The following is a 144,179-nucleotide window of genomic DNA, read 5'->3' on the forward strand; positions in this document are numbered from 1 at the left end:
ATTTTCAGCATGTGATAAAAATAAAGATGGTTTCAAAGCGACAACATTAAAATACGTTACTTACTTTATGTTGAGTCCCTGTAGATTATTTCTCATAACAAGCAAAAGAAACTGGGAAGAACCGTTACTTGACATCAATTTTTTATGAAGTACCATATGGTTTCTTATTCGACAAACCTACAGGACCCTTTTAAAAAATATATATTTAATAAAACTAACACACAACTAAATTCAACAAATCGTTTATTTAATACAATTATTATACAATAAAACCATAATTCAAATGAATATTAACCTAACTAAAAAATATATAAATAGTTATATTAATAGCCACAAGCCAGACCGAAAAACAAACACAGACAGGAAGTTAAATGCAGGCGCATGTCCGATGAAACCATCTTTAGCCTCCTTTTTAATAGACTTTATACAATAGAAGAAAACTCTGTTGTTATGAATGAACCACTTGACCCACACTCTTAAAAATAAAGGTTCTTGACAGGGATAAAAAATAATTGTCGATTTCCAAAAAAAGTTTTCTTTATTATCTCTCTTCGTAAAGAACCCTTTCTATTACAAAGAAGCTTTTGTAAAACAGAAAAGTTTCACATTGTAAGGGTGCATGATGCATTATGAACTTTGCTATAAAGGCAAATTATTGTTATTGATTGTATGTTTTGTATAATACTGTGTTATATATTATAAAATACTGTATATGATGATTATTGCAAAATGTTTAAATGTATACTCAAATATTGTTTGATAGTTGATCGTAAAAGGGAACTCAGTTTGCTGCTAACCTCTATATAAGTTTATAGGTTAATAAAATAGGTTAACAGGAAAATAATTTGTATTGTGCTTTCCTGTAGCTCAGTGGTAAGAGCATTGTGGGTTCGATTCCAGGGGATTGCAGATACCTCAGTATAAATGTATAGGATAATCAATGTTAGTCGCTTTGGATAAAAGCGTCTGCTAAATGCATAACTGTAAATGTAAATGTATACGGTAATAGTGTAGTGTAGTTAAAAAAAATCCTCAATCAGTTTTAAAGAACACTAACAAAATCATCACTCAACCTCAAAGTCACCTCTGGTTTCAAATAATATGTCAGCCTTTATCTTTCACATAGCAATTGTCCAAGTTAAATTTACATGTAGGCATTTGGCAGGCGCTTTTATCCAAAGCAACTTACATTGCTTTATCCTATACATTTTACATAGGTATTTGCAATCCCCTGGGATCAAACCCACAACCTTGCGTTATTAACGCAATGCTCTTACCACTGAGCTACAGGAAAGTTCTCCGCAGTTTGTTAATGAGCGCCTCCTCCATACTGTCTCCTTGTTCTCCATCGGAACCTTTAACCACGAAAGTCTTTGCACATGATTTTATCTGTTATAAATATTTCTTGTCCGATTCACACCAATTAACATTACTTACACTTTGCAAATGTCAGCCAATATTTTTTTTCTCCAATAACACAATCCTAAATAAATGTTTAAACTGTTGGAGTTCTCTGTGAAGCTTTGAGACTGGTCCTTCTGCCATCCTTTATTGAGTCGTTGAGCTTTCCCACCCTCATACCCCAGCCTTACAATGACGTCTTATGCAAACAATTATGAAAATCTCATTCTATGGTAAAAAATCTGTTTAAATATGTATAATTAAAATGCAAATCAACGCTAAATAGTTTATTCTTATATCAGGTTTGCTGGCTTCTTCCGTTGATTATACTGTATATTAAAGCCACTCCATTTTGTGATTCACAGTGTCCAGTTTTCCCACAGGCTTTCTGGAGTAATGATTCACCCACCACTCATGTGATCCTCCAAAGCCTTCTCTGTTGCCTCACTGGCCTTCTCCTTTTTCCCATAAACCTTTGCACTGTGTGTATGTAGCTGAACCCCAGTGGAAGTGCCATGGACCGTCTCCAAATGCTTCAATCTTCCCTCCCTCTTTTCTTTCCTTCCCTCGCTTTCTGTCATTCTCTCCCACATGCTCTCCCGACTTCCACCAGAAGGCCTCCCTCCCCCACCATGCTCTCCTTTTCCATTTCCTTCTTTGGTGAAAATGCTGAAAAGCAGAAGGGGAGGAAGACCTTCAGCGGTGTTGAGAGGGAGCGGAGCTGGCCACGTGTTTGTTTTAAGTTCTTAAAGCCTCATCAAGGCGAAGCAATGGCACACTCAGCACATTTGCGCACAAACGCACACCCATTTAGAAGCTCAAGGCAACCCCAAATAAGTCTTAAAAAGAAGACCTTAGAGGATTGTAGGCTCTTGTGTTTGTACTCGAATAGCTTTGGACTAAATGTGTAAAAAGATGTTATAGTCTGGTTTGCTTCGATCATTTTTATGCTTATGCTTCTGAAATAAGGACACAAGTTGTTTTAATTCATAAAGTATTTATCAACAAACAATCAATGAAAAATCAAACAATTAGAAAAAGTGAAATGCATTTTTACCACGCCTAACTCAAATCACTTGATTTAAGAAATGCAAGGTGAAACTAGTACAATTGTCATCATTAACATCAAGAACAATACTCGACTGGAAATAAAAAAAGCTTGAAACATTGATACTCTTTTTGAAACAGTATGTTTCATTCACTCAAAACACTCAGATGATGTATATGTTTATAAAAAAGACACTTGAGGCCATTATGAAGGCGGATGAACAATCAAACACGTAAAAAGTGGAAAGTAAAGAGGAATAGTACATAGTTTGTGTATATACAGTGTATGCGTGCTGTATTTTGAAAGTTTATGTGCATCTATAGATAATTTAAGGCATAGTGCAAATGCAAGTCTGTCCCACCTGTGTATAAAATACATTTCAAACTTAATGTTCCTCCCTCTGGACTCTCTGGTCTGCATAAACATTTAAGGTGTTTTTTCTGTTGTTGTTGCTATGCTTTTTGGAAGTTTTTGGATTTCGCATTGGTTACAGCATGGCGCTAGCAATGCAAAGGTCATGGGTTCTATCCCAGGGATTGCACATATTCAGAAACATATGTTCTATCGCTTTGGATAAAAGCGTTAGATGTTCAACTACGAGTGAGGGTTATCTTCAAAATCATTCGCAGATTCTTTCTTGTTACTACACTTTCTTGGCGCAGAACAATTCTACATAAATGTGTTTCAGATACTTACAGAACACCTAACCTTGTTACCTTTCAGTGTTTATGAAGGAATCTGTTTGAGTTCTTTCACAGGCTGCAAACACAGACTTCATCCACACATTAATGACTCTTACCAGCTTAAGACAGTTCGGACCGGCCAGGAAAATAAAATTGGGAATAACTAGTAGGCAGATCACTGGAACTCAAGGTCAAAAAAAATATTTGTATCTGCACATGTTGATTCTTTCTGAAATCTCATCTATCCGGTCGTTGACTTGCGAAACAAACTTAAAAACAGTGTGTAAATCAAAGTTCTTTGGACTTTCATGTTTGAATATTGTGATAAAGCTAAGATCACAGCAATGTGTAGGGTTTGAAAAGCTAGTCTGCTGTGATCTCAGAGAGTTTCTGCACGGGTGTTTTTTAAGAAGTTCTCATGGGAATGAACAGAGGTGTAATATAAGAGATGTGTGCATGTGCATGCAAGCGTAATCGTGTCGTGGTGATGAGTGGTGTGTTGACGGAGGCTCTGTTCTATAGGTTGCTATTGCAGGTACGACAAAGGATCTCCTCCTGCTCGGGGAAGAAGCCGGCGCCCACCAGCGACACGGAGCATCGAGAACAGGTAAAGCAAGACTGATGCCATTGTCGCTCCTCAAATGAAATGTATTTTCCTCCACCGAATCCTAAACACACAAGATCTTAAAATGAATGCACTGGATTTGAAATCTTAAACGGTATACTTGCATTTGAATGTAAAACAAGACACTACTTATGTTCACGCTCAATGTGTCATATTTTAATATCTTATCTAAATAATTACATCAATTCCATGTATTGTAATTTATGCACTGCCATTAACATAATACTGTAGTTTAAGTAAGGTATAATCCACGGTTAGACGTGCATTAAAGGATTTTAATGCACGTTGTGGAGGCGAAGAACCCCCCGACGCGAAGTGAATACCCGCTTATACCACGGTTATTTGCCAAGTTAAAGCTCTTATTGATGTTTACAGTGTGATTTTAGATCAAACACGTGAAAATGACGGTTATTTTGTATAAATGTAATCAAACTGACTGGACTTACCCGTGCGTTAAAGGCTTATAATGCACACCTTCCGGGCAATCAGAATCCGGTATTCAAACAGACCATGCTCTAAATAATTTTGTATGTGTATTTTATATCCAAGCATACTCTTGTGCTCCATCCATGAGCATAATCCGTGCTCATTATCAGAATGAGCCCACATACCCAAATCCACATCAACATGCATTCTGTCACTGAAAGAAAGTGATGGTAGCGCATGCCGTTCCTCACCTGTGATTGGTTTGCTGCAGGCTTCGCACTTCTTCGCGTACAGGTTGCCAAAACATTTGATGCAGTATGGGCTGTCATCACGGGAAGTGAAATGCTGGCCAGCTAATTGAACCTTACAGCTCGTGCAAACAAAGCACTCCTTGTGCCACGGCTCGTCCCTGTAGGTCACACCGCCTTTAGCCAAAGCCTGAAAATAAAAAGAATCCATCAGACACGTATAGTAGAAGCTTCCTTGACAAAATGAAACTCGACATGTCTTGATCTACACCAACCAACCTGTGAAAATGTATGACATCCAGATTTATCCGTATGGCATTTGCCAACCCAATACTTTTAATCACACCTACAGATGTAAGCCAGCTGTTACAGCTTTACATTATGGTATGCTTACATCAATACTGTTATGCACACAACCTCTCGAGTTTACAACTGTATAATGTTTAGGAAGGAAGTAGAAGGGGGTAAACAGTTTTGGCTTGCTATTTGTAATGGACCACTATGGCATGGGACACATGTCGGCTTCGTAATTTCCAGGATATGAGGAGAACAGTCAAGTTGACATGGGGGAGAGTTAGTATAAGATGGAAGAAGTGATGTAAGCATTAGTACTGTTTATATACTGTTTCCTAAACATCATTGCAGTTACGGAGTGATATGAACATGCTCCAGTTCCATTTACACTGGTGCATTTGGCAGATACTTTTCCCCAAAGTGACTTATAGTGCATTCAATCTAAACATTTCGTCTCAATACACACTTTAGAAACGGACCTATTGAATCCTACAGAAAGGTATTCTTTAGAAGCTCCATTAAGAGCTGCTACACATATGTTGTGCTATCAAGCGATTAATCGCGATTAATTGCATAAAAGTTTGCGTTTATATAATATGTATGTATGTGTACTGTTCATATTAACTTTGTATTTATAAACATGAAAACATTCCTGTAGATGTATATATATAAATAGGAAATAGTTAGATGTATTTATTTATATTTATCAGTCATTTAAATTATATTTAAACGTTTAATAATCTTTAGATTTTTCTTTAGATGTGTATGTGTTTATAAATACAAAATGAATATGACCAGTACACAGACATAATGTAAACAGAAATGTTTATTCTGGATACGATGAATCGTTTGACAGCCCTAAAATATACAAAATTCAAATAAATAAGACTAGGTAAATAATACCTTTGTTTATACTGCATTGTAGACTGTATAGCCAGCGCAAAGACCCAAGCTGGTGTTAAATCAGGACAGGATGTGAAAAAGACAGTCCGAGTTTATCAGTGACCAGCATGAACGTTTCTGATATGTAACAGGAAGGACAAATGGGGTCCGAATTCCCAGTTTTGTGTAGGAATGTGTGCGTGGGTTGATGAGCAACCCGCGGTTACGTATTTCAGGGAGATAAGCTGACAGTGAAACCACACCACTGACCTGTTTACATCGAGTACAGCGCGGTGCGAACTTGTTCTCATAACAGGGTACGCAGTAGTGGTCGTCTTTGTCTGGGATAAAAGACTTGGAGCCAATTGGCTGTTGACAGCTGTTGCAAATGAAACAGCTCTCATGCCACGTGGAGCCGGCATACTCAAGCTTCCTGGTGCCTGTGAGGAAGAAGGAGAGTGATCACATAAATAATCCAAAGTATTTGGTATATAAATATCATACAATTTATTGCTACAGTATGAATGTAATTCGCTTTATAATTAAATAACTAAACCCCCTGATGGCATAAACAAAACTTGAATACTAAATCACGTAATACTGGTCTTGAATGTTTTATATACCCTTTTTATATTCTAAAATACTTTTTTTCTGACATTTTCTGCACTTCCAGGACCACCAAGGAGGCGAAACAGTAGAAACAGGCTCATCACAACTACAAGCATCCCATTGTGAGATCTTCTGGTAATGTTGTCGCCAGCAGCCAGCTTGACTAGTTTGAATGACATTTTTATGCCTCTCAAAAGATCTAACCTGAGGAAACTTGCTGCCGGGATTTCCCGACAAAAGGCTAACTTGAGCTTTTCAAGTGATAAAATGATGATCTGACAGTTGACGCTCATCAGATCATTAGAAGGTTAAAGGCTGACACACATAATCCACTAAGCGTTTGCACATTACTCAGATCAAAAGCTCTGCACAGAACCTCCTTAAAGAGCCCACATTACTGAAATCACTGAAGCTTTACACAGAGAGCAAATGATAAAGGTTGTAATCCCCTGGATAATAAAAAACATGTAGAAAAAGTGTAGAGTTACATCAAGGGTGTCTCGCTCAAGTTCACAAAAAGTGGAGAAGCAGTTTTCCCCAAACTGTATGTCTCGGCACATTCATCAAAGCAACGTTTATTCTATATAATATAGCTTTCCACCTATTGTCTTTCTTGTCATGTGCAAATCTCAAACAGAGTTCAAAACCGCACTAACCATCTGTTCTTATATTAATGTAAGCTTTAGGTTACACGCATGAAAGGCATGACTATGTTCGGCAAAAGTGTGTCGCAATATTTGTTGCACTATTAATGTTTGTGTTATGTGGTTGTAACACATCTTCATTTGTTTAGTGGATTTACACTATAAAGAACAGCCACAAATGTTTACATTAATAGAAGCGAGATTAGTATACACCAGTGTTTGCAATGCACAAAAATATATTTGGGATCGGCTTTTTTATTTCTTTCAGCTGTGCAAAAGAATTGACACGCATACTTTTAGCAGGCAGCTGAAAATTGGAAAACACAAGAGTCCTTAACAATCTCAAGTTTCCAATCACAATTAAGAATATTTTATTATGGTTTCATTGCATTCTAATCAAAGTCTAAATGGTGTACATTATACATTAATACTTGAGGGTTAACCTGCGTGAAAATAAGAAGTATTGGTCATGCTTTGCCAAAAGTAAAAACATTTTTGCTAATGTGTTGCTAAACAATTGTTTATGTGAGTTCATTAACTAAATATGTCTGTGCATTAACTGATGTTAACAGTTACTAGTTTGATTTAAAAAAAAGATATCCTGAAATCCTAAACTAAAATAAATCAATTCTGCAGTATTGTTTTTTTTTGCTAGATATTGCATCATAATATTAACACACACAAACTGACTGTAAAGTGTTGTTAAAATATCTTTACATCACTGCAAATATGCACATAATATGATGCAGTTCTGCTGAAATAATTTACTGTTTTATCTCTTATCAGACATTTGGAGGAGAGCCAGGCACCATGACTTGGCTGCGAGACAGCAAGACAGACTGGTAACTTTTGTCATATGTAAGCATCTGTCTCTCCCTCTTTCTCTCTCTCTCTCTCTCTCTCTCTCTCTCTCTCTCTCTCTCTCTCTCTCTCTCTCTCTCTCTCTCCCTCCCTCCCTCCCTCCCTCCCTCTCTCTCTCTCTCTCTCTCTCTCTCTCTCCCTCCATCCATCCCTCTCTCTCTCTCTCTCTCTCTCTCTCTCTCTCTTTCCTCTCTCTCTCTCTCTCTCTCTCTCTCCCTCCCTCCCTCCCTCCCTCCCTCTCTCTCTCTCTCTCTCTCTCTCTCTCCCTCCCTCCCTCCCTCCCTCCCTCTCTCTCTCTCTCTCTCTCTCTCTCTCTCCCTCCATCCATCCATCCCTCTCTCTCTCTCTCTCTCTCTCTCTCTCTTTCCTCTCTCTCTCTCTCTCTCTCCCTCCCTCCCTCCCTCCCTCTCTCTCTCTCTCTCTCTCTCTCTCTCTCTCTCCCTCCATCCATCCATCCATCCCTCTCTCTCTCTCTCTCTCTCTCTCTCTCTCTCTTTCCTCTCTCTCTCTCTCTCTCTCCCTCCCTCCCTCCCTCTCTCTCTCTCTCTCTCTCTCTCTCCCTCCCTCCATCCATCCCTCCCTCTCTCTCTCTCTCTCTCTCTCTTCCTCTCTCTCTCTCTCTCTCTCTCTCTCTCTCTCTCCCTCTCATGCTGTTCAATTTGATTTGATTTGGCAGAGCTCTTTTCCCCTCATTATGCTTGTGAATCTAATGTTACCTGCTTACTTGTGGTCATGAGTTGCTGTCTCTTTGGCTACTATGTAAAGACTTGAAGTCTTACGCAAAAACATCGAGAAGAAACTGCCGTATCAGGATACGAGAGGTTAGGAAGGACAGATCTGCGACCCGGTTTGAACGGGACACTGTTGTGACTCATGAGGGATGGGGTTTGCGGTGTGCTGTGTCATACCAGGCATGACGGTTTTGTCGCAGGCCACACATTTGGAGGAGAACTCATTGCAGTAGCAGTCGTTACACAGAAGAGCGTCGTCCTGACTGGTGAAGGGCTCGTCTGCCAGCGAGCGGTCGCAGCGGAAACAGCGGAAGCAATGCTCGTGATAGTGACGGTCCTCGTAAAACAACTCCTGATGCACACAGACAAAACACATAGAAAACATGAGCTAGAAGCAAGGTTTCTTCATTTAGAGTATTATAGAAAATAACGTTTTGATAACAAAATCCGTACTTCGTTTTAAACTTACACAAAATAGTTTTCAAGAATCCTCTTGCAGCTCTTTATCTTTTCGTTCATATTTGCCACATCTATTAAACTTACTAAACAAAAAAAACTTTTTTGTCTAATAATCGTCTTTTAAAGTCATACTTAAGATTTTTGTGTGAAACAGGTTAGTACTGGAATCATTCTCAATATGCGTTCTTCAACCATCTAATGTCCTTGTGTTCTCTATAAATCATCTTCAAACATCAAAGTCTCAAATACTAAAGAACTCCAGAACACAAGTTCAGTGAATGCAGGAAAGTAACCGAATGATATCGAGGATGTATCAAATGCAGCCTTGCTCGTACCGAACCCTTTCGAAATCCCAGAAGTCATTGCGGCGCATCCTTACAAATTCGCTCTTCCAAAGCTGCCTCGCAAGACCGGTCTCTACGAGAACCCAAGTCTGTTCTATGCATTTTGGAATTGAGAAACGGCCATTATATACAAGTAATGTTTCCCTCCAGTGAGCTATTAACTTGAGAACTATTGTGAGCAGTCACTAAGTCAGTAAGCTAAATTCGAGAAACCAGATCAGTCTGATTGCTGAACTGGATACTTCAATTCATTGAAAAGATCCAGATTTAAAGAACAATTCATTTACAAATGTTGTGTTTTAATAGAGACATAAAATTAATTTTGTTTCCATGCACAAATATATATTGAAACTAAGATTTAACTAAAAGGTTTTATATTCCTAGAAAACTAGGAATATAATTGAAATCATACTTTAATAACTTTTTAAGTGCAAGATGTGGTCACTTTAACTACTGTATTATGGAAACAATAATTTGAAAATAACAATACTATTTTGTGTCGCACACAAGAAATGATTTTTGAAACAATAGGTAAACATTTTTTTTTGCTATTTAAATGTTCCTTTAAAATTGATCCTAAACAGATTAGCCTGTTTTATAAAGCAAAGGAGGTCAAAAATGAAACCCAAGAAGCACAAGTGCATTTTTGATTAGGATCAAATAATGGCAAAGGAACGCTACACCAGCGCATGTGGGTTAAGTTATGAGTCAGGGTGTGTGAGCGTGTAGAGACAGAACACAGTGTCTGGGTCAACTCCTCATGTAAAATATGTAAACACATAGTAATGAAATTGGGAGGGTCAAATTTATGGTCTACGCTGCAAATGGCCAAGACAAACAGCGACTTTATTTAGCATCCGCTGTCTCTCATTGTCAGTAAGTCATCTGACACTTTGTCTGTGTGCACATACTGTAGACATGGAGTGACTTTCCTCCCGACTTTAATCGCGCTGCATCTATTTCCTGTGGGAAGTTTACTACTGCGCTAAATTAACTGCATTGTCTGGGTTTTATTTAGGGATTACAGTTACACTACAAACTGGAAGGATTAAAGAGTCATTTGGTTGCTAATGTGTTGCCCTGTCTGAAGTTAAATGACATTTCTAAGTGTACAATAAATGCCTTTCTCGAAAAGGACAGAGTAAATGAGAGCTGAAACCACATCAAATAAGATGGTTGAGGCTCAAAAGCTTTCAAAACGTAATTGAGTCTTTAACTGTTCCTGCCACCATGGAAATGCTCCAGTTAACCAGAAATTGCGCTGTGGGGTTTGTCAGACGTTATTTACATGCCTCTGTTCAGGTTTTGACAGGATTGTTTTCATTTGGAGCTTGAATGCCCCAGTTTAAATGAAGACAAAGTTTATTAGTAGGAACGAACTACAAGTGTTGCAACATTTTACCTTAAATTCCAAGGCAAGGAATTATTAGACTATGTTTAGTTACATGTTTTGAAAAGGAAGGGGAGCTCCATTTAATCTATTTTAAATATGTAAATCTGGAAGATTCTCATCTCAACATTAATGTGGACTTTAAATAATATGTGACCATGGACATCAAAACCAGTCTTATTGGTAAATGTTCTGAAAAACAAGCTTTCCATTGATGTATGGTTTGTTAGGAGATACAACTATTTGAAAATCTGAACTCTGGGAGTGGAAAAAATCTAAATATTGAGAAAATCGCCTTTAAAGTTGTCTAAATGAAGTGTTAGCATATAGCATATTACTGACAAAAATATATTTGATATATTTATGGCTGGAAATTTACAAAATATCTTCATGGAACATCATTTTTACTTAGGCTAATAATTGAATGATTTTGGCATAAAAGAAAAATCAATAATTATGACCCAAACAATGTATTTTTGCCTGTTACTAAAATGTTCCTGCACTGTTGAAAGTGATTTGTTGTCTCAACAACCATATTATATTATATTAAGTAGCTTCTACCTAAAAATAAAGAAACGTGTAACATTTCTATCTTAACTACAAATCCTATGTTCATGCAACAGAAAAATATAAATGACAAGAAATGCTCAAAAGTATGCATAAAGTGAATGGAAAAATTTGAGTTGTGCAAACGACAGTTAAAATGAAGTAAACCCAACATACATTTCCAGTGAATTAACTTAATATTATCAGTACAGATGCTGTGAGGAATACCCATAATCCCTAGTGCCTGGAAGTTTGAATAGTCAAGCTTTTCTAAATAAAAAGCACTTTTGGGGCATGTATATGGATGTTAATAAGATGTAAAACGAAATTTAAGATGCATTTAGTATTATTGATGTTGTTTTGTAGTGAATAATTGTTTTCTGTGAAGTTACCATTCAGGTGATTTGTGTTTGCTTTGGTAAGTATAGATCCTTCTCAACCATCACATTTCTTACCACAATAAGGAAAACACACATCAGAAATGCAGTATGTTGTGTGCTTCTGTGGAGAATCATTCAATGACTGACATCAAATCAGTCATCAATTATTTCCAAACTGTATTTTATATAATATACTTCATTATGCTATATGAACATTAAGGTAAACAAATGAAATATTTAAGTACAGCCCACATGAACACTGTAAGTTGATGGAACTCGTGCTACATCATTTTTTAAGTGAAGAAGGTCAAGCGAACTGATATATTTGTTTAAACGCAACAACAGTAGCCCAAACAGAAAAATTGCTCTACAGAGCATGTTTCGTATACATTATCTCCTTCGGCAACGAAGCAAAAACATATCATCTTAGTCCTGTGTCAGCCACCGTAGTGCATCGAAAGGGAGGGGTTGAGTGAGCCATTGGATTTCATACAGTGGACCTTTAAATTGCTCTTTAAACTCACTCTAGAATCGTGGCCAATCAGCTCTTTGCACTCATCGCAGGTGTTTGCAAACAGGCTGTCGTAACAAGGGATGCAGTACGGGTTGTCTTCCGCCTGGATGTACTTCCTGCCATACAGAGACTCCTTGCAGTTGTCACAGTCAAAGCGCTCGCTCATGTTGCTCCTGATTCGAGTTGTTCTCTGTAACACAGATACACACAGAGCTGAGTTTTTGGTCATAGTAAGAGAGAGAGACAGAAGGGAGGAGAGATTGACACAATAACCAGCACAGGCAGTTCCTACTTGAGGCACAGTGCAAAACGTCTATTAAGTTTTATGGCTCTGTGATGATAGCTGGGAAATGAGAGGGAGGAAGATGGAATTTTAGAAAGCTCCTGATGTGATGTGGTGGCTTTAGCAGAGCTTCGGAGAGTGCCAATGGCAACCCTGTTGAAAACCTGCAGGCGTTGCTTTTGGATGCGATTAGATGCAGTTCAATTTACTTACTTTACTCACAAACTGACAGTTGTCCATTAATTTTCCACTTCCATAAGTATACTTAAAACACTACATTTTTTCTAGTCTACAATAACTTTAAAGGGACAGTTCACCCAAATATGAATATTCTGTCATCATTTACTCGCACTCGTGTCACTCTTTCAAACATGTCTGACTTTCTGTCTTATGCAGAACACAAAAGAAGATATTTTGAAAAATGTTGGTAGCGGTACCCATTCACTTTCATTGGTTGTGTCTATACAACAGAAGTGAATGGGTACTGCCATTGTTCGGTTACCAACGTTTTTTTACATCTTCTTTTGTGTTCTGCAGAAGAAAGAATGTCATGCAGGGTTGAAATGACAAGACGGTGAGTAAACAGAATTAACAGAATTTAAATTTTTGGGTGAACTATCACTTTATTATACTAAAACTACCGTCTTACTGCCTACTGAATGTCTCAATATAACACAGTTGAGTCTTCTTCAAGTGATTGTTCCCTCAAATGTGAAAATTCTGTCATCATTTACTTACCCTCTTGTCATTTCAAACACAAAAGAAGATGAAGTAAAAAGTTGGCAACCGAACAGCACTGTTTTATGGACACAAAACCAATGCAAGTGAATGGGGTCCAGTTAACAACATTTTTCAAAATATCTCCCTTTGGGAGAGAAAAAAGAAAGTCTTACATGTTTGAATTGACCAAAAGGTGAGTAAATGATGAGAATGATCACTGTTAGTGTACCCTAAAAAGTACCAAAGACAATTCTTTTGTAATTTAAGTACAAAATTAATGCAATTCGAATACATTTAAGTGTGTTTTAGTACGTTTAATCCATGCTTTCTCACTAGCATTCCACTCCAGAACTGTGTGACAGAAAGGACTGCGAAATCAGAGCCACCTGAGGTAAGACAATATTCCTGACAGGAAAAAAATCTCATTCCGTTGGAGGTCGGCATTTGCATGTTTCACAAGCAAATAAACATTTATTCCTTGGTTGCACAGACCACCTAGTGAGATTGTTTACAGAGCGGCAAACGTGACGAGAACGCTTGCATTTTTCAAAGAGCAAAATACTGATCTAAGCATACAGATGGTCTTGTGTTTTTTATTTTGCCTGTCTTGCGTCAAGTGGGCTGCGTGAGGCATGTAAAACAGTCATTCGCATCCAGTACAATAACACCGAACGTGAGGTGTTAAACCATTTACGGTGCAAGCGAAAACCGATGTTGTAATAAAAACACCAGCTTAAAACATAACGTGAACGTGCGGCTCTGCGTGCGCACGTCGCAAAATAATATTGTTACAGCGGTGAGGCAACTTTATCAGGTTGCCAAAACATTATGGAGGCGTTGGAAAAAAGCCTTATGATAAGCGATGGGCCTCCCTGGCAGAAGCAAACCCAGTGTATCAATTTCCACCCAGCTAATAATAATAATCCACAGCTGAAGTAATGAATCCATTGGCGCTCCCTGTCTTACACACGCCCAGGGGAGGGTGTAATCACAGCATGGAAGATGAAAGATACCAACCGCTGTGTTTCATCTTTCCTCTTTCCCTGGCATGACAAAAGGGCTTAAATGACTGTGGGTGTGTACGGCTGAGATAAAAATGGGCTATACACCTCTCGAAGCGTCATAAATATTCAGCTGACATAGTTAGACCGAACGATGCTCTCTTTGCCCCAAAGCTGTCATGGCCTTAGGGTTACTTTAGAGACAGACTTGCGTTTGAGGGAACATGAACCTTCTCCTCATCAAGGGTATCATTGTTCTTATAGATATGTCAACTTCAACAACAACTAATTTGATGGAGATCTCAGTTGCCTTTAAGATTGAAAATGTGTCGTGTGTGTTTGTGAAACAAAATGCGTCTTTTGTGCAGGTGTGGTTCACCTGGGATCCAACCCACGACCATCTACTTCCTTCATCTTAACTCCGTTTTCAATGCCTAATGGTTGTCACTTCCTGAAATACTTAGTAGATAAGGGAGATAAATGAAACGTTATCCATTCTAAAATGGAAAGTAATTTTCCGATAAACAGCTTGTGAACGTATGTGGCGGAAGTATGTTGCTTACAACGAAAGTTGACAGATCTATGCATCTCGTCTCTTTTTTGGCTGATCTTTGCTCAATTTCGCGTTATACATCTAAACACAGGACGCGATGTTCGCGGGCCTCAGGAAGGATCACCAACGGCGTTTGGAAGGCCTCATCGTTCACCTAAGTGAGTAACGTCAACAACCGCGGTTCTGCAGTCTGACTACAAGTGTGTTTATGGTCTCTGGGGAGACGTGAGCTTTAGTTAGGAAAACTCGCCTCCTGGTAGTCATTAAAGATGAGGTAGCGCCGAGCCCTTCGATGTACGGAGGGAAATATTGTTCCAGCTCGGATGGTATATAAATACTTATTTTGTCAAAGGCGGGGGTGTTTTTATTTCCTTGGTTTTGAAAATATTGTATGAGTGCACCAAATGGAACAAGCTACATGAGGGTGAACGAGCAGTTTGGACTGGCTCCTTAGGTGGAGGCTATGATGTCATCAGTGACCTGAGGGCTCCATGTCCAGAAGTGATTGGATCCAGAAGCTTGGAAAAATAGACCTCTCCCTTTACTTAGAAAGCCAAAGCTGGCTTTGGTTGAGTGAAAACTGGGTTATTAGTAAATGACACAAGGGTTGTTATTTGGGTGGGGTACATTGTCATTGTCCCTGTTATTGGAAGGGGGTGTAATGTAGGGTTAAAGGAGTAGTTCACCTTCAAAATGAAAATTCTGTCATCATTAACATGTCCTCTTGTGATTTCAAACCTGTATGACTTTTTTTTCTGCATAACACAAAAGAAGATATTTAGAAAACTGTTGGAAGCAGAACAGGGAACTTTGATGGTAACCAATGCAAGTGAATGGGGGGCTGTAAACAACATTCTTCAAAATATCTTCTTATATGTTCTGCGGAAGAAAGAAAGTCATACAAGGTAATGCCAAGGTATGAAACCAGTGGCGAATTACAGAGCCAGTTCACCCAAAATTTTTATTTCTATTATCATTTAATCACCCTCATGCAATTTCATACGTATGTGACTTTCTTTTTTTCTGAGGAACACAAAAGAAGATATTTGAGAAATGTCTAAGTGGCTTTGTGTCTGTACAATGCAAGTCAATGGGGCCTGATGTTGCTGGTTAATCAGAATTCTTTAAAAGATCTTCTTTTGTGTTCTGCAGAAAAAAGAAACTCATTCAGGTTTGGAATGACATGAGCGTAAATAAATGACAATTTCTTATTTTCGGGGGGTAAACTTTCTCTAATGTATAGTTTAGTATAGTATCGATTTGTGACTATGATGGCCTGGACCTTGGTCGAATACCAAAACTCTGAGCAAGATGTGTTTTTTTTTAGACATCCTCAACCCACAAGGACCTGTTAGCTGTGTTTATGTTATCTAGTCTGTACAATGTCACTGCCATGGCACAATCATCAAAACGTTTTAGTGGGCATAGGCCAAACTTTTAATATTTCAAAGCAGCTATCTTGTCGCCTTCTGCCTCTATCTCTATCTGAAGGATATGGCGGTCTTTCTCAGAACAGTCTGTGAGATTCTTAGGGAATGACAAGGCCACAATGGCATGTTTGTCTAACTTCAGAGAGGCCGGAACCAAGGGGAATGAGTCTGCAGCGCCATGGCAGCGTGTTCACGCAGACGATGGTCCCACTGCAGATTCATAGACGACAAGAGTAATCCTCTGAGCAAACTCCCATCACGCTCCGCTTCATTTGAAACGGCCGGCTGTGCCTCCCGCTGGGAAACTGACCCGGGCTCTTCCTGTTCCTGGGGTCCAGCCAGACCTCGGCCTGTCAAACGTCTGCCTGGGCGACAGGAGGCAATGGCTATATGCCACCTCACTGTTACACTTACACAACATCCCAAATTTAGCAATTTCATGTGTAGTCAGACATGCTTATTGTCTCTGAAACATGAAACTTAAAAAAATGAATAGCATGCTGTTCTTTGTCCTGCATTCCACTGTGCAAATTCATTCTGTCACAGAGAGGCTGCCGTGACCGACATTTAATTTTGGGTGACAAAAGTTATGTATCTAATCATCTCTGTCTGTGTCGAGCAGAACGTCTGAGATGATAGAAGAGTCGGTTGAAGGAAAGTAGCCTATATGTAATATGTGCCCTTTCCCTGTTCAGAGAGGCTGGGTAAGATCACGTAAAACTCTGAAACGCTCTAAATTAAACTGACGAGACAGAAACGTCAGCATATGGATAAACAGAAAGCAGCACGCTGTGACCAGTCTGTTGCTGGAACATCTCCAGACCGACCGATAACTCATGTGATTTACAGTCAACAGAAAACACAACTCCAGACAAAACTGTATATCATATGAGGCCAAGGAATATAATATGTATAAAGTCATGTTTTCCACAATCACAAATAAACTGTGGAATATCTGACATATGACAATTTCCATGAAAACAATACAATTTCATGCCCAAAGAAGTACAACCACTAACCCTGTTAACTACATTATTGTAAGAAAACATGAGCAAAAGCTTAAGTAAGAGTTTAGTTTTTCTTTCCTGATACTTGTTGCACAACCCTGAAACTTACAGCTACATTTTTTCAATCTGTAAAAAGCGTTAGTGTTGAAGTAATGCAGCTATAAAATGACAAGTGTAGACTTGAAGACTTTTACATCAGATCCACTGTGAATTTCCGAGGACAGACACACTTGACTGAAGTGGTAAAACGAAGAGCCGACGTATTCCAGAAATGAGATCAGGATTCTGTCTGCCTGACAAGTCACTCTAATGGCTGTTGAAGTCAGTGTCTTTACCGCTGTAATATAAGAAAAATAGCATTAAAGGATGAACGTGCACTTGGCAGTGTTTTTTTAGGACTGGCTCTTGCCACATCAGATAAGGCAGAAAGGCAAAAAGAGGGAGTAAAGAGAGGGCGAGCGAGGCTTATCGGAGGAAGCAGAGAGGCAATTGCTGATGAAGATGAGATACCATACAAAAACAAAGATGTATGTTTTCTCTTACTCATTCACACATCATCTCTGTTAAAGTACTTGATGCATGAGAGATAATACGAAGAAAGATCTCTTTTCACCCATGTTTAATGATTTGAATGGATTTTATTTAATCGCACAATCATTTATCATTAACTTATTTTTATCAAATTAATAGCATGATTTATTTATGTTTACTTAACTTAATTTGATCAAATAAATTGCATGATTTATTTATTCATAAATTATTTTCAAAAATATTTTTATCAAATTGATTGCATGATTAATTTTTTATAAATTATTTTTTTAAATATTTGATCACATTAATTGCAATATTTGTATAAGGTTAATTTGTTTATTCTTTGTTTTATCAAATTAATTGAATGATGTGCCTTTATGCCTGTTTTTGGTCTACAGTCCATGCATATCAATTATGCATTTGAGTTGATTAATTCAATTTAGTCCTTTATTTTTATATAACCAATCGCACTAAAATGATGTGTTAGATCACGTATAAATGTGAACACTCTTAACTATGCCTGTTGGTTGCTTGTGAATATCTGGCCTTTGTTGTTTACTCTCTTAGGAGAGGACGTTTTGACACTGTTTGTAAAAGATCTATTTGATTGTGGCCATAGGGGTTGAAATCTCATACATTTTCTCCAGTGTGTTATAGGTCCAGCGATAAGGCTCCACAGACTTGCAGCAGACGTCAATGACCACAGACGGCCTTCGCAATGACCATCACTAAATAATCCAAACCGAGACAGCTTTGCTAAACAACATCTAATGTAAGCCAGACATCAATAACAACAACAACCACCCGTATAAACAACACTGACTTTGTTTTCGAAAAGTACTACTTACACTGCAAAGGATTACCCTAACAATAATTATCTACTACGGCAAAAGTGCAAAGATCTAGTTAGCCAATGACGTGAGGGTACAGATAGTCCCGGTTTTGGTCTGGGTTTTTTAAATATAAGATGTGAGACAGAAGCAGGCAAGAGGCATAGACATACACCAGGTCTAATATGTCATTCCCCCATAGCCCTTAAAAAGCAGCCATCTGCTGTATAAGAGTGGCACATTTGGTTTTGATGAAGGTTCACATCGTAAACATCAATGTGGATTAATGGGCACCTGCTGCGGGGGCTAAAATTAACACATATGTCATTTTCCTATCTTTTAAGTAGCTGAGAGGTGGGAATACAGGCCACATCCAGAGGTACATGTGTCTGTAAGGCATCATTTCGAGTCACACGCCAACATTCCCTTCACAACAGTACCGGCCTCCTGTGACCTATTTTGGCTGCCTCCCTGTAGTTGTCTGACATTGCAGACGTGATCACGGCAGGACGTTTTTTGCTAAAGGCTAGCACGCGGTCATTAAGTGGATGTGCAGACAATTAGCAAAGCCTCAAAGCTAACGTCATTGGAGCTAACTTAAGTGTCAGGGCTTTAGCAATAAAACCGTTCGAATGGCCCTGAGGACAGAAAAGATGAATTTTTCACATGAGTTTCATTCTCAATTACAGTTCTGTATGACAGAGGCAGTGAAGAAAATGGAGAAACAAACAAATACAATCAGTTCGTTCACATGACGCTGCAAGTATAAACAGATGATTCTAAGGAAATAGCGTTTGTTGCTTGCCCATGCAAAACCATTTCTGTGATGCTTGGGGGATGTGGCTGGTTACCAGTGCATCGCATTGATGTAGATAACATTTTATGAGCGGTTGCTTGACCATTGCAGGTGTTGTAGGTAAATTATTAATGTATTCTGGACGTATACATGTCTCAGGTTCCTCCTTCGGTGTAAGGGGATGTTTACATGAACAATGTGTTAAAAACTAATGTTGTCTTTTGTATTTTTGAAACGTTTAATATACAGATGAAAACGATGTCGCTTTACCTCATTCTACTGAGCGGTGAAACGTGAACGAAATGTAATACACCTTTGCATGATGTCACACGTTTACATTAGTGCTGCATCCAAGTTCGCATACTATCCGTCCTAAATAAAAAAATATGAAAAAAATGACCCTAATCCTGAAATAGCATTCTCAAAGCATCCAGATGATTCCGGTGAAAATTCTAAGTGAAAATCCATGGACACGGTGGATATTACCCAAAATTGTCCGCCAGAGGGCGGAGTTTAGTGACGCTACATTTGCATTAATAAAATTAAAAAATGAAAGACGCTTCGCTAAATAAAGGAATGTAAGTATACATTACTGTACATAACATTACATACGAAATAATGAATGAATTGGTTAATCAATCACACTCAAAATACAAATATGTAAGTAGGCAGAGACGGTAACGCTATCATTAAACGTGCACTTTAAAACTAGTTTGCAAAAGTTGGCGACATCAGACCCTCAAAACCGCATGATGTCAATTAACAGCAAAAATGCACAAAATCTTCTGCTGAGTATCATAAGTTCATAAGAATTCCTTTTTTTCAATGTACTTGTGTAGTCAAATAACACTTGCTTAAATACTTACAATACTTGCATGTTAGCACATGGACAGAAATCGCATGGCAAGTATGCTTGCGACTGCCAAATATATTTTGTAAGTTACAAAGGGACAATTTATTTCTACTCTGTTTATATTCATGCAGATGGTTAAAAACAGGTCTCGCCTATATTTGTTTCAGTGTAGCGAGAATGGAAAGAAACCTGCCATACGTTAGAGTTTAACATCTGCTTTCTATTGACAGAAGTATGCAGTTGACTCCGGAGTGCCAAAGTAGGTTTTGGAGAGTCACAGCCTGAAGAATGCAGGAAGGGTTGTCTTTTCTTCACTTTTTTGGTGGTATTTGCCGGTAAGTGCCACAGAGACAAAAATAATGCAAAGATAGAAACTGACAGTATAAATGGTGGAAAAAGAAAAGGTTTGAATGAGGTCTGTATGGTTTGAGCTGCGTCAGACAATGGAATCAAAGACAAACCCGATAGGTTGAAGAAAAAGATGTGGTGAGGACCAGGAGACCTGGAGCTTTGTTTTGTTGAAAAGAGAAGATGAAGTAAAAACGAGAAACTTGGCGTGTTGATGGGGGGAGGTTTTCAGAGCCTAATGTAAGACAGTAAGCGAGTATATTATTGCTCCCAGAACAAACAAACGCAAATGTAATCCCACGAGACCGCTCGCTCTTCCTCTTTCCCAGTAGCTACAGAAGATTTTATGTCCAAACATGGTCATTGCCGTCACTGTCCTCCATGTGTCATCAACCCCTCTGTAACTAAACGGGACTTTGCTTTGATCTTTGGGAACTATGAGCTGAAATCACATGATCCCAAGAGATGGTGAACATTAACACATACATCAATGAGGTGATGACAGGTGATATAAAAATGACGGAGTGAGGTTAATGAAAAGTCTGATGGACAGATGAATTGAATTCCTAAATTCCCCGTCCATATTTCTCATTGAAAGTCTATTACAAGAACTTAAATAAGACGTTGAGTTGAACAGCTATCAAATGGGAAGTGTGGATTTGGGATGCACATTCAGCTCTATATATTCATAGACAGCCCTGCGATGAGATTGGAGCGCTGCAGAGGTTTGGCAACGCTGCACATCAGAGGTCTGGACTCGTTCTTCTGCGTGCAGGGTAGAAAATAAAGGCTATGAGAGGTGGTCTGGCAAACACAAGGGGCATTTGTAAACCATTTCCTTGGGCTAAGGGTGGGCTTCTAAATTTCACTGGTGGTTTTGAACGTTTCCTAGTTGAGAGGTTTTAGCCGGCTGTAACACTTGCCTTGCTCAAATACTGCTTGTGGAAACTCCTCATGCAAACTGATGCTTCTTCAACATGACCTTTTTTTTTAAAATGGTCAGAATAATTGCTGGTGCGGGCAATTGATTTTGCCCTTTTAAACCGTGGTTATATGGGTGTCTGATGATTTAATGACAGCATTGACCCGTGTCCCTGAAGCTCAGATGGTAGAGAAAGGCGCAAACAATGGCAAGGTCATGTGTTGGATTCCTGGAGTATGCACATTCTCAAGTATCTCAAGCAAGGTTGCAGAATCCCCCCAAAATGAAAACATCTAGAATATGTTGTTTTCAAGACCTCATTTGAATTCTACAAATGTTTCTCTCAACAGCCATTTAGACACAAAGTGGTAAATTCTGAACTAAGTTGATGTGCTGGGAATCTTATGTTACAGAAACAATGAGGACAGTGCAGAGCTGTGAATAGTTGAGTCAAGTTGTGATTTTCCATCAGGTGCCATAACAGCGCAGACGGTGTGTGGATTCAAGGCTTGTCGTATTTACTTTCTCTGTTTGTACTGCACTCTGCGTCGGCATTACAGTGTGGCCTGTTAGGTCTAGTTTCCAAGGTTTCAGCTGCTATCTGCAACATTCTTTCTCATTTCAACACAGCAAATTTACCGAAACGGGTATAGTTTGACATCTGACATCATATTAAGTTCTCAGCAATAAAAATTAGGTCGTGGAATGGTCATAGTTTTTCTAAACTAAACTCGTTTCCTTTCTGATCCTTATCTCTTTATGAGGTTTACTATTAATACGAGGCTTCTTACCAAATGTTTCCATTCGTGGCAAGTACTTTGAATATATATATTTTTCTACTTTGATGAGAGACTTTGCACAAGAGAGTTTAAAATAGTAGCTGTTCCCAGGTGGTCTCAATCTCCTTTAATGAAAAGGCTCATAATTCAACAAGGTCACCCTGACCATGATGAGTGCTGCAGTGGTTGCCAGGTCAGCACTTTGTGCACCTGCTGCTGGCCACATGCACATACTGTACTCCACTTCTCCAGATGAACAAAACACAAAAAACAGTATTTCAGTCGACTTTAGTATATTCAACACTGCGTAGTATACTACACTACTTTTTTTCATATCAGTATTTTGGGTCATTTTACATTTAAAACCTTCTAAGAACACAATACATAGAAAATGTATTTTGTACATATATTTTTAAGATATACAATGCCATGTTCTGAGCGCAATAAAGCCTTAATGTGTATACTAATGCTTTAACATACAGCTGTCTCCATAATATGTGACCCTGGATCACAAAACCTTCTTTTGTAATGTTTTAAGTAAGGTTTTTAAGTGTTAAGTAACACGGGAAAATTTTAAGTAAAAGACAAAAATACATTGTATGGGTCGAAATTATCGATTTTTCTTTTATGCCCAAAATCACTAGGATATTAAGTAAAGATCATGTCACATGAAGATATTTTGTACTTTTTTCTTTCCTTAAATACATAAAAACATTTTAATGGATGGCCTGGTACAGTGCCCCAGATTAACAACTTCAAAGGCCATTTTCTCAATATTTCGATTTTTTGCACTCTCAGAGTCCTGACTTTTAGACGGCTGTATCTCAGCCAGATATTGTCCTTTTCTTACAACTCATACATAAACAGAAAGCTTACTTATTTAGCAAAATTCTCAATTTCAAAATATTTACTGGTTTTGTTGTCCAGGGTCACATATACGAAGTTGTAATGAGATAACTTTTTTTACAAACTTCTGGTTTAGGTTTATTTTTAAGCCGTTTTTCCTGTTGTAAACATACATCACTTAAGTTTTATTATGATATAAAAAATATTATTTATATTATTTCTCTTCTACACTGTCATGTATTATCTACAGTTAAGTTGCAGGAAACAGACTCTCTCGCTCTCTTTCTCTCTGGCACAGACAGCTTGACAGAAAGGGAAAAAAGTTATAATGCCAAAACATGTGAAGTGAGAGTGCTAAATGGGAAGTGGTGGGGATGAACGTTCATTAGAAGTCATTTCCAGGATATTTAGATTTTGTTACCCTCTCGTTTATGTCTACTCCATGGAAACATATAAACAGTGCCCTGGCTCCCCAGAGCATTCAAATGTCCAGCAGCAATGTCTGCCTACATCATGTGAGTCATTATACGCATTCACACATAGACCAGGCCTCGCATGTCAACCTCCGTGAACTTATAACATTCTTGTACCACTAGTGATGCAAGATAATAGCTAATGTTGTAATAAGGCATTATACAATATTTTTGAGTGAACTGTTCCTAAGTAGTTTTTTTAGCAACTACAAGGTCTGATGAGAGTTGCACTATAACCTGCCATTGCAAATGCAAACAAAGACCAAGACTGACTTCCTGTTTAACAATGAACTATAGTGACATTCTAGCTCTGCTGCATTGATCCAGCCTGTCTGCTTGAATGTTTGTTTGCTTTATTATATATCAAAATGCATCATGCAGACCTATATACAGAGATCTCCCACAACATCTGACAGCCTGACAAACAAACACACATTTAGTCAGTAACATTCAGTACATATACAGAAAGCAAGGTGGGGGCGGTGTTTGGGTTGTTTAGATGGGACTGACACTACGAGCAGCTGCATATACACGTATCTTCCTTAACTCAGTCAGTGGTTGATCACAACCCAACACTGGCCCACATTTAATCCAACAGACTTCAAGACATTATACAGTATGATGCTATGAAGTATGAAATTGAATTATGCATATACAGTATAGTAGACTGACTGTCAGGTTCAATTCCTCATCGTTGAAAGGCTCTTTAAAATGCTTGATTCTGATTGGTCAGTTCTTGCATGCTGTGGTCAAATAATCATTTTAAAGGGGAAAGGTCAACCAAATATAATAATTCTTACATCATTTATTCACTCGTGTTGTTCATAAAACAGTATATGACTCTTTCTTCCGTGCAACACAAAATTTGATATTTTGAGAAATGTGTCTATACAATGGAAGTCAAGGATTTTCATACAGGTCATTGAGGTTCAGAATGACATGAAGGTGAGTAAATGATGGCATTTTTATTTCTATATTTTATTTTTGTGGGTGAACTAGCCCTTTAAATTGTAAAATTGACCAAGCAACTGTTTCGTTATTCTGATAGCATGCCTTTCGTTTTAAGTTCATATTTAATTACATCAAGTCAAATTCAGGTTAAGACATGTTTGCCTCATCAAAGATTATTTTGCATTCTATATTTACTGATAAAACATGCATGTAACTGGCTAAACTGATCTCATCTGATTAACACCAACTGACCTCACACACAGATGACCGTTTTGAACACGTTTTAGTGTTGCACGCTAATAAAGAATTACTCTGGTTGTATCAGCTCACTGGAGAATGAAATGAATGCTCCTAAATATAGACTTTGGCTGAAACGTGTATCTTTATGACTCCTAGAGGACCAATCAAGACCACCTCCCGGCTTTTCCTTCTTTTTTCCTTCCACTTTAGGAACTTTAGCACATATACACACGCCCATAAATCGTGCCGAATTGCTGTAAAACGAGGAAGCGTTCATTTTGCATGCAAGCGGCAGTGGGTGTTGGCGACCTCCAGGGTCTTTTTCTTCTGTGCGCAGGGGATTGAGCTCCAGGCATCAGAAGGCGGCGCACAGGCCACGCGGCTGGAACGAGCTCACTTCAAAGGTGGCCATAAATCAAACAGTCATGCCCCCATACACTACTACACCATCCCCCAATGCGTCCCCCATGTGTGTGCTGGGGGAGGTTGGGGCGTTGAGAGAGACGTTAGCTCATAGGGGACTCCGGGTTCAGGCCTCTCTTCACTGTTTGGCGGTGTCTGCGCTGACCGTCTTTTAATTCGCTGGATTCTCAATTGTCAGGCTGCTCTTTGAACTTGAAACGATCCAGCTAGGACTTAATTTTTTATGCTTTCAAACAGGCCGTGTCCTGTCGTTCCCATGCTAGGTTTGATTCGGAGCTGTACCAAAATCAGGTCAGGAGACAGACGAAACACAAGTCACCGAGTCTCGCAGGGTTTTTGTGGGTAACACTCCTTTCGATCTCTTCTCCAGTTCCCATGGCGCCTGTGGTTGGATTTCAGGCTAGTTTAAAAGAACAACAGTACATTATGTCGGCAATTGTTGAAAGGGGACATATGGTTGATTTTTATGTGTTTGGAATTTAACATTATATTTTTTTCACCCTGTTGCTGTATTGTTATGGTAACCGTGCCATCACAATGGCTTTACTTTGTGTGCATTATAATCGCTTTTTACACTGGAACAAGGTCAAAATAAATGCGTACTTTTCAATCTAAATTCATACTCCTGAAGGAAATTCTAATATTTATATTTATTTATTTACAGCATAAATTATTGTTTATGACTTCCTTCATTTCCTGTACCAGTATGATTTTAGTTGCAGGCCATTTAAACATTGGCTTAGTAAATTACTCTATATCGATCGCTGTGTGATTTTCAAGTCTAAGGGACAAACAGCAATTCTTTGACTTTGCAGAGAAGGAGAAGGGCAATTCATCAGTCTTATCTCTGTGTCACGTGGGTCTCTCCTTATCATGCAGCCATGCAAAACACCATTTGTCTTGGGTGCCATGTTCATTCCAAGTGATAAAATGCAAGTAGTTGAAAAAAAAACCTTCGCACAGGTAGTTTGGCAAACACAGATAAGACCGTACAATTATGCAGATCTGGAATCAAAAGGTCCTATCTGCATGTCCATCAAACTCAGGCACCTCCCTTTTAAAATTTGCCATACACGGCTTTTAGCCATAATGTTTCCAACCTCATTAAACCCCACAACTCTTTATAAACCCCATCTGTTCCACTTACTAAAACAAACCAAGTTGATTTACTTGACAAACTGAGTTCCATAGCGATCGTCGTGCATTTTTTAGGCCAAGTGGAGTAGCTCACCACAGATAAATGAATACGCAGACAGCCAAACAGACTCAAACCCAGACGCAAAGACATTGGTCTTAGGTGGCGAGTGGCGCCAGGTTCTGCACACGGCTTTCTGAAAATCTCATCATAGATCATCCGAAAATATAGTTTTTGTCACTAGGCCTGTGTATTAATAGGAAAACTGCAGTTTTGGCTCATGAGCAAAGACTGAGCATCTGCATTTGACTATTGCTTCCAAGTCAAAACGTCTTGCCTTAACTGCACCGATTCAATTATTTTATGCAAAGTTTCAATGTAGCATGAAGTACAAACACATGCTTACAAATAGCTGTGCACAATCCAGCATCGCCATAAATGAAAGGTTTTATTGTAATAAACAGTATTCGCATTTAAAAAAGGGTTTTAAGCCTAACATTTGGCTGTTGAATTTTTTGGGGGTGAGGTAATGGCTTCATGTGTCAGCACTCTTGCACTTGAGTTCGGGCAATCTGGCTCTTGTTTTGTGTAATTACTCGTTTCATCCATTTTCCCGCAGCGGTTCGATATCTCCCTCTTGTATTTTGTATATAACACAATGGGAAGCATATGCCACGGGGAAAACATTACCCAAATTTGTTTCCAGTGAAGATGCCTTGATCCAAATTCAGCAAACAAATTCCTCCCTAAGAGCTTCTCTTAAAGGCTACTATTTGAGAAAATCTATAATGCAGAACTCTTTTAACTTCTCTAGAGAGACACTGTTTATTAGTCATCTAATAAAGTTTATGCGGTTAATGACTTCAGCGCTTTGGCAAAATGTAAATTGTGTCTTTGGATAAGAATTACCCTAGAAAAAACAGTTGCTAAATCATTTAACCAGAGGTAAGTAAGGGAACCACTACAACAGCTTGCAACAGGGAATGTTTAGAGTTTCACAAAGGAAACACCAACTGGAGCTCAAAAAGATGCTTTAAAGCATCCAAAACTGAAACTTTGAATTTAGGCCCTGTTCATATTTCCCATCTTTTCCACGCACATATTCGTTATTTTAAATGTAGGCGCGCACAAATAGGGTGCGACATGCATGCGGTGCGCATATATTTCGAGGCGCATTGGCGCCGCATCGTGATGGAAAAGTTCAACTTTTGGGAGTGCCGCGAAGAGCGGCATGCCTCGCACACGCAGCGAGGTTTTAGACACGAAATGTGAATCGGGCTTGATAAATCCAATATACACTGCAGTTAAACAATGTATGGTAATATGTATGAATTTGTATGATCTTATTTGTACATTCTGCTTTCATCCTATTGATGCTTAGGGGTGGGGCTTCGTTCATACTTTTTTGTAATAACTCACCTTTTTTGTTCAGATTGTACACATTTATATGAAATTGCCAGCATGGTAATGGACAGTATGTTTAAAATGTAGTAGGAAGAGTGGATGGAAGTCACATCTGGTTATAGCAGCTAATGTCAACACGCCATCTTCGGCTTGAGTGCTCTATGTGCCAAAACTGGCATTAGAAAACAATCCATCGATGCGTTTAAAAGGTCTATGACTTTATAGCCTGTTGATGGAAATGACTTTAAGCGAAGACCGCATGCTCAACACCGCTTTGTCAACAAGTGCCTTTGCTTTCTCATGCCTTGGCGCTTCTATGTTGTGAAACGGAAGACTTAAAGAGTCTTGCACAGGCCCTCTGTATTAAATCATTTTCATCCTTCTATCCACTAGCAACCATCCTTTTATAGACACAACAAGGACACTTTCTCCCATTTATGGGCTTCTGTGAAGTGCAGACCGTGGTCAGCAAAAGTCCTATGAAGGTGTTCCTCAAAGAAGGTGACAGCTACCTCCGATCTCCCTACTGTTTTGCGGAACATTACTTGGCTCACATCAAAAGGTTTGCGCATTCGTGCAAGTTCTGTATGCAGGATAAGAGGAATGTTCATCTGTGCTGTAATGTGGTCTACAGAGATGAGGGATTTTAACTGTAAAGGAATTTAACAAGTCAGACTGAGATTCCAAATCCAATTCGGATGATTCTATTAATGGTTCTTTTGGAACTTTTAAGGAAGAAATATTCACAAACAAAGCAAGTATTATTAGTTTACCAAAACTGTTGAGTCCTATTTAGGTTTTAACAAATAAAATGGAAATGAAAATGAAAGTCATGCAATGCTTGCAAAAGGTGTGTTTATGCCAACTTTTTAATGTGGCAGCCCATATTGAATAATAAGTCTTACATACTGTTTTAAGTAACCCGTACTGTAGAAATAAGCCCCAACAGTGTTATCAGCACCTGAGGCAAAGCGGAGGATCTTGAAATACACTGAAGGGGCTTATTTTGTGATAATAGCCGGCTGCTTGTACAATATCCCACATCAGAAAAAAACTGGACAAGAAATGTGAATTTGAAATATTTTATTAGCTAATTTTGACAAAATTCAGACCTTCCATGAGGAAAGCATTGGGTTTTAAGGTGAGAAATGACGTTCAAGTGTCACGAACGGGCAATTTGGTTTGATCATTTATGTCATATGTTATTTAAAGACTCATTTATATTTAAGGATTATGTTTATTTATATTATATTATTAATTTATCAAATAAACTGTAAAATTATTTGCAGCATCCGGGTTGCTGTGTGTTATTAGTTTAGAGCGGTTGTTACCTGGGAATAACGAAGCTGCAAATGTCGCGACTGGCCATTCAGAATCAAGCATTCCATGGAGCTGTGTAATAAAGATACATATTAAATAAAATTTGAAATCAATGCAAAGTTGTGACCAGCATTCTTTTAAACAATGAGAATGTTTTGGATTCCCAACGCTATAAGTTATAAGTGGTTGTCTTTATCGCTTTGTTGGGGCAATCTGCAATAAACATAAAAAATTTTTGGGTAACAGATCCGTGATTAAAAGAGGCACTACAGATTTAATAGTCTTCATGATGCGAGAATTCTACAGTGTTTACTTGATGGGGAACCGCTCTTGTGCACAGCTGCACACCACATAAACATCAGCATGAATTGGAGAACGAGACAAAAAATTTCAGAAGTGACCCAGTAAGCGTAGTTTTTTTCTGCATTCCTGCATTCAGCAAGGGTGACCTGGTCCAGTAAGATTTTTGACAGTTTTTATGCTGTCGAAGGTTTGTTTAGAAGTCCAAACCTACCCAAAAGACGTAATTCTTCACTACATACCAACACGAAACAGATGCAAAAATACGAAATGGAAACACATGAGTCAGATTTCCTCTGGTCTGACATGATGTCACAGCCATTTGTTCTCTCATCTCATACAGATGTGGAGGTTCATTAAGCACTGGAAAGTGATCAGCACTAACAATCCAGACTTGGTCCTCCATAATATGGTTGTAGGTGTCTGTCTGCACATGTTCATGCAGCACTTAAAAGCGTATTTAAGTCTAGCTCGTAACAAACGAAACAGGATGAGTGCGACGAATTGCATGTGTGCGATGTATTGATTGGGATTAATTCTTTGAAATGGCTTGTTAGAGAATTAATGGCATTTCTGATGTAAGGCCTTGTTAAAAACAGCTGGCACACCGATTTACAACAATCTTCTCTGTAGTCCTTTTGCTTATCAGTGGTGTACAATGAACTATTAAACTTGCCTGCGAAAAACCAAAGAAAGAAAAAGAAACCGCATGATTTTGAAAGCTGCACTTTTTCATTTAAGTATTTGTTTTCATTGCGTACTAGCATCTTAATCTAGTAGATTCCATCAGGGCTGAGAGCTTGCACAACACACCGAGCGTTGCTGTTTTATTTATCAGCAAGGATGAATCAAGTCAAAATAATCAGCCTGCGAGACAGATGTTTGAACCGTAAGTTTCCATCATGTGGCGAGCCACCGTCAGATGTAGAAAAAAATCTACCAGCCAAGAAGCTAAACAGAGCAGCTTGTATCATAACACATGCCTGACTATTTATAATGTGCTTTTATGGCTAAGGTAGTTTCAAGATGCACACTTCCATAAATATGTTGCATCTGCAGTATCTGCATCCATAAAAAATCGAGTGCTCTTTGCATCATCGCACTCATGGTTTACTAAACCAGACTCAGTCTGACTCAACTATCCTGTTCTCGGGTTGAAATCTAACTTAAGGGCCATATTCAAAAGCTTGGTATGTAGGGCACGAGTCGTGTTTCTACAGCAGCCGCTGCATCATGCCATCGGTTTTCCGTAGCCCCTAAACTGCAGGTTTTATTTGTGCAGGATCCAGATTTTACAGGAAACTCCCTGCAGTTATATACACGTATTTCGCTCTCATTCTGATTGAATTTTACAGCGGGCCTGACAATAGAAACTATGTGAATGCCAACCAGGCACGTTTTATGTGATTGTTACAAGTACAGGCCGGTGTTTAAATTGCTGTGCAAGTATTCATTGTCGGGTTCAATGCATCTCTTTTGACAGATATGAAAACATTTCCTCCCGTGATGGAACAGCTTTAAGGATCTCTTACAGCTGAGCTTACACCTCCAGGGTGACTATTCCTGGATCTGTTCAGAGGTGATGTGCGTCAGGGGTGACTCGGGAACCATGGCGGAGTGACGAAGGAGTGTAGATGGATAGATCGGTAACATCTGTTGGTTGTGATAAAGCTTGCATAACAGACATAATAATCATGGACCACTGGAAAAAGTGCAGTCACTTAAACTGTGTAACCCACAGATATTTACTGATGCAAGCCATGCATCAAGACGCAAGCCACGACCGCGGCACTGCAAATCACATAGTTGTCAACCGGTCTTAAAACAGAGACAGTGTAGCTCAAATGGTGATGCATGGTGCTAGCAACACATGGGTCATAGGATAGAGTCCCAGAGGACATATAATTTGATGAATACTTAATGCCCTAGCCTTTATGTGTTGCTTTCTTCTGCAGAACACATAAGGAGATATTTTTAAGAACGTTGATAATCAGACAATTGACTTCCATTTTATGGACACAACTCAGAGATTTCTTTGTGTTCATTTTGCCACAAAACAACTTGGATCCCTTGTCCTACACTTGTCATTTGTCATGCATGTAGAGAAAAATGAGAATTGACTGGAAGTCAACCACACAAAGGGGTTTAACAAGAAGTGGCCTAGACACCAAGCGTCTATGAGGGACAAGTAAAGCCTGCGGGAGGAAGAGAAGGGAAAGGTAAACAAACATTACAAGCGAGCAGATATCACTTCGAGCAGCAGGTCGCCTCTCATGGGGCCCTGGCAGAGAGGATCTGATTTCATCCATTCATTCTTCTCCGTCTGGGAGGAAGCCACCAGTTGCTCACAGGATCACAGATGCACCTGGGTTACCCCGCAAGGAAACCCACAGTAACTTCCCTTGATTCATCAACACCCTCTCCCTAACCACCTTCCCTATCCTTGGATAATAATAGAATTTTTCACAGCGTTTGTGGATGGATTCGGAATCGAAACCCTGCCTCATGATGAGGCGTCTGGCATGCATTGCTCTTATAAGACATTTTAAAGTCCAGTCTTTTTAGAGATTATTGAATAGGGCATAGTCTTAAGCTTTGCATAGCCTTGAACATTTGGTTACAGAGTTGGTTTATTGCATATTAGTAACGCATTGTGAACAAAAATTTGCATTCGGTTTTTGCATAACCACCCTATACTGTATGAATGGCCACACGTACAGATTAGCACGATTTAACATTTAGAAATGGCGGTGTTCAGAGTTTGACGTCATCGTCAGTGGAAAGAGCATTGCGTCAACAATGCAAGGTTATGGGTTCGATCCCAGGGGATTGCATATACCTAAGTATAAATGTATAGGGTAAAGCAATATAAGTCCCTTTGGATAAAAGCGTCTGCCAAATGCATAAATGTAAATGTCAAATCATTTCTTAAAATTCTTTTTAATTTTAATTTTTTGTTAGATTTTTCATGTACAATGTCCCAAAACTGCAATTTCCGATATTTTACAGATTTTTCGTGTATATTTTTAAATATGATCAACAAACATCAAATTACAGAAAAAGCTGGCAGAAAATGTCTGTTTTTTTAAGGATTTTTATAGCCTATTTTTGAAAATGGTCAAAAATGGTCAAATTAAAGAAAAATATCTCTATTTTTTACACTGAGGTCTTAGCATACATCTTAAAGTCTACGCTGACAAAACAAAGAAAAGATGAATAACATTCCAGAAATCCAACAAAATGACTGTACGTCTTAGATGGCAACACCACATTCAATGGACTTGTTTCCATGTTACAGACTTTACTCACTAGCAAAGGGCACAGGAAGTTTGAGCCATAAGAAGAAAGACTTGTCATAAAAATAACAAGACTGAATTTTGTTTGCACAGCAGGACAAACCGTGGTCCTTCTAAGAGGAAGCCCTGTTGTGGTTTTCTCAAAATGAAATGCAGCCTAATTTAAGAACTTGGATTCAAATGTGGTCACTCATAAGCCACTTTTGATGAAGCTCTTTAAGATGGCGGAGAGGCAGAAAGGACATTAAAAACGATTGTTTTCATCTAATTCATTTCAGACTACGAAATAAAATGTGTGTTATGTAAACTATAAAAATGTTTGGATAAGGGATCTTAAGATTCATATTGCTATAAAGCAGGGAAGCCACTGTGGCTCTTTTGTTCAACACAATAAATTACGTAAAATTTATTGAAGAATGAGAAGATTTAGAATGTGCAGATAAAATATGATCAAATGCCTTATAAGCTACAGCGTGCTAAGCATTCTGGAAGACAAGAATAGTCAACATTTCAGCTTTGGTTTGTCAGAACGACCAGAAATATTCATCATCATATTGTTCATTATCATACAGGTATAACATTTTACAATTGTTTTTATCTACTAATTTGCATTTGCATTTTGGAGATTTTGTTCATATCTTTCTGTGTCAGCATTTTGTGAAATATGTGGATGGAAATTCAGCTACTAATACTGTGAGACACACTACTGGCTCATAAAGTTTATGGCATGTGTACTGTACTAGAGGGATGGAACTTTAGTTTCAAAGGGATGATTTTGTTTCTCCACAAGCACCTTTGAACTCCCCCTCTTTGAATAATGAATGGGAATGGCAGAGGGCTGGCAGCAGACGGTATGGGAATCTGGTCTGAGGTACACAGTTTCAAAGGCTTCTTAAAGCACTGAAAGGCACGGTAATGGGTTTCAAAAATCTAACTCTTTTCCCCCCTCATCCACACTGCCACAACGTAAAACTTTTCAAGAATATTTTCTATCATGTAAAATAGCAGAATGACAAAACATTTTCAATTAGCCAATAGGTAAATTTACAGGATTTTTATTCTGCAGTCAGGTATTTAAGACATTAAAGCAAATAGAAAAACAATCTGTCAACATGTCTGCGAATTGAAGTAAGTCTGAGCAGCAGGTCTTCAAAAAAGAACAGAAAGAGGAAATGACATAAAGGCCCATGTTCTCATCTTCCTGCATTCTCCTCAGACCAACTCACAGCCCTTTTTCATTAGTTCTCCGTCTTGTCGAGACATTGCTAATCTATGCCAGAATGATAGTTAGCTGCAGTATTACTCAAAATCAAATTATCGAAGGAGTTTAGTCATCAGCGGATTTATCAAGAACCACCCACTGATAGACTCATAAATTATCTCATCTCACCTGCTTTAAATCACTCAGGGTGCACCTTTGTGAAACAGGTCACTTACTGGAACCATCAACTCATTTCCTTTGTGTTACCCAGCAAGAATACTTTTCTTCTAAACAGCCTAGATTATGAAATACCATGCACATTAGTCGAAATGGATATTGTGATTTATTATCTCATCAAAGAGGGTTGTACAAGGACAATGTATGCAGTAATCTTGAAATATGGACTTTATGAGTGGTTAGTCACTATGTCCAGGATGCAACATGTTCAGAGACGAGGTGTGTTTCACATGAGCAATCAAATTCCAGCCTGAAAATTCCACCTGACTAAACTCAGGAATATTTCAGGTCCCTCAAAAGCATGCGCACTATTTTTCTGACGGTTATACATTTAATGATAGGAAGGAATGTAGACTGGCAGTTTGCCTGTCAGAAAAAGTAACAAAAATTACTGTCATGTCGTGACATGTGTGCTAGATTCCTGTGCGTATTACTATGCTACAAAAATCCATAGGGGGAATGTCATGAAACAGGGTCGGTGAGTAGAGTTAGTTGACCTTGAAAGGGGTTGCATATTCTAAAACTGACCTCTCATGCCCTCACACTAACAAATGAATGCTCTTTTTGGTATTACATATTCAGCAAAACGGCATTAAAGTCCAGTGCAAGCCTGCAAGGAAACGTTCAACAGGTGATGCCATGCGCACCGTTTTCTTTTGCTTCTACGTGGACGAACACACGTATGTTATTTGCGTTAAGAATAAACAACGTGATATGAAATGTAAACTATTTACCTTAGATGTGTGCATGGAAATAAAATAAATGGACAAACGAAAGAATATAACAAAACTATGTGAGTTTAGTCACAAATGTAACTTAACGCGCAGACAGCTGCGTAAACAGTTGCGATTCAATTCTTCCAGACTTTCTTACAGTCACCTGAATGAATTAAAACTTTCACAGGAAGAACATCTATTCCTTTTCACGTGTGAGAAACGTTGATGAATGAATAAATGGATTATTAACCATCACCACGACATGTTTCTCATTTTAAATGACAGATAAGACAAAGAAAAAAGGATCGCGCTTACCCTATAAAACTCTTTAAAGTCGGGCTCCGTCTCTCTGGAGTGCGCTGGGTTAGTTGAACTGTTTAATATTTCTTTACTCCTGTTGTTTTAGTGCAGAAGTGTCCAGCTCTCTCAAAGCACACCGGCTGAAGGAATGATAGCGCTCAACTCTCCCATGCGCTACTTTACAGAGGAAGTTAAGTGAGTCAGAAGCTCCCGCCCCAGTGGATGAAACGAGGTCTTCCTTCTGTTCTTAAGTTTCAATATACCATGTTTAAATCGATAAAGTTTGCATTCAGTGTCATATACAGCCAGCAGACTTAAAATAAGGAGCGGGGAAAGTATAGCCTCCTGTCACATGAGAGTAACATACATACAGTACTGTTACATGACACCCAGATCTGAGGAGGTGAGTCGTTACAATGAAACTTTTCCTCTGTAGCCTATTGCTCAAAGCATAGGGCATGATGAAACATTAATCCAGGTTCATTCAAACAGGGCTTGTTTTGATTTGTGTAAGACTAACCATTTTAAAGAAGAAGAGGCCTGTTTTCATGGAGATAAAGGTGTCTCATATGTCCAGCAACCGAGTTGTCATTTTTAACACATTGTCCAAAGGTTTTGTGTGTCAGATTTATTCACATATGTTAAACCAATTTTCCACAGTTTTATTTTGCAAAATAATGATGTTTTTCATTCATGAATAATGTAATAATGTGACATCATGCACTTAAGATCAAAGATAATTGTATCGGTACCATACATAGAAGGCATTCAGCTTTGTCACTTCACGGACATTTCATACAGGCCTTGTGTAAACCTTTGAATTAATAAATGCCAGATCTCATATTATTGAGGCATGGTCAAATCACAGAAAAATAAGTGCGTCTATATTAGTCTAAACAGCTCTTGTGCAAATTATTGTAGGCACTTTTGTCTCACTTCACAGCAATGGGTCAACAAATTATTGCCGCTCAATATTTTCAAGAGTTTGCTATGGAAACACTTAAGGCACTTTGTTTTAAGTGCATTATTGTATAACAAAGAGGTAGCCCTAGAGTTTCTTTGATATTAGTTTTCATATGCGGTCATGTTTGTAATGCAATACTTGGATCGAGGGTCTCTTGTGAGATTAAACAAGGTAATATTTAGATGGATTCCTGGTAATAGTTCACAGGAAATTGTACTTAAGGAATTGTACTAAATCATGATGAGCAGCTGGTTATGTTACATACAGTATACAAATATGCCATATGATCAAAACAGGTTTTGGTTTTAAAGAGTTTGTGTGTTTCAAATTCATTCAATTCAATTAAAGAGAGATGATGTTTTTCCCATAGAGTAGGCTGCCAGATGTCAGATGCACATTGTAGTCACTGTAATGTCATTATGGTTTAATCAAACAGTGTAGGAGACAGGTTTATCAAATTGACTTCAAATTGAATCAACCGTAAATTGTTACTTATTAAAACTCATGACAACAAAGCTTCCTCTCATCCCCCAGAAATCCTAGAACACTTTCTCATTGACTTTGTATGTAGTGCCAGCTGTTGTTGGTTTCGTATCCACATTTACAGGTCTTTTTGGTCATATTTTGACAGTAAAAATCAAGTAAGAAGCAAGAAGCTCTTCCTGGAGAAATCTGTTAACAGCCTTGGTAAAATCCGAAATGAGATGTTTTAGATGTTTTTATATGGTTTCATGGTGCAACCCAGAGCAGTCATAATACAGCACTTACATAGCAGAATCAGGCAAACTATATCTATTGATAGGCTATGAGCACTCAGTAAAAGTTAGTCAAGGAATTCACATTTGAAAAATCTGGCTTTTACATTGGTCAGGACAGAAATTCCAGTGTTTTGAGCCCATCTTTTGCCCATGCATTATGTCATTTGTGTGATTTTAAAGGCCTATATTAAAACCCAAAAAGTAATATATCTGTCATGTAATTGCATTCCATAAACTCTGAGCTATCATAAATCTATAACTTCTCCTGCTGCCCATTTAACATTTTGCTCAGGATTTTTGTCTAAAAACAAAAAAGGCTATAATCAGAATAAAATGCATTCGGGAAATGCTGAATTTAATTCCATGTTTTCATTTTATATGCTTTACTGTGGTTCAGCTTCTGTAGGAAAAGCCCATCAGGTGACTCTTTTATATGAAATGCATAAGGAAGTTGAATACCCACAAACCCCAGGTTATTAAGGCCTATGTAAGGCTATGACATCATATGGAAAAAGTTACGCCATTAAGGGTTTCTTGCATTTTTGGGCTATGAAAATGACTATTGCATGTGACCACGTGGCTTAATTTTGACTGCTCATAGAAAAAATCTGACCTTTTTATCTGTTTATAAAGATGTTCGGTGTGTTACTACATAGAACACCACACATCACCGACACACAATCTGTATTTTTGACTAATGCTCTGTGTTTTGAGCCAAAGAAATGATGGTTGTTATTTCTAAGCTGCTCTTGCTAATGTTCCGTGGCCCATTTTAACATACCAATTGGCAATTTTTCTGCTCCCCCACCTATTTCCAGGAACAGGAGCCTACTAATGGGTAAACTGGACCATCAGAGCTGTGAGAGTGCAAAGGTTTTGTCATCAGCGCTAACATTTGTCACGTCGATGCACAAAAGATAAAAGATGTTAGTCTGGACGAGATTCAAGTTGAGTGCCTGGATTATAGTAGGACCTTCTTTAAAATCCTGTTTGAAAAACACAAAGTATTATCTGTTTGCGTTAACCAATCTCGTTGGCATAAAAAGGCCATCATTATCATGACCGAAGTGATTCGAAGTGTCAACACACTGGCCAAGACATATAAACTTAGTGGCTCAGCACCCAGGGTTTGTTATGGTGTTCTTACACGCTGAGAGCTTGGCTGTCTTCCCCATGTAGGACAGTAGGCAAAGGTGATTGATAGCAGTGTTTAGATGGCCTTATAAAGCTAATGCCGTGGTGTAAACTCTATGTGAAGGACACTGCAGCCTGTTACTGGGGCCAAATGCATAAATGCATATGTGTGAATGTAATGTTACTGGGGCTGTGTGACTCAGTGAGAAAAGTGTAGCTTTGGAGCAAGAGTTAGTGGTTTACTTTCAGAACATAACGTTTATTGTGCTCGTACATTTCACTGTAAACTGTGAGAATTTTTCTTTTTTACTAAAACCTTTTGGATGAATCTAAATATGCTGAATTTGAAATCTGCCGTGCGCAGTTGCGCGGAGGATACTGCCCTCTGCTGTTGAAGTCTTACAGCATTCCATGTGTTTTTATTGATTTATTTGTAGTTTTATTTGCTTTCTATAGTTTTTGGTGTTTAAATAAATTAAATAATATAAGTTATATCGGTATTACAACATGATATAACGTTTTGAAGTAATACGTCGAATATTAACGATTTCGTTCGAAACAAATGTTGCGAATCTGCTGCCGAGAAATACCACGCTGGTGTGCGCTGTAGTACCCACGTGAGTGACGTACCGCACATGCGAGGTCTTTCAGTGAACACACAATTTCCTCTGTGTGTAGTTTTTCTTTAATCCAGCTCGAATTTGATATTTACAAACATGTCTTCTTTTCGAAAAGTGTTGAAGTCTAAACAACGAGACCACAAAGAGCGATCACAGGTCAGTTTGAACACGCTGTTAATTCGACTGTTGTCTTCCGCGCTGTGTAACGTTGGCAAAACATCAAACGCTCTAATCGCTTTAAATAATTTTGTGAATTTTTATCTATGGATTCGCTTTTATTTTTATTTAATTTGACATGGTAAATGCTGTAAAGAGTTATACGTGTAAAGAGTTATACGTGTAAAGCGTTCCTCTAGTTAGACCAACATCCTCATACACCATTCCAACCAACACAGCGAGACGTTTTAGCCTAAACGTAAACCGTCATATATGTTCACCACTGGTGAAGTTTATCTATGATAAATGTGTTTATCTCATGTAACTATTTGTCTCTATATTGCAGCTCGGTTTCAGAAAACATTTAGGACTGTTGGAGAAGAAGAAGGACTACAAACTTCGTGCAGAGTAAGACACACGTTGCATTTTATCATTAATTATTTTTTGTTATTTGTTTCATTTTTTTTACACGAGTTGAATGATTATGGTCTTTTATTCGTCTGCCGTACTTGTACCAGAGCTCTGATTATCTTGTCAAAAATGTTTTTCTAAGGTTGGACAAAATGTACTTTTTATTTCACAATGACCATGATGATACATTATTTATAAATGGCATGTGGTGTAGATGAATAAAAGTGATTTCTTTTTATATTTTGTTAAATATTACAAAATAAGTGACTTCAGATATATACTTTGGAAGTGCACAAGTTGTCACTCTTTAAAACCGTCGTTTATGTTTCCAATAATCTCTTTTTTCCTGTTATTTTCTTATACAGTGACTACCACCGGAAACAGAGAACTCTCATGGCCTTACGCAAGAAGGCCATGGACAAAAACCCAGATGAATTCCACTTTAAAATGATTAACAACCAGTTAAAGGTTTGTTGTGTCTTAATACGTCTTCCCAGGTTGATCTTTTGGCATAATTGTAATGTAGTAAACGGTCTGTGTGCCACTGTTCATTTTGCTCAGGATGGGGTTCATGTAATAAAATCAAAGCAGGAAGAAATGACAGAGGAGCAGAAGAAGGTGATGAGGACACAGGACATCAGATATGTTGAGATGAAGAGGGTGTCTGAGATGAAGGTAGGTGGTCATTCTTGTAACTGGCTGTGTTATATGTTTGCTGTATGTGTGTGTTTAAACATGGCATAATATGAAATGTTTTTGTTTTTAGAAAATTGAAAGGTTGAAGGGGGAGCTCCACCTTCTTGATAACGATGATGAAGAAAATAAAAATAAACATGTATTTTTTGTGGACACAAAAAAAGAAGGTAAAAATGTTTGCAGGATGTCATTGTTGTTGTACATTTTTTACATGAAATGCTTTAGGTTGTGTAATTACTATGTGAATCCTTAACCTTTTAAAAATTATTTTTAGTGGAGGACTTTGACCTTGCCACACACCTCAACACCGTGCCAGAATTGGTAGACCGAACATACAACAGACCTACAATAAAAACCCTAGAAACCAAGAGCATTATGGGGGCAGTGGATCCAGAGAGGATAAAAGTAAGAGATTCCTTGTCCAGCATGTGATCCAAAAAATATGTCTTGTTTTTACTTTGTACAGTTAACTGCAATATTGTATTATTTTCTTTTCATGTACCTAATCTCTGCGTTTATAGTCTTAATTAAAGTTTCATTTTCCTTTCTCAGAAACTTGCTAAACAGAGGAAAAATCAGTACGAGGTGCTTTCACAACGTATTGACAGAGAGAAGAAGATGTTTGTCATTACTCAAAAGATCCAGACTAGGAAAGATCTACAAGTGAGTGCATGAATCTACATATTACTTTAGTACTAGATCGGACAATACCTGAATTCTGAATTTATTAATGCATCAATACATCAGTAATTGGTTTTGTGTTTTTAATATGTAGATCATAATTTACATGTCATGGAGTTGATTTCGCTTTATGCCTTTTTCATTCGTGACACCTTTTCCTTCACAGGATAAGGTTAAGAAATCCAAGGTTTGTCAAGAGACCAGCACAGCGGCTGCCGTCTATAAATTTGAGGCCAAGAGGAAAAGATGATGCCTTCAGATCTACACTTTTGCTGCTGGTGTCTATCCCAGTTCTGATCAACTGTAAGCTGTAATTGCTGTGAAATGGACTGAATCTGCGCGTCTCTTTATAACATCTATACAACAAACGGAGATACCAAATTTGATGAGTATTTTACAGATTCAGAAAGCAGTATGTAAATATTTATTTTTAAGGAAAAGATTTAAGGTTGTTAATGCTTTGAAATAAAAAATATTGTTGTAGTTCCTGGACGGTTTCAGTAGATGGCACTAGAACATCTTATCAAACTAATATTCAAAATGAGCAACTTCACAGGGTCAGTTGCATCTGTTGGATTGGATGAACTGTTGGAGCATTTCAGTATTCTGTGGTTTCTGTGTTGAGAAACAGAGAAACGTTTATTTTCTAGTCAATGAAATTACATTTTGGCTTCGCTCTAGATATATAACTGTTAAGATTTTTTTCCTGAGCGCTTTAGTTTGAAACTTATCCCTAGTAGTCACAAACAACTGGAAACACCATGGAAATGTACATTATGGGTGAAAAGGTGAAGCCCACGTTTTTTTATGAAAATGAATTGGCTCTCAGAATGTGTTACTATGCCAAATATCTAGATATCGGCTAAGTCGGTTTTGTCACTTACAAGATTTCATTAAAACATGTCCAACAATTATTACATATATTCTGATTCTTATTGTACACCGTGTCCACACTGGACGTGACACGAACAAATACAATAGAAACGCATTAGAACCCATTATAATTTCAAATCTTGTCCACACTGGACACAATGCGACAAACCCTTTCAGAACAAGCATGTTGCGTCGCATCCAGGGTGAAGACATGGTGTCATCTACGTTTTATCGGTTTAATGACCTTTGCACCTGTCGTGGGGTTAAAATGAATCGCATTATGTTGTTTCAAACAACAAGTAGGCATTTAAACACCCTTGATACAACCCTGTCTTTTTCACGTGAAAGGTTGCGTCCTGTCTGCGCAGAGCTTTGAGTCGGCTCTGTACAGCTTGATTGATCATGCAGGTTGCAGCGGCTTCATAAACAGGTCCCATCCATTACTCTCTCCAGGGAAAAAGAGGTGGGCTGTGTCAGGAACAGCAAAATGTCACTTCGTTCAAGATGGCCCGTCCAGGACTGTTGGGACTGCCAAAACTGACCAGGAGAAAAGGTGTTTGTAATGTTGTGTAGTCGATGGTGTCATACTTGTGACAGCGCACCAAGGTGCTACAATTTTAACAGAGTTGTGAGTGGCTCTTCATGGTGACGTCGAGACGCACGTCTAAGCCTGGTGATATTTACAATGGATCTCCGTGTGACCTATCAATATTGACCTTTTGTGTTTGTACAATTCTCAGCCGACAGACAAATCTTCCTTCGCGTGTGCGCGCCTTCGTGCGTCATGTGGCCACATTTGGGAACGGAGGGTCACGCAGCCGTGTGCGCAGATCCGCTGTGCTTCCGTTTGCCTTTACACAGAGGACTACTGTTCTGACTGAAGCCTGTCTTTCATTCAGATCAGCTTTTGCACAAGGGTCACGGCTGCAGGTCGGGGAGAGCAGTGTGTTGGTAGTGACCCCTAGATTTTAAAGATATCGGTCAAAATCCTCCACATTGTCCCATAAGGTTATTCACAATAGGAGATGTAAAAGAGGGCCCCATTTCCCCTATAAAACTAGCCGTTTGTTGAGGGTTTGGGTTAAAACTGTTGAGGTGACAGTAAAGTTTGAATAGACTTATTTGATGAGACGCCATGTGAATTCAAGAATGATGTCTTGCTAACTGTAATTTATTGTGTACTAATGTGTTAAGTGTTATGTAGGACAGCTGGTCCATGACAACATTGTTCCTTCGAATGAATGGATTTTTTTCACTGAAGATCTGCAAAGAGAAAATTGCCCGGTTGTGCGTGTCCAGTAGGCTTGTCGTAAAGTATTCGGCTATGGTTATGTACACAAAATTAAAAAAATAGATTTCACCCAGAAATTAAAACGCTTCATTTATTTACTCTCAACCAAACCCATATTACTTTATTTCTAGCACGGAACACAACAGAATGTCTAAACTGCCTTTAGATCACAGCTGAAGTTGGTGCGGACAAGGGGTTGCTTTGTAATGGCATGAAGGTGAGGTAACTTTTTACATTTGGGTTCTCTATGAACCTCTCCAAACGCCTTTTCTGGGTTAAATTACCTGTAACCTGGCTGCGTAAGGGACTGAAAGGTTCAATCAAAGTTTTGAAGAGCCTAGTAATTGTGGCCTCAGGTTGTACACATCTTGAAAAACTAGATTCTGGCTGACGCTACTTTAAAATCGTTAAGATGCGTAATAGGAATAATGTCTTAACCTGACACCACTATGAAATGATTTTAAGTGGTGTTTATAAAACATGCTGGGAATCATTTTGAGGCTCCTCAAAATGTGAGAGGAACTCATAGCATAGCAATTTGTTTATTGCAGACTTGTATCTCTAATTTTTAGCATATCTAAAATTTTCATTTGAATGGATTTTTATTGTTGTGCAAACTGCACGGTTGTAACACATTTTACTGTGACTTGTTTTGCGCTATACTGTACGTTGATAGGATAGAATCATCCCCATATTTAAGTGCAACACTTACCTACTACTGATTCCTTAAGTTTGTAAATTATCATCAAATGCAAAGTGCTGTTGTTATAACCTATTCCACCCACCACCACCATTTTACACCCGAATTTATTATGTCAACCAAATTTACTATTATAAGTAATTGTTTTTCCACCCGCCATCCTGTGTGCGTTGCGTTTATGCATTTTAATGAGCAACTAAACAAATTGGAAACAGACATAGGACAACTACATTATGGTGTGACAATTTCCATATATTAAACAGTACTTATCACTTTGTAGGATGTCTAGAATGTTAAGAAAAGCATTGTTATTTAAGCAATGAACGCAGGAGCTTTTCACTAATTTATAGTAATTTCACCTTCACAAAACACAGTTCACCCTAAGAGAGGCCACAGCTTAATCACTCTTTGTATATCATAGCATTTGGGTGTCTTTGACCAGAGAGGGATGGCCTTGGCTGTTATTACAGCACCTGAGCCCGCTGGATGTCGAGTCCTTTAGCTACCTCTCCTCAAAGACTCCTTTCATGGGAGAGGTTAAGAACAGCACTAATCGATTTGCCAATTAAGGTGCAGGGTAACAGGGAGGGCCAACGGTGGAATCGGAGGTTCGTGCCGAGAAAAAATAGCTGAGGTTCTTACATCTGCCCCTTTGAGTTGCACTGCGGTTTGTCACCCGGCTTTTGAAGTTTCGGGTTGTAGAAAGAGCTGGAGGCTGGGGGTTTGCGTCTGTGCTTGAAGGAAGGCGATTGAAGGAAAATCTTTATAACCCTTCCTATGCGCCTGTGTGAGGAGGGATCACAGAGACTCCTTTAAATTGTCACTAATTAGCCATGAGCCTGTTTGGAAAGAGGCACTCGAATTGATTAAATTTGCATGGGAGTCTAAATCACGCTAAGGCCTCCTCCCAAGCGGAGCTCATCTCCCCCTTTGCTCCCCAGACGTGGCGGGCCCGTGGGGGGAACCCGCTGCGGGTGAGAGGACGGGACAAGGCGTGGCGCGCACCCATCTGCCTGGGTATTACCGTTAGTCCATCACTCTCCCACTGGCAGCCGTGTGCCTGGGGGATGTGTTCATTACACTTTAACTACTGGATCTGTCCTTGTCTGCAGGCAGCCTGGTGTCATTGTCTGTCTATCTCTCGGTATCGCTCCACACTCTGCTTCACTCATCCTTATAGAACAACAGTCTCGCTTTATGGCCTATTATGGCCGGTTAACTAATGTAGCTTTTTGCTGGATTTATTTGGTTTTCTTTACAACTGAATCGCTGAATTGAATTTCCCCGAACTGATACAGTTTTGTGTTAGTCAAAATCAGACAAAATGTAACAAAATATGATTCTTTATTTTGAAATGAAGCCATTTTAGGATTATTGGCATAACTAATTGCAAAATGCACAATTAAAGGTGCAGTTCGCAACAAAATGGAAATTATCATTTACTTACCCTCATGTAATTTCAAACCTGTATGATTTTTTTTCACCAGAACACAAATGACGATGTTTTAAAGAATGTTGCTAAACAATATTGTCTCCCTTTGACATACATTGTATTAACACAAAACCACGGTGACATTTCTTAAAATGTCTTCTTTTGTGAAGCTCAAAATATCTTCTATTCGAGCTTACCCTTTACCAGACGCTTTTCTGCTTTTGATCAATACCGTCGTATCCTCTAGAAGTGAAAATCTCAGACAGTTCCTTGAAGAAATACATTTATGCTGTTTTGGCTCCAGCATAATGAAAACAGCAACTGTTCCTTTAAAGGGACAGTTCACCCAAAATTCTGTTTTCATGTACTCAACCTCAAGTTGTTACAAATCTGTATACATTTGTTTTGTTTTGATGAATACAGAGAAATATATTTGGAAGAATGCTTGTTTAAAACGAAACAGTTCTTGGCCACCATTGACTACCATAGTAGGAAAAATGAATTTGTTCTGTTGAACACGAGAAGATATTTGAGTAATGTAGGAAAGCAAACAGTTCACAGAGCTCTTTTGACTGTCATTGTAATTCTTTCTTCAATGGCACGGGGTCAAAGAACTGTCCTTCCAAAAATCTTTCTCTGCGTTCATCAGAACAAATATGACTCTATACAGATTTGAAACTGATGACCGAATTTTTATTTTTGGGTGAACTGTCCCTTTAAAATTAATTTGGCTTTCATGTTTAATTGAATTACAGAACCAGGTCGTCAACACCCTGCTTTTTAGAAATCTATCAAATAATGACTTTCTATATTTCTATCTGTATAGCATTATTCCCATTATTATGAGCTGAATGAATGTGCATTCCAATATACATATCACACATTCCCAGTAAAGCATTGTGGTGCTGTCTCTCTCTCTCTCTCATGGGACTGGTCCTAGGGGCTGTGTGATTGCTGTAATCAGATCGCAATGTTAATCAGAGTGTGTTCGTCAGTGTCCTGATGAGCGGCCCCGGCTGATTGTAATGTGATGCCTCTGTATCAGAAGCGCCCCTCCTTCCCGAGCACTAACACCGTGTCCTATGTCTGCGGCTGAACGGGGCAACCGTGTCACCAAGGGGATAATACAATGCACAACGAAACGGCATCACAGTGACGGTGTCACGGCATTGGGGTCCAATCTAAAATGCTTTACGGCCCTGTTCTTTCAGCGGCCAGGTCGTACGCAAACAACAACATTCTGGATATCTTTTCTGCTTTCTTGTATTTTAATGAGGTCCAAGCGCAGATACTCTTATGGCTGCCTCATCAGCCAAGTCCCTACAAGGGCTGATACAAATTAATTAACCTAATTAGAGGCTGTGATTGCAGGCGTGATTGTGGGGGCCGGGAGGAGGGGGGTCTGCGCTGGCAGGCAGGGCTCGGGCTGTAATAAGCCGCGAGGTGTGGAAGAGAAGCCAGATCACTGTGCATGGCTAATGAGCGGTAAAGAAATCCCCCCATCCCTACTTTTCTCTCCCCTCAGAATTGGTAAAGCTTCTTTCCCTCGATCTCTCGTTCTGTTATGGGCCCCTTTCATTTTTTGGGGCTATTGTCTTTTTCCATCAATCCTGGCTTGACATGCTGTTTTTTGACTTTGTATATGTTTTGCATTGAAACAGACACATGTCTCGTACGTTCTTAGGCTCATGTATTTTTAGTACTTTAAGTGCATTCCATGGTATTCAAAAAGACAACAGTGGTGTTGCTAATGTCATGCTCTATCAGTTCAATTATAAAAACATTTATTTTACGTGTACTTTACGTCCCTGTTTTTCCCTCTTGAATGTCCTATCGCTATTCATTTTTCATAATTTACTCTGTGCTTTTTTTCTTACTTCAGCTCATCCTGTATTCTCTAATGTTAATACTGTAAACCATTCTGTCCACCGGGTGCTGCGATACTTATCTTAAATCTGACTAGCTGTCTTTCTCTCTCTGTACCACCCCCTCCCTCGCACCACAGCACAAGAGCAGTATTTCAATTTCTTGGTATTTGTTTTGGAAACTGAATAAGATATTCTGGAAAACGAAGTGAAGCTCGTTTTCTTGCCTGGATCAGCAATACGGCAATGTTTCTAATGAGTTGCAGGGGAGGAACTGGTTATCTCGGAAAAGAAGCAGTTTCTATGAAGTATGCAGATTTTCTTACAGAACGCGTTGCCCAATGCTCACTTGGTGAAATAGTTTTACCTTTGCACTTAATATAAAGTCCAACCCTTCTTGTGATTCACACACTAAAAAAATCCTGCAGCAAGAATATAAAAGTAGCCCAAATCCACAGATAAACTGCAGACTTGGCAACGCTCACTTTTACTTTTTTATTTTTATTATTTGTCTCACAAAATGATTAAGTAAAGTATAGGTTTTTTTATATTTATTTTATATAATTGTTTATAGTGTTTAATAGCAGTTTGTATGCGTCTGTTTTTGGTGAAAACACTTGAACCATTAGCCCTGTTGGACCCTATACACACAAAACATATACAGTGAGAAAACAGTGAGAGCAGTTATGTACCGAATAGGGGTTACATTTTAAAATGCCATAAAATCTACATTTAGAATTGCTAAATTTAATAGCTAAATACTAAATACATTTCCATTCGATTCACATTTGTGTAGCACTTATTACAATACATATTGCTTAAAAGATGCTTGAAGGAACATGGATGTTTTACATTTAGAATTAAATTACTATATTTACAGTAATTGGTTTATAAGTATGCATACTAAATGTATGGCCAATGTAAAACAACTAAACTCACTTAAATGCATACATGATCATTACAGCAGTGATCCTGAGATACTAACCTTGAGCTGTGTTCTAGACTACAGAGATGAGAAACTGACAATTAACTGAACACTATATAACCTTCCAATCTCACTCTCTCTCTCTATGTCTCTTTCTCTAGATAAGCGGGAGGCTGTCATGGTGAAGACAAGAACAGCTCTTTTGGATTCTCTTTTCATTTAGCGGTCACATTTAGCGTTTAATTAAGCCCAGAGCAATACCCCGGCAATGAGCCGATGCTATCACATGGCCGCCGGGGCGCAGTAGGCAATGAAGGTCCGATATCGAGATCTGACCGGTAAGTGCTTACGCAAAAGCTTGTGTTTGTGTATCTGTGTGTGTATGGGCTAAGCGTTGCTTTCAGAGCTAAACAGCTGTAGAGCAACCGCTATCAGATATTTATAAGAGGCTCATGAATATGGATGGACGGCAAGATGGGGCTGATGTTTGTCCTCTAAAGGGGATGAAAGGAGAATACGCTGTTCTCCCAGAGAGACACAGTCAGGGCCGCTTGGAGGGGGCGGAGGGTGGGGTTGATGTGCTTAGTGTTAAGATAGGGAGAGGATGGTACAGAAGAAATGGGACATTTTTCCGCTCGGATTTTATTTGATTGGTCAACTGATGTTGGATGAAAGAAGGCAAAGTGCATCATATAACCTAGAGTCTTCTGTAGACTTTTGCATTATAGTGATAAGGGTTAAAAAACAAAACTCAAGACCAGTAATACTGTTTACCAATCCAGAAGTTGTCTCGATTTATTTGGTGCCTTATGCAAGAATCAAATGACACGTGTACTGTTAAAGCTTCTTAAAGGAGTAGTTCACTTTCAAAATAAATTTTCATGATAATTTACTCACCCCCATGTTATCCAAGTTGATTTTTTTTCATTTAGTCGAAAGGAAATTGAGGTTTTTGATGAAAACATTCTCGGGTTTTTCTGCATATAGTGGACTTCAATGGACTCCAAACGGTTGAAGGTGAAAATTACAGTTTCAGTGCAACTTCAAAGGGCTTTAAATGAGACCAGACGATGAATAAAGGTCTAGTGAAACGTTCGGTCATTTAAAAAAAAAGGATTTGCTTTATAAACAGAAATGCCCGCCGTGATCTGTTGTGTAAGCGGAAGTACAGAGTCAGTTTACGAATTGAACGTGGAACTTTTCAACGTTATTACGGGAAGTCATGATCGCTCATCACAGAACAAAGCAAGGTGAGCATTTCTGTTTATAAAGCATATACTGTTTTTTTAAATGACCGATTGGGAATGTTTTCATCAAAAACCTTAATTTCTTTTAGAGTAAAGAGACAAATACACACATCTTGGATGACATGGGGGTGAGTAAATTATCATGAACATTTATTTTGAAAGTGAACCACTCCTTTAAGCTGGTCTGCTGGTTTTTGCTGGTCTTTCAGCTATGTCTGGAGGCCTGTACCCAGGTGCACAAATATCCCTGAGATAAAGGGTTAAAGGAATCCTTAATGAGAAACGGGTTACAAGAAAGAGATTGTTTAAAGAAACCTTATGGCTTCCAATAAGTATTAACCCTTAACCCTTCTGTTATGCCTTGCAAAAAAATCCTTGTTACTTTTCAAAAAAATGAAGGGACCAATACAGCTTCTTATATCACAAATGTGATGAACGATATCATGTTCATTGAAGTGGAGAAAGTATTCATATACGCTCATATTTTGGAGATAAAATGAGACTAATGATATGCCATTATTGAAAAAATATCAGTTTGATGCTTTATTGCGGATTTAGAGGGTGTTTTTTCTTTTTGTGTATTTATATAAAATAATTGCTTTAAGCGTCTTTAGTGTCATCATTTTTCCTGTACTGTAAATATTGTCTGCAACTCAAATGTTTTAGTGGCTGTAAAGTTTAAATTGTGGTCTTAAAATCTATGGTATGTAGTGTAACTATGGCAACCGTTGGTCTATCGCTGTGTTTTGACAGAAATGATCGTAGAATGCCAAGCATAAACACTCAGGTAAGGGTGACGGTTAAGACCTTTCTGGCAACGATCTTAAAGATATCCTTTACGTACCTCACAATAGTTCACTTCGAAATTTGAAGTGAACTACTTCTTTAAGGACTTTCATGCAAAGGTTTCTGCACTGTTTCCTCCATCGTTTGCAAATTAGATGAGCGCAATAAACTTGAATAAGCTCATCGCAGTCAGGGTCGAGCTCAGACGAGTCGGATGGGCCTAAAGCATGCGACCCTGTACCTTTCCACTTGTTCTTCCTACACGTTAGTGGCTAATCCATTATGATTAATTGCCTTGAGCAAAGCTACCTAAAGTTGCATTAGTAGTTGCCAATTACCATAATTGCGATGTTTTAATATGGTTAATAGGCTGACATGACCTTGCCCAAGTGCTTGGCAGGTACACGACGAGCAAGAGTGGAGCCATGTGGAGCAGCCATATTTGGAATGTTATTGATGGCGAGTCGGCCCCATTGATTCATGGCTATGTTAAAAAGAAGTGGTGAACCATTAAGAGGCTTGAATTAGGAAACTATTAGAGAAAGATGTATATAAAATACAGTAGATGCACGCCATCACCCAACAGAGTCTCTTCTGTCTGGAGGACAAAAACAAAATGGCCTCTATGGTGGCGGCTTCGACCATGCAACCCTTGAAATACCTTCATGGTGACTTTTGCTGAGTAGAAGCACAATCGGGACGCGATGTGGGACGTCAGTGTGGGCACAAGAGTGACAGGGAGGGCTCAGAATTTCAAAAATGCACCCCGAAAGACCAGAGGGGTCAAAGTTTTGGTTTTCGATTCTTTTGTGGAGTGGACAAATGATCCCTGGAGCGACACAATAATGTTTTTATGAGACTCTAAATTTCGAGATGAAGAGGTCCTTTGTGGGCGTGGAATAACTAACACGTGGCCGGTTTTGAACAGTGGTAGTCCTGCAGCATGTCTGCGGCAAGACGGGTTGGTTTTAGAACACTCGGCTCTAACAAGCAGCCACTTTGTTCCCAGGAGACAAGAGCCACTCAGAGAATTAATTACCTAGAGGACAGGGCAAACCGTGCCATTGCAGATTCTGGAACTAGTGCGCTGGCTCTATTCGGAGAGATAATGTTTCTCTCTCATCTGGGGCTAACCGCCCACCGCTGGGATCCCTGGGAACACAGAGGCTGCATTGAAAAGAGCTGCGTACTGTCTTATACGCTCTCGTTCTTTGACTTTCTCTCTTTGTACTCTCTCACATGTATAGTTATTCACTTACTCAAAATGTTTCTTTAAATTTGTCCGGAGAGTCTTTCTGTTTTTTTATATGAGGTCATGCACTTTGTATAGAAGCAAGCTTACCTGCAGATCAATGGTTTATTTCTCTGAGATGTTTTAATCCGTCACATCAGAACTACATGTTTTTCCATTTTCTATTAATCTCTGTTATCTGAAACCCGCTGGTTCTCAGTTCAGATGTCGAGATGATACAACACTGATCTTTTCTAATAATGTTTTTTCAAACAAGCTATATGAATAATTACTTACAGGATGGCTTACAGGCGACTGCACTCTCCAGAGACCCCTTAGTTTTAAATTACTTTGCTTTACACTAATTATTGTTTGCTAATTGTGGAGAAGAGACCCCCATTATAGACTGTAGCCTGCTTTGCGAAGTGTCAGTGATCCATAGCGAGCTCTCTGAATCATGCATTAATTTTTAGCCGTAACCTTATTGAGTTTGTAACAAACACCATTGCACTTGATTCATTCAAAAGAATGATTTAGTTGAAAAAATTTATTGTACCTTGTCTATTTTTACCTGCTGTGAGACGGAGGTTGGTTAGAGAGGTGCATTATGGGCTGCCGCGAGCTTGCCTAATGTCCTAGAGTGATGCCATATGTCTCCTGTTAACAGGGCGAGGGCTGCCGGACACATAATCAATAGATCAATCATAGAATGATCGTTTGCAATCAATCATCCAATGCCACGAGGTGCATTTACCTCCTCCATATTGTTCCATTGAACGGGGCACGGTTATGACACATTTATTTCAATCCTGCCACGTGTCTTTTTAAAATATGAATAGGGTGTTTGACAGTGAGCCAAAGCGCCCGCGTTATGGCAAAAAGGAGACGGCGGATCAGCACAGAGGAAGATCAGAGAAGGTACACCACCCTGTGCAACCATTCTTCACTTCCTAAGCCTTACCCACTTCATCATAAAAAATCTATAACGGGGCCTGTGATTTAACTCTCACATCTGAAGGCCCCTCCATAGTAATCAGCCAAAGTCTGCTGGGGGAAAGCCTGGTATCTTCGGTCTCCATCACAGCGAAAGTGCCGCCTGGGACTCCAGCGAGGGGATGAAAGAATAATGAAAAGCCACTGTGAGAGACCGAGCAAGTGACTGAAAGAGAGTAAGAGAGGGGTATTGTTTGGTGTCTGCAAGCTCAGCTCGTCAGAGTTGCCATCTTGAATTCCATCCATTCAGATGGTGGCCGCTGTGTAGGCAAAGCCTCCGACGCGTTTCCCTGCCGCACTCACAACAGATGCATTGAAACGGCAGCGCTGCAGGACATCTGCGCCCCGGCGCACGCTTGCATGCTCACGCAAACACTGGGTCGCTTTTGTGTGCCCGCTATGACGCAGGGGTATAGTGACAAACGCAGGGGTATCAGAGAAGGCTCCGGAGCGCACATGCTCGGGCGCTTATTGCGTAAACTGGACCCAGGGTAGCGTAGGGCGGGGGAGGTTACAGGCCACTGATGGGGTTGTGACACCGCAGGGGCGTGAGTCCCATGGGGTTTGGAGATATGCTCTCGCATGCCGATGACCTTTAGCATTCCTTGGTGTCTCCTCACCGTGTAGTGACGTGGGTGGGCCGTTCACCCTTGAACCCAGAGAATTGCTCGTGTAGGTCCATTGAACTGGCAGTAAACAATTGGGTTTAGAACGTCTGCTGAACCCAGATTCCATGAAACATATTAGTGTCATTCAGTAGTTTGATTACACTGTCTTCATCACTGCTCTGCGTTTATCCACTCTATCCCTTTATAAACTCACCCCTTTTTATTGTTAACACACAGCAAATCTACTACTATCACTTGTGACAAGTTAGTCTGTAAAAATACATGCAAAATTCACATTTTTTACCAACTGGTGATGTTTCTGTTTTCAGGTCTGCTAATTCCAATTCTTTATTGTTGGTAATAGGCATATACCAGTTGTAGCAACTTCAATGTTATAATAATGATTGGACCGTAGTTACGCAAAAATGTAAACCATGGTTTCCCATTGAATATGTTAAGGAAATCAAAGCTATTCATCCATTATAGTCTGGCTAAACTCCTGAAGTATACATTGATCTGGTTTATAGTGGGTGCATTTTGTAACTGCCTACAAAAACCAAACTTTGCTTTCTGTATTAAGCATTGCACTTAAATCACACACTCTAATATTATTACCTGTAGTTGGGTCAAAAAAACGTTGGGTTGTTTGAAGACATGGTTGGTTAAGGTTATGGATATTTCTTGTGTTAGTTTATCCAACTGTCCCTTTTTGACCCAACCGTGGGTTGGAAATAACCCAGCATTTTTTAGACTGTAGCATCACAGCTCAAGTTGGATTGGCTTTTAAAAAGTGGGCAATATTTGCATCCAGCCTATTTGGACCGAACCCAGAGAGAAGGACTTGCAAACCAACACTGTGTAGGAGCGACAGTCAATGTTATTGTTAGTTATAATGCCATGCAATTGTTTAGTTGTTGTCCGGCAATCGAAGCATACATATTTAATAATGCTGGGCTGCGAATACAATTATACCATTGTTACAGCCTTCTCACCGCTGGACTACATTGTGAATACGCTCGGTGCTGAGACTTCACAACAGATTCTCCTTTTTTTCATTATTAATGTTGGATAAATACTAAATCTTGACCGAAAAGAACACAGGACATCTTGCTCGATAGGCAACCTGCTCTTTCAAAAGGCCATCACAATTGTCACTCTCGTCCAATTGGTCCCTTTTGGGGCTTCCTGGCATTTTGCACACAAGCCACTCATCTGTTGAGCGTGGCAGGATTGATGGATGGAGGTGCTGGAGAAGGGGGGTGTTGGCGGAGGACAGAAGCAAGCTGGACTTGCCCAAACAAATCCGCCAGGTCTTAGAGGGTGCATTGATGTCCGTGTCAGGATTGAGTTATAGCACTGGCGCCCCAGCAGGGTTGGAGGGGTGTGTGAAGAAGACAATGTGATGAATGAAGTCTGGTGTGGGGACCTCCTTTTTTTGCTCTACTGAAGGTTAGCAGTGGGCGTTCGGATTGCGTCGGGCATAGATGGGCATCTTTACGAGGCACGTCGGATGATAGTCCAACACTACCACGATTACAGTAGCCTATTAAGCCTAGCTTAAATAATTAACTGTGATTAACCATCTTCCTGATTGCTAGATATCTCATTTGGAAACAGCAAGCACGTCTCCACTGACTCTTAAGTCCAGTTTCCACAGCTGGACACTCCACCATTCAATAGCCCTTTGAAGACAACTTGAAGCGCTTTGTGAGTGCACAAATACTGGCCCCAAGCCAAGCCACTCTTGTGTGCGAGCAGCCTGGTGCAGTTGAAAGGCCCTTTAGCCTGTTTCCTCAACACACTATTCATCCTGGGAGGCATAGACCAGCACCCTAGAGAGCAACCATGGATAACCTGGACACTGTCTTATCCTAACCTTCAAACGTCTTGCTGGGGAGAGTGAGTCAATGTCACGGCAACAAAGGCACATGTGAGGAAGAACTTTGCACTTAGAAGTTCTGGCACACTAATTGACGGCTGGAGGGAGTGGAAGCAACATAGACGGGGACGCAAGCAGAGAGAAAGAAAGATATAAAAGCTGCCACCCCACCCCTCTAAACTATTCCTCACGGCGTATACAGACTTGTTTTTTATTTGGTTTTCTTTTTTGGTCCTTCTTTCATGTCTCCGACTTCTTGTGCATCTTTTCTTCCTTCTCTTCCTGTAAATAGTAAACCCAACAAGCTTTTGAAATCCCTTATTTACTCTCTTCCCAGTCCCTCGCCAGCCCTGGACCACAACAATCAATTACCGCTGCCCCTCCAAATGCTGAGATGAATTTTTTTGTTTAGCTAACTTTCTAATGCTGTCATGGCTCTGCGTGCACACAAATGTAAGACCAGAGTGGCCCCCAGTTTGCGCAACTTTGTACACTAATGGTCACAGAGGGCCCAAGGCCAATATTTAATTGCTGGGACCAAGCATACTAAAAAGGCGCTAAACCAATTAATCCTCTCTGTTTCACTCCAGTGCGGGAGGCGCTCGATGCCGCTGTGTGGGGAGAGACGGGGGTGAGACTTTCCTCCTGAGGGGATGCCAGGCTTTCTCACATCCAGCTGTCATCTATATCAGCATCTCATCATTCATGTTTTGGAAAGCAAAACATTGTCACTTGCAAATAAAAGTGTTTGATTGTTTCTTAATCCTTGAGACTGAAATACAAACGTATATTCTTACGATGTTACAATAGGCGTAAATCGACAGTTTACTCAAAAATTTGCCATCGCATATATTCACATTCATTTCATTTAAGAATATGACTCTGTCTTTATGTTGAATGCAAAAGAAGATATTTTGAGAAATGTCTACATTTTTTATGTCCATACAATGGAGGACAATGTTGGTTTCCAACATTCTTCAAAATCCTCTTTTGTGTTCTGCAAAAGAAATAAAAGTCATGCGGGTTTGGAATAATAGATGATATTAAGGTGAATAGAGATGATATTTAAGAATTTGGGTGAACTATCCCTTTAACATTATAACATAACTGGGCCTCATAATTTCATACATATCTCAAATAGACTGTAATTATTTGTCAATTGTGCACTAAATAAATCTATTGGCACACTTCTACGGTCCATTACGGTATCTGACACAGAACTAAGATGTTTTTGATTCTTTGACGAAGGAGATAACGTATTTATGAAACGCGCTCCATACAGCAGTTTGTACATTAAGGACTACTTCATAAACAACCCGTGGTGTATGCAGATCGAAAAAGCTCATTAGGCCAACAAAAACATAATGTTTCATTATTTAAGGTCTTTAAATTGCATTTTTGTCAATAGATCCTCCAAAAAAATCACACACTGGGCCTTTAACAAAAAAGTCTCCCAAAGCTGATGGAGTCTTTTAACGAATCACTCTTTCTTCCTGAAATCGACATGGTTCAGACCTGATTGTGACCCAAACTTATAGATTATTCAAGAAGTATTTGGAGCGTTCACCTTTGACACCACCTGCCTCCCCTGACGAATGACTGCTTCCTGTTGGCTTTGAGCACGATTAGGAGTGTTAACTGTGCGAAGGTGTCACACGTATGGTGCAAAGAGCAAGAGGACGATCTTCCTGACCTTTGTTTTGATTTAAAAATCAAACGAGTGCCAGCAGCGGGCCAAGGGAGCGCCTGGCACAGGGTTGACAGGATGACCTCTGACCCTCGGGGGCGTGTTGAGGGGCGATCGGCTAAGTTTTGCCCTAAATGTCAGGCCCCTGGGCAGCAGACCCTCACAGGCTCGGTAATGATTTATGGGGCAGGGGTGTCATTGATGGTCGCTTAGCCCTGGGGAGTCCCTAAATGGTAGTTTTGACAGTCCTGAAAGCTGAGGTTAAAGGTGATCAATAACATGGCTGGTGAGAAAGAGAAGGATGGAAGACAGGGAAAGCAGAATAAGTGCTTTTAAATACCAGCACTCATTATTTGCCTTTTTGTGTTCTTCTTTCTCTTTTGTTTGTCATGAGCGGAGACATAAGAAGAGCTGTTCTTTCCTCAGCTATGAGGGGTGGATGAGTGGGCAGATTTCAGTGATGGATAGTGGACATTTGCATCTGTCTGCTTGTTGTTTGTTATTTGGGTCTCTGTTGTCTGTGGTCATCTCTGTTGTTCACATAGTTGTTGTATGATATCTTTTAATCACGTCATGATATAGATATTTAAACTGCATTGTTAGTTATTATGTAAAAGTGAAAGCTTTCAATTGTTTCTGAAAGAAGCTTTTCTTTCTATCTTATCTAGCCAGCAAGATTTTACCTGACAAAACATTTTAAAGTGTGGGCTCCAGATTTTCCCTGGTCCCTTCAATGTTCAGCTGACAATTTTTTTTAAATGGTTATTTGTATTATCCATCAAATAATGATTTAAATAAATTTAATCACACAAAAATGTATCGAAAAATGTATTGAAAATTAATCAAGAATTGATCTATAATTATATTACTAGAAATATTGTTGTCCAGCCAGAATGATTACCTCCCCAGTCCGGCCAGCCTATTACTGGGACTGCTTACTATTATTACAAAAACAGTATTTAGGGTATCTGTCCAAGAAACTAGTTCATAACGTAGGTTTCATAAATTGTACATGATGCAATGGTTATTCAAAGCAGAGTTATTATAGTTTTGTTTTCAGTTTTTTTTTGTTTAATTATTATTTAGAATTAGCTTTTTTTGTTAATTTTAGTTCCATTTTTAGCAATTTGGTAATGTGCTTTTAATGTGTAATGTTATCTCTTAACGTGTCATTTTATTATTTATTTGTCGATTTTTACTTTTATTTGAGCTGAATTTACTTTTAATTGTTTATATTTATGTTGATATAAATTGGATTATTTTTATTTCTGTTTAAGTTTATTTAGTGACTAACTATTTTCAAATAATATTTATGTAGATATTTTATTTGATTTCAATTGATTTTGCAGAAAAGTTTTAATAGTTTTAGTGTTAGTAAACTACAATAAGCCTGATTCTAACGTAAAACCTCTAGTTGTGTGATAGAAAAATGTTTGCTATCCATTTAACCTTCTTCACTAACAAATTTCCCTTTATGTCCATTTTTTTCCTTCTCGCTGATGTTCAAACATGATGCAGTGCTCAACACTTCCATTTTGTCTGTCTTTGCCTCTCTCGTCACTCTGTCACAGATCTCCATCTCTTTGTCGCCAGTCAATCCAAACCTCACCACCCCTCCATCTCGCAGAGTTTCATAGACTGTTTGACTGGATGGTTTCAATGAACACTCTGAGAGTATGTCCCCCTCCCGTCCATAAGTAGCTCTCAGAAGTGAGCTGATTAAGATGAAGACCGGGCTGCTTTCCCTAATCACATCCCTGCATCTAAATCGTCTGTGTACATTTCTAATTACGCAGTCGCGCGCTGCGTCCTTGAGCTCAGCGGCAGGTCTCTATTTCATCTCGTTCCGTCTCGCTCTCCCTCCTTGTCTCGCCCCGTTTCATCTTTCTCATTTATTTCTTTTTTTTTGTTTTTGTTGATATTTTGGCAGTTGTTTGCTTGTTGCTTTTCTCTCTTGTGGCAGTGCCGTAGAGGGCAAGCAGAGGAGGGCGTGTCTCGAACCCGGATACAAGTTGGTCATCACCCTCAAACATGAAACGTCATGTTGAAGTTTGTGGGATGTTTTACAAAGAACTGTCAAAGAAGTCTTTTACATTTCAGTCAAAATTTGATTTGAAAAGAAACAGTTTGCAGAATTATAACAAAAACAACATACAGCACAACTACAAGTGTTTGTAATCTGGCGTATACATATTCTGAAAGTGTTAAAAACATCACTATACAGCAATTGACTGATAGGCCCTGACTGGCATAACCTTCATGGCCCTCTATTGTTTAACATTGTGTCGTTTCAGACTCTAATTTCACGTTTTGTATTGTTTGTTTTGGAACCACAGTCAACCTTGTGATTAAGGTCCTGAAAAGGCCCTTTAGGATGGCCACCACACAAAGGAAAGGTTTTAATGTGAATTATTGGAGGACCTATAGCTTGACTTACGCCTGGGAGATGAGGGCTTTCAAGGTGAATTATTAACTTGCAACCTTCGTTTGAAAAGCTTTCTGTGTTGGAAAGAAATAGCAGAGAATCCAGAGGCGGACGTCTTTACCAAACGATAATGTTTGTGAACAAAAAAGCATGCTTATTTAAAATTAGATAAACTAAACTTGGCTCTGTACACTACAGTAGGCTTTGTGAGACATGTTTATATTGCTGTTATGCTTTTTGTTTTCCTAATGTTTGACCCAATTGCTTCCATTGTTTACCCAACTTGTAAGTCCCTTTGGATGAAAGCGTCTGCTAAATGACTAAATGTAAATGTAAAATGTAAATGAGAAGCAGCGCGGTCACGAAGAAATTAGGAAATGGGAGATAGAGACTCTTCTGATATTGCCAGGCTCTTGTTTCTTATTCTAAAGCAACAATGCACACAATGTTACCTTTTACCATTGCGAAAGCAGAAGTATGATCTTTTGCAAAACGCACCTAAATGTCTTAAAAGTAATGCTTTGTAGCCGTAACACGGACATTTTACGTGTTAACTTTATTTATATCGCACTTTTCCAATTTGTCTTTATATAAAGCAGCTGTACATGAAACATATTGATTATAAGCAAATTATTTAAGGTTATAAAAGGAAAAACTAAAAAGGTGAAAACACTCCAAACACACAATATGCACACGCACTAACACACGCAGACACACACACACACAACAAACACACACACAGTGGTTATCACTGAGAAGCACTCGTTAAAGATAAAGGATAGAGAAACACAGGTCAAATATTAAACAGACTATAAATTCCTATATGCTATATTAATTTTGGGTAAAAGTTTAAAATTCTATTTCAAATGTGATACTAATATGATACAATTATTTGCTTACTTGTCGGTGTGAAGAAATAGCAAAGTCATGAAGAAATTTCAGTTCATGTTATTTAACCTATATAGCTCAGGAAATTGTGATTGATTCAGCTGAGGCAAACTTTTTTTCTGATAACTTTCCCGATAGACTCAAAGACAAGTAGTTAATTTTCATGTTTTTAAGATGTATAAAATAATGGTTAACTTGAAAGTACCTCTAATATTTGAGCTTTTTGAGATTTGAAGATCCATTATGTCATCATAGCATCAGCACAACGACAGGTTATAGTTCCACCAGAAACCGAGGCAGGATTTCTCTAGAATCCTCTATATATGGGTTTGTATTTAGGAATCAGATAGAAGGAGGACCACATTAAGACTAGGACCTGGTATCATAAATAACTCAGCATCTGACTCCTTCAGTGCTCAGCCGAAGCTTTTCATATGGTAAATAGCTGATCACTGTGTGGCCACATTGTTGCCCATCTTTCATGCACCTCCGAGGTGAAACCTTGAGGTATGGAATAGAGGGAATTTTTGATTAAAAAGTACATTTTTCCATCCTTCCACCTCTGATTCTCAAGCACTATGCCCTTCGCTGTCGGGGTCAGCTGTTTATTACATAAATGATAGAGAGGAGAGCGCGTGAGGGGTCGTGAGTCGTATAGGTGCGGAAAAAGAGGATTGGTCGGACCACTGAGAACTCTGGAAAGAATTATCAGATTGCTTGCTGGGTAACTGCACATGTAGCTCTGTTTCTCTGACCCCCTGTCCTTCCGATTGCCTGCTTTGAAGGGGACAAACACGGCCTTGTGAGCTAAAGCGGTTGTGGGAATGATATCACGCACTATGATGTGTGGCCATCAGTGAAGAAATTCTCCTTAAGGGGTCATATCATGGGGATCCATTTTTCCTTGATCTGAGATAGAAAGATTTAATTGTACTATGAAAACATGCTGACTTTCATAACACAAAACTTTCTTCCTTAGAGAAAAGACAGAATCAGAGCTTTTAGCTTATAAATGCGTTAATTATTCGTTTTGTAACAGATATAGCACCACAAAAAAGCTTATTTCATTGTAAGAGTCAGAAAGGGGCTCGGAGAATGTTTTAGAGCATACAACTTTGTGTATAAGCGGACCTTTGGGGAAAAAACTAAATGATGAAATGATCCTTCCAAGACCCTTAAAGGGACAGTACACCCCTAAATTTTAAATCTGTCATCATTTACTCACGCTCATTTCAAACCTTTATGACTTTCTTTCGTGTGTTGAACACAAAAGAAGATCATTTAAAGAATGTTGGTAAACTAACAGCACTGGACCCATTCACTTCTAATGCAAGTGAATGGGGTCCACTTAACGACATTCTTCAAAATATCTTCTTTTGTGTTCTGCGGGAGAGAAAAAGTCAAACAGGTTTGAAATGACAAGAGGCTGAATTATTTTAAGACTGTTGTATATATTAGGTGCATTGCTTGACACACTAACACAGTAACTGGATACTAAAAACCGATTTGACTTCCACCTTTCCCTCAAGCCTGAACTGTTATGAGGTTTGCAGAACAGCATTTTTAATAAGAAACCTTAAAGTACATTTACGTGCTGTTTTCCCACTCTATCCAAGCTCTTTTCACACTCTCTTAAAAGAAGACACAATTGAAAAATAAGCATTAAACGCATTATTTGGCCCATTTGTTATAATTACTGGCATTGTTGTGGTGCATGTAATGTCATTAATAACCGCTCGTGCCCAAATAATACGCCTAATGTTGGCAGATAGATGCAGCTAATCCTCATTCATTTGCTCTGGATCAATGCAAATCCGCTAGCGAGAGCGAAATCCCTCACTGAGCCTGTGGCTCCTAATGTATTTTCCCACCATTAACCAGCTATAATCCCTGTTAATCATTTCTAATCCACATCTCCTGTGTTTGATGATACTCTCCTGGTGAAGGAGGTGCCGCCATGTCTCAGATGCCCAGGCACAGCCAAAGTCTGTGGTTCACCAAACGTTGGCATGAGTCCGAGAGGGACTGTGGTGAAGTGGGATGAAACCTCTGGCTTTTCAGGTGAGCGAGATGACAACTGTTTTACAGTGTGTGTGTGTTTGTGGGTGTTTGTGGGTGTTTGTGTGCGTGTGTGTGCATGTGCGTATGCGTATGTATACACCTATAGAGAATGTGAAACTGACGTCATGCCCTATGTTGCGTGTTGCAGTGGCGCCGCCATCTTGGGAGGATAATACTCCACTGCTATTATTGTTTTGATAAGTACCGTTACTTTTTTTGTTTGATATATGGAGAAATAAAAAGTGAAAGAACCATGGGTTTGTCCTGAACGACTCTGTTAGGTCGGTCTTGTTGTGTTAAAAACTGCAATAGCATTACTCATAGTTATATTTCCTAATCAAACAAGATAGACAAAACACTGCCTTGAACGCACTAGCAGCCATCCTTCCAAGATGGCGCAACATTCAGCGTGACGTCGATTTTCGATGCTCTATATTTAATACATATAATTGTTTACTGAGAGTCAAAGTATCTTAAGAACCAAACTCAAAACATCAGATGGTTCGATCGAATCACCTTATCCGGGGTTGGCCAAAACCTGCCAGGTAACAGAGTTTAAATGCTACCCATCTTGCTGATCTTCTTTTTACCTCTTCTTTCTTCTGTAGCTGGAAAATTGACATCAGGTTTGTCCCACTTCCAAACACAGTTGCAGTTGAACCTGCTTCTTGCTTCTGTCTCAACCAAGGAAGGGCGCATGAGACAGTTAAACCTAAGAATAAACAAGTGCTCTCCTCTCGTTTTCTCTAAAATTAAGTGTTTGGACTGTGGACTGTGCACTCATTTGTTTGACTTAAAACAGAATAAAGCTATTCTCTTAAAAAGGCTTTTGAGATTAATGTTATCACAGAAATAAAAGAAGTTCGTTCATTGAGAACCACAAGGCTTGGATTATAAGGCTAACTTTTAAATACGATTGCAAAAAACCTACGAACCCAATTCACCCTTACTCGTGCATAAACTATTTACGCCGTTAGGGGGCGCTTGGGAATCACTGTTTTCTCATTTTTCTCTTTCAATGCCATCCCTAACTAATTTCATACAGCTCGTACCACATTTCACAAGTCAGAAATTTTAGGTATCCATACTAAACGTAGAAAAAACAAATAAGTTCAGTTATATGGTTTATGATATTTGTAACTTGTGTGCGTAATACACATTTCCTGATTTTACAGACAAAAAGTTTGTTTGGGATGCTGACCTCAACGTGTCCATACAAAAACAGTTTGTACATATTCCATTTATTCATAAAAAATACATTAAATTATATTTTTCTTGTACAGTTGCTTTGCATTTCCTAAAATAGATTATTAAGCATGAACTAAAACAAGTGCTTGATATACATACTACACAACCCCAAACCCCAGCGAACGGAAAAAAAACGAAAGTAATAAAAGAAAAATAGCCTATTTTCAATAAGAACTTAGCAAATTAAAAGAAATGATATGAATAACCCACGACACATTAAAGTATATATCATATATTTTAATATATCTAGCATTTGACAGAGATGTTTTTGCGGGAAACGTTATTAGATTAGTCTTCACACCACAGTAACAAAATCTGAATGTATTCGGTGATATTAGCCTACTGCTTTTTTAAAGCAGCATTTATCGCCTTTTTGTGCTGTGATCGATCTCAAGTGCTTCTTAAGACTTCTTAAAACATCATAACACCAATTGATGACGATATAAAATAATATTGTTTAAAATTCGTGCCAACAGCTACGTTTATAGACTTGTTATGAGACAAATAAGGACCTTATAAGACAGTTGATTAGTAAATCACGGGTAAAAAGACATTTCAATATAATATTCATACATCAAATTAAATTCTTAAACATATTTATTTATTTTCTCTGAAATTTTTCGAAACTACCTTATATTATTTGGTTTTACTTATTTTGTGTAACTTAACAGTGGGTTCAGTTTAGTAAGATAATATTATATAGGAGTAAATGCTTATAATTAAACACTTGCATCGTGGTGTAAAAGTAAATGCTGAAAAAACCTCTCGTAGAACCACAAATTATTCCTCTCATATATTTAACGAATAGGTAATGAAAATGGCAATTCTGAATTTTATGAACATTTTACACATTTTTAACTGTGTTTGGAACTTATTGTTGTTAGGCAGGAAGTTATATTTGACGGACATAGCTTTCATGTATTTTTTTGTCTAAATGATGTGCCGTTTGGAGTCTTTGTTGCAAGTGTTCTATCACACAATCTCTATATTTTCATTAATCTAACTTCTTATTTAATCGTGTTTAAATAAAGATGAAAGAGGGTTTTTTTAAATAGCATTTACAACATATAATTTACTTTAAAATACTATAATATTTTGTTTAAATGTTGTTTATTCTTTTTTAGGGGACACGATCCACAAGTAAAATGGTTCCTTTTGCGCTCCTGACCAGGAGTAAATTATTTAATTTTATCGTGCATAAACATTGAAAAGTAAATGACCATAAATGACTGCATAAAGTCGAACACATCCGCCAGACGCTTTTGATGTAGGAACCGTAACAACATATTTCATAGGAGCATCTAATGAAAGTTGTTGGAACACTACGTGTATTTCCTTCACCATAAATATGAGTTTGCCGTGAACATGTGCTTCAAAAAAGACAGACGTCATTTTCTTGTATATATGTTTTATGTAAGTAATAAAATATTACTATAACATAAATATAAACGTGACTTTGCAGTCTACATTTCGCAATAAACATACAACCAATGTAGTAAACAAAACATTTGTAATCCACTGCAACATAATCAACAGAGCCGAACAAAAAAGCTCCAAACACACTTAGGAAATAAATATATAGATATATAAATGGTCATAAACGAAATATTAAAATATCTTCTTGGAATTAGTAAGTGTACAAAACTGCCCGGAAAACAAAACGAAACATAACAAAACGAACCCAGAACAAATACATATGTTTACATATTCGACATATTTACATATTGGAAATAATCCTGACAACTATTTATTTAAAATCTTTTCTCTTGTATTTATTTTTATTTTTATTACTTTTTTGGAAAAAGGTTGTATATTCACACTGTTTCAAATAACATTGCAGAAATGAACACCTGCTGTCCAATGAAAAATGCCAGACCTTGAGAAACAACACGAAACAAGAACGGTATCAGCCTCCTTTTTTACCCCAGTCTTGGAAAGTCCCAAATACATCCTTTATTCACTACCATGTCTACTTTTGTCTGTGTCCAGGCTCATGAGGAGGATGCAAAATGTAATCACCAACTTGCACAGCTGACATAGAGAGTGTCATGAATTGGCCAATATTCAAGAAGTAGAGTACAGCACGATATTTGGGCACTGAAAATAATTACCTGAGATATTTCTGTCTTTTTCGTTTTTGACTCATTACTCTCATTAGATTAAGCGCCGGAACAGACTTGCTGGAATAGTGCCGATTCAAAATAAGACGAAATTGGAAAAGTTAAAACAAGTAAGCATTGATGGCGTACCTCGAACAAATACGTTATAATAAACATGAAAAGAAAGAAAATAACAGTATTAACGCAATAATAAGTGCCTCATGCAAAGAGGGAAGAAACTATAAACCCAAAAACGACTAAATATTAATTCAGACAGTGTATTCCACATTTTAACGTCATTACATCTTTAGACGATATCAGGTGCTCAGAAGTGATCATTGTAAACATTTTCTGGTGCACTTGTTTGTATGGAGGTTTTGACCAAGTGCCTGTTCTTTCGATAGGAATTTCAACTGTCTCATTACTTGAAATTAAAATCAAAAAGTCCTTAGACAGAAAAAAACGTTTTGCTCTTAATGAGAGCTCTTAACGTTAAAATATCCGAAATAAAGTAAACGTCACAAATAATATCAGACACATCACATTGTAACAATTAATCTGGTTAATCGCTTTAATAAAATCACTGTCCACTCTCCTTTGTTGCTTTACATGATACCAACAGCAAGACGGGCGAACCCATCCCGGGAAACCACGGCCCTTTTGTGGCGTATAGCTCCCTTTGATCGCCGGTGAAATAATCGCTTTTTTCCAGAATGGCACAAATGATAAGATTTTCGTAAACACGTGTAGGCCTACTGATTTCATAAATGCAGCTGACTCTGTAAAATGAATGCATTTTCATGTTATTCAGAATTATTGGCGTCCTATAGTATGCGGTGGTCGCATCTCCGGTCCCTGTGAACGAACTCTTCCCAAACTTTCTGTCTATGATCTCTTGGGATAACAAAAGGGATAAACAAAATCCATTGTCCGCTTATCAGCCTAATTTCTTTTCAAACAACGACACTGTTTATGATAAAAGCAGTCACTGGACAGGACTCTGTAATGTGTGATGAAGAGGGGGTGTCTCTGCCTGTGAGTATACGTCCTCCATGGTCGGGTGAGGGACCCCCAAGGGCGTCATTCTTTTCTCTTTCTGTCTTCTGTTGCAAAACCATACACGCACGACCTCTTTTTCCAGCTGCAGAGTGCCAGCTAAGGCGGTGATTTCGTGGGCGGACGGCTTGGGGCACTTTAAGAAATGATTTTCCAAAGCCCCTTTCACTCCTACTTCGATGGACGTCCTCTTCTTTCGTTTCCGTCCCTGTGCTGCAATCTTGTCCAAATTTGTGGGGCTGCCGGTGTTTGAATCTGTCTCCTCGAGCCACTTGTTAAGCAGGGGTTTAAGTTTGCACATGTTCTTGAAACTGAGTTGAAGAGCCTCAAACCTACAGATGGTGGTCTGGGAAAAGACGTTTCCGTACAGGGTGCCCAGCGCTAAGCCCACGTCCGCCTGCGTAAAACCAAGTTTGATGCGCCTCTGTTTGAACTGCTTGGCGAACTGCTCGAGGTCGTCGGAGCTGGGAGCGTCTTCGTCCGAGTGGTCCTGGTGGTGGCTGAACGGCTGCTGAGGAGACTCCATCTGGTTGTCATGGCTACCCGCGTCGTCGTGGAGCGGGTCCCGCAAACCGTGGTGCAGCGAAGGCTGTGGGCTTAACATGGTGTAGCCCGTCTGAGAGTACACCAGCGACTGGTGACTGTTAGAGGCAGGAGAAAGTGGGGACAGGTGGTGCGTTGTGGTCGGTGCCCATGATCCATGGTGGCTGTTTTGCGTCGCCTGGTGGACCAGATGCGATCTGTGATAGCCGTTCCCCAGGTCCTCTCTGCTCTGCACGCTGGCTTTGTTGTGCTCCGGTTGTCCGATGTGGGTGCCGCTGGTCCAGTCGGTGTTGGAGGTTGGCAGCCACTGGTGGTGCGTCAGGCTCATCGGATGTCCCGTGTTGGTCGCTAGCCCTTGTAAGTACTCGTGGTGCATCATTTTCTGCACCTCTCTGTAAGTTGTCCCCTGGTGCATCCTGTCCGAATCCGGATGCATTAGCGGGTTCGAAGGCAATGAGTTATTCCGCGGAATATACTGAGCTGTTGTCGCCATGGCTCCGACTTAGAAAACTGACAAGCACTTCAGAGATCTTTGAGCTTTAGAGCCAAAAACGCAACAACCTGCTCTGGGAGGTCTTAGGGAAGAGCTAAGACACGCCTCCCCTTCGCGCGCATTGGTTCCTCGCCGACTACAGCCCACCAGGTTTCCTTATCACCTCTCGCGGGCCGCTTGGTTGGCTGTTGGGCGCGTGATCCCGGTTACTCGCAATTGGCCGCTTTCACTACGCTTTCTCTTTTTTTCCTTTCTTCTCTTTTCCTCACTAGCCGAGACAGCACGAGCGGCAAAACCGTAGGAAATTACTGGGCTTTGAGGGTTTTTTTGCAAATAACCACGTGGGGGAGTGTGGTACCCTTTTTGGTGGGGTGGAAGAATGCCCCTTAACCGTCTAGCATTAGTAACTGTACTGCTCCTCTTTCAAGAAGAGGTTAGTATTATGAAGTCCTAAAAACCCACCCACGAGAAGATAAAGAGTACGCAATAATAGAAATTAATTTTTCGTGGAATGTTAATAATATTGTTGTAGTTGTACACATGTTGTTTGTGTCATTCAAATACAGAATTATTTATCCTTGTGATATTAATACAAGTAAAAAAATCAACAATCACGGCACCATGGATAGAATTAATAAAACATAATATAGAAATACATCCCCCCACTCTGTAAAACATCAGAAAGACTTCATCATAAAATATAAATGCATACACACAGCTACAGACAACTCTAATAATAAATGACTATTCATGTAGGGCCTAATTTTATTTGCATCCACAATACTTGTCACTTTTCATGCTTGACATTTTGGAGACATTTTCCAAAACATTATTAAACCGTGTGTTTATTTTTTCCTCCTTTCTTTAAGTCAACCCAATTTTTCAACCAGAAAATTTAGACTACCGTTACGCAAACATACGAAGTCCACATTTGGTGGCGTGTTGATAAAATCTTCACTCTAAGCATTTTTCTAAGAAGCAACTTCGAGAGAAATCCCGTGCTTCTCCCTTCTGGCCTCCTCCGTACCCCTTTCCCGGCTGATCTGATTATTTTTCCCTTCACGTTTTGTCCCAATAGCAAATTACCAATTCTATGAATTGCAAAGCAGCCTCGAAGACGCTGAGGGGTAGAGAGGGGGAGATGCGAAGATTGAAAGGGATCTTTGCAAACACAATCACGTTCTTAAATGGAAATGTGGGGCTTTAAACAAATCTTACATCTCTCCTGTTTCAGTCGTCTAAAACTCCGCAATCAGGAACACGGTCGACTCCATCTAAAACCAAAGCTTTTTAAGAAGATTTTTTCGGTATCAGTTCTATTTAAATTATTTACCTCATTGTATTTTCATAGTACACCTTCGTGTTTGTGTGTTTGTATTGCTCTTGTTGGCGTCTTTCCACAGGCTTTTGAGAGGAAATGTGCTGTTACACTTGGAGAATTCAGGCGTCAGATCAAACCGCTTCTCTGTGTGGTAAGTTTTTACGCGGCTTTTCCTATCTGTCCATCTGCACGAGCTCTGCGCGTTCATGTAAGTGTAACCTAAATGATGTTCTTGGGGTCACAAGTACTCGTCACTACTCTGTCAAAGGCGTGGTTACGTAAAGCCACCATTTATTTATTTGCCGCAAATGCAACAATACCGGCATGCGATGTTAAATGTGCAACTCAATAATGATTGATTGTAGCTAACATGCACTTAAACAATATTTGTTTTTGTAGCTACTTTAATATGATCTGCACATGTTTTCTGTAATATTGTAAATAATGCATGCATTATTGTAATTAAGCAACGATGTGCAGAAAGAGTTTTATATTTGCGTAATCTTTTTTTAAGTGTTTGTGTGTCTTTTTTCATAATTTTATTAAAGTATAACACCAAACATTCAAACTAACACAAATTTTCTTTTATCCTAATGAATTACCTTACATCTTCTAAACCCACCAAGCGTTATAGATCACTCCTTCTTCACCTCATTTTGAGTAAATAATTTAATTCTTAACAACTATTATTTTTACGAATACTTATTATTGTTAAAAAGAGGGCTATGTACAGGGGTGAAATTAATATTACGAAGTTACAGTCAGTCAGATGACAGGATGGCCATGCTTGAAGTGTAGCCTATAGTGGAACGCAATTCAGTGGTCGACACTGCCCCAGAGAGCTACAGTTAATGAGGATGCTTCGATGTACAGTTACTCTTATTTGGAAGTCTATAAAAAGATCGGTCAATTCTGCCCAGAAAGCTGCGTCACAGTAACAGCACAGTCAAACTCTTGTGCTTCGTTTGCAAGCGCAAGAAAGTGTCTTAAAACGCACCCAGATGCTTCCTTTTTTCTTCGGGAAGAATATGGCCTTGTGTGCAGCGAGGTGAATTTTTCCTGGGATGCATGAGGTTGCTATGGAGAGCGGGTTAAAAGACTCACACTGATCCTGCATATGAATGATTTGCCATACAGGAAAAGACAAATAATAGCCCTTGTTTTGCAAGATGGCAATGAAAGACAGTAGGGAACAACTGTGGTCTTTGAGTATCCAGGATGTACTAAATTTGGTCACAGAATTTAATTCTCTTAAGATTGGGGGAAAAGTGCTACTTTTAATTTTCGGCAGGCTATAGCCTTGTACTTGCAGCTTTGAATTCGAAACTTTTAAGAAGTCTTTATCTTAAATTACATTATTTACAGATCATTTATTATTATTAATTTATTATTAATAATCTATTTTATAAAATTCCCTACATAATCAAAAAGGTCTCATATAAGAAACGTTTACACGATATAGACCATTTAGCCAATAAGATTACATTTACATAAAAGATTAAAAGAAGTGTTCCTCATCATATTTAGAATCCACTGGGTCTGTTTCTTTTCTCACGATTCTGCGTATGTAGTCACGTGCTTTAATCTGCACGATAGACCCCTCCACTTGAATATAATTAGAGTCTGGTTGGTCAAAGCCTCCATTAACTATAGGCCATAAAAGTGCAGAGGAGAAAGAGTTCAGACAACACAAATATTACATTGCGTTATCTGTGGGTGCCAACTGCTCAAAAAAGCAACGTGAAACAAATTCATTATCATTATAGTGATAAAACGTTTAAAAGTTGTGGAAATTCAAAAATCTGAGTGGGCAAGACTTTTGAAGCAGTATAGGACTATGAAAAACATCCAAGCTAAAAAACACCTTACAGCCGGCTTCAAATTGTTGTGCTCCAGTTCTGCCTTCACACTTTTTTTTGCTGTTGCCAATTTAAATTTTGTTGTTGTGCAAAATCTTTCATCCAGAAACAAAATGCTTTGCAAATTTTCGTTAAATACCATTATTCAATAATGTAATCAATTATTATATCAAAATAATGGCAGAACACGCGAATAAGAAAAAATAATCAGATTTGTCTGCAGGCTACAGAATTGTTCAAACTCTTTCTCAAGTTTACCCAACTTACTGACATCCGGGCTCATACTTTAATCAGTGCTTTAATTAAAGATTCTCCCCACTAAAGATTCACCTCTCATTTCATTTACGCGTTTGTTTTTCACCAGCTCGGTTTGACAGACATGCGTAATGGGTACCCACGCTTCCAAAGCTAAGAATTTACAGACACATCCTGCGCTTTCAGGTACCTCTTTCTCTCTTTTTTGGTTAATGAACTCAGGCGATTCCGCAAGCATCCCGAGGGAACGGAAAGGGAATGTTTTCCTTTCGGTAAAAGGTGTGGGCTATCTCTCCCCAACTCTCGACTTATCTTTGGGCTAATTAGGCGGGGCCCTCAAGACGCGCGCATGAATATTCATGTGAAAGCACCGGCGCGCAATTAGCCACGGAAAGAGTTCCGAACTTCAATCGCTGGCCAGTGCGAAGAGACAGGGATACTCTTCTGCACAGCTAGACAGCCGAGGTGTCGCACTAAGTCGTGTTTAAACACAAAGTGTGTAAGAAATAAAAAAAAACATCCTGACATTTTTGCTAATTCTATGCGCAGCTGGTACTTTTTTAATGGATGGCAACCCTATTTATAATTTAAAGACTACCCACAGTCAGTTTTTTCATTTGATGAACAGCATTTCTGAGAATTTTGGATAGCCATGGTCAGAAGTATTCCATTTCTATAGAAGATATTGTATTGTATAGAATATGTTTATTATCTGAAATCCTACATTTGTACGTCCTAGAATGTTTTAAATTGAACGCCGACCCTTTGACACTACATTTCAATGCTTTAACTTATACTACTTTCGCATGTTTCTAGATGATGGATGCCCATCATCCATTAAGTGTTGGTAATTTCCTAATTCTTATGCTCACTTAGCTTTTGGATTGGATTTGGATGGTTTCCAAAATCAATAATACTAACTTGATGCAGTGTTTGTGGGTCTCTGCGATCTCCCTTTCTTTCATCTCTTGCTCTCTTTCTTTGTTTTTTGTCATCTTTTAGTTAGGGGCCTTAACCTGTGTTGCTCTCTATACTGAGCTCTAAGGCCTCGATCCTTGCTTTGAATTGAAGGCGATCTATATCTTGTCCCCTTCTGGGTGTGCGCTTGCCACTTGCTTCCATAAAGATGCATTTATGTATGTATGTATGGGGGTGAACAGGGGGCTTGTGAGATAAGCAGTGGAATTTGTGCCGTTTGAATATGGATGGCAGCCAGACCGTTGGTAAGCAGCTGATAGAGTGGTAAACAGCTTGTGGGCTGAAGGGGTTAGGAGCATGCTCCTGAATACATTGGGCCTCTCTTCCACTGTCTGCATGCACAATGGTCAATCAAATCAACGTCACTTTCCCCCAATCCCTGAGATGCTGTGGGTCTGTAATGTTGGACAGGCTGTCACAACACCCATCCGCTCACTTATCAACTTCTGAAATTAATGGTCAGACTTGGTAGATGATTGCAAGGGCAAATATTTTCAGTCCAGCTTTTATTTGATAATAAATTATATAAACCTCTTCCTATACTATAGACGGTTGCATGTTTTGTTGTACAAATTCTCAGCAATAAAATTGTTTTTGATATTCTGATACAATATCTTTATTTTATGTAAATAATATTATTACACTTTAGCATCGATTCCACTAATAAGTAATTCAAAAATACTGTGCGTAACACAAATATTTTACTACTGCACACAGGTATAAATAATGGAAACATGTTATTCTTAATTTCATGACATTTTTACCTGATAGAATAGGCTACATTATCTAGCAATACTACGATCGGAAATGTTTGATGACCTATTAATGATATTTTTTATAATATATATATTCTCAGCTTGATGTTGATTGACCATGAACTTTCCTGACAGAACTAATCGAGTTGAAAGTTTATAAAAGAAAATGTAGTCCAAACTATATTTACAATACAATACAATACACCTTTATTTATATAGCAGGATTTAAAACAACCGAGGTTGACCAAAGTGCTTTGCAACATGCTAAAAAACAATAAAAAGCCAAATAATAAGTATAGGCATAATAAAATTTAAAATAGAATAGAATGTACACAGGCTGTAAAATGTGTGGCGCTCCTCAAAATCACACTAAAAACTGGTTGTCAAGAGAGAAAAAGTGGGTCTTTAAGGTAGATGTAAAGACAGAAAGGGTTGGGGCCGTTCTAATATGGGGGGAGGTTGTTTCATATTCTCGGGCCGGCAAGTGAAAAAGCACAGTCGCCTCGTGTTTTTAGCCTAGTCCTAGGTACATGCAGCAGGTGAAGTTTATGGATCTACAGTGATTTTGAGAGTATATAAGAGATTCAGATGATCATACAAGTTTTACAAAATTTACAAGCTTAAGATGTTTGTCCACATCAGTAAAATTTGACTTAAGTTTATGTGAAGATTAGTTTCCATGCCGCCAGAATATAAATTAAGCAAGTTTTTGGAATAACCATGATTTAATTAGGACATATTTTTTATTGTGCACGGTAGCAATAATGAAATCAAACAAAACATATTCAGAATAACCATTTCCTTTTACCTTCATTACTATATCCATTATCCATTACTATTAAAACCACAAAATACATTTGAGTAGTTTGTTAAAAAAAACTGAGTATAGTGACTGTGAGTTGAATAAGTGTTGATAAATTAGTTTTTCCTATTCACACCTGTTTACTTGTGTGTTCCAGCATAAATAGGCGTACCATTCCACAACAATTTTTTTTTTCTTTCATCAAACGTACCCAAGTAACAGTGAAACTGCTTGGAATCATATGTAAAACATCGAATCATTATTCAGCCACTTAAATATTTAATGATTGATTTGATGAACCTTTGTGGATTTCTTCATGTAAACTGACTGCTGCGCTCGAGTATTCTAAGAGCCGTCGTTCTTCCCCAGTGGCATCCAGAATGAGGCTGATCCAGCATAAAGCGGCAGAGTTCCACATGTCACTGCTCACTCAAGAGAGCATCCAGAGGCCCTCGCTGAAGTTATTAATGAGTTGCTTCCTTTTAATTAGATAGTAATTCATGTTAATGCATGCCTAATGAACCCAAATCGTTCCCTTTGGTCATTCTGTGGAGTTCCACTGTGTTTACTTATTCTGTCTGTTTTCCCGCTTTTGTGTTTTATTAGGCTCGGAGGGGCCTAAAGGATCCAGCAACTTGCTTTAGAGACATCTGAAGAGTCCAGTTAAAGAGCCAGTAACATTTGCTTGAGGGGTCTTTTGGGAACGAATTCCACCAAGAAGACTTTAGGGAGGTCGCGACCAGGACCGAAGTCGCTACAGTGCAGGTTTAGAAACAGATGTCTCGGGATCACAACAGTATGTTCACGCTGAACTTCTAACCACGAGTTTATGTACAACAAGGAGGTCAGATTCGCTTTTATGTATGTTTTGCATGTACCGTTACAGTCTAAAAGAAGGCACCGGTGTATTTGACCCCACCATAAAGTGAGACGGTGATGGTAAAAGCCAGAATGACCAGGCCAACTCAGGGTCACGACCAGACGCCGAGTGCTCCTGTCTCGCTGTCGTCTATGGTCAAGCACTTGCCGGCAGGCTGAATTAAATTAGACTGCTGTTAATTGAGGATTGACCAGTCTGAGAGCAGCTGACGCTTGGGTCAGTCAAGATAGCAAAGCCTGAATCCCTCAGGCCCCTATTGCAATTTCAGCCCTGCAGGTCCTGGAATGGGACCGGAGGGAGAGAACGCAAGGGCATGCTGGGAATGCACGGCTGATGATTAGCAATAAGAGTTTATAGGAAGGCTTAGATGAGATTTGGCTTGTTTGCTTGAGTGGAAAGTGTAGCAGCACAACAGGCCCACACACACACGGAGCGAAGAGGGGAGGTCTGTTCCATGCCAAAGTAGACTCGGAGTAAATCGGCTTAAAGTTTGCACCTCGCTGAATATCTGCTCAATCGCCCAGTCGACACAATTAATCGCTTCATTAATTAACAATTGCGCCGCGATATACCACCCCGACTGACTTTTGGTAACCGTGGGCCGTACAGCTAACCTTCCCCAATCTCTCCTTTCTATTCTTAATTTGTTTTATTTCACTCATCCTCCCTAATTCCCTTTATCTCTTTTTTTTCTGTTCTGCTTCTCTCTGAACAGCATCGCAAAAGCCGACTCCGCTGTTTTTAACACGAACAGATGCACGTTTCTCTCCGCAAGCAGGTCAGAACGCTCCGCAAACATTTGTTATCTGTAATCCTGCAGGTCCCCGCACAAAATGAGCGTAGTAAACTCTCGCAAAGCCCTAATCTCACCATTTCTTTCAGATGCGCTTTTTCTAGCTTTCTGTTCTTTTTTATGTATGGGGTGGGAAAGTGGTCTTCAGAGGAGCTGTCTCTGATCGCAGGGCTTATTTTTGTGGCATTCGGAATAACAACAAAATCATTTACAACCTCCTTTATGACAATTAAGCAGTGGTGGATTAAGTTTACGCAAGAAAAAGAAAAGATGTCCTAAATATTGGTCTTTCAGGAAAGTAATAAGTACTCCTTTTTAATTTTACTCGCATAAAAATGAATATCATTTTACAAATATACTTGAATTTTGAAAATACTTAATTAGGATTTAAAGAAGCATACTTCGTAGTATACTTCGTATACTAGATCTTAAATGGGTTAAAGAACAGTCTGACACTATACATTTTCATGAAAACAATAAGGAAGCTTCGTGAAGGCATACATTTAATTACCAAAAAGAATTTTATTACAAAAACCTGTCACACAATTCAAACATTTAACCACAAACTAAAATGTCAAGTCAAGTTACTCATGACGCATTGAAAAAGATTTAAACAATCGATTCACTTATTAACTGGAGACTCTTTATGTCACTTTATGAATCTTTATGTCACTGAGTTGTTGAATCGAGACCTGACAAAGCATTGTTCACAAATCATTGCTGTAATGTCTTGAAGCAAGCAGTGAATTTTTAGTTTTTGAGGAACAGTATGTCTTTATGAAACGCACTAGAGCAAACCAAATGATATGCATATCACATAGCTTTCCAAATAAATACTCTGATAAAATGTACTTGGGTAGAATAACAAAGTAAAACACTTCCAATTAAAAAGCAGGGGAGTATTAAGATTTATTTTTCACTGGCAAATATTGATGAATCAAATCCCAAAGCCAAGATTTTGTCAATTTGCTTTATAGATTTGGTGTGTGGTTTGCAGCTTCAGTGAATACGTCTTCAATGTGTTTTTGATTCATCTTACTATCATAGAGTGATATGTAATAAAATTACTGTTTTCTTTCTCCATCGGTCTCAATTATCTACGCACTGGTTTGATTGAGTTCGATACCAAGCAACTGATGTATTTGAATTCTCCCATGCAGCTCTGGTGCGTTTTGTCTTGGTCATGCACACCCACACATGTAGCAAAAGTGGTGGTGTTTGTCTGTTTGTTGTTGTTGTTCGTTGTTTGTGTGTGTGTAGTATGGTGAGTAATAGCAGAGCTCAGTGGAAGACTGTAGTGTTGACAGCATAGTAAACGATGCAGCCTGCCTACTGCAGCAGTATCCCTGCTAATCACACACACCACATGATAATGAGAGCAACCCCATCCTCACACACACACACACGACTAACCGCAACAAACACACACAAACACCCTCACACACACTGACCCATACTTCTGCAGACAAATGGAAGACATAATGGTAGCCGGAGGCAGTGCGCATACTTCACTCTATCTCTCTCAAACCAAGCACGTCTCTATCTCTTTACCCTTCACACATACACACACACACACACACACACTTGATGTTATAAAAACAGCTCACTGTCTAAAGAGTTAACTGATATCACCTTCCCTCACTGAAATTCAGTTTTCCCTTAAAAGCCTCAAAGTGTATAATCCACATTTTACACACACATGTACAAACGCAGCATGTTAAATGGGACATACGGTTAAATTAAAAAGAGATTATGAAAGAAAGTAAAAATGCAAACCATCAAACTCATTCTGGTGGTCCCATGGTTAAAAGATTGGGTGACATATCCTTTCTCAGTAGACCAGCTCCTTTATAGGAGGGGCTCTGCTCTTATAAAAGATTTGAGGAATTGTTCACCAAAAATTTTTGAGTCTGTCATCATTTACTCACTCACTGTGTTACTTTCATCAGTATAACATGTAAAGAGGTAGTAATGAATCCACGGATCTGGTTCCCAATCACTTCATTCAATTTCATTGTATGATCTTAGTTATAGTTCACCCGAAAATAAATATTCTGTTACCATTTACTCACCCTTGTGTAATTTCAAAGCTGTTTGACTTTCTATCGCAGAACACAGAAGAAGATTCTTTGTAAAATGTTGTTAACTGGCACCCATTCACTTGCATTTGTTTCGTGTCCATACAATAGAAGTGAATGGGTGACGGCTTTTTTCAGTTACCAACTTTCTCCAAAATATGTTCTTTTGTGTTCTTCCGAAGAAAAAAGTCATACAGGTTCAAAATGACAACAGGGTGAGTAAATGATGACGATATTTTCATACGAACTATTCCTTTAAAGCATTCCACTAAATTTCTCCTTAATTTTCAATGCAGAGAAAAAGACAGAGGTTTGTAACATGAGGGTGAGTAAATAGATTTACAGGACAATTATTTATATTCCTGTATTTACCAGTTGTGGAAACAACAGTCCCTATTTTTTAACCCATCAGGATAAACAGGAAAAAGGAGGAAAACATTCACAGTTTGTGACACGACCCCAAGATTGTCAATTAGAAGATCTTTAAGGACTGTGCCAGGAAATGAAAGTTGGGAAGAACATTTTTAAGGCCATTTGTTTAGGGTCTGCAGATTTCTTGTACATTACCATTGATTAACGCAGGTATAAATAAAGAAATTATTTTACGGAAAACATGCACTCTGAGGAATGGTTATGTGTAAATGGGTTAGTTCATTTTAAGAGAGGTGACACTTCACACACTCTCACATTCACACTTCTTTGTATCTTGCAGGGCGGCATGTGTGCTTAGACAGCAGGATGTTAAGAGAACAGGTGTGGTGCCCGTAGGTCCTTTTTTAACATATGTACACAGGTAAGGCCATGGGGCATGATGTCACACAAAGCATCACTTCCAAACACCTTACACACCCCTCTCTCTCTCTCTCTCAAGTACAATTTAAGTGTGTTTTTTTGTCATGACCAAAAATGTACATTTGTATTGCCAAAGCATTTTCAGCTGTGCTGTATACAAGTCTACATCTGTATTCGAAAACAAGTGGAAAAAGTATGCACTGCAACTAAATAAATGAAAAAGCAATTTTAAATGTGTTGTATTCCTCCTCATACTTCAATGTGATTGATTTCCAGCCTCTTGATATTATGTTATTCTGATTATAAATACAATTTTCAAGTAAAAACGGCCATTTTTTATTTATTGCATACTTTCCTGTCAAATTCTTAGTTAGGATTGATAGAAAGTTGTCCCAAATGTCTGAGTGAACCACTTTCCTCCAAGCTTACCAGCTAATGTATAACCACCCTTGCAGAAAAGTGTACTTGTGTTGAGAGAGATTTTAATAATAGTGTACTTTCCTTAAATAATTTAAATAGCCTTTCATTTCATTAATATTATAATATCCACAATTACACATTCTATAAAATATACTTATTATATAAAGGGGCCCCAGCTGACTTTCAAATGGGGCTCAGGATGACTAAAATTATAACATTTGTCAAAACGAAGATTGAAATTATTATTATTTGGCCATTTCATAACGAATAAATAAAATGTTTTTTCTAGTTAATGTTAAGCACTGAGATATTAAATTGTGTAGAAATGTTGAGTTTTCGAAGTGGGCAGTCTTTGAATATTGTTGAATACAATGGAGGACTTTGGAGACAAATAGATTGAGGATATATTTTCACATATTTGTGCATAAAATGATGTGTTAAATGCATTTATGGATTTAAATGATGGATTATGATTTAATTTAAATCGAACTGTTAAATCAATCGTTCTATAATCAATAATCTGCGCAAAAGATTCTCAATCATTCAACAATTCATCCGTGGTGCATGCAGAAATGTAAGCGTTATTTCAACACACCAACAGTCATATTTAAACTGTGAGTGAAGTTTGATCAGAGGCAGAAGTCCTTGGATAGTGATGTTCGAGGGGTGCCCGCCATCACCAAACGCTTGCACGTGCACACACTCCAACTCCCCCTTACCAAAAGCGAGAGGAGTGGAAACGGTTCCCGCTCTGATGAAAGGGCCCCTCTGATCGAGATGACAACAAAGGGCTCGGCCGCCTGTGTTTGGAAAAGCTTCCCCTTTCTTCTCGCCTTCCTCCTCCTCCATCTCCTCTTCTTTCCTCTCTGATCTCTCGCTCTCTCTATCTCCCTCTGCCCGATGCCACTCTGTTTGGCAGGGCCACGCTCAGCTCGTCGTTAAGGTGGCGATACAATCGGGGGACCGGATTAAAAATCAGTGTGCGTCCTTGTCGAAGGGGCCCAGGATGGCACACTTTGATGTCTCTCGGCAAATTTGAAATTCATATGTTGTCACACTTCATTTTATTCTCCCTTATTTTTTCCCCCATATTCCAACCCCCACCCTGTTTCATTTCCATCTTTGGTCGTACACATGTACTATGTAAAAATGTGAATGAGAGAAGATGTTAAAACAGATCTCGCTCATGCCTTTCTTTATGTTTTAACATCTTTTGGTAGGCGGAATGAAAAAATGAATCATTTAATGTGCTTTGATTGAAGGAGGAGTTGGTGGGACTTCAGCGTGGAGGACAGAGAGAGTTCAGAGGAAACCAGCGTAGGAGGATTCATACTTTGATGACACTTCAAAAACTGTGTGGCAAGACTAAGCTATCGGCCCTATCTAAAAAGTGACTAACGCATGCGAGCCCTTTTTGAAAATCCCTTGCGATAACAAAACACAGCACAAAACAATGCCTTCTAGTTCTTCGACCAATAAAAATAGGAATTAGGCAGCCTGTAGTGATCTCATTAGCTCGGCAATTAACAACGGTTCAATACACTGGACAAATTCACTGCAGTTAGACTTTAGATCAATGTGACTGATCATTATCAAGCTCAGTGGCAATGGGTTTACATTCTTCTCCTCTTCTATCCCAGAACTGTTAGGCGGAAAATGGGACGATGCATCCTCCAACTTCCATGACCTCCTCAGACAGAAATAAATGGGTATGAGGGCTGAAGTGGTATGGAGGGGGTTTGTCCTACTAGTTGCGCCAACCCAAGCTTTGTCATCAATCTCTTGAATTTCACAAACCTTCCAGAGACTCAATCCACGGGCACTGGTGATACACCCTCCAACTCAAGCCCAGCCTCTCCTCTTTGGGCCAACCTCTCCGGAAACCCTCTGGTCCCTTTATGACAAATGGGTTTTAATAACGGCGGACCAAGTGATGAAATTAAAAGTGCGTCCCTTGGCCTCAGATTGCTCTTGCTGCTCATTTCGTAGGCTTTGTGTCACATCACCATTGATGTATGATTATTTGACTGATCACCCATAGACCCCGTTGTTGATGTTCTGATAGACATCCAAAGAGATGCATAACGCATTTTGTAACCTAATAAAATCTGTCTTACTAGACCTTATTATCTGGTATTACGTTTTATTATTTCTCATTTTATGATTCATTATGGCGAGCAGCGAAAAAGTAGGTTAAGAAAAACAGTGTGTGTCTTTTTAAGGTTAAAGTCACCTCAGACTTTCATAAGAAATCAACTAAAAGCGCTTTGGCAAACAATTGCGCACAAGTTTTTTAAGTGAAGTTTGCTTTATAAAATGGTGTGCAAAAACTTGACCAAAAATAGTAGTAGTAAAATCATTTCTAATGTCTTTCCCATTATGATCCTTTTGGTTGGAAATTAGATACTAGTGGCTATATTTAATAAGAAATTCATGAAACCTTTACGAAGACCAACTGCAGTTTGTGAGAGAGTTTGGAAGCAGATCCTACTACTTTCAATATGAACGTAATGTCAACATTCCTAATGTACAGACCCATGTGACCCATCATAGAAATGTATCTACAAATTATTGTTCTTTATATGTGTAGATGAAAACATCCAAATGACGGCATATGCAGTCTGTAAGGCAGCAATTCATGTAGATCAATCGAACACAAATACTATGGGCAACAATACAGTGAGTACAAGTGGAACACTAAGGACAAACATTAATTATATTTACTCCACACCGGTAATCTGAGAAGTGATTTAATTCCTTTGAGAAAACAAACGCATACATCTAAGTAATGCAAAATTAGGTGGTTTACTTTATCATGATTGTTTGAGGGAGAAAGTGAGAGATGTAGAGTATATTGGTGTACTGTCGGGGGCGAGGGAATTGGAAGGCGCGTTGACTATCGATGAAATAACCTTGGAGTGCTTCCAGTGTGACAGAATGAGTGGCAGAGACTTGGAGTTGTTCCATGTTGGACCTTTTGTGCTTGTTTCCACCACATTCCAATCAGACATGGACGTAAATACCCTTTCGGTAATTTAATGTTTGGCCTGAGAGCAATCTGTTACCTTTTCACAAACTCGGATTTGTTTGCACACAAAAAGCAATACGAGGTTCAATACAAATGTCAATACAAGTGTTAAGTTCAATCAATAACATTTGCTGCCTGGGTAATTATTTAATAAACGATTATATTTCTCATTACATAAATTGCTACTTAAAGGTCCAGGGTGCAATATTTAGGAGGATCTTTTGACAGAAAAGTATTACAATATGATTTTGTTTCAGAAGTGAATAAAGACCTTACATAATGAAGGGCGTATGTTTTTATTACCTTAGAATGAGCTATTTCTATCGCCATCCACCCAGAGCCATTAAGAGAGAGAGTTGCGTCAGCAATGGCGGTTCATGGAGCCTCTCAATAGTTCCCGGAAGTTACTGGTAACACATGGAGTTTCACCTAAACAGACCAACTGAGGTGAAATTTTATGTATGTATTTTATATAACATATTTTAATGTTGACCTTTAATGAATAAAATATTAAAGAAACAAACCATTTAAAGAGAAAACAGAACTTCCTGGAACTATCTGAAGGCTCTATGAATCATGTGACACACAAAAGTTTTGAACTTCCGTTGACGTGACTCTCTTTCAACCCGTTCTACAGATCACTTTTCGAAGAAAATTGTTATCTCCTTTGGCAAAGAAGCAAAAACATAACAATATCTTTGTCCTGTTTGAGTCGTCATAGTGCTTCGATAGGGAGGGGTGAGCGGTTGGTTGAATGTAGTTAGCAAACTCACAGCTAGAAGCCACTAAAATCTCCACATTGCTCCTATAAATGATATTATAACATTTAAAATGCTTTTTTAGTTGATTTTATTTTGTAAAAACATGATTTACACATATCGTGCATTGATATTTTTTGGCAAAATAAAGGATAGAGGGCGTACTGCATATTACTGAAGCTTTTCACTTATCAAGTTTACAAATTGCTATTCTAAATAACAATAATAATAAAAAACTTTTTTAAAAGTCAGACATTTCTTTATATTTTATAAGGGTTAATTATTATCATTTATCCACACTTTTGAGCCTGTTAAAATGTGTAAAACATTAAATACAAAATGTAATTCAAACGTGTAAATGTTGCTCCAAAGTTCTGTTTATCAACATTTTAAATATACAAAATTATATATATAAACTGCTACATTTATTAAATTTTCTGCTGGATTGTGTGGGCATTATTCCAACTTGGACCAGAAACTTGTTTGCGTTTCTCTGCCAGTTGGCACAGGCACAGAGTTCCCTGTTAATTCATGACCCACCTTAAACTTTCCTACAGTTTTGTTTAATGGTCTCCGTCTACATTTTTCTCTGGTGATTTGCGTATAAAAGAACACGTTTCTTTGTAAAGACAAAGCCATAGGTCAAACACAAAGTCTCAAAGGGCAACTGAAACTTCTCAATGTTCACACAGCTTTTTAAAGTGTGCCGTGGTGTGAAATAAACTAAATCAGAATGCATCCCAAATGAAAAAAAAATATTTCACTGTTCATCCGTGACACAGCAACATATTTTTCAGTGATGTTTAACATGAGATGCATGTCTCAATGTTTACTGTATACTGTTAAGACAAATGTCGGTAGCACTTTTATGTTCTTACTGCGTACTTATTACTGTAAATAATATAATAACAGGGTAATAACTAGGTACTAAATCTGAACCTACCCCTAAACCTAAACTTATATCATGTAGTTCCTTATACTACCCAGTACTTTATAAGGTAAGTACACAGTGGGTACACTATAGGTACACGTACTGTAAAATAAAGTGCAACCCAAATGTCTTACATTTTTAAACAGCCAAAATCTGAGAACTGTTACATTGTAAATATTTTCTTATAAGGTTTAAAATGTTTATTTTTTTATAACTAGTAATGATCTCGATTGATATGAATAAAATGGAACAATGTGCACTTTTAATATATGCTACAGCGATTCAAAGAACTGTCCGGTTATAGATTTCCCATAAAAGCTCATCCTCATGGAGCTTTCATGACAACCTGTTCTGTTCTCAGAGCATCTGGATAAGTGAAAAGTACTGCATTATAGCAGCAGGTAGAGAGAGCAGGAGAACTAGCACAAGACTGTCTGAGAGACAGCGTCTCAATGCAAAGAGGGAGGAGTAAGATAATTCTCCTTCATCGCTCTATGCCCAGACTTCCTTTGAAGCTTTGCCTTTACCTGAAAGCAACCGGACAATAGATTTTATTTGTACCAGGCGTTGGAGGCCATATTGTAGATGCTAAAAGACTGAGTGGGCGGGATGGGGAACCGAGATAAAGATTGAGGTAAAAAAGGAGAGAGGGAGAAGAACTATTAAGACAGAGTACAAGCACTCTGCAGCTTTCTTGCTTTCTTCAGAAGAACTAAAGGAACTAAAAGCCCAATGCACTTAGTATCCATTTCATCTTACGTTTTGTGAAGCCAAGTTTGTTTTGACAACTTCACTCTGAGGGCAGAAGACACACAAGCACTGAGAATCGAGCTTGATGGGAGATGCTGCCCATCAAAACTCTGACTTCGTCTGATCAAAGTTATTGAGCTCCACGGCAATCCCCACAGAGGTAAGCCGGGCCGTGCAGGCGGTGGAGACAAATTGATACATCGGATCCACAAAGCACCGAATTGCCTCCACCACCTGAGGGGATATAAACATAAACAGCAAAAGAGAGCCGAGCCCCAGAACCAGAAGTCCAGGGAGGATACGCTCCCTTCTTCATGTGAAAAAAATGGGAGGGATCAGTTTAGGGTGTTTTTAATAATTACGCGTCTGGATCTGAGTTTCCCTCACTTTTTCACTCCAGTGGCCTGCCAGTCTCTTGGGTCTCAAGGAGATCTGAGGATACATACGGGGAAGCTTACAGGAAGAATTTTAGTCCTGTGATCAGCGGCTACATTCGTTGCTTCAAGAGCCCAAAGAACATGGTTCTGTGTCCACCTTACCTCCCTGAAACTAGCAAAATGACTAAAGGTGGATATATTAACAAGAAAGTGGAAAGATGCAATGATGTGTTTATTGACTGCATACTCTACTTCAGACTTCCATGGCTTATAAAGAGCGAACCCCAAATAAAATTGTATAACATTTTGAAGGCATTTCCGCAAATGTGTCTACAACTGTGAAATCTCTCGAGGACGATGTGTTGTGAGTATTAACGTGCGGGCCAGGCTAAAAACCGCTGCCGAGACCCAAAAGGGATGAGCGAATCATCACCCTGTACGCTCTCAATAGAGCCGGTAATGAGTCGGGCCATGTTGGACAAAAAAAAGGCCTCGTAGGGATGAAAAGAGAAAAACGAGGAACAGGAGACAGCAGGAGAGGAAAAGAAAGAAACGCTGGAGAGCCAGAAAGAAAAGAACGCCCGAACAGAGAAGGCTTGATATGATTTCAATGGAATGTTTGTTGACACTGATTCATGGCCCGGGGCCTACAGATAAATGATTGAACAGCTAGGCTGTCAAAGCCAGAGTGTTTTTTTGGGGGGGCTTGTGTTTTACTGTGCACTTTTAGCTGGAGGGAAGGTAACAGTCAACTAACTGACACAGAATTAACCATGAAACCCGCTAAGCGCTCCCCCTCCTCTACGAGCACGGCAAAGCAGACGCGTCTCTACGACAGAGACTGATCTAGTCACACCATACCCACACAAGCCAGCGCACTTGAATGCTGTGATGGAAAAGCCCAACAGGCGTATACATATATGTAATCAATTTGTACTTTAAGGATGCACACTGAACCGCTTGGATCTAACCTCCTACTGTTGTGCTTTTCTCTGGGGTTCCACCTACCACAACCAGGAGGTGTTCAGTTATGTTGTCGAATTTGAGAGTCACTTCTGGGTCAAAACATATCCTGATGCACCACTGGAATACGAATATTCATGCCTCTGCCGTAACTAAAGTTACGAGATGAAATAGAACAATTTCCTTAAATAACCTTACAAAAAATGTATTAGTATACTGTACTTACTTTGTACTTAGAAATATACTTCAATTTACACTCAGGTATTCTTGACTACAGACAGAACGGTTTAAGTAAATTTGACCTACACTTGCACTTTTGCTAAAGACATACTTACAGTTGAGTTTTTAAGGAAAAGTACATACCAAAGCTCCAAAAATATCACACCCTTTCTTAAAAGACAATCACGAAACTGTGACTGTCTGGTCAAAATCTTACAAATTTCGTGAAAGTCTTCTTTTCTTTTGTTTGAGTTTTAGTTTACCGACTTTTCGTATATATTTTTGATACAATTTTTTTTTTGTCAAGCACCCGCTTCACGTTGATGTGCATGCTTTTGTGGTATTTTTGTTGTCGTTGAGTTTACTGAGTAGCATTCCAAATACTTTTTCAACACACTTCAAGTTTATATAGGTACAACACAGCTTTTGGGTGGAATAGCTTAGATCAAATGAAACATGTAGAACTAAACATGATCCTATTTGTGCAGAGTGATAATAAAATATACTTCACATCTAAGTTTTATTTGAAAAATAATAAACATATACATACACTACCGGTCATAGTTATTCCTTTTTTACATTTTATAAAACTAGTAAGCTCATCAAAACTGTAGAAGAACACAAAGGGAACAATGAGGACAAAACAAAATTGTCATAATTAATCATCTTCAATGTAGTCACTTTTTTGATATGATTTTGTCTAAAATTGTTAAAAATGTTTTTCTCAAGCAGCTCTTGGGGTTTCAAAAATGATTTACAAACAATATTACTTGAGTAACCGTATATTCTGTGCTTTAACTGACTTCTCTTTTTTCCTTATTTAGTACTTATTATTTAGTAAAACTAGTTAAATTAATTTAAAATTAGTCTATAATTATTTGCACAATTATATTTTTGTCTATAAAATTACGTTCAGACTTTTAAGCATAGAACTTTAGATCAATGAGATACATTTCATTCAATTAATTCAAGTATCCAAAAACATTTGGCCAGTAGTGAACACAGTGGTATTCTCAACTTTAACTAAGAGTATACTTAAAATTGTACTTTCAAAAATTAAAAATATGTTACAACTATTGAACAACTAAACAAAACTACGTATGTCCTTAAAGTTTACCACACTGTTTGCCTTAAATTACTGTAGATGCCCTAAAAGTATACTTTTATACTAAACAGTTGGCCGATTTAGTCTTTACGTAGTAGCCTATTAAAATAGCACACTAACAAGTATACTACTATACCTAAACTTTACTTAGGTATGCATAATGATATGAAGTAAAATTAAAAAGATTAAATAAAGATTTTAAAAGTCTTTATTATGTTTTAATGTTGAAATAAGCTTAGACTAATTCCTGTCCCAGTTTGCACGGTGTAATGCAACATTACTCTCAAAAACAACAGTCATTGACTGGCATTATTTGTGCAATACTCTTTGCTGCCACTAGTGAAACAGAAATCACACACAATTTTAAAACAGGCTACGTTTTATGAATCAAACACTGTGTTAAGCTGACAACAAAGTGTGAACAGCAGTACCTGGTTCAAACAAGATGTTCTCAGCTAATTAAGTCTTGGATGGGTGACAACAAAAAACAAATGACTAAGCAGTAGGCAACTGAGTCTGAATACAAGTGTGTGCGTGTGTGTGTGTATGAGAAAGATGCGAGGGCCAAACAGAAGAAGAGAACACCACTAGTTTGGCCACCTCAGCTTCTGTATGTCCTTGTGAAGGAGCCGAGGAAGAGGAGGGGTGGGGGATTGGGGGTTTGGGTCAGAGGGCTGCCATTTAATGCTGACTACCAACCAATCAGAGGGTCCCAGACCGTCAAGGACTGTAGAGGAGAGGGGGTGGGCTGCTCTGAGACAGACCCTGCAGGTCAATTATCTCCAGCAAGGAGACACCGTCGGCGAAGCTCCCAAATCTAATTTGCGCAGCTGCGGTCGAACTGCACACACCTGAGCATGCGTCGCTGCCACCCTGCGAAGGCAATTAACGTCTTCCCTAAACGACATGCGTATTTGGAGTGACAGCTCTTGCAGTCTGGAAACCCAAGCCGGAACCACCCACCAGGTAAAGGTAGAAACGAACCTTAACTCGTCTTCCCGCAGAGACTAATTTTAGGTGTTGTACGTTTTGCTCTGCCCTGCAGCCACGGATACGGTGAGAGAGCTTTGCACCTGTTGAGTCACGCCAGTGGCTTAAAGTGTTCGGCTGGGAGCTCTGACTGCCACCTTGACATAAGAGAGAAAAGTAAAGCTTATGAGCTATTGAACCAAAAGGATAAAATAGATTTCTTCAGTATCTATCTTAAATCACAGCACACAGATCTGTGGAGCAGGCTACATGCACTTTTTTGAGGTTTTTTATATTCATGCTGACCTTGACTCTAATAATACATGTTTTCACAGAAGAGATCAGTTAAAAACATATAGCAAAACCAAGTTTTTTTTTTAAATGTTTTTTTTTGTTAGGGCATGCTCTTTAAGTAGTCCTGGAAAACATGTAAGGGAAAATGGTCACATCGCACACAGAAGCATTATGAACTGGTCCTCACGACCACATGCAGTCCGACCAACCCAGAGTCAAGCACAGATAAAGCAGCACTTCAGGTTCTTAAAATGAAACAGAGAAAGTTCACATGGAGGGTTTCTGAAAACAAGCAGACTAATAGCAAAACCAAGGTAAATTATCCGCTTGTTAATTTGTGAGGAATACTGTTATCAGGCTCATTTCAATTGAGGATATTATTAAAACAGCCGATTATGAGCACTGTTTATTCATATCACAAATCTAAGAGAAAAGTTAATGAACAGTGTCTACAGGCTCACAGAATCTCCAACATCTATATTTTCATAATTTGTAAAAAATTAATCACAGTGGGATTTTTTCCTATGGCATCTGATAGACCCGTAAAAGGTATATGACCTTCCAGATATGGTGGTGCGTGACGTCACATGCGGATTTCTGAAGATATGAATCCACAATGGTATGCGATTGTTTTGACGCGTACAGAATCTGAACATACACAAATACAATTAAAATAATACTTTATTATAAACTGAAACACATTCAAACAAATTATAACAATGATTTTTACAAACATTTTATGAAATGTTTATCATAATAAAAAAAAATTGAAATTAAATGTGTTCAGGGTGTTCTACAAACTCGGTGTATATTCAGAATATCTCTCATGTTCTCCAAACACCCTGCAAATACAGTAGTTTATTTCATAAATCAGGATGTTCCCACTCTGCTGGATTTATCTATGTTTGTGCCTCATTCATGAGTAAGCAGACGTGGGTTAAGAACAACATTTGAGGAATAGAATGCAAGCAGAGATACAGAAAGAAAAAATAGAGATGAATACTTTAACCTTTCATTCACTAACACTACATACTCTATATGCTTCTTTTACATTTTTTACAATTTTCACTTAGGTTTACAATTGTCACTCATAGAATCCGTGAAAGAAAAAAACAGACGTTCACCCTCCAGGATACACTTGCGATAATACACGTACCACTCCTTCATTTGTTTTCTTTAGCCTTTCTTTATCTCTCTCACTCGCTCCTCACACGTGTGGGCCATAACAGGCTCTGTGTCAGACCAGAATAAACAAACGTATCAGCGGAGCCGGAGAACGTAATGCCCCCGGGACTTCATTTACCTCCCGTGTTTTCGGGGGAGTCTGTCTATGTTTTACTGCCCCACATAATCTACGGTCTGTATACATTTAGCATCTCCTCAGCTTCCAGGATTCTGCCAAGGTTTAAAACACAGAATCATATACAGAACATCCAGACCCTCAATCCCAATCACGTCTCTAAAGGCTAGCATGCTTTTAACTACGAGCATTCATTAATAAAGTAGGCAATGCCATCTGTTAATACTGAGCTTTTGTCTTGACTGTTGGCTGATGTGTTGCTAAGAGCCCTGAAAGGTCACATACAAGAGGCCTCTTTTGTTGTTTTATTTGGAATCGCTCTCACACGGTGTGTTAAGAAATCATTAAAAATTGAAGGACGCAACGCAGGGAGAGAGAAAATGCATATGTTTGGCACATTATTAATATTAAATAATCATGTTTGTATCCTAAATTGAGAGTGACTTGCACCACAATATAAGTAATTAGATGAATTATAGATGGAAGAAGGACGGGCAACTGGCCGTCTGAGTAAATGTAATTGCCAAACCCAATTATGCCTCTTTTTTTAAAGTGCAGCCCCATTAGGAGTGTCAATTCAACGTCCAAATGGCACCACTAATAAAACCGCAACTAGCACTTAACCGGTTTAATTAATAGTAAAATGATTAATATTAGAATCGTGGGCATTAAACACCACTCATGCTGAAAAATGTTTGACAGAGTCAGGCGAGCGTGCTGGCGAGAGCAGCATTTTTAGATGAAGTACTCTCTTAATTGCAGACTTTATAGTACATGCTGTGTTACTGTAAATACAGTGATACAAAATTATCTTTTTGCAGAACAGCTTATAGATGGCAGACCACCGAGTTGCCACAAGGACTTTATACAGATACAAGGTTTTGCGTTAAAACACATTTATCAAATGTTTGACTACACAGGAAGACTTGGTACATTTTTCATAAATATCATATTAGGGCAAAATTTGGGGAATTTATAGATTTCATTTCATTAATTCAATTGATTAGCGAAAACATTTTCCATCATATTTTATACTTTCAAAATAACAAATATATATATCGCCGGGTTTGCTTCAGGGAATATTAATTTTTAAGAAGCTTCCCAATAGAAACATCGACAAGACTAAGGTTGTTTGCACCTTGTGCAATGCGGAATTGGTTTAAAAAAAACACTTTCTCTCAACAGGTAGCGGTCTAGCTTTAGTTGAAACCAGTAACTTTGTATTGAGATCTAATGTATTATGGCTCCTGTATGACATATCGCTTGTTGCTCCCTCACTCTTTGTAAGTCGCTTTGGATAAAAGCGTCTGCTAAATGACTAAATGTAAATGTACTATAGGAGCTCTTCCAGTCTCAAGTACCACCTAAATGGAAATCATCCCTTAGCTAATGCGGAAGTAAACACAAGTTCATCTTATTGAACATAATTTAATTTTCATCACCAATTATCATAGTAGAACAGCTTTCTCAAGCAGTTTGTGATGCATTTTGGAAACAGTAGATGAGCCCCTGGTCTAATGCGCCACCTGGCTTGAGAAACCCGTTCTCAAAGACTTACTATATATATATATGTTTTTTTTTATTTAGCTGAAAAGCCAGTCTTTATTTAGTATTTTTTAGCACAGCTTTGGTCTCACAACATGACATGCTATTCAGTTAATAGTAAAAAGTATTACAACAAGTTCTATGGAAAGTTTCTTAGTATTCTGAGAATGTTAACAGATACTCCATTTGTAAGCACTAATTTATTATTTATTGAACCACGTGACATCTAAATTCTTTCCGATGTGTCTTTTTACAGTATGATCAGTATACTTAAAGATCAAAAGAGAAAGAGAGACAGTGATTTCATCACATCACGCATCTAACTGGACTTGATAATTTGACAAAATGAAAAACTCAAAATGACTAAAGGCATATCTCAGCGTATGTGCTGTCGGAAAGCTACAGGGCGAGTAAACACAGGATGTAGATTCCACTATATCGCTCTCTTGGGCACACCTGAACTCTCTCGTGGCATAACTTTGCCGCATACATGCCTGAAGTGGTCAAGATGTAGCCAAATGGCATCTTGCCAGACTGTTCGGTTTCCCCAGGAACAGGAGACAGACCCCTGGGCACAGCCCCTCTGAGACCGCCAGAGCCACTAACAGGCACAGACTGAGACAGACAAACACACAATGCCAAACACCTGGAGACAAGCGCTTCAGTCTTAAACAAAACAAATTACTTATTCAAAAGGAGTGTTTGTATGTACATTGCGTACTCAAAATAAAAGAGACCCAGCGGGAGTATGTTCAAGTTATCACACAAACAAAGGTCAAAGTGATTTTCATGAATTACCTCACAAGCTTAAAGCCAACAATACGTTCTGTGGTATAAATCAAAGACACGCCAAGGATAACAGGAAAGAAAGAGCATTGTGGCCTAGATGCACCACCTATAAAGGGTAAGGGCAAGGTTGACTGGAGTAAAACGGAGCAGAAAGCCGTGGACAAATTGAGAAATTAGGAACGCATGGTAAGGATTCTCTGAGGACCAAGCAGTGAGGCGAGACCTATTACAACACATGGCACCAGACAGCTGTGCTGGTAATTATCATCTATATGTTTAGCAGACGCCCTCATCCAGGGCACGGCTTATAGCTCCTCCATTTAGTAAACCTATTTGGAGCCCTGCAGGGGGCAGAAAAAAAGGACAGGGTATCAAATCACTCAAAAGATCTCAAAATATCAGGCGCAAATCAAAAACCAAAAGAACTCTGGTCGCAAGGTGCTTTCGCTGTGGATGATGGAAAACTGTTCTAAGAAAACTCTGGAGTCACAACGTTTCCATGTCTTACTGTGTAAGTTTGTCCTACCGATGTGTAATTGGGAACTTACAAATTGTGTATCTCGGTTTTCCATTAAAGACTGCAGTGTGACTAAAACCCAGATGTGCCACTGATGCTCGGCTGCATCCAGAGGTGCTCGCAGCCTGTTTTTTGTCGAACAGCTGCATCCAACCATCTGCTTCACCTCTGTGCTCTCTCTCTCTCTCTGTTGTTCTCATTCTTAGAGAAACACAGACTCCCCATCACAGACTCCACAGTGGTTTCCTGACAAAGCTCAGAGCTCATTAGAGAAAGTAAGACAAGTGGTTCTTCACAGAAAGCACTCAAGAAAAGACAAAAATGGTCTGATGCAGATTTGCATATTTCAGCATGACCTACACTGAGCAGTGAAGAATAATAATGAAAAAATGAAGTTTCTCTCACCTGGTCTCTCACCAGAAGCGCTGTAGTGGTTGTTTGAGGCGATGGTCACAATTGTCACGTATCATGCGGTATAATCTTCGGAAATCACAGTTACGTTCTGTCAAAAGCTAACAAAAATATTGTTTAGCCAATCAGACGACATTCAGGCTTCTTTTCGGACAATTATTCATCTTGATCGGAGAGTAGCCCATATATGACTAACAGAAAGTTGGGATTGTAGTTGAGCACCATATCATCCTCCTCATATAGACAGCTTTAGCTGGAACATCATAAACAACGTTATGCGGTCCAAACCTAACTTCAGGTAGACCTCCGCAAAACTCAATAACTGTTGAGTAGATTTAATTTAATACAATGAAATATTACAGTACTGAAATAGCACTGAAAGCACTGAAATATCATGCTGCTTTTCTCCTAAAACATCTCTGATATGAGTCCTAACAGTTCAAAGCATCATTGTACACCATTGTTTTTGGACAAAGGGGTGTGTCAGTTTCAGAATGGCTCACATAGCTTAAAGCATCTTTCTTTGATACGGTTTGATGCATTCCTTTATCTGTGATTCTATATCTGCAAATGTAAGAAAACACAGAGAGAGTGAGACAGATAATAAATAAATCTAATCTGAGTTGTTATATCATATCGGGGATGACATCATCATTGGGGAGGAGGATGATGAGGAAGAGATGAAGGGAGAACACACACGGACTGTTCACTCCAAATATGGTTAGAGGTGCAGAACAAGGCACTGGCCGTCGGCCCATTATTCCCTCTTCTCTCTCTCTTTTGAAGACAGGCAAGATTTTTTTTCTACATAAAAGTAAACAACATTGCCTGCAGGCACAATTTCCCTGGCAACACAATAAAATGTGCAGTGAATTTATGATGGTCATCCATTAGCTCTTACCAAGGAAACATCACCCATTTCTGTCGTCCATCATTCTAATAGAGGGTTAATGCACCAAATTTACATAAAAAAGTCATATTGTCTGCATGAATTATTTACACCCTCAGCTGTTTTTTTTCATTCTCTCTTTCCCTCGCTTTCTTTTTTCAGCAACTTGGGGTTTCGCGTTGGATTCTGAGAGAAAATTCTGACAGTAAGAAGGTGTCCCTGTCAACTTTTCTCTTTGTCCTTCCTAACATTCATTTCTCACATCGGATGGAAGAAACGAAAGTTGTCAATCTTTTGTGTATTTAGAACAATTTTAAGGAACTCACGTTTAATAAAATTTGGTTTGTAATCATACAGAAAAATAAAATATCAGTGACGTGGAAATATTAACACTAGAACCAAAAAAAAGGAATTGGGAATCCCCTGAATGATGTAACTCCAATACTTGTGCTATGACATGAATTGTAAAAATGCCACTAGGCCCTTGGGATAAGCTTTGTGATTGAGCAATTATTACCAGCTCAATTACTATCATCACATTATCACTGCTAATCCATCGGTGTCAAAGACGTTATCTTCACACACCCTTCCTGCACTCGATAAAAGATACTCAGCCCCTTGCCAAAAGACTAAAATGAATACCTCTGCGACTGTGTCCTCCCCTCCCGACGCACTGTAAAGTTGTCTCTAGCATGAGTGCCTCCATTTTTTCTAATTTCACCTGACAGCACTACAGGCGTTTCTGGCGAGCAGGCGCTAATTTCTGACATGCCTGAGCAGACAGAGACTCGATCACTCGGTGCCATCTGACAGGCACGTGCAGAAAAATCAGACGTGGGGACGGAAGTGAAGATGCGGGATCAGTTCAGAGAAAATCGCTCAAAGAGCGTTAGACATGTTTGTTTTTGACAGTGAAGATATCTGTACGTAAAGTTTCTAGACAGTTTTTTTTTGCATTCATCATTTTCACAAGTATAGCCTAATTATGACATTATTTGACAGATAACATCATATTATCATTATTAGCAGTGGTGGTGGTAGTAGTAATACTTTTCAATAAGAATAGCAGTGTTTTAAAATGTCTGACATTAATGATTAAGGTGAGGCGACAATAAGGGATAGTTCAACCCAAAATATTATATATGTTTTGTCAGCACTTACTCACCCTTTAGTCATGCCAAACCTGTATGGCTTCTTCTTTTGCAGAAGATATTTCTAAGAACGTTGGTAACCAAACCGAAACCCTAGACTTGCGATGGTTTTGTGTCTGTACAATAGATGTAAACGGTTGCCACCGTTTTCCGCTAACCATTCTTCAAAATATCTTCTTTTGTGCTCTGCAGAAGAACGTCAGACAAGTTTGAAAAACAAGCAGTTGTGTAAATGATGATAAACATACAAATATGGCTAAAAAATGCAATATGATGATGAGTGAATGCTCTCCACACGTAGTATACATTAATCAATTGTTTTTGCTTTAAAACCCACTCGATACCACATTCTGCTCGGTCTGAAAGTAAAAGTATGAGCCTGATAAAAAATGCTTGTTTAAACGAAAAGTCATCTGACGGATACAGAGGGTTTTGCATATATTTTGTATTAATTGCTTTGTTGCTTTCCTCACTTTAGCATAAAAGTGCTTGTTGAATGCATAAATGTGAATGTAAAATGTAAATATTATCACGTGCATTATCATAACAGCCTACTTTATATAAAAGCGACTGGGAAATACTTGAATTGTATATGTCTCTTTCTGTTTTTGCACTTCTGTAATGAAGTAAGGTGGATCTCCAGGGGGTTCTGCGTGGTCTTGGTTTAGAGCAGTTGCTTTAAGCTGGTTAAGCTGATGGATCACAGCCTACCTACGCTGCCTCATTGATCGTCATTTCTGGCGCTTTCGGCCTGGAATGGTGAACTGGGAGCTGCCTGGTTTGAGAGCAAGGTCAGGGTCATGACCTTCGGTGTTACACTGCTGACCCCTTCGACCCCTTAAATCTCTCCAGTTTTAACCTCTCTGCAAGTTCACTGCCTGAGGCAAATGCAAGACATTGGTCTCTCTCAGTCTCTCTCTCTCTCCCTCTCTCTCTATCTCAATTTACACTCAACAATTTACTTTTACACCTCACACAGACAAAACTCTAAGTGGCCTCATCAAACCAATAAATGAACAAAAGCCTAAATAAATCACTTATCAAATGAGTACGCTATTGAAACCTTGCAGGCAGAACTGATACTAAACAAATTTGAGACCTGACATCCTCTAATGATCCAGTTATGTAATAATATTGCTGTAATGACACTGTACATGCTTCATAAATTACAAAGCCACCAAAGCAGATTCTAAATGGTATTTGCATGCTCACCACCCATAACATAAATTTACATACAGAATGGTGACTGGAATTGAAAATCAACTTTGATCCACCCCACTAATGAACAATTACAAACCTGGTGCTCTCAGGCTGTGATTTGCATTCTAAGAGCCAGGCAAAAAAATGTTACTGCTAAGCATTTATCTCCTTCTGCAGAGAGAACTTGTAATTCCTGACAGCTGGGTCAAAGTTTCTGTTTAATCTGACTCGTAATTTTTAAAATCTGCCGATGAAGTGAATTTTAATAGAATAAAACACGATCCGTCTGAAAGAAAAAGTAAAATAAGACACGAAAAATAGGAAACGCGTGTCTCAGAGTTTGAGTTATGGCGTGTTGGGCGGATCGAGGAATGCAAGTAACGCCATGTTTGTTGGAAAATGGTGTGCGTGCGGCGGCATCAAAGCCTTCCCATAAGGCCAGGTGCTTCTGAGGTGTAATATAAGCCCCAGGGTATTATGTTTTACCTTTGCATATCAAAATGCCACATGCTGGGTCCAACTTATCTTACTTTTAGCTTTTTCCAAAAATATTCACACATCCTCAGACTTAGGATGTCTGGACTTGGCTTAACTTAGAGATATACTTGCAGATGTTGTTAAGTTTTAAATCGGATCACAAAAATATCTACATTTCTTAAAAGTCCAGTGTTTGTATTCTAGCGGCATCTAGCGATGAAATTACGAAATGCAACCAATGGCTCACTCCACTGCTCATCCTCCTTTTCTAAGTGCTATTGTGGCTGATACAGCGATAAGATGTTGTCACGTTTGCGCTTCTTGTCTGAGGGAGATAATGTAATTACACAATGCACTCTGTAGAGCAGTTTGTCCGTTTTGGGATACTGTAGAAACAAAATGGCGAAATCCATATAAGGGTATGAGTAGATAGATAAATACCTCATTCTGCAGTAATAAGAACATAATGCTTCATTATGTAAGGTTTTTATACACCTCTGAAGACATAGTTATGTTTATTATATTGCATTTCTGATAATAGATCCTCCAGAAAATTACACATTGGAGCTTTAATATCATAAAAATCCGTTAAACATTGTAAATCATTGTGTGAAAAAAATTGATAAAGTACTGGCAGAAAATTACCATTTTACAGACATTTCCGTTAATGCTAAAATGTATTTTAATGCAGTGCAAAATGTAAAATACAGGTAAAACAACTGTAAAAAACGAATGTGGAAAATTCATATTAATCTTCATATAAACCTTCATATTAATAAAGTATATTGCCCTATAGTGCCCTACTTTTACATTTTTTTATAGTGCAGGCTTTAGCCCTATAAACCATTTGTCATAATGTAAGAACATGAACTGCTGTTATATTCTAATTTATTTTATTTTTTGTATTCTTGCTTCTACAAAGGTTCGAATTCCCAGACAAAACATATAGCCTGAACCCATTGTAAGCTACTTTGAATAAAACCTTCTGCATAAATGTAAATGGCACTGGTATGAGCCATACACCATCTAAAGAAAAGAGTTGCTGACTGAGTGCTTTTCAAATATTACTGCGATAGTGAGGCTTGTTTGGGTAACCTCTTTCAATAAAACGTTCCCATGAGGTGTCGAATCTGGCTTTCACTTACCTCTTGCGGCTCATGTGGTGCTAGGCGTCTTCCTACCCCCATCGATCAATACTTACAAATGCCAGCATCCCCCTGACTAATGTGTTTGTGTAATAATATCTGTATCACACACAAAGCAGTATGTCACACACACGCAGACACAGACATGCAGTAAAGCAATAAATTAATCAGGAGATTAAGAGGAAAAAAGCCATTGATTTTTTTGTTGTGTACAAATAGGCATGAAGGGAAAGGTGGGGTTGAGAGCATTGAGGCGGAACAAGCTACAGATGTTGTTTGTGCATGTGTTTGGATATAGATTCAAATGTTACTTTGGCCACAATATTGTGTATGTATGTATGTATACAATACCGGTCAAACAAAAAACAACTAAAAGTTTTACTTATTTCGATTTTTATTTATTTTTCAAAATAGTAAACTCATCCCACCTATCAAAAGACACAGATTTAACTATGGGAAATGATAAGATATATATATATAAAAAAAAAAAACATAATAATAATAATAAAAAAATAGAAATAGAAATATATAACTAAAAAAATAATAATAACATAAAACAAAACAAAACAAAGCAGACAAAAAAATAACATAAAATAAAATAAAATAAAAAAAAGTATATGAAATAAAATAAAATTAAACAAACAACTGAATATTTTGAGGAATAAACCTTGGAAACGTTTTAAAATACTTAAAAAGTGTCTTTTCTGCACTTTTACTGGTTGATTTTTTTCATTCTTTGGTCTGGTGATAAACAATTTCTTTTGTCAAATTTTAGTTTTGTAATAAAAAAATAAATTTAATTCAAATAATATATTATCAACATTTTTTTGCTGTCACACTACAGGGCACGGTCTGCTTTATTTGTCAACTGCCCATATACATACATGCATATATACATACATATGTACATACTTACTTGTGTAAACACTTAATTATGATAAAGGGCGACATCAGGAGATCACAGCGAAGTGTAAATTAAGCTTATTGCGGTTAATGATGTTTAGTTAAGAGCTTCCATTCCCGCTGTAAAGGTCTCACCCTTCCCCACCCAGAACTGGTGTTGAGGAAAGGAAGGATTTGATTTCTTTGCCAACTGGCTCGTGTTCCATGGGAAAGCCAGCCAGCATCATCCCAGCATGATACAGCCTGGTCTGGCAGAACTCCATACATCCTGCAGACGTCCCACTGGCCCCTTTTACAACAGGAATCCACAGGTCCTGTTGCACTCCAAGCAGCCAGACGATGCATTCGTCTTTCCCCGCTAAACTCAGAAACTAAATTTAACCACAACAAAACCACAAGATTTAAATCTAAGGTAACAAATTTAAATGATAGCCATCATATAAACCAGATTGATCGCTGTGTGGCTCATTCATGCTACTACAGATGTGATAAAGCAGTAAAACATACAAACGCAAAATCCCACAATGCATTCAGGGGCATAAAAAGGCACAATGTCGGTGAGCTTCCACATACACATGCATCTGATTGTGAAATGCTCGCTTTTTCAAGTTCTGTATGGTTTACCCTCCACGTCCTGGTGGCTTGCCCTCTCCGTCACTTCTTGACTGGCTTCACGTATTTATTTGCATTTCCATGCCTTCGTTTGCAAAGGCCACTGGGAAAGGAAAAGAGGGAAGGGGCAAAGTGGAGCAAATAGATGTAGAGGAGAACGTGTCATTCCCGGACTTAAACAGCTCCTTCTGTACGCCATTCACCTTCACACACACAGAATACACACACGCACACACTTGCTTCTGTTCTTGACCTTACAAAGCCATCACTGTTGAGGGCAAAGGTAAAGCAGATGCGATCGTCTCATTGCTATTCTCTTAGCAAAAGAGTGCGGATGAATAAACAGCGTCCATCAGGCGGCCAGAATACAGTTCAGTGAAAGAGGTGTTTCTGAAGGGGTCAGAGAAAGGTGATTGTAACCGTGTCAAAACCAGAAGCGAGGCTATTGGTAGTCAACAGTAAACAACAGGTGGACAGATGGTACAATTGGCCTGAGACCTTATGAACAAAAACTTTTTGATGCTATCTTTATTATAGAGACTTTTCGTGGCTCTATGAACACAAAACATTACTTTAATTCAGCCACTTGCTGTCTTGCCTTTTATCTACAGCTGTCGTTCTCTCTCTCATGCTGTCTTTCTTGAACACGCACACACCTGCGCACTTCCGTACTTTATGCCTTGAGCGATCCAGCCTCTCTCTGACAAGGGGAACGGAAGCACTGCACTTGATGCAGCAGATGGTTACTTACCTCAGCTGACTCAGGCACCTGCCTTATAAAATAATCATAGCAATCATGTGTTCGTTTGGCAAACGAAACATTTAATCATCTAACGTTTAAGAATCCACATGCAGGCCATACATAAAACTCCATTTGTATGCAATGCTGATAAATTAAACACGTTTATTTCGTTACCGAAAGCTATCAATTATACAGTGAATGAATTATCCAGTGAATGTCTTTACGGAGCATACAGGACTGTTTAAAAAGCATTACAGTAATATATGGCCCTGCTAAGTGACAAAGGGGCTTGGAAGGTGTGTTTTGGTGAGTGTGTAAGAAGCACCTGGGTTGTGGTGGTACCTGCGGTAGAATCCGGATTGGGTTTGTTAAATAATGCATGGCTCGAAGGACAGGCCTTTGATAAAGTGAAGTTGTCGTGGAAAAAATTTAGAGAATTTTCTAAATTTACTATTTTTAGGTATTTAGGTAAATTATAATGTTTTTTAATTCTGTAAAACTACCAACGATATTTCCCCAAATTTCAAAGAAAAGTATTGTTTCTGTTTGCATTTATTTGCAGAAAATGACAACTGGAGAAACAGGTTAAAATAACAGAAAAGATGCTCTGTATTTTCTCAGTCGTCAAATAAGAAATCAAGTTCATATTCACTTGTAAGCCAGGTTTTTAAAAGTTAAAAAATATTAATTGATGTAATAATTTTTCTCACAGTTTTCATGTCTTATCCTGCAGTCAATCTTTCTCATTCCTGTTGGGGGACTTTAGTTCACTATTGTGTAATTCTGGACTGGACTGGAATTGCAACAAAACATCTAAAAATGCTAATTAGATGATTATTTGGAATGGTCTCTTAATTTTTTCCACGACTGTATATATTCCTTGATCAAAACAAGATTTATGCCCTCAAGATTTTTGTCTGTAAGATGCCCCTGATGTATGTTTGTTTATAATCACATATCTACAAAGCGATCTTTTTATTTGCGTATGTTCTAGACTGTCAGTTAATGATATTCATGCCCAGTATCTTTGCAGCATCTGTAAATATATTTGTGTGTGTGTGTGTAGCTCTGAGCTGCTCTGTGGAACTAGGGAGGGTCAAGGAGCTGTCGCTGGGGTCAAGGACGGCTCTGTACATGGAGAGATGCAAAGCTTTCTGTGAGTCGCTATCATCATAAACAGTCTGTGTATGGAGATACATGCAAAATAGCTTCTATCTTAGTCCGCCCACCTCATCATTGAGCAGTGTCACCCTGATCCCCATCATCTCCAGTCTTTCTTTTTCTTTATTAATCTGTCCTTTTTTATCTTAGTTATTCACCCATCGTCCTTCTAGTTCTACTTTTTGGGATGGGACTAGTTTTCTAAGCAACATTTGACCTCTGTCTGTGATTAAATGTACCAAGATGGGTTTGTGATATCTGCTGATTTTACTATTGTTTTGATGTAGGTGTTATGCGCTCTACATGCGTTTGTCATTAGTTGAAATAACCATGAGCTGGTTGTGTTAAATTATGTGGATAATTTAAATGCTTGAGAATTAAAGTAAGGATTAACTCCTATTTTATGTAAAAGCATAGCAAATGTTAATACGCAATGAAAGCGCACCAGGCTTTTTTGCGAAAAATTTCCTGCAGGATTACATTCTTAGAAAACTGCTGAGTTAACCAAAACCAGTCAGTAATTTGCCCTATGAACTTAACTGAGTTACAATGAAAAAATGCAGAGGTGAAGGGATTAAAATCACAAAGCGTGGCTGTCAAATAAATTCACCTGACCTCTTCAAAGGTCATTATTTAGGACCTCCACTCTTTATTTAACCCAACCGCGGATTGGGGAAGTGTGTGCAGTACCTTGGCATGTAATATTCTCTCATTGCTTTAGGACTAGTGCTTATATCTATTTGTCCTGCAGCTAGATCTACGTTATTACCCACAAAATCATACCAGACATTAAAATATGCTGCGGGTAAAAAAACACTTTTGTTTTTGTTTGGTGTTTTAGCTTTAATTTACCTAGTCCATTAATATTTCAACTTTTGTTCTCTCTCTCCACCCTCCCTCATCTCTTTGAGTGGACACGTTGGCGTTGGGTGTGCTGGACCGTTACTCCCTTGTTGCTTCAATGGCATAAATATTTTAAACTTCTTTATTGGAGACCCTTGTTTACATCACAAAACCTCTGTAACACACAGTCTCACCTCAATCTTTCTCTGATTTTGTTCCAACTCCTATCAAACAAATTTTATATACACTTTTCACCATTTAATGATGACAATTATTGCAATTAATTATTTCTTACTTCATCTGTTCATCTGAGCTTGTTGCTGTGCATTATGGGAGTGTCATCTTCATGCGAGGTTATATGCTGCCCTAACCCTCACATCCTTCTTCGCAATCCTCACAAATACATCTAAATTCTCTCTCTCTTTGCACCCATTTTCTCTTGTATGTTTTCATTCAGCGTTCTCTTTTGGCGCAGGTCATATCAAAGGACATGAGTGCGGTGATCATCCGTGGAGTCCCAGCAGAGCTTTTCCTATTTCAAATGTCCAATTTTATCTCCTCTCTGTTGAGTATTTACTCTAATATACCTCAAATGAGGCGTTGGGAGCGAGCATCAAACACAAGATCATTAACCTGCTGCTTTTCTCAAGCATTCTTCCTTTTTTCGCTCATCTTGGTAATGCGCTCTTTCTCCCTGCCTCAGTCATTATCTTTTGCTCTTTTGAGTGTGTCGTTGCGGTTGTACGATTGCCTGCACGTGTTTGTGTCTTAGTTACATCTTAGCATCACAGCGGCTTTGCATGCATAAGCCCACACGTGGTGCACAAAAGCGAGGACGTTAAAGGTGATCTTCGGCAGGCAAATGGGAGTTATGAAGGAGCCTTTGACTGGACTAATACACTGGCAAACGTGCCGCACATACACGCACACCCAAGAAGAGGGAAAACAGAGAGCAATAAGCAATTTAGAAAAGTTGGAATTGGATTTTACAGAGAAGGAGGAGGGAACGGAGCGCTTTTTCTCACAGATCACTGCCTTACACAGAGCATGCGCACGTAAGCACCTGACAGGGCGGCATATTGAATTGCGGACCGTCTCACCCCTGGGTAATTTTTTTAAACGGAAGGGGGTTGCTTTTGCTCACTGACCCAATGGCCTCGGCCCAACATCGTCCTCAATCCAACCTGGACCCGCCCTTCCCTGGACACCCCCACGCCTCTTTGACGAGAATTCTCTTCTCATTTGCCTATTCATTTAAAAACACCAAATGCCCACTGAGATCCAATATGGGGCAGAGGCAGGGGGTTTGAGAAGGCCCGCAGCGGGGAAGAGCTGAGAAATCGAGGGGGAGAAAAGTACAGAACAACATGGCAGAGAGGGAAATAAAATAAAGAAGAGAGGTGAAGGATGACCACGCATCAGGAGGAAACATCTTCCAGCTCTCTTTTTTCTTTTTTAGGCGGGTGGGTGGTGTGTTGATTGGCTCAAACTGCATGCTTTGCTTCATGTGTGTAGACATGAATGGTGCTCTCTCTCTCTCTGTCTTTCATTCTGTAGATGAAATGTTATTAAAAGACACATTCTCACACACACAAAAATGGCACACCGGGTCAGAGAGAGTCCTCTCTGCATGCTGTTTTCAACACTTTATAAAGGCCGAATGGAGTTTTAAGGTAATAGCTCAACTAAAAATGTACGACATCTGTCATCATTTTTTATTATCATGGCTTAAAGGTGCTATATGTCATTTTTTGAGGATCTATTGACAGAATTGCAATATAATATACGTAGCTATGTCTTCAGAGGTGACCTAACATAAAGAAGCGTTATGTTTTTATTACCTTAGAATGAGCTATTTCTATTTACATACACCACGGGTTGCATGGAATTCGTCTAAACTGACAAAATGCTCTACAGAGCGTGTTTCATAAATAAATAATCTTCTTTGGCAAAGAAGCGAAAACGTGAAGACATCTTAGGCCTTTGTCCGCCAATGTAGTGCTTCAAAAAGGAGGAGTGGAGTGAGCCGTTGGTTGCAGTTCGCAACCTCACTGCTAGATGCCGCTACATTTCATACACTGGACCTTTAAAAGGAGAAATTTTGGAGGTTGCTGATTTTTTCTGAAATTACAGTGAAGGCGAAATGAAGCTTTAGTCGTTCATTCTATCAGGACAACTACCAAGGTGTGGAAATCAAAACTGTCATTGAAAAATGACCTCATATTTATCAAATGGTTTTAGCAGACTGTTACCCACTGCTCCGGGTGAACGCGTGTTCATCACTTGATGTGCTTGTTTTCACTACTCTCTGGATGGGTTAAAAGCAGAGGTCACATTTCGGGTATGGGTCACCATATATGACTAATAGGTCACTTTCCCTTTACTTTCACTTCACTTACAATCTGACTTACTAGTCATAGAAACAACGTTGATTCAATTTAAAAGACTTTAAAAAGTCTAAATTATTTGTGGTTACATTGAAGATTTTGACCACCATGCTTAAGACATTCCTGTAAAATATAAAATAAATGAACAAATCAATAAATAATAATATTTTTCTTTATTTCAATTTCTCAATGTGGAGTCAAAAGTCAAGTTTGTCTTTGTGCAATAGCCAAATCTGGCAGTTTTAAGCAGAAATACAAATAATTGTACATTCCACAAGCTTGATTTCATAAATGCCCGAAAAGACATGTGTTCTCCTGAAACAGCTCATTCTTGTTCTTCTCATCAAATGTACACCCGCACACACAAACGCACACCCGCACACACACACAAGTGCACGCACACACACACACACAAGTGCACACACACACGCAAACACACGCACACAGACACGCACACACATAAACACAAGCAGGTTATTAGGGCTAATTGCAGAGGCGATGCTTTCTTCCATGGCACACACAAAATCAAAGTGAAGCTTTCTCTTCTTCTTTTTCCTCTCTTCATAAGCTGAAAAGGTGTGCTTATACCGAGACCTCTCGTTCTGAACACTTCAAGCGTCAGTAACAATGAGGCCAGTTGCAAAGCTCTTAAAATGCAATAATCTCCATATGAAACAGAAATCTATTGTAAAATATCTCGGCCCTATACATTAGAAGTGTTGTGTTTAAATTAAGAGGTTAGAACGAGGAGGTAAGAATCTCTTTGAAGGAACACTCGCCCCTAAACCGAACTGATGTAGTAGAAGCACACGCAAGAAAAACAAAGTATGCCGTGCAATTCTGTTAGCTAATCCTTGTAGAAATGCAGGAGCAAGCACAAAAGGGCGTCCCATAGTGAGGAGCATATGCAAAACTTGCTGCCACATAATAGCCTCTATATCCTTCTGATATTGAGAGTGTCCCACCAGTGAATACAAAAGGAGTAACCTTACCATTGGCACACCTAGAGCTCACACACCTTCGCTAATGCCGACATCAGGGCTTATGGTGCCAGGCTTGGAATACCTGTACCCCACGAGAGATAAGAGAGAGCGGCGTTCAATCCGCTGCTAAGCCATGTGTCCCCAAGTGAGATGGCTCACCTATTGTCCATGCTAATGTAGGCCATGTTGTCTTCCCTATTTCGCACCGACCATTCAATTAGCCCCCATTTCCATAGTAATTGAGGGAAGCGTTAGAAGGGTCACCACCCATGAGAAGGAGATGAGAAGTGCCCGACAAGACTTTTATAAAGGGATGTGTTCTGGCTGGCACACGGGCAGGGTCTTTAATGGTGTCTCTCTTTCTCTTTAGCAGTTCTTGGTCTTTTGCAGATCAGCAGTGGAACGGATTTACGTTAGTTATTCTTAAGCACTGGATAACCCGATTTTAGTTTTCATGTGAGCTTGGATTGCGTGGTTCAGGTGTTCCGAAGGTAAAGTAAATTTGTTGAATGTTAATTTAGATTGGGGCGGGTAGAGAGCTAAGCATGGGGTGGTATCACAGAATTTAAAGGTTACGTGGTTTACCCAAAAACTGAAATTCTATCATTATTCGCCCTCTTGTCATTTGAAACATGTATGACTTTCTTTATTCTGGAGAACACAACAGAAAATATTTTGAAATAAATATGTGGATGTTGATAACCGCACAATGGTGGCACCCATGATCTTGCATTGATTTTGTGTCCATAAAACTGAAATGAATGGGAACAGCAGTTGTTCACTTACCAACATTCTTCAATATCTTCTATATGTGTTCTGCAGAAGAAAGAGAGTCATACAGGTTTGAAATGACTAGAGAGTGAGTAAATAATGAAAGAATTTTCTTTTTTTGGGTTAGCTCACTTTAAAATGTCACGAAACCTCCCCTTTTAGCTACATTCTACCTCAATGTTGATTTTGAAAAATGCAATTAAAATGGGCGTGAACACTGTGAGAAGAAGAGCCGTTAAGAGACGGACACTCTATTCACAAGGCGCTGTCATGAATAATTTGGAGAATTGTCTTCTCATTGGTCAAGAAAACACAGTCTCATTAATAATAATGAGACACCGACGCGCCATCGATGTCTTATAGTACATCACCACGTCACATCCTTTGACGTTGGCCAGATAAGGATTTTAAACCAGGAATGCAAAAATAGCGCAAAGAAGCTAAAATGTAACTAGTTTTCTCTACTGTAATAACTCAAAGTTGCTAACATTGTTTTCTATGATGTGCAATACAACCAACTTTGTTTAAATCTAAACAAATGTTGTTTAGTGTGTTGTGGCTCTTTAAGGCTCATTTCTGCTGGTATAGTATCGGTTCTCACATTATAAGATACACTTAAGTCAAAGATTTGAATTTGTTTTTATTTAAATAATTCTTATCACTTAAATTAGTGGAGGTGAGACTATTAATCTTACAATTAAATATAGACCACATATTATGGTGCCGTATCAAATAATGTTACAGCTAGCTGTTGAGTATTATTCACTCAATGAAGACTATTTAACTCACATTTGGGACTTAGCGAGTGTTAATTTTGCACCCTTGGTGTAAGACAGGGTGTGACAGATCAGTCAGTCAATGTAAATCCTATATAAAACACGAGCCTGTCACAAAATGTCTAGAGTCTTCTCTTCATCATTAGAAGGAATTGCATTTTACAATCTCTGTCACTCTCTGATCCGTCTCTCCCCCTTTCACACAAAGTGACATGCTTTCATTACTAAGAACTTTATTTTGCTGTCTCTATCTACCTCACTGTCAGAGACAGTGCCAATATCACTGGCAGTCAGTGCCAAGCTCTTATGTAGTGCTGTATACGCCACCCCTGTCTGGCACAACGTACTGCTGAGAGAGAGAGGGAGGAGGAGACAAATATGGAGAAAAGGAAACAGGGGATCGCATGCAGATGCAAGACCCTTCTCGTTTACAAATATGCAAATAGTGTTGCCTTTGTCATATGCAAATGAGAGATTACAGACCGCTAATTAGGGTCAAAAGAACTGTTCACGTCAATTAGGGGGAATAAAAAATGATACCCCGATCGGCTGGCCCTTTTCCCTCCCACCCCATCACCTCCTACCCTTGCCACTCACCCATGCCATGGATCTCCTTTTCTTTTGTCTTAAAAAGACGAACAAAAATTAGGAGTAATAAAAGCGACATTAACACAGGGGGCGGGGAGCATATGCGTTCAATCGGGAATCTTTTGTAAGGCCTGTCCAGCTGCACCTCTGTGGAAAGTCTCCTTCTCCTCTTCGTCCTCCTTTCTGCTGTGTACCTGTCGGACGAGGCTGCAGGAAGAGCGCGGCTAGGATTTGCATTCTAATGACCCCCCCACCAGCTTCCACTCCCTTTGCCTGGCCCCTGAGACGCAGCCCCCTGCATCACCCCGAGATCAATTAGAGCAGTCCCACCGCCTGCTGAAACTCCTCTCTCTCCTCATGCTTTTCGCTCTGCCTTCCTTTCTGCAGCTTTTCTGTTCTATTCTGCATTCTCGTTCCCTTCCCAGAAGTCTTTGCCCCTCTGGAACTAGTGATTCTCTTTACCGCTACCCTATCCAGTTGTCTTGCTTTGTAGTCCACTATCCCTCAACTTCTCTTTCAGTATAAGAGTCTATTCAAGAACATATTTATTAAGACTAAATAAACATAGGCAACCTGACATATTAAGTTACAACAACAAAAGCTCCTTTTAAGATGCTTGACTCAAAATTGATTGAGTTTGGCATTACCATGTTGCTAAAGTGAAAAAAAGTGTCTCATCCTTTATACACCCTCTTGTCATTTCAAACCTGTATGACTCTTTCTTCTGCAGAACACGAAAGAAGATAGTTTGAAGAATGTTTTTAACTTGCCCCATTCACTTGCATTGGTTTTGTGTCATATACAATAGAAGTGAATGTGAGCCAGTGCTGTTCGGTTACCAACTTTCTACAAAATATCTTCTTTGTATTCTGCAGAAAAAAGAAAGTCATATAGGTTTGAAATGACAAGCAATAAGCGTATTAAAAAAATAAAGACTACACAAAAATGTTGAGTAAATTTATATTTAACTATTTTTTGCTGTGATTTGACTGAATAGTTGTATTGATATTTTAATGAAATATTTAACAATATATTATGGAACATTCTTGAAAAAATCTTCTTTTGTATTCTGCAAAAAAAAAAAAAATGTTTGAAATGACAAGCAATAAGCGCATTAAAAAAATAAAGAGTATACAACAATGTTGAGTAAATTTATATTTAACTATTTTAAATGCTAGGTAAAATATTACATTTTTGCTGTGATTTGACTGAACAGTTTTATTGATAATTTAATTAAATATTTAACAATATAATATGGAACTGTCTCATTCAGAAAACAATATAAATATTTCAAGTTTGGCAAGCTAAACAGCTTTTCACATCAGGCAGCTCACTAGCTTTTTGAACAGACCGTTTGTCCCTTCTTCGCATTCAACCTCTGTCCCTGGATCTTTTTAAGCTGCATATTCTGTCAATACTCTCTCGTCTGATATCCTCAGGAGAGTGTCGAGAGCAGGACAGTAACCCTATTCAGAATCATCAGCAGGTCTGCTGAGCCACAGCTGGATCCTTCTTACAGCCTACAGTTGGGCCTGCTGCTCATCCTCTGCCAATCACAGGACCAGCCAACCAGAGGATGAGCGACAGATCTGGACTTTATATAGATTTCTGGTGCCATTGATCCAGTTGATCAGTTAAAAACCAAAATCCCCCTCCTGTCCAGCTGTCCCAGTGTGCAATGTTGTGTTTAAATACACATCTGTTGTATCCAGATAGTTGAGTCAAAAAGTATTTTTTTTATATAAATGTATAAATAACAAGTGTCCCAGTTTTTGTTGTTGTTGATCTTAATTGGTCCTTCAATTTATAGCTACTTTTTGTCATATCAGACACTTGTTTCCAAAGCAACTTGCAAATAAACAAAACAACAATTTAGAATATTCAACACTCAAATTACTGCTACGGCAAGTTTCTAGAACAAGCTGTAGTACAGAATCTACATCCTAGGCACAAAATAGAAGCTTGCAAAAAAAGAGAGATAACCATTTTTTCATGCAATAAAATTAGACAATAGGATGTGCCTGTGTATACCCCTATATGATGTGATGTATACAATTTAATATTTAAAAGCACAAATCTTCGATACAAAATGCAGATAAAAATAGTTTTCGACGCAGCAGAGCTTGTCACATTGCAACCAAGGTCTCAGTCCACCGCTTACCCCTTTCAAAGCACTACAGTGGCTGACACAGGACAAGGCGTTTTCACTTTTTTTGCTGAAGGAAATAACACATTTATGAAACGCGCTCTGTAGAGCAGTCTGTCCATTTAGGGACCCTTTAGAAACAACATGTTAAATTCCATGTAAGGGGACCCGCAGTGTAGGTAGATAGAAATAGCTCGTTCTTAGGTAATACAAACATAACGCTTCATTATGCAAGGTCTTTATACACCTCTGAACACATAGTTATTACATTTCTGTCAATATATCCTCCAAAAAAGTACGCATTGGACATTTCACTATACAGCTGTGACAATTCGTGGAAGTTCAAATCAAACTGTTACATTGAATAAAGCAGGTGGCACAGAAAGATGCGTGGAAACAGGAGGGAGAGAGGTGAGGAACAGATTAAAAGGTCAGGGCTGAGAGCAGTCTGATCTGTGTTTGCTCTCTCTGTCTCAGGTGCTATTATTATGGAGGTCTGGGCCGGGTGTGGAGGTCTGCTGACGATGGAACAGCTCACTATTAGTGGAGTCCCCACACCAAGTAACTCTCAATTACGGTCTCTGCCTGCACTGACTCCAGACACACTGACACTCTAGAAAAAGACAGAGAGGAGGGACCCGACAGGAAGTGGAATTATATGTATCATGACTGCGTGACACACAGTGGGCCTGCTCTCTCAGTAGCAAGGGTAAAGAAATGAACAAATGTTTGAAAATCTAGAAATTCAGCACGGGGATCAATTTCTTCACATTTGGAATACCTTTCGGTAAAGGAATCAAACCAATAACCTACCCCAAAATGATTGTAAAGACTAGAAAATTCTTTGGTGGAAAATTCTGATCTTGTGTGGTGCACAAAACCGTTTTTCATCCAACTGTGATGGATCGGATAGATTAGCCGAGTTGTGAAATTTCCCCTTAGACTCAATGGCCCCCAAGGCTGAGGATTTGGGCCTGAAAGGGGCCACGATGGGGGTGCCGGGGTGTCACTGTGAGGATTAATGCCGCCCCACCCCAACGCACACGCACAGGCACAAAAAACACACAGATTTCTCCCTCCTCCTAATGATCTGTGAACCTCAGCCCTTCTTTAGCTTCCCAGCGCCTGTCAATCAAAGTCCAGATGGAAAAAGGAGGTTTTGGGGTTAAGGAGGTGGAGTAGGGCAGGCCGGGAGGGTGAAGGAGGGGGCTGTGTGTCTGAGAGGCTGGTCATCATTCACAGGCTGCGGGCAGTTCCCAGTCTATTGATATGACCGGCCGAAGAACGGGACAGGGGAAGGAATGGTGGAAACGGAAAGGCGAAAAAAATGGGATTTGCATAACAGAGCCTGTCTCGTTAAAATGAGCATACCTCCCCATCCTTGACATCCTTCTCTGCGAGTACTTGAGTTGTTTCTACTTTCAATTCTGTTGTGTTGGCATTTCGATATCTCCCTAAAATATTTTTTTAAAAACTGATAAAAACAAGAGAAAAAAGTCACAGATTTTTCAGATATTCTCTTTTCCTGTTTTTTTTCCTGTTATGATGTAATTCCCAGTAGTTCAACTGTAGTCAACAGCTTATCAACTACAGATGAACAATTGAAAGCTAAATCTCAAAACACGTCTTTCACACAAAGTCTGGGATTTTTTCACGTTTTTTTGTTCTCCTCCAATCTGTTTATTGATTTTATAACACAACGTCCGGAAGATGTTATGTCCATTAATCACATTCTTTTTGTAGTATGTGCTAACTGCTTCAGTGAGTAAGGATTTTATGGAGCTCACCAGCAGGAACAGGTGTCATGCAGGCCATAAGATGAGAGAGTTCAATAGAACTGCTGATCATCTCAATCGATCCGCAGGACCTCCAGCCGATAAGATCAATAAAGCATATGTATGCCTGCATGCCAAATGCTCTCTGCCTGAGCTCTTAGCATGGATCTCCTAAGCTCTGATACATATGCTAGGAAGACGTTCTGAAGGGTGTTTGTTGATTCCAAAAAATGGTGAAAATGTTTGCTTTTTGTTTCGGTTTTGTTTTCAACCCTAATACAAACTGATTCAGCTATGCTGATAAGTATGCAAACAAACCGTTTATATGATACATTATAAACTAACATTTGAAGGAAATATCTTTAATATTTTGAATATCAAATAAACAATAATTCGGAATGAAGAATTTCTGCTCACCTTAATATGACATTTTGTGTGACGTTCACAAATATCTTAAAGTCATGATGAACTCTTTCAATTTCCTCAAATTTGTAATGTTGTATATGAACTGTACAAAATTGTAAATGTAGATCATAACTCATATACTTGTGAATAGTCCCATATAGAAAAACACATTTTACAGTTACAAATCTCTGTATGTTTTACATAACATTTGTAATTCAAATTAATAATGAAGATTTCAACATTTCTAACTTATATTTCAGCAAACAACATCGAGACAGTAATGTTGCACAAATGTGTGCTTCCAGAAAGAAAAAAAATGAATAAGCATAATTTATCTTTAAATATTTTTTCTTAATATATGTATGAGTCATAGTGGCCTGCATTTACCATAGAATATTCATTGTATGTATGTTTGCTTATATTACATATATACAGTAAATATTTTTATGAAATCTATTTCATAAGAATCAGACACAAAGTTATTTCATGTTTTGATCGAAATTTCCAAGGTTAAAGCTATGCGTAATCTAAGTGTCGTCTAAATTCACTGATCCCTAACAGGGTTTAGCTCTAAATGTCAGCAGTAGTCCAAAGGAACCCCAAAACCCCGTCCTGACCCTGGGAGTTTCTCTCACTCCGTCTCTCTCCTGGCCATGGCTCTTTGTGAACTTTCACTCTTCTTTAGCTAGCTCTGTTGGAGCGAGGCGTGAATGCTCGAGGTATTGTCTCTTCATCATGACCCTAGGTGACCTCATTCACAACCCTCAAAAACACCATCTGCATGATCCAACAGTCACGGGTTAAAGGGGGTGGGTGGGTGCTAAGGTGGCAAGAGCTGATTGAAGGAAGAAACTAAAACCAATCAAAAGGGTGAAAGGAGACCTGATGTGTGATTTGTTTTAGAGAGACTGATACATACAGTTGATTTCCTTGGTTGTTTTGCCTTCACTATTCCGTCTACTTACTGTAACTGCAATCAATATTTGCATTTATAGACTAATAAGCATATAAATATACAAAAACCTAAAAAAAGGTACAATTTTGTTGTAAAAGCAGATACATTATACACAATTTAACAAACATCTTGCAGAATCTGGAAAAATTATGATAATGATACAAATTCAGATGTTTGCATTATAACATTTACAAGGTATGTATATTATATTTACATAAACTTAATGTACAAAATTATCCAAGTTTAAAAGTGTACATATGCTTGATTCATAACTATGCAATACTGCTAGGAAGATCAACGACTGTTTTTGTGTTTTGTGAGTCTCTTGTTTGTCCAGAAACATTAAATTTTTTTATTGTCTTAATAGAAATCAGGTCATAAACATACTTTGTATGTTTAATGTTGTGAACATTTTAAAATGAGGAAAACTGAGAGACTCAACTACAAAAAATGCTTCTTTTATTATAAATGCTAAATAAAAACAAGCATCATTTTTATGCACGCTCACATTATTCTTACATTTTTCGAGATTCTTCAATTTGTACTGTAAACTAATGAAAGTGTGTATACAAACAAACATACATATCTCCCTTTTTCTATTTAGCGCTTTCATTCCATTCTCTCTCTCTCTCTCTCTCTCTCTCTCTCTCTCTATGCATCTGAGATGGAGCATTCCAAGACCCAGCCTGTAGTCGGCTGCATGTGCGCATGAGGCCGTTTTTTCCCATGGGGTTGCAGGTGAAAAACCAGGACTCTCTCAGCCCCTGCGAGGGACGCCATCTGTCCCCACAGCTTCGTCTGCGGGGCCCATCACCCTCGAAACCTCCCCCACATCCTCCATTCCTACCCACTCTCTCCCTCGCCTCATGCCAGCCCAGCGGGGTGCATTACCCTGGAATGCGATGCAACTCTCCTCTGCACCATCATATTTTAGCCTCTGCAAAAATATTATAATGAACAGGAAAGTGATACTGTTTCTTTGTTCGTTCCTGCTCAGCTCTGTCAAGAGGCTACAAACTGGTCATGTACACAGTGTCGCTTAATATGCTTGTCACTCATGTGGAGTGCTTACTCCTATTCTGCACAAAGAGTTTGGATAATTACAGGAGTGACGACTGCCTTCTACCAACAAATCAATTTCCCCCCAAAATTGTCTGTTAGATTAGGTAAAATTGTCCTCATATTTAAGTTCATTTTCTTTAGATGGTAAAACACTCAATTATATTTTTAACGGTCTCTTATCATAGGATGTGGTCAAACTGATTCGTCGATGTCGGAAGAGGACATGGCTGCACTAACGGTCAGATGGTCTGTGCCAGAGTGAGAGAGCACTTTCACGTGGGAACCCGGCCACGGCGCGCAGACAGACAACGCAGGGGCAACTAAGTGTGAAGCTTCCAAACTGTCACTTACACAGACAGCCTCCCTCCCTCCGCATGTCTCTCCCTCTCCTCTCGTCACACTTTATCCACGGTCCCTCACAAAAACCAGACAGGCACACAGGCACGCCATACAAACACACACTCACTCCTCTACACACATAAAACACAGAGCGTCAATCACCACGCGCTGCTGATAGAACAGGAGGAGGCAGAAAAGAAATAGGAAGGAAGAGAAAGAGAGACACCGAGAGACAAAAAAAGATAGAAGAACGAGTTTCTGACATCCAGCAACTGATACCTTTTATGTCTCTCCATCAGCTGAAATGCAAGAAAGAAGACTGATCGACAGATACCAAAAAGGAAATCTACCATGGGAAGACAGCGAGAAAAGAGTTCAGACATGAAGCTGAGAGAGAGAGAGAGAGTTTTGTGGGACAGCAGCGATCTGAAGTGTCCCCATTCTCTCAGTAACGGGGCGTAACAAAGCAGCAGGCAGGCTAGCAGGACAGTGGAATGGGCCGACAGTGGGTGGCGGTTCGCTGGGGCCCTCGTCCCCCCGCGCCTCTCTGGGGTCACCCTGCCGGTGACCCCACCCTGATTGTTTCCCTTGGCTCTGTCAGATCCCATTGTCGCTGACTGGTTTAATGGGGAGAAAAACGAGGAGGGGCCGGCCGGGCAGGGAGACGCCCCCTGGTCTTCCTCTGTTCGGAGAGTTGTGATATTTGACCTAAAAAACAAAATGTTCAGGTGTTATGAATCGTAGAGAAGTGAGGGTGGGATGAGGGGTAAGAGAGACACAGCGCCCCCATTTGTCAGGGCATTGTGTTGACTACAATTCATTTCAGGGACAGACATATTTTATTTATGCATGAACTCTCATCTGACTCAACCAAATACATTGGCAATGTAGGAACAAACCTTCACAGCAAACGACTTATTCTATGGCACAAAACTCACTTGTTCGACTTCTGTCCAAAGTGTTTAAAGGGCTGTAGTGTCTTCTTTAGATCAATAAAGCAAGAACATCTATTCAAGCAGGTCCCCGAATCAAATGCCTCAGCAGCACCTCCGGAAGGGCCAGTCGCCTCTTAATTGAACAAATGGCTCGGTTAATTGATCATTGATTTGAGATCAATAAGGTACATGTGTTCTGGATCTTTACGAGCAAGTGATGGAGAGTGAGCAATGAAACCTGCAAGCTGGTTTGGCAGTTGCCAATAATCTCACATGGTCTGGGTAAAAGGGAAAAGATGTTGTAAGCGTGGAATGTCCTGAGTTACAATAACATTGTATATTCTGATATTTAAAAGCTTGGAAATTTGCTTGAAATTTTGCTTTCGACAGCGGGCACGCAGACACACTGCTGACTATTTCTGATGCCATGTGCTATAAATGACACACACACAAACAAACAAACACACAGGTGCTGTTTTCAGAGTGGCACAGGTCCACGTGGTGTGGGGTATCACTTGGGTCCTCAATCTCCACTCCAAGGAAAACATCAATGGCTCTCTTTGATCCCCCACTCAAGGTCTGTCTTAAAAGGGCCATGGATGGATGGATAGATGGGGGAGACACTCCACATCAGTGGGCACGGTCGGCAGCCTCAGGTACCGTCTCACCACACTCGTGCCATCCCATTAAATATGGAACACAAAGACAAAGGAGCAGGGATTGGGAGTGAGCGCGGGGAGGGGGCTAACGGGGGGAGCGCCACTCCGTCCCTTTGAAGAGCAGAGCTGATGAGGAAACCTACACAAACACACACACACGGCTTACAAACAGGTCCACAGCACAAGGTTTTTAAACTGTCCTTTTCAGTTAGCGAAACTCTTTAGTTACTGAAATCCATCCTGAATCAAACATCAAGTAACAATATGAGTCGACAATTTGTTTTAGGCCAGACGTCTTGAATAAACTGCTGAATCATTATGTTAGAGACAGGTTGCTCTGTTATGATGCCATTGAAAAAGTTTGTAACGAATATGTGAGATGTTTAAACAAAGATCTCAACTAATGACATTAAAACGGACCAATAGATATTCCATTCCATTCCATTTTCTACCGCTTATCCGAACTACCTCGGGTCACGGGGAGCCTGTGCCTATCTCAGGAGTCATCGGGCATCAAGGCAGGATACACCCTGGATGGAGTGCCAACCCATCGCAGGGCACACACACTCACTCATTCACTCACGCACTCACACCCTACGGACAATTTTTCCAGAGATGCCAATCAACCTACCATGCATGTCTTTGGACCAGGGGAGGAAACCGGAGTACCAATAGATATACAAAATGTAAATCAAATAAATAGATGCAAGAGTTAAAAAAATAAGCACACCAAGCTATACAATATTAACACGCAAATAAATGAATACAAAACTACCGGTATGCATGTTTGTTACATATTCATTTCTCTCTATTCTGATTAATCCATGTCACACGCAACATCCTGTAAATAAATACAGAGTGGCTTTTTCTTTCTTGTTTACAACCAAATGTTAGAGCCTTTCCCCCTTCTCTCTTTTTCTATGTCTCTTTAAGGTCGTGGGTGTGTGTCCATGGGTGTCTGTGGTCAGTGTGGGCAGGTCAGTCATTTCATCTCCATCTGTGGGTGATCCATCTCCTAGAGCTCTTGCTCTTCTATTAAGCTCTGCCAAACCGTGAAATATGCGGCCGTTATGTGTGCAGGCATGTGGGGGAATGTGGGAATCATTGGCTTCCCAGCGGCCAGTTAGAGTTGGACAATACACACTCGAGATTGTATTTGTTAAGGGATCAAGACATGTTGCACACACAAAACCACACTAAAATGGTAGACAACATAAAATTAAAAGTCTGTCATCATTTATTCACCAACATGTTGTTCAAAACCTCGTCGCTGTCCATCTGAAACATTGGATGTCATAATTCTCTGGTTTTCAGGAACTATAAGAAAAACAATGTACTTTTAAAATGATTGAATACTGTTGTCAAAGCACTTTTTAATACTTTAGATTGGTGACAAACATAATGAATTATGAAAAATATATATATATATATTTAGATACAAGGTTTGAGAAGGACAGCAACGATTTGAGTCACAAATGAGTCTGTGAAACACAACTGAAAATATTTGGGGTGTCATTGGTTTTGTGTCCATAGAAAGGAAGTCAGAGGTCTAATGTTCTTTGGTTATCACCATCTTCAAAATATCTTCTTAAGTGTTCTGCAGAGGAAAGTCATACAGGTTTGGAATGATATTTAGGTGAATGATGAAAGAATTTTCATTTTGTAGAGGACACATTTTAATATTCATACACAATCCCGGTCAATAAAACAGCTTACTGGCCCATTTATTAAACACACAGTTTGACACTGTTTGGAGCATGACAACTTCAATCATTTTAATTTTGAAAGTCTTTCATAATAAACTTATTGTCAGTTTACTATAGCCAGTCACTATATGTAAACCCAATATCAAATGTATATCATATATCAGAGATGTACACAATTATGTGTGAGTATTTATGCGTTCAGTTTGTATCCTGGTTAAACAATCCATCTCACTTAGGTCCTTTACCTAGAAAGTGATACTTTACGGGTAAAAAAGCCAGGTGGGTCTTAAACACAGTAGCACAAAACACACACACTCACACAGACACACACACACAGACACACATTCTTACAGCCCTGACATGATGCAGTTAGCCCCGTGTGGCTTCAACCAGCAACTGCACACTGTATCTGAAAACATCAGCTCCCTGTTCTCCTAAAATAACTCCTGTTTTATTTCATATTCAACTCAGAAATATGATTTTTAAGCTTTTCTTGTGCTTTTTAAAAACTTTAAAAAATCACATTACAAAAGCATTCGAATAATCAAAGAGTTGTAAAAAACAATTAGATTAAAAAAGCTCCATCTAATTCTAAATTTGTCTGTGATGACAAAACCCACTGTGACCGCACTAATTCTCAATATCAACTTTTTTTATCCCCTAATCCCTCTTTCCCACCTCTTTCTCTTCCGTCTCTCCTGACTCCTTATGCAGATCGCAACACCCAACCATCCACGCAAACAGACACCGACACAAATACGCAATGGCGTCTCCCCAGGGGCACAGGGGAAGGGCAGGGTGGATGGAAATGAATTCAGCGATGTTGCAAGTGGCAACACGCATCTGCATCTGTAATTAACCCCCTGAACGATACACTGAGCTCGGTACCATTCTCCTCCATTCCTCCCTCCTTTTATTTCTATCTCTCTCATCCTCTCTCAAAGGTTTTTTAAGAGATGCTTGGTGGGCCAATTAGTGTGAATGTCTTGTGTGTACGTGGTGTGTGCGTGTGAGTGCATTGGCACATCTTGAGTGTGGAGGAGTGTATGTTTGCATGAATTGATCTTTAAGTGGGAGTGAGTGAGAGTGTGTGGATGCGCGTGTGTGTGAGTGTAGGTGGGTAAAGTGGCTTCTCTTTGTGTCTGGGACCGGGCACATTTGTGTGTGTTTTAGTGTTCCCCCAGGCCAAAGCAGGTTGAGCTCTCTGCCCGGCTTGTATTTGATGACATTTCCATAGGGGATATCTCTGACATCAGAACGCTAGCCAGCAGCACAAAGACACAAGACTGCCACTCTGCCAGACGCCCAGGCCAACAGCCTACGAGACAGACTATCAAATGAAAGTCATAACAATAATCATCAAATTACATACTGTGTACGTCCACACGGCTATGGTGAGAGAATATACCCACGAGTATCAACACAGACATTTACTTTTATTATCTAAGCAGTTAAGGCCAGCTTAGAAGAAATATTATTGCTCAAAGCTCATGAGATTTTATGGAGATTTCAGTTACGACGCATTTAAATATTGGCTAAAGCGTCAGATGTTAGATACAGTGTAAGAGAAACAGTTGAGACGATTGAAACGACATGACGAGTAGAGAGATCATTTGTTCTTGGAGAAATTTGAAGAGACATGCTTGGATGTGTAGGTCCAACAACAAGACAAACTTTCATGAATACTGTAATGGAAGAAAACGTAATAAGCAGTGAGATACGTCAAGTCCTGCCATGACGTATGCAAGATAAAGACTCTTTTACAATGCCAAGCTTTTTGAATCTGAATCTATTAAAGAGATCTGACTTGTAATTTCACTTTCCTCGGGGAACTCAAACATTCTCGGTGGCGGAGTTTAGTGGGTAGAGTTGACTGCAGAAGCTCAGATCAGGAAGGGACCCACTGCCTCCCTCTCATCATGAAGTGAATGTGATGGGGGAGGTTGATGTGGATCAAGAGGGACCCCCTGGGTGAGGAGAGGAGAAGAGAAAAGGGTAGAGGGGCCCTCCTTCTGTCTCTTTAGAGGGGTGCATCACTGTGTGGCCAATTAGCAGCGGCCAAGACACAGGGGCTGAGCATACAAATGTAACCTCTACAAAACCACACTGCAAAGTCACGTTTTATTCTCATGGTTATCCTCAACATCAAAAAATGTAACCTTTTAAAACATTTTTAACATTACTTTTAAAGGTGCTGTGTGTAATATTTAGGAGGATCTACTGACAGAAATGCAATATAATATACATAACTATGTCTTCAGAGGTGTTTAAAGACCTAACATAATGAAGCCTTATGTTTTTATTACCTTAGATGGAGCTATTTCTATTTACGCACAGAGCGGGTCCCCTTGCACAGAATTAGCAGTGTTGTTTCTACAGTAATGCTAAACGGACAAACTGCTCTACAAGGTGCGTATCTCCTTCGGCAAAGAAGCGAAAACGTGATGACGAGTAATGGTTGAAAGTTACATTCGATTCATTTCTGTTGTCTGAGAAGTTGAATGTGCCGGCTCAATTTGGGTTTTAAAACATAAAGACTATTTAGTGATACTTTTTTTTTGCCTAATAAATTGCCTTAACTTTTTTTTTTTGACAGATTCCACAAATCTTTGTGCCTTTTCTCTTTATTATGACAAGAGGTTGAATACGTTTGTTAAGGACTGTATGCATGTAAAGTTATCTGCAATTTCATTTTTAAACAGAGACATTGATGTAGAAGCAGACTTCACGGATTGCAGGTTTACGAAGATCATATTTAATTTGAGAAATGTTAAACAATGATCACGAAGAAGCCCGTTCTAAACAAAAGATGCTTTCTAAAACTCTCACTGGTGAAAGTCTGAAAAAGATACATCCTCATGGTTCACATCTATCCTGATGACTTACACATAGCCCTGGACATGCATTATAAATGAAAAGATCATTAACGTTGTGCAATATGATGGGGAATATTAGCACTATAAGGAAAGCATCTGCCATATGCACAAAAATAGAGCCACTGTGGGTAAACAGAGAGGACTGTGGGTAAACAGAGACGTCTGCGGGTGTTCCCTCGCCCCCTTCCTGATGGTGGGGTGTTGTGAGATGGAATAAGATGGAAAATGTGGAAGGTAAATAATGGATTACCCTGTTGGTCAACAGTTCCTGATCTGCATTAAAGAGCAGACGACTCCTTGGTATCATGAGATTAAAACCAATCTGCCTTTGTTCAGAAAAAAACACGACATTACTGAACATGTCAACACTGAGTTTCAGGCTATCCATACATCAAAGTGCAGCTGCAGTTCAGCCAGACATATTTCTATGATGTATGAATGAGTGTTTGTGGGGGATTGGGGGCGGTCGCTATCAAAGATGTGAATGAAAGTCTTGCTTAGATTTTAATTTTTGCCCTTTTGTATTTCAATCAGACATTTCAGGAACGCTCAAATCAAGCTTCAGATTCATCTTAATGTAATATCCATCATGAAGCATATCAAATGACATCATAAGTAACTTTTAATCTTTGATAATGATTTAAAGAAAAAATAATGATATTCAAAAAAACAGTGTTTAGTACTCAAGTATTTTACTTCACCACATTATAAAGCATTAACATATTAAGTTTAATCCACCGCATTTCATAATTTTTTAATTCATAAATTTTTTTTACATGTTTTTTACTTTAAATACTTAAGTAAATTAAAAATCTACTATCATACTTTTATTCAAGTAAAATGATTGTTGAGCAAATTACTTAAGTAACATAAGTACATTGAATTTTAATGTACTGTTTTACATGTAAAAATTGCCATGCAGTTTTCAAATGTAGTTGAGTAAAAAGTATGATATATGCCATGCTTTATAATGTATGGAAGTAAACAATTTCCAAAGTAAAAACACTACTAAACAAGAATTAAAGATACCTGATCCTGAGAGTAAACTACTTCTGTCGTCATTTACTCATCTTCGAGTTGTTTAAAATCTGTAAAAAAATGTTTGTTCTGATGAACACAGAGAAAGATATTTGAAAGAATGCGTATAACCAAACAGATCACCCATAGTAGAAAAAATTGACTTTGTCTTTGTTTTGTTGAACACAAAGAAGACATTTTAAAGATGTATAAGCCTACAGCAAACAGATCTGTGGCACTTTTGACCCCTGTTGCTGTTTATTTAGTCAATGGGGGCAAAATCTGTCTGATTATAATAAGCATTCTTATAAATATATTTCTCTGTGTTCATCAGAACAGACATTTATACAGATTTGGAAATGATGACAGAGTATTCATTTTGGGTGAAGTATCTCTTTAAACGTTGTTTGGGTGGGCTTGTGAGGGCCACGGAAATGTCAGTGACACGCTACGATCTGTATCTTAATTAGATCTTGCCAAAACTGAATGAACATTGTCAAATTACGACAGCCACTGACGTGAAAAGAACACAAATAAAATGAAGCGAGGAATATTGTTCTTAAGTGCTTGTGCTTTTCCACATGAGCAGCTTTAGTGTGACATAAAATCCCTGCTTTATTGAGTCCTCTCAGGTATGAGAAAGCTAGAGAGAGAGAGAGAGAGAGAGAGAGACCTAGGTAGCTCATTCTCAGGTAATCATTCCTCAGCTTAATCTCTGCGTAACAGCGTTAGCTCCAGTCTGCCAGAGAAAGTTAAATATTCACGATACAAGGCAATCTACTCAGTGTTCAAACAAAGAGCCTTGCCAAGTTCAGCCATGTATGTAGCGACTCGCTGAGGGAAAGAGAGAGAGAGAGACTAAGGGATCTGTTTTATTATTCACACAAGGCATAATAAACCAGGGCTGCACGGTTAGCGCTTAAACTCCAAGTGCTTTAGTGGTTATCCTTAATGCGACAGCGCTGATTTGAGCGTATCCTATTAATAGTCCAAGGGTCTGTTCTTAATGCCAGGATCCATGTTAATAAGTGCTCGTAAAAAAACTATTAATAGATGCACATCTATAAGCTGCTTGGAATTAAGGACACATTTATGCATGTGTTGTAAGTGTGCTGTTTGAATATAGGAATCTGGGTTTGTGCTGCGCAGAGCAGCGGGACTGGATGTGTGTGTGTGTGTGTGTGTGTGTGTATTCTCCAGTATGCTGCCCATACAGGAGGGAAGGAGATATGGGTATTTAATGGCAATGGACATAGATGCCATTCACCATAAAACCTCACAGTCTTTGATTTATAAAAATCTTGTAATGGAAACACCACCGGCATTTATACTTTTCAAGTGTAATTAATAACTAAATACTTAATCTACAAATCCAAATTGAGTGTATGGAAATCAAATTTTAAACATGACTGGTTATGGGTAGTTGACAAATTAACCATACATACATGTTACTATACAATCTCAACCTTCATTTTTTTTGGATTACAATCAAATTGTTATGTAATCATTCGAATTGGACAGTCAAACCTTTTCAGATGTTGTACTGGATTTGTGCGATTTAATATCTTTATAGAGGTTTAAAATGACCGGTTAAAAATAAAGCAAAATATATTATTTTTATAGGCTCTATGTACTGTATAATAAAATTATATATATTGTATGTACAATTTATATATAATAATATATATGAAGAGTTCTTTTCCAAAACGCTATAAATCCATTTTTGTAGTTTTCATGAAAATGACATTTTTTTACCTAGACCCATACATTTTGTGAATTTTCAATTATTCTGTTAAAATGGTCTGTTGGCTCAGTTTGAACATGTTAAACAATGATTGTTAAATGAAACAACAATATTGTCGATTATAAATTCAAAATTTATTTTTATTTTTTTCAAAACGCAACAAATCCATCCTTTTTTTTAAAAAAAATGTTGGTTTATTTCTTTTTAAAAACAAACAAACAAGAGAACATGCAACATATGACATCAGGGACTCATACTATAAATTAATATAAATCAAATGCATGAAATAAATAACAGCCAAAAAAAAATAGTAACAAACTAAATAGTCAAATATAATAAATATTTTAAATTTCATGTTTCAATATTTTCCACAACATACAACAAATACGGGCATACAAATACCACTAACAAGCGAATTCTGATTGGTCGAGAGGACATATCAGGCTAAAAACAGGTTCGGTACTTATAGCGTTTTGGAAAGAAACTGCATCTTGCAGAACATTTTAAACAAGGAAATATAGCGATTTGGCATGAAACATTGATGGAGCAGTGAATAGGTTTAGTACACAGCAAAATGGCACGACAAACTCATTTATTTTATTTGCCGTTTAATGCGCTTTGGAAAAGAGCTCTTCATATTTACAGTACCAGATAGCAAGAATCTCTTTCAATTTATTATCAAATTTATGAAATTAAACATAAAATATAAAAAATGTTACTTTTAAAATATTTGTTACATAAAGCATTAAAATGTGTAACAATTATAAACTAAGACAGCATAGGGACACATCTGGCTACATTCCAAGCAGGTACAAACTGTCCCATTGTTTTAAAAACCTTCTGGCTTTTTTCTCCAAACGCAACTGGAGAATGTGTGTGTGTGTGCATGCACACTTCTGTGTTGGGCAGGTGTGTTTAAAAAGGTGTGCGATTTCACTCTCCATATTTTGACACCTATATCTACATCTAAATAACATATACGAACACATGCACATACACACCCAAAGTAACACAAATAAACAGCCAATATGAAATCCCTCATCTGCATTTGTTCTCTCTTTGTCGTTTCCTACACTTTGCTAATAATTTTGCAGGAGTTAATTACACTGACATATAGCAGCGATCCACTGTCAGCAGCCAATAACTCTATGTACAGACAGTTTAATTGGGATTTTATGTAAGGCAACTGGGCCACACACACACGCAGACACACACATCGTATATGACACCTGAGTTGTTTTGGACAGCCAGGGGATTTTTTTGTGTGCTACTTATGATAAGGGTAATTTGTTTAGTAGGTTTAAACAGGAGAGATAATGCAGCTATAATGAGAAACCTGACTGAAGAAATGTTCAGTGTTGCAGAGTGGTCATTTATAAAGATAGAGCACAATTCTGTCACTTATTAGAGGAGCCAAATCTGACACATACCACCTGAACTGAATGTATGAGCTTGCGTGTGCAAACACACAAAAGTGTGCAGGTACACTAAGCTCGACGGGGGTAACTGATTCTGTAACCTCAGACTTTGGTGTGATGTCTTCACACTTGCAGTATGGAAATAATGCATGGGAGAATAACACCCGCATGGTTCGGTTAGATGTGTGCATGTTTGCGACGTGTTTATTTATGGCTACATGCGTTTCTTCATCAGCATGGCTCTTACACAGGAGAATGGGTGAAATGCATGTCAGGGCCCTATGAAATGAACTAATACTGTTCATATATACATTTAAATTTGAATGTGTCCTTAAGTATCCAAAGTGACTTACTAAAAAAGGAAAACAACGAAGTCATTTTTCTTACAGGGCATTTAAAACCGAATACTTTTACGCAAAAGATCAAGATCTGTTTGTTAACAAATGGGAGTTTTAAACCGTCATGGACAAGGGCTGTATCACTTTTGCTTTCCACTTACATAATAAAACATAGTAAACTGGTTTATAATTACATGAGGATAAATGACAGAAGCCTATTTTTCTGGGAGAACAGTACAATTTTCTTCATGCGTTTTACGCTATTGTTGTTTTTTTCTGCCCACAGCAGATTTTGCTGTAAATTCCCATTAGAGACAAAAGAGCTTTGTACACGTACAGTAATGTGTGAGCAAGAGAGGAATGAGGTAAAAAGATCCATCTCAATGTGCGGATTCAAACACACAATTAATAATCGCTGTTACCACCACCCGCCTACCGCTGACCGCACTGGAGCAAAAACAAATGTTGCGAAAGGTGCTTTGGCTCCCTCATTAATTTGAGAGTAGAGTCATTACTTGTATGAGGCAGAGTGCATTAGTCGTGTAGACAGGAAGGAGCAATGATGCGGGCCACCGCCGACGGGGGATGAGGACGTTTTTCCCGATTTTAAGCCTAGACGGGAAGTGGAAGGTTGCAGGTTTTACAAGGAACGGTCGAGTGTGACCTTTACTAGCTGAACTCTTACATTACTGTACAAATTCCTTTTGCATGAGGGGCGGTTTCTTTATTGACACTACTGTATTTATTTATTTATGAATCATGCATCTGAGTATTCCTAATTTTTCCTAATTGAATACCCAGTGTAAGCCGTGGAAGAAAATACTAACCTCATTAAATTTATTGACAGGACAACAGAGTAAATATCAAGGGCCATGTGCAATGGGATTAATCCATAGATTTAAAAAAATAATAACAACATCTCATCAAAGTACGTCTCTCTCTCACTTTATCTCTCTTTCTCTTTTTAGCAAATCGGAGTGGGGAATAATGTGAAAAAATGCTTAGCGCATGAAAAAGCCAGTCCATGCAGACATGCAAGTGGGTCCCTTGAGGGTGTCACCAAGCCCCACGTACATAAATCTAAAGCCAGATGCAAACAATCAATTTTCAATTTTAATTATTAACCATGCCCTGCCAGACAGAGGCATTCATTTCCCCTCACTGTCTGGATTAAAAATAAAAAATTAGTAGATTAATATTTTGGCAGAACATGTTAGGGTTTCCCCCTGTTCAAAATTTTTATTAGCACCCCTTTTTCGCTGGATGACAAGCTGAAAAAGCAATCGATAGCTTAATAAATTCTTACTGACCCCTGTGTTGGCCCCACAATTTTAAATTATCGTGCACATATACCGTCAGCCTGGTAGCCCTTGTATTTCAGCAACTTTACACACACATGCAGTAAGTCACTAACAGAACACTGATATTATTTTGTGATTTAGGTAGTGGAAGCTTGAAGCAACATTTAACTTAAAAACAAATTTTCAGCAGTTTCAGCAGTTTTGCTGCTTCACCTGCCTGCCGTCATATCCTCTCTCCAAATCAATGTAATTTCAACAGATTATGTTGTATGAGGCTGGCCTATATTCTATATATACACATAACAGACAGATTAAAATATGCAGAAGCACATACGAATTCAGCAATGATGAAGAAACAGAAAAAGAAGTCTTTTCAGAAAGTATGATTAAATGTCTAAACTAACCAGCCGCTATGACCCTACACTAGCTTGAAAAAAGAAGAAACTGAAAGGGATTATTCATCCAAAAAACTAAATTCTGTCATCATTTACTCACCATCAGGTTGTTCCAAATCTGTGTAAATTTCTGCTGAACACAAAGGTAGATATTTGGAAAAGTGTTGGTAACTCAACAGATCTCATCCACCATTTACCGGTATAGTACGGAAAATAAATACTATGGGAGTTTATGGGGGATGAAATCTGTTTAGTTACCAACATTTTACCAAGATCACAGATCACTGATCGGGCAGAGAGAATCATTACCAGCGTCATTAGATTTGCAACACAAAAATACGGATTTAATACTTATTGTTTGTCATTTCGTTTTATGCTTTGTAACTGTAAAATAGAGATTGAGACCCTTAACGTAAAGCTAAATGTTCATTCGCCATTGAGCAAACCAAATAATAGTTGTCTGCGCTTGGCTGTAAGATATCCCAAACTCTCTGGTATTTTAGCAGTATTTTGTTTTGCTGCCATCCGCCATCGCCTTACATCACTCCTGTATTGTGCGTGTGACTGTCGTGTTCACAATAATGCTACGGCAGTAGAGGCGGCGCAACCATGACGATATAATCCCCACCTACTTTGAAGCGGTACTAAACTGCTGTGGAAAAGCAACCTGAGCCGAAGTGAAATGAGCTGTACCGAGTCGAGTTGTATTAAGCCTGACGGTACCAAACAGTGGAAAAAGCGCCATAAGGCTGGGGTAACACGTCCCTAACCAGGCAGTTAGTAGATATTCAGAGTAGTTTCAAAAATGTAACCAAGCTGTCCAAAAAGAATACATTTGCATTTAAAGAGTACATTTTAGTACCTCAAACACACGTATTGGTATCAAATGTATATCTGTATCTAATGGTAGATACTAGAACCTTTTTGAAGGGTACTGTCCCAATGACAGCTTGGTTACATTTTTGTGACAACGTATGTCCTTGAATTATTAATGCCTCGTTTCCACTGAGCAGTACAGTTCGGTACAGTACAGTATGGTACGCTTTGCTACGGGTAACCATTATCAGGTTTGAGTTTCCACTGACAACAGGTAGGCTTGAAAGTACCTGATCAACATCATTGTCACACAACATAGCAATCTGTAAATGACAATGGCGCTTCCTGTGTTGTCGTTCCCCCAAAGAGTATAGATACCAAGAGGCGCAACTCTGGATCTTTTTTTTGAGAGAAAACAGCGCGGACGCCATTTGTGTTTGAGTGAAAATGCTTGATATCCGACAAGGTTTATAGCGAGCCAAGGCTTTTGTCGTCTAGTATTATCATCATTCAGGTTGAAATTCAGCCTTAATCTTTTATTTTTCAAACAAAGCAGCTGATATTGCCATTGCCAGAGCAGAAAGTAGGGTCGCTTTCACCCCAAAATGGCGGAAAATCAGGGCGCGGGTGTTCCAATGGAAAGATCTATTGAGTTTCGCCTCTTGGCTGGCATCTATACTCTTTGGTTCCCCTTGTAGTACACGCAAGTGACGATTCTCTGAAAACCAATCAGCGTTCTACAGTGAGACTAGCTCCACCCATTAGGTTCTGGTTCTATTAGTACTACTGCTAGGTAGCCTTACGAAAGTGTTCTAAAAAAGTGGTACGGTACAGTTCGCTATTTGGGTACCGTTCACAGTGGAAACAGTACAAATTGCATACCGTAGTGAACGGTACTGAACTGTACCACTCAGTGGAAACGAGGCATAACATATTACACATAAAACATAACAGTCAGAAAGTTAAGACGAGAGAAAACACACGCACACAAATACATGACCATATAGCCGAAAGGAAAGTCTCTTTAGAGAAATAAACAGCAGCAGTCAAGCTTACTTGCATTGCCCTTGTAGCTGAATAAGACCTTTGACCTCAGCAAAAGCAAGGGCCATAGACACCTGTGCAGCAAAGTGAAAAGGTCTGACCTTTCCTAAAATCATTCTCTGAAGTTCACAACAGCACAGGTCAAGAGGCCTCCGCCTTGGCAGGGTGACCTCCTGTGATCAGCCACTTGACCTCGCTTACTGTGGCCTCCACAGGGGCTCAACCACCTCTCGGCCACTACGGGATAGCATTGACAAATGAGGTCAGGTTAGAGGAAAGAGATTTATGTCTCTATACACACATAATATGCTCCAGTAGACAGCAGAGTTATAGCCAACAGATACAGCAAACATGTGAATGTGAGAGTGATGCTTCTGCTATGACAACAGTAAACAGAAGTAAACAAAACCGAAGGTGTCTGGAGCTCATTTCTCACCGCAAAAAGTTGATTTCAACATTCACTTCAAGCTCCAGACGCAGCAAAAGTTTAGTGTGTATGTGTGAAAGTAGAATGGTGGAGCTCAAGGTGAGGGAAACTGCAAATTCACGACCCTTCGCTTACATTTCACACACACACAAGCGTTTGTAAAATTAGCGGCTAGTTGGCAAATGAACAATAGCTGTCCGGCCCTCCTCACGTCTGCTCCTTTATTTATTCCTTTAAGCGCAGCTCAGGAACATATAAATAAATAAATATACACACATATCAATCTATCTCTATCTTCCTAGCTCTCTTCTTCTCTTTAAAGCGATGCTGTGGGCTTTTACCGGAATGGTTCTCGGGCACGGGGATCATTTATAACCGAGCAGCGGTGCTAATGCAGCTTCTGCAGCTCGCCCGATGTTTTATTCATCGGCTTTTATTATTAGGGCCCCACTTAAAAAGGTGAGCCTCAACTCGGGCCTAGCCGGTCCTTCTCACCCCACATATCTATCACCCTGACAAGAGCGTCTTCCTCTGGAAGTCTTTCAGAAAACTTCAAACAGAGATGCTATTGATTTTTTGGCCCGATCCTCCTCCCTCCCACACATACCTTCGTCACTACCCTGCACCTGGGCACCAGCATACATCTTGTCTGAGAGTCTGAAAAGAAATAGAAAGGGAATTCGAAAAATGGGGAGGTCTAGACGTGGCATAATGAAGGCTGAGATGGCAGGAAAGTTTGGGTCTTATTTGTTGTGTTTCTCTGACCTCAAGAGGATCTCAGAAGTGCAGAAGTAAAGGCGGGGTGCATGAATTTAAATTTGACAAATAGAGAAACCGAGCTGCTTTCAAGAAATGTGCTTGAAATGTATGCACTCACTTAGATTTCGTATTCTATACATTGGATAAAATTTTGTTATACAAACTTTACAAAGTTGCACCTGTCTACACCACACTGCCTAAAAACATAACTCCTAATTTTTATCTACAGAATGAAAAACTGTTATTTTCTTTTCTTTCCTTTCTCGATTCTTTTATAAAATTAACAAAATTTAAAAGGGCAATTTAGCAGATGAATCACCCAAACAGTACTGTAAATCTCCTTTTAATTCTGCTGGTGAACCAAGTGCAACAAATGCCTTGCACAATTAAAAAGAGAATTAATATATACCGTAGCTAGAGGTCCATTCAAATGAATTCTTCAGCCTTCAATGCCAACAATGAAAAACTATGTATCCCTGTAATGCATCTTTTTCTTTCTGCGAGATGTCCTTTATCATTTACTTTTAAGCTTTTAGTACCATAACAATAGATAATTCGTACAATGTATGGACCAGGAGACTTTGGGTGTCTGTTACTTTTTTTGCATAACTGATATTTAAAGCGGCCCTAACTCACTGGGTTTCTGTCAATCTCATATTAATCTTGAGTACCTATAGAGTAGTATTGCATACGTCGTATCTTCGAAGAGTATTTAGTTTGATCACATTTGTAAAAGATAGATACAGCTTTACGCTTACTTCCGAAATCATACGCTGCGTGCGGGGGTACCACCAGTGTGTCCTTGAGCAAGACACTTTACTCAATGTTGCTCCAGGGGGATTGTCCCTGTAATAAGTGCACTGTAAGTCGCTTTGGATAAAAGTGTCTGCCAAATGACTAAATGTAAAATGTAAATGTGGGGGTGAGGGGTAGGCTGAACTAAAGCACATACTGAACACAGACATCAGTTTCACTCCGACATGTGGTTCATTTCCGGCATCTTTTAGCGCTGGTACGGCTCTATTATCAGTTTCAAACGATCTCCAAATCCAGTGTTATATCCTCAGTTTATGTAACATTCATCACCCAAATTCAGTGAAGAAACAAACACCTGAACTTGGCGAACATATGCTCTCTCTGCTGCACACAAGTGAATGTGATGTCTCCACATGCTCCTTCTCCTGCTCTCCCTGCTGTCGCGTGGGCATGGTGTGTGCTTTTCTGGGAGAATTGTCCAATAAGGGAATAAGAAAAATTGTTACAATATAGTTTTATATGTTCGAAAAAAACTTTCCGAAACTTGTACGATCGCTGGGGGAGTGTATTGAGCACAGAAATACTACGTAATACACCCAACTAAAAAAATTATATTTTATAATATTAAAAAAATATTAAAATAAAAATTCTTGGCTCTGACTAGCTCCGCCCCAGTTCGCCCCAGTAGCTCCGCCCCAGTCATGCCCTACAATATCAAAGAAAAACAACAATACTGATCAATTGGTCAACTATTTTATAATTCTAAAAATAGACTTACGTTTTTATTTAAAATTGCATTTTATTATCAGATATTGGCATGGGCAAGAACAAACGATTGAGAAAATGGCTAAAAATGGTTTAAATTTGAGTTTAAACATTTCTGTGAAATGTTCATTAGAAGTTGAATACAAATATTTATTTTTAAAAACTTTACATATATAAAAAATGTACATATATTGAAACAACATATTGAAACTAATTTTCAAGGAATAACTAAACACACGATTTCACATATAATACCAAGTTAGTGTCATCAACTCTTTAAAATACATTTTTGTAAACTACACCCATGAGTGAAACAGTATATTCTGGTTTGCTTTCTTTCTGAGAAAGTGTCTGTGTATTTTCTGCACAGCACTTAGTCTCTACACCATTAACAGATCATAAATTCATGCCAAATCAGTTTCACCCCTTTATCATTACAATTACATATTATAACACACAAACTCATGAAATGTCTGTTAGAATATCTACAGAAAACATTTTTTCTTGTTGTTACTGTAGTGTTTGTGCTGTTATTCCCCTCACCGCCTCCAGCGCCAAACCTCTTTTACTACTTGCGTGTCGCATCTGGAGATTTTTCTGCATTTGTTTACCGGCTGACACACTTTAGTCTCCTGTCTCTCACTTTGGACTGCAGAGGAAGTGTTTATAGAGCTGCGCTTCTCGCGACTTGCAGCAAGCACCCCTACAGGAGCATAAATTAGCGCCTGTGCCAGCAATGCAGCCGTCCCTGGGACCCCAGCGAGAGGTATCAATATGGGGCGTAAAGCAAGCTGCGACCCTGATTGTGGCAGGCCAAATGTTCCGACAGAGATGTAACCTTTTACAGCTGTTCAACTCTCCCACCCCGCCACCTTCCCACATTATCGTGCCAACACAATCCTTTCCTCTCACACGTTTTGTTTCCTCGCCTTTACTTTCTTCGAACATCTTCCCTTTTCTTCCAACTTGTACAGAAGCCCTCTCGGCACATGATTAATTGTATGAAAATTTGATCGGTAAAAACAAGAAAAAACAAAGGTGAGAATGTAGACAAAGAAAAGAAAGCAGGTGGAGATGTTGAACAAAACACACGCGACACCAAACAAATGCACACCGATTAATATTTCATTCTAATTGAAATATTCATATGTATTGCCGCGTGGAGACCTTTTATCGGTCCTTTGAGAGGTGGGGCACATGGGGTAAAGGACTGGGGTATTCCACAACAGTGGGTTTCAATTCTCAAATGTCAACCTGATGTAGCTCGATGGGGTAGAAGACAAATACCTGGGAGTCATAACAGTCATTTCAGTACTCTAACTCATATTTTACAAAAAAACTCATTGAGTTTGCTTTTTTCTATCTCATGTTTTTAGTTATTTTTTCACTTCACAGATTAAAAATCACTCGAAAATATGCCGTACTTAGAATCCAATATAAACAGGACAGAGTGTTTTTCTGTGGGAAGTCACGCCCATAGACCACCGCAAATACATTCACTGACCAGCGTGATGCATATTGCATACAAAACTGGAAAATATTTTCAAGCTCTATGATTTTATAGAAGATCCAGGAGTAAGACCACATGGGATTTCTGTCTGTACAATTGTCTATGCTTTTTTGTAACTTACAGTCTTTATACAGCATAAATGTATTTGATCAAACAAAACAAACCATGGTTGGTTGCTTTACATGTCACTCCAACAGCTTTGGGGTTGCTTAATAATCATACTAAATAATACAAATACAAATTCAGAAAAAAACGGTGGTTAGCGTTAGGAGCAGGAACTGAGAGGGGGACGGAAACAGTCGTGACATTCAGAAGCTAGTAAATAATCACAACCTTCCCCCTCCTTGCTTTATTTTCATTGGAACAGTTTGTTTCTTTATTAATAGCAAGAGAAGAGCAAGTAAATGTGAATATGAATTGTGTAGAAGAGTGTGAGCAGTTAATCAAGACAGGTTTATGTGTTCTAGTTGGATATACACAGACAAAGTTTATTAATGCCGAGCAGATGGAAAGTAAACAAAGAAGTGGGAATTACATTGTCATTTAAAATATATGTGGTAGGATCTTTATGAGGTGTCTGGGTGGCTCGGTGTTCCCCTTTGTGTACCCGCCAACATCCAACGTGTCTACCCATAATCCCTTAAGGTGAACTAACTGTATGAGGTAAATGCATCAGGAAAAATCAATGCCTCTTCCTCCTTTAAGTGCTCAATATTTTTTGTTTCTCAGCAAGGGCGGCATGGCGTAGCTTTAATTCAATGCACCAATCAAAGATAGCGTCATGTCTAATTTCGGGACACTTGTTAGTGTTGTGACCTCATTCTGAAAGGGGGGGGGAAGGGGGGCATCGCTCCCATTTGACCTCCCCCTCCTTCACCCGCCCCGACTCTCCTGCGAGTCAAGGACGAGAGTAATTGACATGAAACTTTCAAAAACGAGTTTGGCCACGTGCGCCACTTACGGATGGGCTTCCCACCACTCCGCTGGGATCGTTTGTTACTCAGCCCTGATTGGCCCTGACAAAACAATACCTTAAAAACTCACCAAAGTAAATTATGGGCTTGGTAAATGGCCAGGGGGAATGGCGGACGGGGCCCCAGTGCTTTGGCACACCGCCAGGTGCAAAACAAAGTAATGCGCTTTTGATATTAATAACTGAGATGATATTGATCCGTACTGTGGCGAAGCCCTCGGCGAGCCATCCGAGAACGGCCCGAGGACGGATGCTCAAGGCACTTCGACTCTCCCTGCTGAAAGCCCCTTCTCCAGTGGGGCCATTTGATTTGAGTGTCTTTAATTACATGAAATGGATTCCATGGGAAAGGAAGAAACGGGGGGGAACTGAGGGGTGGGGATGGAGATACTGTAAGAGGAAGGCACATAAGAGAGAGAAGCGTGGTGGGGAAGCAGTTTCAGCTCGCAGCATCCCTGTCGTTCCCTGCACTGTCAACAGTTGTGCCTATCCAATCTGCTTTCTTTTTGTTTTACCTCCACATGCCAATATACATGCAATGCCTCGTGTTTACAAATGGATAGAAGGAAAGAGAAGTAGAAAGGCAACAGGCAGTGGAAATCAAGAGCATATGCTTTAAAATAAGACGATCACATCTAAAGATATAACAGTTATGGGTACACTGTATTTATATCGTAAAAAAATTATCATATTCCTATTAGTGTTTGCATGGCATGACAATACAATCAGTGATGCTTCTCAAACACACTGTAAGATTTATTAGATACGCTTCAGTCAGGTTGCCAAAAACAACATTCTTCTGTCAGATTTACACAAAGCAGTTATTAACAAGCGTGTTGATGCACAGAACAGAGACTATTTGCCACTTTTTTCCAAGTAGTTTACTAACCATTAAATGTACTGTCATCCCTTTGTGCTTCGAGTACTTAAGTCACCGTCATTCATATTACTGCAAACATGTAAATTAAGTTTGTTATAGATTGGACCTTATTTGCAAATCTCAACTGTATTGGCCTGGTGCAACAAAACAAGTGCACATAAATCAAATTTTACTTACTAACAGAGCGTGCTAATAAAGGACATTATCTATTCTTTGTGTACACAAACCCACCCCGTAGAGAAGAAAATATGATTATAAAAGGGTACACAGACTAGAGTCATGACAAGGCGTGGGGGAATGATGTCATGTATATATGTGCAAGCAGACCAATGGAATGGCTCTATTAATGCTCTAATTCTTCATAATGTAAATAGACTGTGTTTGCATTTAATAATTAGCAAAGTCTCGCTAACGGTTTAACGGTGGTAGGAGTGAGGCTAAAACGCTCTGACTCATTTATGGCAGTGAAAGCCAAAGCCCGCCGCGCTCTTTCTTTCTTCTTTCATTGTACACGACGAGACTTTGTTTTATCATCTATGTTTTCACACTAATCATGTTTTTACTGTCCTAATGACAGATAATAGATGGAACACAGCACATAACACTTTTATTTGACGTTAGCATTGTTATTTCCAGACGCAGACTGCCAAACAAAATGACCTGGAGTCTAAACAAACACAAACTAATGAGACTTCAGGTCTAATGATGATGAAGGCATTTGAAAGCCTGATCAACCAATTCCCCAAAAAATCGAGTTCTCACCAGTGCTATGGGCTCCTGTTTGTGTAAATCATGATCTTCGAATGAGGAACAGAAGAGAGGAGTTGCTAAGGGTAATGTGGAGTAAAACTGTATTAGCGTGATCAATGTATTTGCAAATGCATAATGATCAATCCATTGTAACTCAGCATCAGGACCAGCTCCCGCACACAACCTGCAAGAATAAAAGAGAGATAGAGGTTGTGAGGGTCATCTTGTGTGTCTGCAAACTGCATTAGTTCTCAGTCTATATATGTGTGAGTGCATTGGTGATTGTAAGTGAGGGTGAATGTGTGTAGACATCAAATTTGTTTTCCCTTCAGTCTCTGTGTGCTTGCTCACACATACACACCTTGTGATGCTTTCCAATATATATGCAGAGAGAATTATTATGTGAAGCAACAGAAGTCCTTCCACCTGAGAAAAAAAGCAGGAATCTAAATAAATAAAGTAGGAAATCAAGGTGTTTTTTTCTTGTGTCGACATTAAATATTGAGTTGCTGATGAGCTGGAAGGTGTGTGTAAATGTAAAATAATGGAGAGGCTGGATGCATCGGGGTGAGAGGCTATAGACGCCGGATTCGTACCTCCATCTAATGCATTATTAAGAGAAGGGGGTAGTGAAGAGTGGATAGGTAGGTGAGGATTGTGTGTGGGGGGGAGGGGGGTCGCACCCATACACTTGGCAGATGAACAGTGGGCATGTCACGTTGGGTGATTGTTGGGGGGCATGGGCTCAGGGTCAAGGTGAGGGGTTCATCCATCTGCCTCACTCAAATAAGTCTGATATATAAATCAAATGCCTTTGCTCAATTATTAAAAATTTGGAGAAAAACATATCAATACATGCATGTGAGGAAGGCCAGGTCTAACACAAAGCTGTAACCTGTGCTCTTGAACATTTGTTAAATTTCATAAAAATGTCGAACTGCATGGTATGTTTTGCCTTGCACCAACTAACTTTGACTGGCGTACAAAGATGTAAATTACTAAATTTATTTGTGCTTATTGGTTTTCTAGTTCTTACAAAACAAACCCAGTAAAGATTCATGCTATACAGCCACCTAGTCTCACGGGAATTCGTCAAATTGTCACATACCGTTATCTATTAATTTGTGTTATCCAACACGAATTTCCCCCTTCTTCGTGTCAGTCAGCATGCAATTTTTGCTTGTCACCCAGCACGACATTCCATCAAAATTACTTTAATACGCGATATCTTTCATATGTATAAATATACATCAACGCAATCTGTTCGGAATTCATACCTATTTTACAAAGTGGCTCATTTTGTGAATTCCTATTTCCTACGATCTTATTCGTATGTTTGGTTATAATATGACTTCCCCTGTGACGTTAGGTTTAGGGGCGGGATTAGGGGAGCCATTTATCATTGCTTTGCCACTTCGTGAAACTAGCATTTTTAGCTAAATAAGCCTTTTAGGGTTTGAGTTGAGGTAAGGTTTAGTTAGCCAAGTATTTGCAACTACTTTTGATATCAGGTTAGAAATATATACTTTAACTGTACACACACACACGGTCTGTGTAAAGAAAAATTGTCGTGCTGGTGACACGAAAAAAAGAGGAAATTCGTGTTGATGAACACGGAATTAAAAAATATACATTTCGTGACAATTTCACAAATTCCCGTGAGACTGGGTTGTATACAGGGTGCTAGGATACAGAATACACTGGTTATGAGTTAACAAGGTTGGGCACAAAAACATGAGGCCTTTGCCTTCGGATCTAGCTAGTTGGGAGTGTACTAGAAGGTGACAGTGACTAAAAAGGAGACACGTGAGGGAGGAAGCTAAATAAATAAACAAATAAATGTTGAAAATTGGTGCATTTGATGTGGCGGTGCGCTGCTTTGGGCCTGCACAACACAGAGGTGCATGGAGGCGGGAGTTTAGAGGAGCATCCCTCTGAAGAGGTATGTTGAAACAGGGCCGGGGATGCAGGAGGTGGGGTGTCAGTGTTTACAGGGTACTGTTGTTGTCCCCATGGTGAAGATGGCAGTGAAGACGGTTCCAAACTAAGGGAGGGAGGAGCACTAGGAACCGTACAGTCCCCAAGCAGCTGGGGAACTGCTTGAAGTTTCTTATCAGGACACAGACAAGCAGACACAAATAAACACAGAGTCTCTTGTCACCAACCAGAAACTGTCATTACAGTTTTGCAGTTCACTGTTTAGTGTCTATATCAAAAGTTCTTTCAGCTGCACCAAAGCCAATTACTCATAATTCTTATTATAAACAATATTTTTTGAGATATGTACTTTGTACTCTGTTTAACTTCATCATCTGTTTTATGTATGTTTCAGTTATTCACTTGATACACGTTAACAGTTGATGTCAAGATGTTAGACATTTTCAGCAGAAAGTTTCTATAGCTTGTGGTAAGCATGGCGCCAACAACGCCAAGACCATGGGTTTGAGTCTTTGAAAATAACATAGTCTACTGAAAATGCCCATCTGTTCAAGTCATTTAGGATAAAAGCATCTGCCAAATGCCAAATGTAAGCTGAATGGGAAACAATTCATATTTTGATCTGTAATTTGTAAAGCAATTGGGGAACCTCTCAATACCTAGAGGTCCATTATTCTCGAGTGCTTTCAGTCTTTATCAAGAGGCCTGAAACGCTTGGTTTCATTGATACTCTCACTGGATACTGTCCATCGGATTGGTATTCAGCCTTAAAAGCAAAAGTTTGATAAATAAAAAGTTTAAACAATACAAACATAAATCAGACATAGATAGCATTAGTAGAGAATTTAAACTGGATAATCGTGCATGAACCAAAACAAATCAAACAATATACAATATAGTAAAGTTAGACATATTCACATAAACCTTAGTGGGAGTTCATTTATCAATCAGTTAACCTTTCAGTTCCCCCAAAGCAAAATAATAGGAAAAAGAATACAAGTATCTTGACCAATAGCTCTGTATCTTCACAGACAGTAGCCTGCAATGGCTTTTAGCTGGAAGCCTTGTGGTAGTGGAGAGACGCTTTGGTGGAATATCTCCTGTGTGAGGGGGTTTTAATCTGTTCTTGCCTATAGCTTGGGGTTTCTCTGAATAATGGAAGACATATTTGGGTGGTGGAAAAGGTTTCATGAGAAGAAACTCTATGAATATTAGTCTAAAACTCTGATGCAAGCTAAAGTAGTTCTCAGTAGGATGTTTGTTGGGAGTCGAAATTCGACACATAGTAAAACTCGTTTTTTGCAAATATGCCAAATATTGATGTCTCATCCAGCATAAATGCTCTATAGAATGAAAAGTAGGCTGACAAAGTCTTTATTGGGTTTGAAATCTGAGAAAAAAGAAATTATCGAAAAAGAAATTACACAACTTAAACGCTACAAATTAGAGGATTTGAAAATAGTGAAGTCAAAAGTAGAATTAAATACGGATGTATTCCTCTTCGCAAATGGGAGTCAATTACCAAGAACAACTGTTTTAAAGTTTTTCATACTGCATCTGTTTCAAAAGCCAGCTTACACTTCTTCTCTTAGAGTTGCCAGTCTAACACACAATATGTTGGTCTAATAACGACCACAGGCTTGGCACCGTTTTAAACCGTTCCCCCACCTGACCCTATGATGTTGTCACATGTGGAATGGCCAATGGGACCAGCTTGTACCGCTAACAAGTGCACATGGAGGTCAGGAAGTCTGAGAATATTTATAGGGTTATTACCCGCCTTCCCTCCCCTCCTCCAGAAGGTGAAATAAAACTTTGCATACAACCTTGCAGACCTCCCACTTCCCCACCCCGGCTGCATCCCTGCGCCTCTCCTGCGTGTTATAAACAAGAGTTACTTTGAATAATCCGCTCGTTTGTGTGTTTGTGTTTGTGTGTGTGTGTGTGTGTGTGTACGCTGAGGTGTTGATGAGTAGACTGATGCAAGCATGAAGGTGGGGAGTGACACATGTATAAGAAAATACATCATGCGTGGATGAATGACAAAACCCATTGTGCAGTGAGGTGGTCATCTTACATCAACATGTACACATTCAACTTACGATGCATTCAAGGTAATACTTTTGCCAATATGTGTGTTCAATGGATAGCAAACTAGTGACCTTTGCACAGCTTACGCAGTGCTACCAGCTACTGAATCAGTGTTTGCAACTCAACACTTAGGAGATAGGCGAGCCAAATGACTAGCAGATAACCAGGCTGGGTCATTTAAGGCCCAGTCAGGGGTAGGGGGGACCCTCCCTAGTGTTCGGATGAGTCGGTATGTATGAGTTAGGGGTCTGGACGGCACCGTAGCCCATATCTGCAGAGTTCCCCAAGGGTGATTGAAGTTGCTGACATTTTAAAGCTATTGGAAACAAAAGCTAATAGGCAGAGCAGTGTGCTGAAATCGTGTCTGGTTCATGTTTAACAAAACAAGGTCAGCAGAGTTGTCAGGCTGTGAATTCCATAAATAACTCGATAATGGGATTTTAAAACAAGCCGTCCACCAACCAACCGCCCCCCCCCCCCAATCTCCCTAACAGGACTGCGCATGCATGTGCGTGTGTGCGTCTTTCGAGAAAGGGGGAAATTAGAATGCAAATAGATTCTCACCACATCCTCATAAACAACAGTGTTCATTTAACCCCCGACCCCTGCATTTAACTGCCCATCAAGTCATTTTTGCATGGCGAGGCACGTGGAAGTGGACCAAGGAAAAGCGTGTGTGTTTTCATGAGATGTCTGGGTTCAGAGTTTACCATTTGTAATGCTCAATTAATCTTGTCAGCATGCATTTACGCAGGGGATTGAACACCTTTTAAAGTCCCCTTGGTTTTGTCTCTCATCCGTACCATCTATCACAGGAACTCTTAAAGAACAGGCCCTGCAAACACATAGCACGCAACACATTCGGGCATATGAAACCCGCAATTATCTAATCAGTTACATCGTTCACCCCTTTCTGAAGCTTGTTTTTTATATCAAGCATGTACACTATCAAATGCAGCATTAAAAGACACTTTTGGGATCTTGGGAGTTGAAGGTGAGGAAGGTGCACAGATACAGGCATAAGAAGGAACGACCTTAAGGTTGCCAGGTGAGAAGAGAGAGAAACAGGGGTCTATTAGAATGCTACGGAACCCCTATTCTTAATGGTGCGCCGTTTGTCGCGGCTAATTACAACGGACAAGCCTCTTTATCGAACCCGCTCCCGCCATCGACATTAGGATGCATGAGCTGCCGCTGTTGTTTTAAATGCTCTCATTTAGCACACAAATCAGCGCTGTTGACAGAGTGCTTTTGAATTAAGCGTGCAGCGCCCTCCGCGCCACTGTTGCGCTACGGCACGCTAGCAAGACCCAGGACAAGGAGCAATTTATAACGCCATTAGCCACACTCGCCGAGGTTACAGGCATCAAAATTGTTCCCGTCTAATTATTTCTAATGGATACAGGGAGGCGGAGGCACTCGGGACAGCTTTTTCATTAGCCCTCAATCAGGGAGGCATGGGGGGCGGTGAGGAAGAGGGGCCAAATGCACTGACATCGGCAAGCAGGGATTCCAAAAAAATCCAGTTTGCACACTTTTATTGTTGATGCAAGAAGGACATTCTCTTGTGAGAGAGGGAGAGGGATTAGAGATGTTGTAGCGGTGTCAGAATATGGCATATAAAAATCAATTCTTTCTTGCTCTGCTGCATTGCCTTCTGTGCTAATGCTTGATTAAGAGACAAGATTTTTCCTTGCTTTTAAAGAGAAGGATTAATGTGAGGGCTAAACTTAAAGAGGGGCACTTAAAAGTCGGACCTACTCAGCCATTTGTTCATCAAGGACAAATGACATTTAGGTATGATTACTGCTCTCTATGGATGCGCTTTATTGATTGTTAATGCCGACTGTTTTAAAGGGCTCCAAAGTGCCCTGTCTGTATCCGTCCTCAAAAGAAATGAAACGCAGTAGAAGAAAGGTTATGAAAGGGAGGAAAATGTACTTGCACCACACATTCACCAACTTAAAAGCTATATTCTAATAGACCTTAAAATTAGTAGGGAGCAAGTAATTCAATATACTATCAAAATCTTGGTGAAAATATGATATTGTGATGCTTTATGTTTAGTTTAGATTTGTTCAAAACTTTAATGTATTGTGAATTTTACTTTTTGTTGTTGCATTTCACAAATAGAAAATGTGACTTAAAGGGATAGTTCAGTTTTTCACCCTCATGTCATTCACCTGACTCTTTTTTCAAGTGAATGAAAATATTTTTCTAAAAATATCTCTGTGAAATACAATGGAAATGAGTGCGGTAAAGCTGAAAAAAGTGCACTATAATAGATCTAAATATACTTACAGTGCTTTAATTTCAAACACTTATTTTGTAATTTATCCTCAAAATTTCATTTTAAGCAGTTTTAGAAAAATAAAAGAGATCTAAGTGTACTCAACCAAGAATAGAAGTAATATTTCTTGTATATCAAGACCAAAATGCTTGTGTGACAATAGAGCGCTTAACATTCATTATAAAAGATTTTTATCTGCAAAAAAGGACTATAGAATTTACGTAAATATTTTTTGTAAATCTGCCCAAGTTTTGCACAATTGTAACGTTTTTTTACACTGTTTTTAAATGAAATTGTACTTAATTTTGTTGTGTCAAGATTTTGCACACAGTTTTTAAAAGTAAAATTAACTTAGTTTTCTGTGTAAATTTGCGCAGAATTTACACACAGTTTTTATGTAAATCTTACCATTTGTCTTTTACAGTATGGGGAAGAAAGAAAGTCATACATGTTAATTTTTGGGTAAACTATTCCTTTTAAATCAAATTTTGTCACAAGACAATACCAAAACAACGTGAAGCATTGCCAAACAATAAAACATCACTTTTTCCAATCGTAATGAGCATCAAAAGCCAATTATATTTGCTGATCTAGAATCACTTTCTTTGTACCTCTATATAAGAGATTTGCATTGGTCACCTGCCATGGATCAGATTAAACACCAGTCATCTTCCTCTAATGCACACTACAGGACTTGCTCACACAAATACAATAGATCTAGATATGACCTGGATCGAGGAGGGTGGAAGTGGCCGATTACTGTGCTAAAGGTCTGTGTGATTTCCAGCAGCGCAACCTCTGCTCCATCCCCATGCAATTATGTCCCCCCGCGGTGTCCTCCGTCATAGCTCGCGTGTCATCCTGCACAGACGAGAAACAGACGCCAAATTGTAAGTGTTAACCATCTTTTACAAGCCATTAAGTGCGAGGGCATTATCGCGTAGCAGAGTCCCTTAACGAGGACTGACATATGTGAAGGAGGCAGTTAGCGCCTAACATTAAGACGTGCCAGCGTGCTGATGGAATGGGACGTTGTCCATGGGGAAGACATCAGTGTTAATTAGAGGATAATCGCTGGCTGGTGAGCTCTGTCTCTTTCTCACACTCTCGCTAGCTTCCTCTCCAATGCTATCTTTCTCTTGCTCTCTTTGAGACGATCCCACCTGCCTCTTCCGCATCCCCAAAGGAGAGATGTGTAGATTATTGCTCATTTGAGAACTGGGTAATTTCTGAAGTTAGGGCTGGTCACGGTAGTCAATATCAGAGTACCGACATCACACTGCAGCGTTAAGAAAAAACAAAGACTTCTGACTTCGGTGAGAATCTGTGCTGCTCAGGCTTGGAATTCAGGCATTTTCCCCAGCACTTTATTTTGATCAATGTGTGATGATCAGCAAAGATGACCTGCTCATACACAAATAAAACACCATGTCTACAGTACAGAATATGACCACAGACATTCAGAGGCACCTCCTGCCCACACAGCACTATATTAAACAAATAGGCATAAGCTACCATCTATCAACCTATGTGACCCAGTCTTTGAAAACATTATGAGATAATGAGCATCAAAGTTTGATTTCAACCGTTAACTATGATTTTAATATCTGCATAGCGTTACTCAATCAATATTGAAGATATCAATGTTGTACTTCAACAGAATGTTTTTTTGCATAATGTAGGGTGATTTAATGGAGAAAACAGTAAACCTTAAAACAATTACTTTAGCTGGGTTTTCACAGACTGCGTGCAGGTCACGTCTTTGTAAATAATAACTGCACACAAACTACAGTTCTACAATTCTTTGGTCAGTTTGATCTTATGGTGTGCTTAAATGTCTAAAATTCATTTTGCAGACAAATATATAATTGTGCAAACATACCAGTTTCTTTCTTTGCAAAACTAATTAAACATATTTTATTTTATAGTATAATAGTATTACATTTCTTATAAATAACAAAGAACGCCACCAATAAGAACCTAGCGTTGATGCAAGGCAAAACAAGAACAAACTAATTCTTAGCATTTTTTCTTGTTTTTCAATACAATTATATAAATATTTTAAAATCAAAAGGCCTTGACCTGAGAAGCAAAATTACCTTAGATGTAAAGTCTTTTACTATGAAAAAGTATCAAAATAAGTTAGTTGATGCTTAAAACAAGAACAAATATCAGCCGAGATATCAACTTACGTTTATTTTTCTTACTCAATTCTCATTCTTTCCCCCAAACTTGTCAGTACTGTGGATCTTGATCTGTGAATATATTCACTTATTCAATATATCACTTTTTTTAAAGCTTATAGTAAGACCCCAAAAAACTAAGACCAAAATAATATTTTGCTAGTTCTTGACAAACATGACTATAGTGAAGATGTTATTGATACTGTAGATACTGTTATTTAAAATTGACTCTAAACCTTTGAACGGTGACATTGACACATGTGAACGATTGCCAGAACAGAATTGGTTTGTGTTGAACAACTTGTAAAAAAGGATGTTATCATGTTTAGTTGACTTCTTCCACTTAAAAAATAAACCATTGGAACAAGACAACCACACCTCATCACCCCCACTTCTCTCTCTAGTCAGAGTGATTTACCGCACCGGACGGGTCAGAATAATGCCCTCCAGCCACCACGGCCAATCAGCTTGAATTATGACCCATACAAGTGGAATGGGACACTGGCCATCGGGCTACAGGGCTAAACGCCACAGTGTACACATCAAGAGCAATTGCCCTTAGAGACTCAGTCCATCAATGAGATTCTGACCCACGTGGTTTTGACTGGCACATACTCTTGCCTGCACAGTGTACATGTGTGTGTGCGTGTGTGTGTGTGTGTGTGTGTGTGTGTGTGTGTGTGTGTAAAAGACCCGAAAACTCACAGCAACACAGAGTTTCAGCGCTTTCATCTATAAAAGGTGAGTATGGCCACCTTTGTGAGCTAAGTGAAAAACTTTAAACTTCTTCTATTGTATTTAGATTTTGCCACCCATATTTTCATTCAGAAAATTCATCTTTAAGACATCCTGATTTATTGTTATATGGAAATGGTCTTTTGTCTAGTGCAAACGTGATAAATATGGTTGGATAATATTAAAATAATAAATAAAATGTGCCCGCCACGATCTTGCTTTGTTGTATTCCAACACAATGTGGGTCTCAAAGAAAAGTCCAAATAGGGGGAAAGAACGTGCAATTAAGCATGACTAAAAGACAATGATAAGCAGTAATTAATATTCGATTAATGCCCGAGGAATTTCTTTTAAAATAATTAAGCGTTTATTAATGTGATTTGTAACCCCTGAAGTGTCACAGGATATGCTAAATGAAATGCTAATGTTAAATTGCTCTGCCCCCCGCTGACAAAGTGTTCCACTACTGCTCTTCTTATTGACGCTTAATTTAACAAAGCCTCATTCTGAACTCCGTCAAGTCTGTTCAGAACTTTTAATCTGTGTTACTGTAAATCCAAGCCAAACTTTGACACGTCTCAACTCATAAAGGTCCATGTGAATTTTTAGGAGGATCTTTTAAAGGAAATGCATACAGTTTACAGTAGCCCTAAATGGAAAAACTGCTCTACAGAGCGTGTTTGGTAAAAACTTTATCTCCTTTGGCAAAAACGGGACAACATCTTTGTTCTGAGATAGCCACATTAGGGCTTCAAAAGGGAAGGGTGGGGTGAGCCGTTGATTGCCGCTAAAATCTCCGCATTGCTCCTTTAAAAGCTGCAACACTACACAAATCAGATTTCTGGCTTATTAGGCTAAAATATCAAAGAAACAAAAAAGAACTGCAAAAACTGTATTAAAATAAAATAAAGGTTACTTTAGGAGAGTGTAAGGAAATGTGTGAG

At 39.0% G+C, this 144,179-nt stretch overlaps 3 protein-coding genes and 1 long non-coding RNA gene across 4 annotated transcripts; 2 read left to right on the plus strand and 2 right to left on the minus strand.

Moving 5' to 3' along the window:
- Nucleotides 1-2,371: 2,371 nt before the first annotated feature.
- Nucleotides 2,372-35,374, minus strand: fhl3a (four and a half LIM domains 3a). Its single transcript, XM_056763254.1, has 6 exons — nucleotides 34,996-35,374; nucleotides 12,096-12,275; nucleotides 8,630-8,804; nucleotides 5,878-6,047; nucleotides 4,435-4,621; nucleotides 2,372-3,800 (listed from the first exon to the last, which is right to left on the minus strand). The coding sequence occupies exons 2-6, from the start codon at nucleotides 12,249-12,251 to the stop codon at nucleotides 3,649-3,651; spliced, it is 840 nt and encodes a 279-aa protein (XP_056619232.1). The 5' UTR covers nucleotides 12,252-12,275; nucleotides 34,996-35,374; the 3' UTR covers nucleotides 2,372-3,648.
- Nucleotides 35,375-38,457: 3,083 nt separating this feature from the next.
- Nucleotides 38,458-41,317, plus strand: utp11 (UTP11 small subunit processome component). The gene is made up of 8 exons (XM_056762753.1): nucleotides 38,458-38,612; nucleotides 38,959-39,020; nucleotides 39,389-39,491; nucleotides 39,585-39,698; nucleotides 39,790-39,886; nucleotides 39,994-40,124; nucleotides 40,272-40,382; nucleotides 40,567-41,317. Exons 1-8 carry the CDS (start codon nucleotides 38,553-38,555, stop codon nucleotides 40,648-40,650), a joined length of 762 nt encoding a protein of 253 aa, XP_056618731.1. The 5' UTR covers nucleotides 38,458-38,552; the 3' UTR covers nucleotides 40,651-41,317.
- A 22,613-nt stretch (nucleotides 41,318-63,930) lies between these two features.
- Nucleotides 63,931-66,752, minus strand: pou3f1 (POU class 3 homeobox 1). Its single transcript, XM_056763102.1, has one exon. It carries the CDS (start codon nucleotides 66,728-66,730, stop codon nucleotides 65,624-65,626), a length of 1,107 nt encoding a protein of 368 aa, XP_056619080.1. The 5' UTR covers nucleotides 66,731-66,752; the 3' UTR covers nucleotides 63,931-65,623.
- A 1,145-nt stretch (nucleotides 66,753-67,897) lies between these two features.
- Nucleotides 67,898-79,767, plus strand: LOC130433300 (uncharacterized). The gene is made up of 4 exons (XR_008908560.1): nucleotides 67,898-68,037; nucleotides 68,134-68,202; nucleotides 77,164-77,244; nucleotides 78,926-79,767. It is a non-coding gene; the product is annotated as an uncharacterized LOC130433300 (long non-coding RNA).
- Nucleotides 79,768-144,179: the final 64,412 nt, after the last annotated feature.

Source organism: Triplophysa dalaica, chromosome 12 (assembly GCF_015846415.1).
Source record: "Triplophysa dalaica isolate WHDGS20190420 chromosome 12, ASM1584641v1, whole genome shotgun sequence".
Lineage (NCBI taxonomy): Eukaryota > Metazoa > Chordata > Actinopteri > Cypriniformes > Nemacheilidae > Triplophysa > Triplophysa dalaica.

Excerpts from the sequence above, each read along its gene's own strand:
- utp11 (XM_056762753.1), top strand. The coding sequence starts at position 38,553 with ATGTCTTCTTTTCGAAAAGTGTTGAAGTCTAAACAACGAGACCACAAA. Across the intron at positions 39,699-39,789 it reads AGAGGGTGTCTGAGATGAAG|AAAATTGAAAGGTTGAAGGG; the intron begins GTAGGTGGTCAT and ends TTTTGTTTTTAG. Across the intron at positions 40,383-40,566 it reads AGACTAGGAAAGATCTACAA|GATAAGGTTAAGAAATCCAA; the intron begins GTGAGTGCATGA and ends TTTCCTTCACAG.
- fhl3a (XM_056763254.1), bottom strand. The coding sequence starts at position 12,251 with ATGAGCGAGCGCTTTGACTGTGACAACTGCAAGGAGTCTCTGTATGGC. Across the intron at positions 8,805-12,095 it reads TGATTGGCCACGATTCTAGA|GAGTTGTTTTACGAGGACCG; the intron begins GTGAGTTTAAAG and ends TGTGTGCATCAG. Across the intron at positions 3,801-4,434 it reads CTGCAGCAAACCAATCACAG|GATTCGGTGGAGGAAAATAC; the intron begins GTGAGGAACGGC and ends TTGTGTGTTTAG.
- pou3f1 (XM_056763102.1), bottom strand. The coding sequence starts at position 66,730 with ATGGCGACAACAGCTCAGTATATTCCGCGGAATAACTCATTGCCTTCG.